At 39.9% G+C, this 126,261-nt stretch overlaps 2 protein-coding genes across 2 annotated transcripts; one reads left to right on the forward strand and one right to left on the reverse strand.

The window, feature by feature from the left end:
• Positions 1-4,644: 4,644 nt before the first annotated feature.
• kif26ba (kinesin family member 26Ba) lies at positions 4,645-115,034 on the reverse strand. Its single transcript, XM_084719206.1, has 28 exons — positions 114,263-115,034; positions 111,554-111,946; positions 77,148-77,852; positions 63,733-63,917; positions 54,106-54,313; positions 40,086-40,301; positions 38,519-38,612; positions 33,126-33,271; positions 32,669-32,785; positions 30,615-30,801; positions 28,471-28,672; positions 24,542-24,713; positions 22,744-23,073; positions 22,457-22,633; positions 21,840-21,978; positions 21,487-21,739; positions 21,268-21,369; positions 20,889-21,016; positions 19,609-19,788; positions 19,127-19,443; positions 18,109-18,748; positions 15,938-16,878; positions 15,418-15,653; positions 14,787-14,933; positions 14,245-14,459; positions 10,415-10,680; positions 8,401-8,551; positions 4,645-7,127 (listed from the first exon to the last, which is right to left on the reverse strand). Exons 1-28 carry the CDS (start codon positions 114,320-114,322, stop codon positions 6,979-6,981), a joined length of 7,056 nt encoding a protein of 2,351 aa, XP_084575332.1. The 5' UTR covers positions 114,323-115,034; the 3' UTR covers positions 4,645-6,978.
• A 3,635-nt stretch (positions 115,035-118,669) lies between these two features.
• On the forward strand, positions 118,670-125,640 carry LOC146333088 (PWWP domain-containing DNA repair factor 3B). Its single transcript, XM_084719215.1, has 13 exons — positions 118,670-119,528; positions 119,640-119,968; positions 120,098-120,353; positions 120,579-120,716; positions 120,826-120,896; positions 122,126-122,202; positions 122,343-122,403; positions 122,506-122,581; positions 122,683-122,733; positions 122,854-123,095; positions 124,632-124,853; positions 124,965-125,053; positions 125,155-125,640. Exons 1-13 carry the CDS (start codon positions 119,426-119,428, stop codon positions 125,249-125,251), a joined length of 1,812 nt encoding a protein of 603 aa, XP_084575341.1. The 5' UTR covers positions 118,670-119,425; the 3' UTR covers positions 125,252-125,640.
• Positions 125,641-126,261: the final 621 nt, after the last annotated feature.

The following is a 126,261-nucleotide window of genomic DNA, read 5'->3' on the forward strand; positions in this document are numbered from 1 at the left end:
CACCACCACCAGGTGTTGTAAACACCCTCAACACGACTCTCTGCGTTTTCTTCTGTTTTCAATTAGTTGATTCTATGATACATAGCCACAAAGTAATGTATTTGTTTGTGCCTTAGTATGACTAGTAACTTCTGTGATGATGGTGAAACAGTAAACACTCACTAATAGCAATTTCACTGAGAAAGCTAAAGTTATCAACATTTCCTGGTAATATTATGTCTTCATAATAGTGACCTGACAGCAAGATATAGCTGAGTAGCAAGGCCAACATAAAATGCTGCATTACAAACTAGTTGTTCCGCTGCTATCTGGCAAGTGAAGACCACTGACTGAAGGATAGCCTCCTGCCTCAATTCATCAGTCACACTGCATTATAGTTTTGTTTTTATAACCTATCATTACATTTTTTTATTAGATGTATACTTTGCAACAACAAAAATGCAGTATGCTAAACATGCACATACACATCCCAGTGAGGTAAAGTGTTAGCTAGCTTTGTTTTAGCCACTAGTGACAACTCATACTCATGTACAATGTCTCATGTCTCACAGTGTATTTCATAAATAAAACAGATATATTACATACCTGTCTAGGAGGAGGAGAGCCAATTCAGGATCTGTTTTGAATCCTTTCAAATTCTCTCCATCTGTTGGACCACAACTGACTCGTGTTTTCGCTCTGTTGCTGGCATGTTTGGGATTTCTCTGCTCTTCATTCAGTTCTTTCTTTTTATCTTCACTGATCCTGCTCCAGTATCAGCCATAACCTCAAAGTATAATGGAAAAGTAACATTTCCTAAATAAAAATCGACTCCTGTTTCATTTTAACGGGCAAACATACTACTCACTGCCTTGTCTTCACAAGGCATCAATATAAAATCAAGATAGATCAATCTTTCCATAATGTTGTTAGGGACTTTGAAAAGCAATCTGAGCTGGTCAGTGCAAAAGCAGAGTGAGTGCAATTGCCCATAAGGATTACGTTGCAGCCTGTTTCACAGCTTCTGGCTACAGTTTAGTAAAATACCAGTTTCAAAAATTGTTGTCCACATTTCTCACTTAGACACAAAAACAGAAATTAGGGTCCAGGCTGAAAAACACCAAAATTACCTTTTAGTTTCTTGAATTTTAAGTCAAAAAGAAAAAAGAGAGAGATAAAAAAACAAAAACAATAAAACAAGTACAATTAACCATAATGGATATGTTCAACAGGGAACATTTTCTTTATGAATGTTACACTGCATTCAACCTTTTTGCTTTAATTATTACATCTAAATCTATACAGGCACCTGACTATCTAATCCTAACTATTTCAGGCAGTTAGAGAGGAAAACTAACAAGGATTTTCAAGAAAAAGACTAAGTGGACCTAACAATTATCAAATCAGCCACCAATCTCAGGAACAACAAAGGAATGTTGGACTTCAGCGAGGAAATTGTTTTCTCTATCCTGAACAGGGAATTAAATTCCTTCTTTTGCCTGAGGCAAATGGTTTTTATGGATAGGTGAGTTCAGAAAAGAAAGCAATAGCCTATCTGGTGAGAGATGAATGCATATTATTTGTCAAAAACTTATCCAGGAGATCATTCTCTTGTTATATATTTTTTTTAATTAAATGTTTTTATTACCTGAATCCAGTTGTCTCTCTATTTTGTCCTCCCTGACCTCACCCATCTTGTTTCTCTGCACCGGTTCTGGTCCTCCACATATCACCTCTCTCTTTCTTTGCATTTCCCAGTTGCTGCCTTTATTCTCCTCTCTTCTCTCCTCATCTATTCTCTCCTTCTTTCTCCCATTCATTCCTGTTCCCTGCTGTGCACGGGTGATCAAAGCCAGCTCAACAGGGCAATATGTCACCTAGAAAGCTGCCTACGGGCTAGTGAAGGTACACAAACACACAGCTAGGAAACAAAGTGATTTCTAGTATAAAGCAGACACAGGATCTAAAGGTCTAGCACCTTTCGTTGAGGCAGCACATTGTAAAATGACATGATGTATGTTAACAATGTGATTTTTACAGGATGAAGACAGAACTCATTTCCTCTTTCATCCTGGTGAGTTTAGAGGAAAAGGCTCTATCTAGAGCTGACATTGATGGAAGTGCCCAAAAAAAAAGTGTTTTACATTTCTCTTTTAGAAAAAGCTACCTAGAATTCATTAGCAAATAAGAATATTATGTGTTCAGGTTTAATATCAGCAGTCCCTGTGAGAGAGTTGGGATCATTTAATGTCATTTTGGAAAGAAACTTTTCAAATATTCCTGTGAAAACGTGATGTGAGAGACATCTCACTTGTAAGCATCTGTCACAGGATTGCAGTGAAGGTGATGTCAAGTGACGGAGGCAGGAGATTGCAGAGGAAATAGTTTCTCTGAGTTTACCAGGCTTTTCCTGAATTGAAAGACGGGTGTGACAGAGTTTGGCCGTATCTGGCAGAAATATCTTGATCATTGCAAAGTAAAATCACTGAATAAACAAATTAATCATTGAAGCTTTGCAGTGATCAATGAAAGAATAGCAAGTGCGTATTATATATTGTTCAGTGAAACCAACATTTTCTCATATTGTATCTATGTGGCTGCTGCACATGCACACAGCAATCCCAGAACAAATAAGTGATGTGACTAAAAAAAAAAAAAAAACATGACATGACTAAACATATAGGCTGGATTGCACCACCAATGATTACTTTAGAAACCTGTTTAAACCGTGGTTTAACTTTAAATTTCATTTTAAACTAGCTAGGTTTTACTCTAAATCTAGATTACATTTAATCACGTTACACCAGTAACAGTATCCCAAGCACAGGAAAATAATAAGAAAATACAGAAATAGGGCAGGATCTCTGCAGACAGAGCCACCACCATACACTACTAGTGTTTTATAGGTAATGACTGAAAGGGAATATGTTTATATAAACTCCAGTTTGAAATGTGATCCAATATTAACTTTAAACTTACGCTTGAGGAGGTTTAACTTTTAAAATGGCTGCCTTTTTGAGATGGACTGAGCAAAACAAAAAGTTCCTTGAAAACAGTTAAGGGATTCGAACTTGAACAAGTAGTTTGAGTTTTATGAGGTGTCTCTTGTTTTCCTTCATGTCAGTTGTCAGTTGCTGTTATGATGTGTTTTAGTCATAATGTAAAATGTGGGCATGTCATTGAGACTGGCACAGACCAGATGTCAGACATCTGGATGGTACTTTGTTGACTGCTCTGTGTTAAAAAAAAGAAGAATCAGATGTGAAACTCTTTCAATACATTTCTTTATTTACACCCCTCCATCTTGCTCTTCCATCAACACAATGTATCAGGCCACATTTCTCAAAAACAGTAGATCTCGTGATCATGGAGGCGTCACACACACAGTGAAACTGTCATGCTTCATATTCAATGGTTTTCACTGATCATGTGTTGTAACCCTGGCTAATTCTCACAGGAAATAATTCCTTCAGCGTAACAGTGACAATTTTAACTGACACCCACAACAACTGTTTTTAATCAGTTATGTAGAGATTTTCTAACCACTGACCCACAACTAAGGAACTGAAATGTCTGATAAATCTGTTTTTGGAAAAAGTGGTCTGACCCAGACGTTAACACTTTAAGAGCTGAAAGATGCTATGTGTCAGATTTCGAGATAACACATTATAATTCTTGAATGCTCCAGCAAAAACATGCAACATCACATACGTCAGTTTGTTCATTAGACTTTGTGTTTTCTGCCCTCCAACCTGATATAACATGGCATTTGGTGAACCGTTTTATTTAAAGCACCACACAATGAGTGCATCCCTTCTAACATGCTTGCTTATTCCTGAAAGGTTTCCACAGACTATTATAAACAATATTGCACCACCAAAACTTCACGTGTTTGTCACAATTATTGCTAGAATTATAAAGTGTACCACAATAGATTTGGCAGTGACATGTCAAGGAAGAAATCTCACACACAGCATCTTAAATCTAGAAGCAAGTACATGCGTTTTAGCTCATCCAGAGGTTTGGGTTCCCAAAACATCCACTGTGAATTACACAAGGATATGTTTAATACTGGACAATATATTGGCATTTCACTGAAAATAAAACAGTTGTATTTTTCTTCTTCACATGTAAAAAATGTTTTTAAGTCTGTATTTGACTAAAATTCCTGGAATGTGCTTAAACCTCATAAACTACCCTGGATGTGAATGTTTTAGAAAACCCAAACCCATTACACTCTCCGACAGGAACAACAGGAGCAACTGAAATTAAAACAGAAAATATATAAAATAAAAATGAGCGTATATATGATATGTGTACAGTATATATATATTTATATATGACATGGGTTCAGCAAAGTATGTACAGTTATTTTTTATTTTCCTTAAATGCATAGTAACTTTTGAGATCATAAGGTATAAATAAATAAGAACATAATAATAACAAGCAACTCTGCTCTCCTGAGCTCAAATAAATAAACCTTCATTCATGACTGGCACGGTGAAACTGAAACTATCAGAGATGTCACAGGGTGACTTTGCTCACTTCCTGTGAAAACACTTCACGGGTCCAATCTGTCAAAAGCCTCTCAGTCTCTGGGGTAATTTTCCTACAAGGAGTCTACATGTTGTGGCTGTCACTGCAGGTGTACACCCAATGAAATTACACAGCCAGGAGAAGATCACAACATTTTAAGACATCTCCTGTTTCTGTGACAGTCCAGTGGAAAAGATAAAAAAAAAAAAAAATCTGTGAGGTCAAAGATAAATTTAGCACTAGGATGCTTTTGACAGATCACACCAATATCATTAAAGTCGGCGTCTATTCCTCCTTTTACCTCTCAGACAACAAACTGGATCTCCCACAATGCTCTCTGCTCGCTCAGCAAAGGGCATTCGGAGGAGATGGTGGTGATGTTGAGAGCAGACGTGATGACGGCGATGTAGAAGAAGCATTCGAAGGGTATTTCAGAGGGAAACAGGCTCTTTCATATATTTATATTTGTACAAACATTTAGATCATAAACATCTCAAGCACCATAGATAATAATATTAACAAATTATAAGTGTTGCTATCCATCCAAAAAAATGGAACCAGGCAGAGATCTTTGTCTCTTAATTTGGTCGTCATCCTTGTCTTTCTTTAGTTCTCTTTCATTTCTTTATATATTTTTTAGTTGTGACTTTATAACATCTGTGTCCTTTCAATAAAAGACAATACTGGGATTATTTAAAAAGCCCATTTGTAACCATAATTGAAGTCCCAAATAAGTATTTCTGGACTAAATTCACTACTTTAATCTGATAATACAAGCCTTAAAATTGAATTTTTAACACTGTATATCAATGAGCTTCCTCACAATTTACTCTTACATATCTCTTCAACTTATGTCCATTATCCTACTGTCATACATAGTCTCTACATGGTCCCATTGCACTCAAATAAAAAAGGATACCTTATTATAAAACACGCACATTGACAAATCATTCAATTTCTTTTAGGATAGAGCAAAACAGCACAGATACAAATAACAGACAGTCTGCCTGTCAGTCAGTCAGCCTGACAGTCAGTCAGTCGATCAATGGATGTACTTCACACTGGATCAGAGAAAAGACAGTTTCATTTCCACTCCTGTGTGACTCAGACATCTCATTGCTTTGTGAACATGAAAAAGCCATCACATCAGGTGTATCAAGGGAAACATACCGTACAGATGCCCCAAGGGGTCAAAATTCAGGTGTGCTCTATTTGTGAGTGAAGTCAAAATAAAAACAACCACCACAAGAAATTAGCGTTAGGTTTTTTTTTTTTTCTTTGTTTAAACACACATAACTCTGTGTCCTGGAAAAATCATTTTCAAATTTGACTTCTGGTCCTTGGAACAAGTTTGTTGCTTCAAAGAGGGTTTGTTGTTAGTCTCCATGTTCTGTAAGTCTTTTTTAAACCCTATTAGTTGGGCATCCAGTTTAAATTTAGTCTCATCTCTCATCAGTGTATCATTCAAACATACAGTATTAGTTTATGATAAAGTGAAACACTGACCCACAGTAAAACACCACATTTAGAAATGGCTATGAATTCAAAGATTTTCCAAGGACACTGATCTTTTGTGTTTTTTTAATTTCTATGCTAGCACCATACTTACTGCATGTACACAAATTCAGAGAGAAAGAGAACTGGTCGTGGTATTGTTGAAATGTTCACAAGGCACTTATCTAAATCATTTCTCTTTGTCCTCCTGTCTCTCTCTTGGTCAGTCTCTTTTATTAACTGCACAACACCATCAGGCCATTCTGTAGTCAGCACTCTGGATTTACAGCCAATGGCTCTCGTAAACTCTAAAAAGTGCTCTTCTGAAATGATGGCAGATGGGAAATTGTTCTTCTCCTCTCCTGCGCCCTCGTCTTTATCTGTCTTTGTTTAAAAAATGGCAGCTTTTGTTCCTTTATCTCCACTCCTTTCCTCTGCATACATTCCTAAATGTTCAACTGAGTCTAAGAGGAGTCTCAGCAGCCCAATTATTCACTTCTCTGGAAACCGTGTGGCGTGTTTGATGTTTCTTTTCAGACTCAGAACCGTCTGTCTACCCCTTTGGGCAGCCTTATTTATCTGATTCAAAGTTGCCTGTCCATTAGATGCTGTTTAATGTCTGTTTCTGAGGCTGTTTCCAAGCCCTGGGAAAGAATCTGCAGACTCATCTCTCTGTTGGTGTGTTAGATATCTCTGTATATCTCCATTCCTTTTATCCTTCCATCTCTCCATCCATCTGTCCCTCTGCCTACTTACATCTGGAGGAGACATGAGGGTGACATGCAGGATAAGTCCATCCCAGTATCGCCCCTTCCAACTATCCACTCATCCAGTGAGATGTGTTAGTTTAGGAGATATTTTCTAAAGGTGTTTGCTTAATCAGGGGCAATGGGTCCAAATGTCGACATCTAATTGAGTCCAGCTGCGTGTCTGCTTGTCTGTCCTCCAGCTCGCCATCCCTCGAACTGTCTACCGATGTCTTGAGGACACGTCAAAGCAGGTGATCATCATGAGGTGGGCTTTACAGAAGTTGACTCTGGTCTCCAATTTGTCTGTCACAGTCTCCAGAGCTTCCAAATACTCCAAAGAGTCCACTTCATAGGCCTGCTGAAGCTCAACTGGATAAGCAGAGAAAAAAATGACACCTCTCTAAATAACTGTACTATGTACTTTGTTTATGAGCATGTAAGTCATTTTAATGGATAAGTCAGGTGACATTCTATATTTCTTAGTGTCAACAAATTCCACAATATGAATATAAAAACCAACAATTAATTAATCCAACCAACAATTATTGTCTGTCTTTCTTCACATCAGTTAGCCACAGTGTTTACATATGATGGGTGACATATTTCTTCATTATAATATCACACACTGTAGGTTATTTTGATTTGCTCTCAGATACACTGCCATAGTACCCAAAAATGTGCTATTTACTCCTCTAAGGGAATTTAATCAGCCTCTTTTTGAAAAGGATATATGTATGCATCTTCAGAAGGAACCAATAGGCTTGGGGACGCAACAGGGTAGGGAGGTCTGAAAGTACTGTGACAGACTAATGCTTTGTTGGTTTTGGTCTTTCCATTGGATTTGTTGGCAATAAAGAAATATAGAATAAAACCAGCCTTATTTTTTTTTTAAATGCCTTTTTAGACAGCAGTTAATAATGATATAAAGATTAGGTCTCAACAGCAATTGACCCTTACTAAGTCCCGCCCCTTTTCTCTGTGTTCCAATAACACTAACTCCAATTGAAGCAAGCTACAAAATCATTGAAAACCTTTACTTTCTCCTTTCCATTTTCATGTTAGTAGATATGCTAACTGGCGAGCTCATCTATCTTGAAAGGAAAACCACATTTTGAAGACGGGTAAAATTCATTTTGGGGGAACCTGTAAAAATGCCATATAGTCACACCTTACGTTAACCAATGTGTGCAAAATCATTAGCTAGCTAGGTAGCTAGTGTTTTGCTAACTTTAGGTAATTTAAGATGTGTTAAAATGCATAATTGTCAAAACTATATGAGCTTAGCACATAGCATACAGGAGACAGTATGGAGACAGAGGTTCCACTGGATAACAAGTTTGTTCAACTGTTACAGAGCGAAAAGGGGGGCAGGGTCATTCAGATGAAACTGCCATCACACTCTGGATATGCAGAGTGCTCTTGAATTTCATCAACAGGCTAACAAGAAAAATAGAGATAAATATGTTTAATAACTTATGATATTGATAATATCTTTCTAGTCAGTCATCAATTTCTATTCCAGTCGAGAACGGCTAGTGCAGAATAACTGATAAGACAAACACAGAGACAGACATATATCAAGACAGTCACCCTGTCTCTGTGTCTCACACACACACTTGGATGTATCAGGGTTCCTACTTACACTCAGTGGTCCATTTGTGTGGCTCGAGCATCAGGTGCTGTTTGGTTTGTTCCAGCTCCTTCTTCAGACACTGATACTTGGCTCTGACTTCACTGATCCTCTGCTGTCGGTGCTCCAACAGACGCAGCTTGGCACTGACATACACCACCTCCTGACATGCGGACGGAGGACAGACAGACAGACAGACATGGATCTTATTCACCTTTACTGATCTGGAGGAGTGTGTCGTGAAGCACACACAGCTGTCTTTCAGAAGCAGCCTGCTTAACATTCACACAGGTACATACATTCACACCTCATCGACTCCCAGTGTCGAGGACGCTTGGACACTGAGCGGCTTCACTGAATCAGTCGGGGGTTAAGTGGCTTTTTTAAGGCTGCTGCAGGGAAAATCTATATTTCATGGTTTTCTCTCCCACCCTCTTTCCCAGAGCTCACAAGCCCCCCTCCCCTGAATACATAAAGGTTTAAGAGTAGAAACCCAAAAACCTGCACAATGCATTCATTTGCATTTGAGTTTTACAGCACCACTCTGTATTCTGCTAAACCCTGGGAATTTTTAATACTTTCTGAACTGATATTTCACAAGTAACACAGAGGGAAATAAATGTAGACTTATTGGGGAAAAAGCTCACTTCATAAAGAACATAGTGCTAATGTTGATTCATACATTTTATGAAAATCTTTAACAGTGTTTTTAAAACTCTTTTTTTTCTTAAAGGGATAGTTAGGATTATTTGAAGTGGGGTTGTATGAGGTACTTATCCATCGTCAGTGTATTACCCACAGTAGATGCTGGTCAACAAGCCCCCACTTTGGAGAAACAGAGAGGAGTAGCAGCCTGGAAGCTAAGCAATAGCATAATGCTGTGGACAGGGTCAGCAGCCAAAAGTATTTTAACCAGGTAAAAAAAAAAAAGGTCCACCTACAAAAATCTATATCAGTTTACATGTATGTAATATTTTGATCAGACAGCCTTTTATGATGGGAGACCGCCTTTCTATAAGCCAAATACTTTTCTCTCTCTCTTGCTCAACCAGACTCCATTGGTGAAATCAGTAATTTTACACTGCAGAACATGGGAGTTGTTGGTCTACCGCTCTTTCAATAGGTTAGTTTGTTTGTGTTATTGTGTGGCTTCATTTAAAAGGTTAGTTCAGATTCACCAAAGTCACACAATAATGCAAACTAAGTAACAGACTGAGGCAGCAGTAGATGAACAGGTATTACGTTTTTTGCAAAAAAAAGAGTCCAGTTTGTTATACAACAGCATTTTCACATCAGAAAAGGCTGTCTGACAGAAAGGTAGAGGTGAAAAGAGGTGAAAATATTAAAAATACATAGTACACTTAAACTGATATTGATGTTTTAAATGGTCCTTTTTTAAATGGCTAAATTATCTTTTGTTGCTGACTCTTTCTACAACAGTACATTGTTTAGCTTCCTTGCTAGGATTCCCCTCTGCTTCTCCAAACGGGGGCCGTGTCAGCCGGCGTCTGTTGAAGGTAATACACCGATTATCAATAAGTACCACATACAACCCCACTTCAAACTATCTGAACTATCTCTTTACACATACAGTAGCTCACATCCCTGATCCCTTTTTCTATTCCAGTTTCTTCCTCTTCCTTCCTTCCTTCCTCTTTTCTCCAGCAACAATGTCCAACATAACACTTATTGCTTTTTAATATCTCCCACAAAGACTATTTATGAAATAATTTTCATTGATGCCAAGTACAATATGTCCTCTGCCCTCTGGAACTCCTTTTCTGCTCTTTGGCTCTCAACCACCTTCACTTTTCTCCCCACATCCACTCTCCATTTTCTGTCACTCTACCATCATACAGTGTATTCCCTTCACACACTGTCCCTTAACCCTTTCCTGCTTCATTTTTGGTCCCGCATTTGTTTCCAAATACTTCCCCCCTTTTCTGTACCATCCCTTTTCTAGCCTCATGTTACTCTTTTAGCACACTTGATGCGAAGGAGTTTATTTTTCTGTTTCCTCTCTCACCTTGTTTCCTCCTTTGTCTCTCCTCTTCTGCAGTCGCTCAACGTCATCTATCTCATATACCTTGATCTCAAAGGTTTCTGTTGTCGCAGTCGCTCCCCGGATGTTTGAGGGAGCTGGTGGCCCCAGTGGGCCATCTACCCAACAAGCACCTGGGCTAGAGGAGGAGGACGAAGAGGAAGTGATGGCCTGTTTGGACGAGCGGTGAGAAGGTGAGGAGGAGGACGACTCTAAGGTCAGTGCTGGGATCAGACGACGACGCTGGAGACCTGAAAGAACAGATAAGATGAAGTTAATAAAAAATGTTTATTATAAAGTGTTTTCATTGAAACACATTTGTTGCTATATACTGGAACCATTAAACTCTTATTCGTTTATCGAGTAACATGAATATCCAGATTCTTCAGTGCTTATTCTAGCTATGTTTCATTGATTTACTTTTATAATTTGCATACATTTCAGAGCCTGTACTTTTTCACTTTAACTTCAGTAAAAAAGCTGAAACAGTACTTATACTTTTACTAGAATCTTTATTTTTAATCAGTATCTGTACTTCTACTTCAGTACAGACTGCAATTTTGCAGCAACATTAGTAGATCAACACTATCGTATATTATTATATTTTGCTCAAGTATTGGCAGGAGGGTGTTTTTTTTATCGACACATATATTCCATAGTCTTAATATCTTTTTTGTCTATACCATTAGAGGAATAATGGTATTTTTTGAAAGTGCACTTGTTTGATTTCTTTCTGAGAGTTAGATGAGAAGATTGATACTACTCTTATGCCTGTCTTGTCAATATTTGTGTACTGGCAGCAGCTAGCTGAACAAAAACACTACAAAACAAAACAAAACAAAATAGTTGTTTTTTCAGTTTTTGTATGGATTAAACAAATGAGCTATAACAGTGATCATCAGAAGCACTGCTAGGCAGTACCTTTGGACCGAGCCAGCTGATATCCTCTGTTTCCAGTCTTATTGCTAAGCTAAGCTAACATCTGCAGGCTGTAGCCTTATATTAAACAGACAGATAAGAGAGTGGTATTGATCTTTTTATCTAACTCTCTGCAAGAAAGAAAATTAACGCCTTTTGTAAAATGTCAAACTAGCTTAAGTCTAACATATCTCACATAGCTCATATTGGCGGGCTCACTTGGCTTAGTGGTATTTTATGACCATTCAGTTACACAGGATGATTCAGGATGAAAAACCGTGTTCATGTACAACTCAAGTGTCCTTGTGCTCAACAGGAAACCTATAGAATACATATCTTACAGGAAGATAGGACAACATGGATATGAAAGCAGAATACTGTAAGCTGAGGAAAGAGATGGAGATGGATGAATCACTGGAGACAGACAAAAAGGAGAGAACAAAAGAAAAGTAGTGAGTGATTGAAAAAGCAAAATTGGGAACAAGAAACAGATAATGGAGTGTGAAGTGAGATAAAAAGTTCAGTCTTTGTTCATGAAGCTCATAGATAAGAGCAGCAGGTCACTCTCTAATCTGCCCACTACGCTACAATGAACACACACACACACACTCAAACATGCACACACACTTTGCATAGAAATTGCGGGCCATGTGTGCAGGAACGAGAATTATCAGATTCACCAGGAACTGAGAGATAAGGCTCAGGAGAGAGAAAGTGGCGATTTTAATAAGGTTGCGGCTGTCTTTTGGTCTCAGTGTGGCACTGAGAGGTCAAGCAGAGACATTTGTATTTCATTACGTAGTGGGAGGCAGAATATAAGGGGATGGAGAGAGTATGAGGGGTCTGCAGGGAGGAGAATGTGTGAAGAGAGAGAGGTGGATGAATGAGGTATAAAATGTGTGAGAGGAATAGATGGAAAAAAGATGATCAGAGGAGGAGACATGGAAGAGATCTAATCTAATAGAAATCAAACACAAAGAGGAACTCAGCTGGAGATGTGATTAACATTTCGTTCGCTTCACTATGTGGCATATCTGCCCTTTCTTCCTCTTACTATTTATACTCTATCTGCCTGGACTGGGGCAGAATTGTATCCTTCTTGAACACATGCAACAAACACAGAGACATACTTTTTCTTCTGTCTTCTTGTGGCAGTTTAATAGTGAATGTCTTTGAAGCAGAGAATCAGTTGTGGTCAAAGGAAAATGAGAGTGAATGCAGACTTTATGCTGCGTGGCAGCAGGTTAGGCTGCACCTCACACACAGGCATGGAAAGGGTTACTCCAATTTCAAGACACGAGGAAGAGCTGCCTCTGTCCAATCTGATATGCACATATTCATCCTCATGGTTAACCAGTAGACTGTAATTTTGCGGGCACATTAGCAGCCTCTGTGTGGTGTTCTAGTGGATATATATTCATTACAGCCCACACCAGCAGATTCCTTTTACCATTTCACAGATGGGTGGTCAGGGTCACCTTTCCTACCTGGCTCCCTCTGCAACCACAGCTTTCTTCATTTCACCCTGTTCATTGCTTTCTCCTTGTGCTTTTTCATAGAGGTCTTCCTTCATCTTTTATCAGTTCGATCTTACTGTCTTTTCTTTTTCTAATGATTCTGCTTTAAAGCTTCTAATCACATTTCAAAACCTTCACCTCTATGGATTTCATAATAAAAGAATACTATTTTAGGTGCTTTTTCAGCTCTAAAAGTTTGTGCAACAGAAACATTCTTATTTTAATCTATGCAGCTGTCCACATCAGCTTCATGCCTTGCGTTTTAGCTGTGTCTGACAGGCATAAACACATCTGTGTTTATTTAGACTTTTTTTTCAGTATGTATGTAAATGCAGGGTTGGTGCTCAGTACAAAGGCACTGAATAATCCACAATCCACATTTTGTAACCTAGGCAGAGCAGAATGTGGTCCAGAACCAGAGAGCAGCACACTCTGCTCCGGTTTGTAATCCCAGACTCTCCCGTTACTAAACCCAGCAACTGGGAAAACACACAAGGGAACTTCTTAGACCTCTTTTCTGCAGTGTTTATTCATAGACACACTTTTTATTTACTGTCACTATACAACTTAACTGCTTAACTTTAATCCCTCTGCTCTGATCGCCAACACCTGTCTGCTCTGAGCACAGCCACGGGCACTCTTTTTTTTTTTACTGTTCTCTCTTTTGCTCATCCATACCCACTGCACACGCACACCCACTGCCATGTTTATGCCACAATCATATGCTTCGTCTCATGGTTTGGAGGGTTTTGTTAGTTATTCCCTACTTTATTTCCTAGTTCTCTTCCTCCCTCATGTGTCTTGACTTTACTTCCTGTCTTTGTTATTTTCTGTCCCTTTAGCCTTTGTTTCACATGTTCCACCTGTGTCTGTTACTGACATGATGTGACATTTGCGGTCCTGACAAAGGTACACGTGTTGGTTTAAAGTAATAAAAAATACATACTGGGAACAGAATAAAATGAATATAAACAGTAATCTTTGCATTTGTTGATTTAATGCTCTTGTTACCACAGTGTGTAGCTTCATGACCCTCACATAATTGTAAATTAGATCACGCTAATAAATTTTTCATATTTAGATTAAGGGTATAAATAAAACAATTATAATGTTATAATAAGTTTCATGATAAACCTCATTAAAATTTCCATTGACTAGTATTATCATTTCAAAATTTAATTACAACGATAACTGTGTTTGATTGCCATACTCATGGTAAATACTGTCCATCATCAACCAAAGTTAGCAGCAGTCTCACAGATATGTAGGTGCAGCAGTTTTATCAATGACAACTGAAAACACAACACATTATGTAAAAGGACATGATGCTATTTCAAATTGTTGACAGGTTTTCAATATAAAACTGTGAGCTATGCTCACCTGTGTTGCTCCTGCTCTTCTTGCTGCTCTTGGAGCTCCGTCTAGAGGAGGTGGTGGCTGAGCTGTGCTCACTGAGGGAGTCCTGAGCTGAGGAGGTGCTTCCTGTGTTCTCACTGCTGTCTCTCAGCATGCTCTCATAGCCACTGCTGCCTCCGCTGTGGTAAAACAAGGCTGTCTTCCCCATGGCCGGGGGGAGTTCACCACTCAGTACACTGCTGTTAGAGGAAAAATGAGAGCACAGTTGAAGGTACAGTCAGTGTTGATGGTAAATGTAGTCAGTTGATGCAATAAATTCTTCAGTGGATGCTACAGTATATTGACAGAGAAAATTGAGTTTTAGTGTCACTGCCTATTCAGAAGCTATGCCTCTTGGCACCTGTAGGTACCGCCAGTATGGCTCTGCAAGCAGGAGAACTCAGTTTTCTTGGTCAATATAACATGCACATAGGAATTTATTGCTTAAATTAACTACACGTACTATCAACAAAAGTATTTTGTGACAAAGAAATCATTTAAATGTCACAGTGAACTTGAGCCTATACCTGTTGTCACTAGCATGGCCACTGCTGCAGCGGTGTGGTTTTCTGGGAGCTGTGATCTTGCTGTAGGGGGAAGGCAGCGTTTGGACCACTGCTGCCCTCTCTTCTCCCAGGCCACTTCCACCACCTCCTGCTCCAGCTCCCCCTCCACTGAGAACAGGATAAAAGGTAAGAGTTTACACCATGAACAAATTATTTTATATTTCATGGCATTTTTCCATTTTTGTTAATTATAGTCATCATGTACCCTCAAACCTTTTCAAATTGTTATGCCATGTCTGTTATTGATTACAGTCTTACATAACATATGAATGATGATGATGACATGATGAATGATGTATACTGCCTAAAAACTGTCCATGTATCATATTGTATTGGGACAAGGTAATTGTTTTGCAGAGTTTTGAGTCCAAGTGAGTTTCCGGCCTCCTTTATGTACAAAGTTATTTAGCTGTTACTGTAACATTAGCTATGCATTACTTTATTAATTATGATATTAGCCTCCACACCTCTGATATTTATTATTCAATCATTTAATGAACACAATTTATAATAAGTGCTCTATGAATCTTACACAGGATGTCCTGTTAAAAGTAAAAATGGAATGTAAAAACTAAAAGTAAAACTAACTTACCTTGCCCCTGCAACTCCTCTTTCTTCTCCTGGATCTGTGCCTCCTCCTTGGGCATGACTCCTGGAACGGGAGCCTGTGCTTCCCTGAAGGAGTTCTGAGATTCGACCGTTGACAGCTCGGAGAGGCAGCTTTGCAGCCAGGCTTCCCCCTCGACTACGGCTCAAAGACTGGGTGGACCAGGACCCAGGGGCAGGTCCTTGTTGCTGCTGCAGGGGGCCCTGGACTGAGCTCTGGGGCTTAGGGAACAGATACATGGCTTAGGCAGGTAGAAGGTACAACAGAGACCATGGCAGCTTGAATTACTTGTGTTGAGTAATGAATGAATGTACAGGGTGTTCATAAATTCTCTTTACAATTTAACAAATTTATTACAAAAGCAAATGAATAGACAAATCTGTGTCATTGACACCCTGTATTTCTTCTTGTGTAAAATCTGAACCCGCACAAAGAAGCAGTTTGATGAGCAGTCATGTAGTTTACAGATGTTATAAGTGTGTTCACATAAAGTGAAGAAATGTACCTTTCCATTAGGAGGAAGGCTGGAGCTGCGGCTGGCAGCTTGGCTCAAAGACTTGGTGGAGAAGCTCAGAGTCTTGGTGCTGGAGGCAGACAGACTCCTGGCTTTGGGACTGCTGGTCATCAGCAGCTTACTGACGGCTGAGATCTTTGACTGGCTACTGGTTTTGGCTGGTGACTGTGGAGCACTGCTTGGCACAGGACTGGCACTGAAACTGGGGTTGCTGGTGTTTCCAGTAGGAGAGGACACTGATCCAGCACGGGTGAGGCTGCGCCCAGTACGAGGCATGGTGCTGTCCCCCCTCACTCCTCCTCCTCCTCCCCCTCCCCCTTTCAGGCTGCCACCCCTCTCCAGAGAGAAGCAATCATAGTGGTGGGAACCACTGTGGGAGCTGTGGACCCGACCCAGAGAGTTGGTTCTGTTTGCGAGCTGTTCCAACTTGGCACTGAAAAGTCTGCTGCTGTCTATGCTGGAGCCTCGTTGTCTGCCGACACCTGTGGGGCCACATCCAGATACGCCTGCATCATCTGCTGAGTTTCCCAGTAATGAGGGCTGGTGAAGAGGGCTGGCGGCCCTGTTACGCTGGTCGAGGCTGGACTTCCGTACTGGTGGCAGAGGTGGGATTCCTCCCTTCTTGTGGGAGAAAAAGCCCTGTTTTCCAGTTGATCCCCGACGGTCAAGTGTGGCGCGGGGACTGCAGGGAGTTGAAGTAGTGACGCCAAGATTACGGTACTCAACTCCATTGTCTAAGCCATCGTGGCGGTTGAGGCGGTGCCAGCCACGGGGAAGACTGGCTGTGCGGTGGATATCTGGGCTGTAGATACTGGTCAGGCATTCTCCCTGGGCAACAACAGCGATCATCTCACAACCATCCACCACTCGCTTGAAAGAATCTGGAGATGACACAACCTCTCCTCCTGAACTAGAGCTGCCATGATCCCCACCTGGTAATGGAGAAAGAGCAAATGTTAGAGAACATGTAGTTAATTTAAGAATCCTGTAAATCTTTTACTTTGAAACATTTCACAATTTCTTATCATCAGCACATCATAATAACACAATTACCCTTTTCAAATTAATACTGTTTTTAGAAATGAATAAATACCATCAACATGTAATGCAGCAGAAGGCAATTTGAACATACACAATGCCAAACCTACTACGCCCCCCCCCACCAAAAAACACACCAAACATGCACATGTATTATGCTGGGCTTGAAGTGGATTGTCAAAGTTGTCAATGTAGTAACTAGCTAGATTAAAATAAGAAAGCCACAAAGACACAGAGATACAGAATCTGGATGATCCTTGTTTGTGCAGAGTTGGTGTGATTGGATGGTTACATGCAAGCTAACCCTGATTGGTTGTTTGAATTATTTCAACTAAATTTATAATATAATAATATTGTGTCCTGCAGCTTTAATAATGCTATGTGGGAAGCAGGACATTTTTCATCCACGGAAATAAAGACATGTACAATCTTTTCGTGGAATCTGGGTAGAAGGACCTCCAGTTAGACAGAGCTACCAGAGCTTCACGATGTTCATCATGAGTTCAGCCATAGCTCTGAGTAAATGTCATGTTTAATACAAATACTGCATACATGCACAAATTATATATTTTATTAATTATTCTTGTATCCTTGTCATGATCAAGGCAACAAACTGGTAGTGTAACTAACTAACTCTTAAATCTGTAGATACTTAAAAATGTTTTAAGGAGTATTTGCATGTAGTAATAACAATAAAAGACGTTTTTGTTCTAATGGAGTTACTTTCTTCATCGTGATGCTAGGGTGAAATGTTTCTCCAAGCCAAGGAACATGCAGTGATGAATCATGCACACCTTGTTCATGAGGTGTTTTTGTTTTGCAAAGGTCATAGGTTTCACAGTTTATTTTTATGCAATAAATGCAGCTTATTAAGTCATCCTCTCCTTGCGATCACTTAGTTTAAAGTCTTGAATATACTGAGCAAATATATATATATTTTATACAAAAATATATCTGACAGGTGTCGACTGCATCAATATGCCATCCCATGTACCACCAAGCCTGAAAAAAATCATGGGGGGAAACACTGCATGTTATTGGCATAAACAGTAAATCTACTTCGACAAAGCACTTAGGGTATACATGGTCTCTCTGAAGTATTACACCAGTCAGGTCCTGCTTACCATCCCTCTTTGAATGCTCCACCTCCCTCCTCCCTGGCTTCACTTCACACACAAGCTCCTTGGACCTCCCCTCCTCTATGCTGCGCTTCAACCAGGGGTCCTCAAAGCTCATCTCACTGGAGATAGAAGCTAAAATTGGTGCATTAAATTTGCCTGGGTCTTTCATTAAGCCTGTCTTGGTAGGTGAAGAGAGGATGGTCGGTTCCTGTATGACCATGGGTTTGACAGCCACACATGGGTGCACACTGATGGTGGTCTTGAAGGGAGAGAAGTTACCAGGTCCTGCAAGAATTTGGATGTTGGTTTTAGCCATGGAAGGAGGCAGTTTTCTCAGCCTGTCTTTGGTTGGTGTTCCCTTATCGCTCCCGTTCTCTGACAGCACCACCTCTCCTTCCAGACTCCCTCTTCTCGGCGTTTCATAACCGCCCAGTCCCTCCACTCCAAAGGAAAGGCTCTGGTTGGGTTCAGGTTCAGCCAGGGCCTCCCCTTGCTGGCTCTGGGACTGACTGAAGCTGTGGAGAGACTGGTCTGCTTCACTGCCCATGCTGAGATCGCTCATCCAGGAGGAGATGGGTGAGCCACAGTTTGACATGACTGTGGCAAAGGCTTCACTGTCTATCCGCAGCTTGGCCATGGCCACCTACGACAGGACATAATTCAGTTGGGTATGGAAAAAAACGGTAACCATGAAACATTTATTTACTCCTGATTCTGTAAAGCATCTTGTTAAAAAAATAGCTTCAAAAGTGATTTTTAATCTTAATTTGAATTAAAATCATATACATTTGATTACCTGGTAATTTAAAGTTTTATAGACCCCCATCATGAGACAGACTAGCAGCCATTTTGGCCCCACAACCCTAGCGTATGGCCTTTTTTATGATGGCTATTGTTCTTTATTCTGCTTCAAATCATATCAAAATCAGCCACATATGTGAACATTAGCTTTAGTTTAGGACACATATCCACATGCCAAACAATCTTCAGTACAAATGCAAAGCAAGTCAGTCAGTCTTACCTCTGCCATGGCAACAACTTCTGTAACACCCGAGGTTGTTGCAGGACCTGCATGCATGGGATAATCCTCTCCAGCTTCATTCTCAGCAGTACCCCCAATGACACCAATGGCTTGAGAGCCCGAGGTGAGGGCAGCGACAGAGCAGTGGTCGCTGTTAAAGCTGATGATGCTTGTTGGACGACAGGTCAGGCCCTGAGTCTCCATCAGAGCTGTAATATCAAGGTTCTCCACACCTCCAGAAACCACGGTGTACACCAGCTCATCCTCTCCGAGCGAGAGAGGTCCAACTGTTCCTCCAGATACTGCCGCTCCTGAGGCTGCAAGTGGAGGAGGGTGTGAGAACCAAATTTGTTCATTTCCTGTTCCTTCTTCGTGTGGTGCATATTTGTCATCATAATTCTGAGGGTTTGCATATGATTCATATTTTGCATCTCACCCCTCTTTCCTCGTGTAAAAATAGCAGCGTTATAACTGCAACTCACCATCCCTGTGTGTGTCCAAGGGTATGGGTGGGACATCGTCGTCACAGAGTGTCTCAGCTGAGCCCAGGCTGGCAGACAGAGATGGAGTTGGCTCTCTGACTTGTGGGCTCATGCCCACTGGAGAAGTCCTGGACAGCAGGGACTCTGTGGAGGACCGGCCGCTGTCTGCAGCCAAACTGTCTGCAGAATCAGAAACACACATTTGGCATCGTAATTAGATTTATTTTCCGGATGTAGAATATAAGAAAATTGGCATCATAGCACGTTGCTAATTTCAAACCACTTGTTATTATCCAAGCAAACAGTGTTGGGCTCAGGTGACTCAGTATGTGACTATATTTTGTATGCCTCAAGACAGTTACATGAACTCTGTTATCACTTTGTAAAGATCTTGGTCTTAACCAGCAATAACATTACCTGCAGGAGAGATTAACAGTTGAAGAATGGGGAGATGCATATAAGAATGCTTAAAACAGACTGAGCATACATTATTAAGCAGGACCACTGGTTTATCACATCATATGAAAAACAGGAAAATCAGTCAAATAAATAGCAATATTCTAGATGTATATGAACCAGAGGGGTGTAAGTGACATGGGTGGAAATTAGTTATATATTTCAAATGAAAGCTCTTTTTAACGAGTTCCTTCTACTGAAAAAAAAATTGCACAGGTGAATTCAAAACAAATCCAGAGTTATTAATCAAAAACCAAAAGACTGAACACACTGAACAATTTTGATCCAAAAGGGCTTCAGTGCACCCTGAGAAATGTGCTATTGGTAAAAGCCTGTGGATAGCACTTGAGTCAAAACGACTTAATCCACATGTCAGTCAGCCAGGTCAACTATGAGAAGAAGAAAGCTTTTTACTGCTGAACAAGTGTTACCAAGCTTATTTCAAGATGCAGAACATCTTGTTAATGATGAGGAGAACAAAGTAATGCACAATTTAAAGTCACTGCTTAGCTAGCATTCTAGTTAGCAGCTAATGGTATGTTTCATTGTGTAGGCACTCAGGATTTAAGCACAAGAAGAAAGAGACACAGTTGAGGAGGGACAGACAGCCACTGACACTGGAGGTGATGAGACACAGGATGCACAAACTGCAGATGGCTACACACCAGACAGAGAGCATAATGATTTGGTGAGGATATGAATATTCATATCTACTCAGAGTGTCAATGCTCTTAGCCACTGCCAAAGTAAGACTGTGCTACATGTATTTAAAGGTGTCAGTAGAAGCACAATTCTATCTCATAAATGAAGAGAAAGACACATACTGTCTGAGGTCAATGCTTCTGTGGCCTGGCCATCCTGAGCCAGAGTGTGTGAGGACAGAGGGGGCGTTGCTGGCATCACACCCTTCTGGGTGTAGACTTTACACCGCTGGGATGGAGAGGACGGAGGCCTGAGGAGAAATACAAGGATCAAACATTATGGAGCCATTATGTCTTTGATGCTGTTGTCTTCCTATACGTTTAGATGGTTTATTTCCCCTCCTGCAACTCCTTTGTTGCTGCTGTAGTAATAAGAGAAACATCGTCAAGAAGTTATTTTTATGTCAGTGTTTTCATTTTTTTCTAAATGTGTCTTGAAATGTGAATGAAGACAAAAAACCCACAGTTATCATTATTGCCCATATGTGTTTGTATACTTTACCTGTAGTCTGAGGTTTTAGTCAGGCTGGCGATGCCGAGGCGTGGTGATCCTAGCGGGCGTGCCTTCCCATCAGTGTTACCGCCCACATTCAGACTCTCGCGGCTGTTCAGAGACATAATAAACAAGACATCTCATCATGGCTAATAGCAATGTTTGCAGAAAAAAAAGTGCTCCTCCTAAATAAAATTTACAGTGGCTCACAGTAACACTGGTCCTCACCTGTCATTCAGGTGGGAGCTCTTGGTCTTGTGCAGGGGGTTAGATGTGATGCTGCTGCTTCCTGTAACACTCCTTGTACTGGTAACTATGGGGGAACCAGAACCCTGAGCCAGGCTGTGGATCATCGTCTGGGCCAGCTCTGCCTCCTCCACCACCTCCTTGATGTCCTGCAGCTGCTGGTCATTGGTTCTCCTCCTGGAGGCTCCTGCTGGGGAGGAGGGCTGCCCTGCGCCTCCTACCGCACATGCAGAACCTGGAGATGTTGGACAGGACAATGTTTCCCAAAACTGTCAAATGAGACTTGATGCTGAACTATAGAAATACAATTTGAGATATGAAATCGATGAATCAACCTGTTTTGGTTTCTGTATCCAACACAGCAGCAGAGCCAGGAGCAGAAGGAGCTGAACTTGGGACGGCTGAAGATGGACATGGCTCTTGTTTGTCACCTTGTTTGCTCGCTGGAACCTCCTCAAAGGGGAATTTTGCCACCTAAACAAAGGTACAGAATGATGGATGAATAAGGGAAAGGCTCTGTTCTTTATGAGAATACCTGAGATAGTTTGATTTGATTGTTGACAAAGGAAGAACTCTCCACTTTTGTTGCCTGAGTGGTGGTGGGTCAGAATAAACAAGGTCATTTGAGCTGCTAACAACATAAAAACCTGCATTAGTGACAGACAAAGAACAGGGTTCTATACAAATATTTGAATAATAATAATAATGCAGTGCCTTTTCAACTGCATTATTTTGTAACACAATTGAAAGCATATGCTTATTGAAAGCAGCAGAAAATTGCCACTACAAACACAAGCTGTGCCAGCAATGTATGCAGAACAGACCCTTTTTCCATTTGAATAGATAAAGTGTTCGACATCTCAAACCCTCAAATGCAGTTTCAATCACACTAACAGAACAATTTAACTTTCCCTTTATTTACGACAACAAAAGGACAGAAAACCAGCATCACCTCCTCACTGCCATCAATGCAGTCCAGTCTCTCTTGTAGCTCAGCAAAGGTGTTGCACTTCAGGCACTCAGCTCCTTCCTCTGGGACAGGAGCCAACGGCTGCCCGAGTAATGACTGCGAGGGCTGAGGGAGGGGCTGAGTTGGGCCACTGGGCTGGTCCTCCGGCTGGCACTGCACCTGATGGAGCAGAAAACACAGAGAACACAGAGAAGTAAGTCAACTAATGTTTATTTTCAACAAATGTTCCCTGATTGTCTATACTCCAAATGCAAATATATTCAAATTACCTTGGTCTGGGATCCAACTGCCTGACTTTGTTGCTGCTGCTCTGACGTTTTACCTCGAAGCAAGGCGGGGATAATTGGTACAAACTCTGGTGGTCCCTCATTGTCTGTCAGCTCTCTGTCTGACACAGCAGCTCCGTTCGGGCCCACGTAGATGACTGTGTCACATGACTGTTCACTGCTCGAGTATTCGTCGGGGTCGCTGGACAGTCGTAGCAGTGGAAGGTCAGAGTCGGCGTCACCACGGTGATGGAAAGGTCGCAGGTGGGTTGGACGACGCATACGACCCTCCTCACAAGAGCTCTCTCCTCCGGAGGAGCTGGAGGTGTATTGCTGAAGACAGACAGAGACAGGCGAGGAGGAGGCAGAGGAGGATGACGAGAGAGAAAATATTCCCTTTTTAGATTTGCAGAGAGTGTTTTTTTTTTTTAGACTTTAATTGGCAGTTCACACCGGAGAGAGACGGGGAAGATAGAGAAAGAAGAGAGAAGGAAGATATCCAGACAGATGCCGGACCAATATGCAGCCTAGCCACATGACTTAACAGATTTATGATAAGAACTTTCATTTAATCATTCCTACTTCTATCACAAACTTGCACTTTAAGGTGTCTTGTGACTTCAGTTTTTTTGTATTTGGAGCTTTATTTTTAGAGCGCTGAAGCCTTTTTTCTTCAGATGAACTGCGCTGAAGTAAGTGAGCACAAGAAGTGAAAGGTGAGAGTATGACAGCAGCACCACAGGCACATGTGATGCAAAGGGAGAAGAAATGATAAGATCCATGACAACTCAGCACAAACATTCAAAAGAAAAACATTTCAACTTGTTGTTAGGTATACAAAGCCAACATTTTCACACAGACTAAAATAAAATTTGTATTACAATGACAAGATTAAGATTATGAGCATCATGTAGCTGTCTTTGTCTTGGACTTAAGGGAGAATTCTGATTTTTTGAAGTGGGGTTGTATGAGGTACTTACCCATTGACAGTGTATTTCCTACAGTAGATGGTGACCATCGTGTCCTAGTATGGAGTAGCTAAGCAATGTACTGCTGTAGACATGGTCAGCAACAAAACCCATTTTAACCACTTAAAAAAGGTCCACTTAAAAAATCTACATCAGTTTAATTGTATGCTATATTTAGAATATTTTCACTGCTTTGCTGGCTAACCGACATTATATAAGGCATTACCCTCCCCAAAGCCACCAGACTCCCTTTGCAAAAACAATATTTTTACCTCACAGGACATGAGAGTTACATCAGTTAGTTAGTTTGTGTTATTGTATGACTTCACTGTTTTAAAAGGTTAGATTCAACAAAGCCACACAATAACACAAACAAACTCACAAGGCAATGGTTGACCAGCAACTCTTGTGTTCTGGGAGGTAAAATGACTGTTTTTGCCAAAAGAGTCTAGTGGCTTTGGAGAGAGAGCGATATTTGGTTTATATAACAGCGTTTTACTGTTGGAAAAGTCTATCTAATGGCAAAGTAAAGTAGTGAAAATATTCGAAATATAGTGTACACTTAAACTTATATTGTTTGAGTATCTGTGCATTGTACATTTTTCTGCTGTCCATAGGAGTTCATTGCTTAGCTCCCTACAGCGGTACTCCAGCTGTTCTTCCAAACTGGCATCTACTGTAAGTAACACATTGACTACAAAAAACTATCTCATACAAAACCACTTCCAACAACCTGAACTATCGCTTTAATGAACCTAAAGTTTTAGTTTTATCAGATGAAGAGAAATGGTCTCCCAATTTCAATGAAGCATCAAGGTTGGATTCAAACTCACCACAGTGACTTTAGTTTTCTTCTTTTTCATGCGGAGGACGCGGGAAGCAATCTGGATGGTGGAGAGGGTTTCTGAGAAATCTCTGGGTGAGGCAGAGATGTGAGCAATCATGGTGGTCCGGCAGTTCATGTTGCCTAGCGACTCCCTTAGCAACATGGTCAGCTTGCTGTCCCTAGTAACACACACATACACTGAAATATGAGCACTAAAGACACGTCGGAAATGCACACAGTCACTCAAACATGTGACAAAACTGTTCGATTTTCCAGCCGCCCACACACATCTGACATCTGACAAAGGATTATAAATAGCTTGTTTTGGTCACAAAACCACTCAACATTTTCTACAAGTTGGAGAGACACTACAAGGCCAAAATGTTCAAATAAATGAAACTAAATTATTCAAAAGGCAAAGTTAATGGTAATTATTGATTGTGTTGATTGATTAACGCTGCTAAAACACATGAATGGTTGCTATTCCAGACTAAAGCTAACAACGTCTTAAAAAAAGAAGCACTCTGGATATTATGCAGTCTAATATTGGGAGATGATCTATGTCCCAGAGAGATTATACTAGCAGATGGGAGACTAAAAGTAGGCTGTGTGTTTAAGAAATGATTTTCTCCTGGGTGGGCTACTGCAATCATTCACAGCCTTTTGTGTCTGTGTGTGTGTGTGTGTGTTGAGGCCTGGAGGCTGACAGTGAGTAAAGCTCCTCTGTGGCCCAATACCTCACACTGCTGTCCCCCTTTTCTAAAAACACAGCCCGCAGGCATGTCTCACACACGTATGTGTACATTCAAACACACACACACACACACACACACACACACACACACACACACACACACACAAGTATGTACATACTCCTATCTTGACCTCCTCTTTCTCATCGATGCTGCTACTGCTCTCCTTTCGTCTCATTTCTTCTTTCTCTGTTTGCTGCCTCAGGCTTCAACAAACCGTCTTCTCTCTCCTTCAGTCCATTTCTATCTCTCTCTATATCTGCCTGAGATTAATGTAGGTAAATTCATGACTCATGAAGTATTCATTTGCATGTTAATTCAAGTGCTCTCAGCCTGTGCTAGATTTATTCCTTTTTTTAATTTTTTCCTTTTTTTTTCCTACCAGGGAGGACTACTGTGTGTAACACGATGCTCTCTATGATTAAATCTAGCCTATATTGAATGCAGCATCTAAATTCCTAGATCACCATTATTACAAGAAACTAACATTACGGAGGACACCTGAAAAGGACACATTGTTAAATGCATTCTTATATTTGTGGATAAGTGAAGTAATAAATGAAGACAGCCTAGATTTTCCTGGAGTGCACTGCTCTGCTTGTATTGTGAACATTAAGGATTGCAATTGTCAGACGTGATACTGGAGTATAGCACAGCTGATTGTGTCCCTGGAGTGTCCTGAATGATAGGGAGACTCCAGACAGTGTCAGTAGCAAGACTGAGGGAGCTGTTTGACTGAAGGGGGATTTTGCCATGAGAGTTATAGTAAACCAGATGGGAAATGGTCTGATTTTGGACAAAGAGCTGTACAAAGTCTCCACTGAGAAATACTGATGTTTAGTGGATGTGAGAAGAGCCTTTAAATCTACATGAGCATGTTATGGCTGAAACGTGGATCTTGCATGACTGTCATTTGTCTGGCATCACACTGACATGCTTGGACTCTTGTCTGGGCAAGAGCCAAAGTGTTAACTTTGTAGGGACAGATGACTGCCTGTCCCCTGTTTTTGAACTGGGAAGCTACAAGCGCATGATAATGTCCAAGATTATACTGATCAACTGGCATAGACTCGCCGGTTACCTAGCAACAGTGCTAAAACAGTACTGGCTTTATAGGAATAGGATGGGACGCTATCACAAAAGTAATGAAGCACTTGGAGACAGGCTCAGCCTTCACTGTGATGAAATGAATGAAGAGTTGCAGAGTTCTTGGACTAAAACTGGACTTTAATCTTGTCATTGTCACATCACAGGAAAGTCAGTTACTCTGTCAGTCAGTTGGTTGGTCCATTACTTTGGTCCAGACTGAAATATCTCAACAACAATTGCCATGAAACTAAACATTCATTATCCACAGATGATGAAACCTAATAGCTTTGGTACTGTACTGCCACCACAATGTTGATATTTTTAATTCTTAGAGAAATTTCTCTATTTCATGCAGATATTCAGGGATGAAGAGGAGCAGGTCCAAACTTTGACTGATCCAGTGAAAATGTCTACATGATGGATTGGCACGTATATTGGTACATTCATGTTCCACACAGGATGAATGAGTGATCCTCAACTTTCATTTTGGTTAATACTATAAATAAAAATATCTAAGTGTTCATTCAAGACCTCACTTTGGCTCAGTCTCAGTCTGACTCAGCAGCAAAACCAGACTGTGTTCAGTGACTTTTTTCTGCACCAGCACTGTGTGCACCTTGTGCAGGTTATTTATTGTAAGAAAAAGAAAACTATGTTGTGTGCCTCGGACATGTCTTTTCTTCTTGCTGTGTTATTGTGGTAAATTAAATTGTAATAGTCATAGATAATGAACAACATCTACATTTGCAGTCTATAATTCCTTTTAGGTTTTTTTCTGTAAAATATTTAAGAGTGTCATTAATGTGTCACTTTATTATATCATTTGATTGGTTTAAACCAGATGATGAAGAATGCAGCCGCCTCTGTGAGAGGAATTTGTCAGCATCCAAAAATATAAAACTGTCACCTGTGCCAGGACACTGTTCTTTTTATCATCCTCAGAATCTGCAACTGATATGCATAATATTAATACCAAATTTTGTTACTCTAAATTATTCTATTCTATTCTCTACCCTCTCTTCTCTAATTTTGGAGATGCTGTTTCATTTCTACCTCATTGTTTCCAAATGTTAGACTTCCAAATTTATATACTATATGACAATACTTTCTTTTATATTCCATGGAAGAAAAATAAATTAGCTAACGGCTTCTTGCTGTTCAAAATGATCAACAGACACATTTTTTAATTAATAGCTTGTCTTCTATATCCTAACTATTATAGGCCTGCAGTAGCACACTCCACCCACTCCCCATGTCTTCACTGACATTAATGTTAACTTAGCTGTGCTCCGTAGCTTTTGCTCAGTGATCTGTGATTCTGTAACTGTGTTCTCAGTGTTTAGTTCTAGAGAAGTGGCAGTAACACGGCATACATTTTTAAACCAGTCAAAATCCCCTCACAATCCAACAACACTCTGAGTCACCGGTGCCAAACCAGACTCAGCACAGCTTTGCTTACAGCGTCAGTGTTAGGTAGCAGGTTGTTTTGGAATATAAATGCAAGAGCTGGTGATTAAATTAACCCAGCGAGAAGTACAGAACAGCACAGCCTTAAGGAGAGTGGGGGAGCAGAGAGGAAGGATGTAAGAAAAGAGGAATTAAATCAAGGGGAAGGTAAAATGAGGACATTTACAGTACAGTTTGGTCCATATACTGAACACAGCATACTAAATGTTATTATACCAATAAACATATTTTTATTTTCCACCTGCTAACAGTTTACTCTGGCTGCAGTCTCTATTATTTCTCAATCTCTTCCCTCTCCACCCTTTGCTCTCATTGCCAGTCAGTTAACCAGCAAAATGGATGTGATGAATATGTAACAGCAGCTGTTGTTGTTTATAACATTAAGTCCCCAAAACTTGAGGTAACTTAAGAGATCTCTCATCTTATTTCCTCTCCTCCAGCTCCAAATTCTTAACTTGTATCATCATCTTTGTTTTCTTCCTTCAATTTCTTCTCCTTACTTTACTCAAAGCATCTTATCACATTTTCTTGCTCCTCTCCTCTCCTCTCCTCTCCTCTCCTCTCCTCTCCTCTCCTCTCCTCTCACTCCTGCTCACACATACATACACTTGCACACACACCACCTTACTTGTATGGGATGTGCTTGCTCCCATTGACCAGGGCCAGGATTACGTTGCCAAGGGCAGATAGAGAAAGGCACAGAGGGGCTGAGCTTGGGGAAGAGTTCTCCCTGCTTTTCCCACCACCTCCCCCTCCTCCTGCTCCTCCAAGTACTTTGACATCACAGCTGCCCAGGTCCAGCAGGTGGAGGCGACTGCGACCTCCTGACACTAGCAAAGTGAAGAAGAAGAAAGACAAGAGTAAATGGTTTGGATATAAGAGAAAGGGTGCAATGAAAAGGAAAAGACATAGACCTTTTTCCCAGCAGCCATTCTGGTATGAAAAAGTAGGGTAAACACAGGTGTTACCAGTTATACTAATTAAGGTCCCATGACAGACAAACAGAGACCTTAATTAGTATCATTGGCTGATCTGAATCTGATAGTCTATCATAATATATGGTATAATATGAAGCAGTAGCTGTACAGATTTGCTCAGTCTTGTTGCTTATAGCATCAATATGTAAACATGGACTTGGAAATATGCATTACTGGGTATGCATAAGCATTAAAAAGTAAATGAACTATATCACAAACAACAAATATTTTCAAGAGTTTAGACCAGATAGACAGTATACAACTATGCAATTAACCCCACAGACATTTGTCTATAGGGGTACATTTGGTTGTTTTCTGCATTCTGTTGCAACATAATGGGAAACCTTGTTCTCTAAAGGTTAAGATTATTGCAAAATTGCAACTATGTGAGCCAGACATAGCTGTAGGTATGATGTGAAACTCACACTACCCCTGCATTATCACCCGTTTATTTGGACATGAGTACATATGTGAATTAATCTGACCACAGAATCTATATAGGGATCACACAGTCTGTGATAGGTGTGTGTACAACTTTGTCAAGAAATCTGACGCTTAATCCTCCTATTTCTCCACAGTATAGGTAAAAAGATTGATTTTTCTATCATTATTGTGTGCACTCACTCCTTGCTTAGCGTGCCATATGGTGAAGCAGTATTTTTTATAGTAAACAACATGTTTGTGTTCTACTGTGATTATAGGATGTAGGAGTCACAGCAGCCTGTGTGATACAATAACAACAGAGCTAATAGTGTAGTATCTGCAGCAGTAGGTGTAGCTTTGATAGGCAAGGCAAATTTATTTATATAGCACCATTCAGATACATCAAAGTGCTTTACAGGGGCGTAGAAATACAGTACAATAAGGCATTAAGAAAATATTGAAATTACATTAAAAACAGCAACAACAAAACACAAATAAGTAAATAAATAGAGAATACTAAAAAAAGGGGGGGGGGGGTTATTTACTTAACTGGAAAGCTGTAGAAAACAAGAAAACAATAACGTCTGAAGGCCTGATCTAAATCAGCCGACACTTTTATCAGACCTCAGGTGTTCAGTAACTTTGTTCCAGAGGTAGGGAGCATAGAAACTAAAAGCGAAGTTGTCTGGATAATTTGCAACATACAAGTAGTTCAGACATGTTTTTAGGCCTGAGACCATTTAGTGCTTAATAGAAATGTAAGTGGTTTTTTTTGACATCCTATCCTTTGACACACAGGTAGCCAGTGCAGTGATTTAAGGGCCGACATGATGCACTTCACTTTCTTGGTGTTAGTGAGGATCCTGGCAGCAGTATTCTAGATGAGCTGCACCTATTTATTTTTTTTATTTTTACCAAGACCTGTGAAGACACCTGTCTTATTTTTTCTTCATATTAATGTTGAAATTTATTCCAAGTCCTACACCATTTCTGGCTTGATTTGTAGACTTCAGTGTCATGGATTCAAGATTAACACAGATTTTTTTAATGGTTGTTCTCTGGGGCCAAAAACAATTATTAATTTTTTGTTGTCTGGCACTTCCAATCCTTGGTTTGTTCAGAAAATATATGGGACTATAGTCATGCAGTGACAGTGGTATGTATTGGTGGCATCTGAACAGAAGGGAACATCTAGATATTGAATAGAAGAGGTCCAAGAATGCAACCTTGAGAAATTCCACATGTGATCTTTCTTTGCTAATACAATATTTAATTTCTTGTTACGTATTAACATTAATTATATTTGAAAAAGTTGCAAGAATAATAACACTAATGACAGAGTAATAATAGTGTTTGAGCAAACAGTACTTACTCCCTCCTTTGCCTGTCTTTTCCATGCGATACTGGTATATGTGTAGTGTAAACAGCATGTGTGAGTTCCTATGTTCTTCCTCAGTGGTGTTGGGGCGTTGGCTACTGTGCCGAGCTGCTATTGCTGCATCCAGAAACCAGGCTGCTTTCTCTGGGGTCGGAGCACGCAGTTCAGACTGATTCTGGAGCTGGAACGTGTGTGGGAAGAGAAAAACTGTGTGAATATTGCCCATATAGACAAAGATAAAGAAGGACAGACAGCCAAACAAGAGGGAGGGTAACTTTAATTAGCTTAAGGGGCTCATCTTACCCACCAAGAAGTGTCCAAACACTGATTATATTGTGTACTGACGAGTCTGCATCCACGGGACTGATTGTCATAATCAAATAAAGCATTTTCTAATTTGCCTTCAGGTATGGAAGACAGAGATAGAGGGAAGCAGAGATGAGTGAGAGAGTGAGAAGGAGAGATAGTGTGTGGTACTGCAGGATATCATTACTGATGAGATTATGTCAGATTAGTTAAGGATTACACAGATGTTCTTGTATCAGACCCTATAATCCTATAAACATATAACTGCAGCCACACACACACAGACACACACACACACACACACACACAAGCTCACCCTCTGTCACTCAGTCGTTTTTGGCACTCTTCTACATCGACACACTCAGGCTGCTATGTAGTTGCTGCCTCAAAATAATTATAATGTTAGTGTAATTGTATATATATGTATATATATACAATTACATATATATATATGTCATCAGAGAAAGGACACACTTTTAGTGAAAATCAAACAATCTTAAATAAGGTAATCCTAAATTGTACAGTCCCCCTAAATAAATATAGGATAAATTAATAATAGCAGCAACATTGTGTGAGTCTGTTCTTTCTGACATGATCATTCCTGTATTTTTAAGCCAGGCTCTGTGTTTTCACTTCTTGACAATGATGTCATCATTTGCATCCAAATATATAATTGGGTCCTGAATTCAAATTAAATCCAGAATTTAATTTTGGATTGTACGTTGTTGAGCAAGAGTCATTCATGTGATTATATTCACAATTATCACAATTCATGAAATCCTATGGCATGAAATTCACCATGATCAACTTAATGTAAGTGTTATTTTATCGCAATCCAGCAATCAGTCAATTATAAATTCAAAATGTTTTAAGTCTTTTTTAAAAGTCTTTTCTTTTTTTTTTTTTTTAAAGAAGCTTGAATGTAAAACAGACAAAAAGACACTTCTTTTCTAGTTATGTTTCCATTTTCTTGTGTCTTCATATCTTTTGCACTTGACATTGTTGAAGCAGTAACTGTATATTAAGTAAAATAAACATAATAATATAATAAATGAACCTGGTATTATAAATACGTTTATGTACGTTTATGTACGTTTATGTTTATGTAAGAAGAGAAGGGACTCTAATAGAATACAATAACTTATATTGTATCTGCTATCCTAAAGTGTGTGTGTGTATGAGAGAGAGAGAGAGAGAGAGAGAGAGTGTGTGTGCACATCTCAGATTGGCTGAGACAACAGAGACCTGCCTGAGGCTAAAAAAGCAAAGGTAAAGCATATTGATACAAGTCCTGAGGCAGTTCGTACACATACTCACAGAACTGAATCTACAGCAACCATGTTACATTAATCTAACACCATGAACTACAGTGTCTTTAAAGGCCTGTGGTGCTGTTTATCCATCTATATTGTTTTGGTGTGAGTTACAGAGTTTTGGAGTCATTGGCCATAGAGATGTTTGCCTTCTCTTGAATGATAGTGCTTAAAGTACCATAAATAAATAAATAAAAAACAGCTGAAAAACTCAAAAACAATATCTCTTTTTAGAAAGCATGACCTGCATTCAAGATAATCCACAGTTTGTTAAGGTACTGCTTTCTTTCTACGGTAGAAAGAAAATACTTTCTGTATGAAAGTGTCATTTAGTTCCATTGTATTCAATGTGTATTTTTGATATTTGATTTTGGGTTGAACTGTCCCTTTAAATGTGTTCATCATGTCCTTGTCCATGTGTTTGTATACCTGCATGCCACAGATGGGGTCCTCACACAGGTAGACTCCAGGCGACTGTCCATCCTGTAAGCTGCCGGTTGCGACTTCAGACAGCAAGTCCTTAAGGTTCTCCTCTTTTCCCCAAACCTACACACACACACACACACACACACACACACACACACACACACACACACACACTAAGTGACTACAGTGTCTTTTATTTTTGGTCAAAATCAAATTCTATCACCAAACTAATCTATAAGGGAGCCAGCTTTCCCTATTAGAGAGAAGTCATTACTTATGATGGGGAGTCAACAGTTAAAATATTAGTTATACACACCTGATGACAGAATCCACACTGTTAGCACTACAGCCGCTGACACTACTACTTAGTGGCTCCTCTCTCAACTGTCTGTATCAGTAACGGCACCTGTTAAGCTCTTCAGGGAATGTTTGAAATTGAGGTCGCCTCAGCTGCACTGACCTCGACTGCAGAGACGCGAACGGAGAAGCGAGCTCCTGTTTTCTCCTTCCTCTCGTTGATGAGCTTAAACAACCAGGATATGGCACAGGGGATTATACCCAGAGTCTGGAGAGAGTCATCACGGCCAATCATTGTGTAGGATTTACCTGTGAGAGACAGACAAGAAGACAAAACAGGAGAAGGTTAACAGAAAAAAATCAAAAAGAACATAATCAGAAAAGACCCCCAGGAACAAAGTGCTTTGTATGAATAGACACGTGAGTGAAATGTGCTTCAAGATGTGTCCATCTGAGCCACAAGATGATGATTACCCCCCTACACACACACACCTGCTCTGGCTGTCAGGAGTTGAGGATCAAACACAGACCTAAACAAAGCCATATGTCAAACCCAACAATCACACCGAGAGGAACATTTACACAAAAACAGAGGACATCAAAAGCCCAACTAATGTGATGCAGGTTTGTTCAGAGATAGGACGGAGGGGCGGTTGTCACCTAGACTATAATTTTACATTGTTCTCCCTCAGGCTTTCCTAGAGCGTCTAGACTTACTGTCAAAGCAAAGATGTATTTCATGATTTACTTCAAAAATATTCTAAAAGCTGGAGGAGAAACAGTAAACATACTAAACAAAAAGGGTTGCATTTAGTCTCAGAAATGATTTATACCATCATCATTTGTACAGTGGTGAAATGAAAAATTTAAAGGACCAGTTTGTAGGATTTGAGTTGGCATCTAGTGGTGAGCTTGTAAATTGCTAACACCTTGCCTCACCCTCCCCATCCAAGCATATAGGAGACCCCTGCAGCAGCTGAAAAATTACGCCAATACTGATGTGGCAAAAACTATAGTTCCTCAAGGAGCAATTTGGTCCGCCTCAGCTCCATCCACCTCTTTTGGATTAGCCAGAAGTTAGACAGAGTCAGGCACTACCAAGATGGTAACAGCCAGAGCCACAAAAGAGCTGCACAAGAGCTCTTAAGAAACCCTTTACCAAAATGACAGGAGACCAGGGGCCAGGTAATAATCAAACATTAATAATAACATTATTATAGCAGATAAAACAAACAAAACAAAGAAATAAAGATAAAACAAATAAACATTAAAAGCCTATAACTTATCTTTCCAGGTGTCAGATATTTTCCTGCATTCTAGTTTAGATGCTTGATGGTTGATTTGAAAGAGTTTAGTTTACCTCTTCCATCATCAGTTCTTTCAAAATGCTGTGAAAGAAATGTTAAAAAGGGCATTGCAATTTGCAATCAGCTGTATTAAAAGCAACACTGGGTCATTTACTTTGATAGAACTGATTTACCAGTTGGTTTATTTTATTTAACAAATTAGGTGGACTCCCTCAGTCACAATGTCAGTAGTAGCAGTGGTATCAGGACCATCAGCACAGAGAATTGAACAACCCTCCTTTCTCTGTTGTGCCCTCTAGGGACGGTGTGTATATGTGAGAGTCTTACATTACATATCTCTGTGAGTGTATGTGCGGCTCCACAATGTTTCCCTCTGTTCTGATTACCTCAGGCTGTCAGGACATGGTCAGCTAGCTGACTGCCGCACTGTCTAACACAACACTACAACACAATGACTCTACACTACAGGCTATAAAGCAATGTGTGTGTGTGTGTGTGTGTGTGTGTGTGTGTGTGTGTGTGTGTGTGTGTGTGTGTGTGTGTGTGCGTGTCTGTGTAGTTGATGTATATTCCTGGTAATTGGTCACATCTAGCAGAGCTGCCAATGCTGTCAAGGAGAAAGTGAATGAACAGGGTGAGAGAAGTGTGAGAGAACAAAGCAGCACTGTATCATTAGTTCAAACACACACACACACACACACACACACACACACACACACACACACACACACACAGATGATCCATCCAAGGCCAGTAATCCAAAAACTCATAACAAAATCCATCAGACATGAGTTAAAGCCAGAGGATTCAATTACATTCCTGAAGCTCATCCATTTATTTCAGTATTATTTTTTGACTTTTTCAAAATTTTCCTATTCAATGAACCTTGTTACTCTTTGTGAAAGTCTGTGTGTAGACAAGTAGACTCGTGTGCATCCCCATATGTGTCTACAGCCGAGGGCCACAGGACTGAAGATAAATGCCCCTTGTGTTACTTTCCCCATTTTAATTAGGAAAAAGGTAATGCCGTCATAATGCGGCCTCATTAAGATCCATGGCCTTAGGTGAGCCGTATCATAAAGAATTATCTCATCTGCAGCTACCGCAGCAGCCGTTTAAACTGAAACCAGCGAGGTCAGAGCTGCTCCACAGCATTAATTTAACAGTAAAATTGATTGAAAGAGCAAACTCTCTCTGATGGATTTCTCAGTCATATAAAAGCACTCGCAGTATTAAAGCCAGAACATTCAGTTACGTCTGTCATCCAACACAATCAAACACAGATAATAAGAAGTCTGTTTTGGGGGCGTGTTATGCATATCAGCTCCTGTCATAGTTATATTATACAGTATGAATTATCATCATGAATCGTGAAACAGTCGGCATTTTCATGTGTCAATATTAGAAGGCTCAATGAAAAACATGTAAACACGGCAGGATGGAAAACATTGATCCAGACAGGCTGTCTGACGTGAACACCATGTTGAGTTAGAGTCTTGGGAGAGCTGTGATGATTATATACGCATCTGTTCGTTTGATCTGTTCTTTCTGGGCAGGTTCTGCTCTCTGCCCTCTCTTTATCATTCTTGTATGAAACATTCTCATTCCTGGTTAAACTTTCACTAACTGTGCTTGCTGTACTTGTCTGCACTGTGCAATGAGATCTTATTACCAACATTACATGTGTGTTTTATGCGTTTTTGTTGATTGTACCAAGCCTCCAGGAACAGCACTGGGCTGTGAAGAGATTTTTGAGTACTGTGGCTGCTCTATAACATAATTTTATCTTAATTAACTAATCTTAACTGAAACTTTTCCCACACACAATTATCAGAATTGTGTTTTTTAACATCAAAAACACCCACCATGGCTCTGATTATTATCAGAATTTGATCCATTTGGTAATAATAATTTGAAAATTCTAGAAGAGCCGTATAACATCAGATTTGTCAAGCTGAAACAAGGTATCAGAAGCAGATAAAACTGAAAGCTCACATTTTTAATTTTCTCTGACAGGTACATCTACCCCCCTTCTGTTCAGACAGATTTCCACCTGGCATCTGGTCAGACCAATCACAGTCGTTGATCTTATATGGGGCAGGTCTGATACGATGACTGTACAGAGGCACGCAACTTTATTGGGTGTTGAGACATTGACATGAACAATCAAGATGGCTAGCGCTAACATGCAGTTGATTCTGCTGAAACCCCAGCTGCATGAGTATTAAACAGACTGCACTGTATATTTTCTCTAAAAGAACTACACTTAAAACTTTTGTTTACAAGAAAGATGTGATAGTTGTATTTCAGACTGGATTTGGTTAGATTAATCCTAGTAACTACAATAGGACACATGTTTCATTACTGTGATTGGTTGTAAGTCTGTCCAATTGCATCCAGAGGCATTCTGGTCTATGCTTGTTAATAATGCTCCTCAGAAATCTAAAATAAGCTGAGAAAGTTTGCATTTGTGAATTACTCTGCTGATGCCAGGCTAATGGTATCCAATTTTCCATAATACATCCAAGGAAAGTACAGCTCTCACATAATACTGTAGAAAACAAGGAGGGAGGGAGAGAGAGAGAGAGAGAGAGAGAGAGAGAGAGAGAGAGAGAGAGAGAGAGAGGGAGAGGGAATTACAATCAACAAAGATCTCCAGGCATTCTCCAAGCAGGGATGTGACAGTTCATGGCTGCCGCCCCCTTTACTTTCAGTTTTACCTTCAAATTACTTGATTTAGAATCTAAACCACTTTATTTTATGTAAAATGCATGTCTGTCTGTATGTCTGTATGTATGTATGTATGTATGTATGTATGTCTGACTGTCTGACTGCCTCATTGGTCTTTTGTTGTAGCAAAGTTGCTGTGTTCCCTTTCTCAGCAATTACTCTAATGAGTCAACATCACCAACTAGGGTGACCAGCTGAGAATTGTTGAAATTGAAGACAGGAGAGTAGGGGGTGAATGTGTTATATCTGAAGGATTAAAATGTACAGAATCATTTAGAGAAACATCAGGCTTTAACTCCGACAAGTTGTTATCAATATTATGAAGATAAGTTAGAGATTCTGAGGATGATATGAAACACAGTGTCCTGGCACAGGTGACAGATGTGTTATAGATGTGTTTAAAACTGGTTGAATGACATTAACTAGCCATTATTTATGATAGCCTGATTAGTGGAATAGATGAGTGAAAATGCAGCAATAATACTCTGACAAATTTTACAAAAACAACAGGACATTTTTAATATCTAAAAGCAGGATTTGTAGCCTACATAAGTGACGTGATCAGAATAATTTCACAGATTTATATGTTGTTAATATTATCTATTACTATAATAGATCACTTTGGGACAGCCAGAAACTTGAGATTCAAGATAATTACTTGTAATTTGTGACTGTCATGAATTTTTCAGGATGTTTAGTCACTGTGTCACCAACTGTAATAACAGCATACAATACAAAAATAAGGCCCAAGTTGGAACAACAAAAAAAAATGCATAACTATTAACTGAAAGGCCACATGAGGAAGACAAAAACATAAATTCATAGCGCATATATAAAATAGTTTACTTTTACAACAGATTTGGCAAGGGACAAAGTCCCTGCAGCACATAAAACTCAGTAGTTTGCATGTTTTTACATAAAACTTCATTAGTGTGTTCCAGTAAATAGCTGAGCCATTAACACAGAAGTGTTCCCTGCTGAACTGCAGCATTTAAATTCTCTGGTTTGTCCTCTGCCAGCAGTTCAAGGGGACTTACAAACTCTGACTGAATGTATGAAGATCACAAGCCAAGAAGGATAATGCTGCTTGCATGAACAGGGATAAACACAACAAGGGCTGACCCAGGGTTGAGGAACATGTCTGTGTGTGTGTGTGTGTGTGTGTGTGTGTGTGTGTGGTGGGTGAGTGTGCCAGCGCATGTGTGTGGGTTCAGACATGTTGTAGTGTGCAGTAAGGGGTCCTGACCCTTTTTAAGACAGCTTCTCTAAAAACCAGCTTCAGAAGGATTAGAGCGAGAGAAAGGAAGACAGAAACACAGACGGAGCAGACTGAGAATGCTTTCAGCATCACCAGACACTAATCCTCTTCTTTCTCTCTCTGATAGATGAGGGCCAGCGGAGAGACGGCCAAGTGAAAGACTGACACACTGACGCTCAGACGAACACACTCTAAAGATGACTCACAAAAAGCCACACTTGCTCTGATTTTGTCGTCTGTGTGCATTTGTGTGAGTGTTACCCAGCTTGGAGTGTCCAAAGCAGAAGACACAGCCATCTGCTCCATTCACTACCGACTGAATCACCTCGGCAACCGTTCCCGCGCAAACCTCCGCCTAGCAACAGGCAGACAGAGAGAGAGGAATGAAGAGAGATGCAGAAAGAAGGTCAAAAATACATCAATACCTGAACATATAGATACACCTGGTCTATTTGAACACCAGTGTTGCGTTTTTGCCTTTTAGTGTTAAACTTTAAAGTCTGTTAACAGTAGTTACAGGTAACGTACATGAATTGAATGTTACATTTAACATAATTCACTTCTCAGCAGCTATAAAGGATATTTACATTAGAGTGGTAGATCATTTCAAAATAGATAAAAAAGTATTGTAGATGGTGGGTGTGTTGCTTATTATTATCACTAAAGCTGTATTCACACTACCTCAGCAAAATGGGAGGAATGGAGATGCATCCTGTTATTCTGACTTAGAAAAGTTTGTGTGTCATTCCAAAATAGTTACTTGTAGCTTGCATTATTTTAGCTCCTTTTTAATTTTTAATAGACTCTATTTGTGCCAAAGGAATATGTTGAAGCTTTGGGAAATATACTTAGCTGTCTTGCAGAAATTAGATGATATGCTAAATACCACTCTCATGTCAGTGGATTAAATATGAAGGTAGAACCTGGAGACAGTATGTTTATCTTATCTTTGTGCAGCATAAAGACTGCAAGCAGAGGGAAAGATCTAACCTGCCTCTGTCCAAAGTTCAATACCCGAACCAGCAAAGCTCATAAATAAACATATCATATCCTGTTTGTTTGATCAAACAGCACTGTAAAATCAACAGTTTGTGGTTTTTCAGTGTGTTTGGTGCTGAAAACATTTCTTGGCTGGGCGAGGAAACTTCATGGTGCCTGTAGCTGGATTTTTTAAACACTGGACAGAGCCAGAGTAGCTTCTTGCCCCTGCTTGCGATCTGTTAAATAAGTGTTTCCAAACCCTGGTCCTGTGACCCACTGCCCTGCATGTTTACATCGGGTGCTTTTCATTAAGAGGAATTATGCTTCCTCATCTCCTCTCTCTCCTCCGTCAATCCCGAAAGTCGTTCCTTTCCCGCCGTCATGAAGGATCTTCCAATTCCTTAAATGCACCTGGACCAGATGAGTGAGGAGAGAGGACGCTCCTAGAGGAGCTCAGATTGAGGATACACCAGGGTAGGGAAACACTGCATTAAGCTAAGCTAACCAGTGGCTGTCTGTAGCTTCATATGTAATGTACAGACATAAGATCTGCTTATCTAATTTTGCAAGAAAGTGAATAAGAGTGTTTCCCAAAACTCAAACTATTCCTTCAATGTTGGATGTTACTGGGGCCAGTGATCGTGGCTTTGGAGTTTTAGCCTAGTGAGATATTTTAGAAATATCTCTGACTTGGAATTACAGTTTGAAGACTTGAGTCAAGCTTGAGTCCAGCTTTTTGTCCATATTTATAATAATTTAATAAAACTTGTTTGTCTTTTGGTGTAATGTCATGACAGATTTTGTATCAAAATCCTTTTATTTCTAAACTCATCATATTTTCTCTTACCTGTGATGCATCAGGAGGGAACGCAGCATCAAAGGTGAACATCTTTGGAGGGACCTGATTGGCTGCTGCCCTTTTCTGGGAGGGAATGCTTGGTGTCTGATTGGCTGATGGGTCCATGATGGTAATTTGTTTCTTCCTGGGATCCACTTTAAGGAAGGAACTGGACTCAGCTGCATCCGACTGAGACATTGGACACACACGCACCATCACTTTCACCTGTGGGTAAGATGCAGAGAACAGATGTTCAGATAACAACAAAACAACATAACGTAGAATAGAATAGGCCAAACGCACCTGCAGCTTTATTCCTCACAAAAACACAATACAGGTGCAGACGTCCAAGAGGAAATCCTCCCCGTGAAAGAATTCATTCAAACAACGCTGTAGCACTGGCTGGTTTTGTCATTTTTCAAATCTGTTTTCTACCTTTAGCCTGAATAAACAGCTATACATTACATCTACATTAGTTCTGTATGAGCCTTGATTTGTACAACATGTTGCTTTATTATGAACAATTTGCCATTTCTTTAGTTGATTTGAGGAAGTGCTAGACCATATAATTGAGCAGTAATCCAGATGAGACAATATTTATGCCTCAATTATCTGTCTTATTACATTCTGTGGTACAAAATTATAACACCCCCGAATAACTGAAAGACCTCTCCCCATTTTACTCACCAATTTGTCTGTATGCATAGACCAAGATCTAGTTAGATTTACTATTTAATTAAAAGTATGGTCTCTTGAACTTGTTCAATGGTATCATCTTTTACATCTAATTTTAATTTAAGGCCTGTCCTTAATGGATCATTTGTCCCAACTATAATGTTTTTTTTGTTTTAGAAACATTAACATCCAGTTTGTTAGTCGTTACCCATTTAACTAATGACTGCAGCTCCCTATTTAAGACACTTCACTGACTGTTCATCAGTAGTGGATTCTGCCCTGTATACTGTTGTATCATCAGCACACATGAGGACTTTTTTAAAAAAAATACACAACATTGAACGTAGACCGCTTCCTTGAGGAACTCCACAGCAATTTGGTTTTACATCAGAGAAACTTCCATTCAAAAAAAATAGCTTTCCAGCCACACTATTGCAGGTGAACTGAAACCATAATATTTCAGTTTTTCTAATAACAAACTGAAAACCAATAATAAAGCGCCCACTAAATTGTTTTCATTGATTTCTCTCAGCCAATCATCACTCATTTGAGTCAGTGCAGTTTCAGTGGAGTGTTTTTTTCTACAAGTGTGCTGGAAATCAGTATTCAAATCATTCACTGAAAAACAGCATTGCATTTCTTAGCAGACAATAGTTTCCATGACCTTACTAAAAGCAGGTAATTAGCAGACTACTTGGACAGCTATTAGGGACAGAAAACAGCCTTTGGTGATGTCTTTGCAGTTCCTTAGATATGAGTCTTGATTCTAATGGTTTTGTTTGTAACTTAAGAAAATGTTGGCATCACTGCTTGCTCATTCACTCACTTTTAGAGCACTGAAAGATTTTCTAAGAAAATCAACCCAGCTCGAAACTATGAACAGATTTGATAATCCTTGTGGATTGTTGCTAGAAGGCATTTGAGCTCATCTGCACCTTAGCCGTGACAAAAGATTCCCAAAGAGTCTTAACATTCAGCTTTTTAGTTCTTTTAAGACTTACATGCTCTCTCTCTCTCCCTCACTTATCATCTTATTCACCCTAAGTGCTTCTTCTCCCTCCCTCCTTCCTTCTCCTCCTTCCCCTGTCACTCTTTCCTTATCTCTTTCTCTCTCTATCCTAAATCCTTTCTCTCTCCTCACCCATCGTCTCTACCTTCAGCTCACTGCCACATATCAAAAGCCTGAAGTGCAGGAATCCTGTTTCAGCTTTCTCTCTTCCTCTTGCTCTTCCTTTCCTCCCACTCCTGTCACAAACTGTTAGCAGCCGCAATTTACCGCCTGACAGCTGCTGTTGTTTTCTTTGATATCAGAGCAAGCAAAGCGCTGCGTCATCGAATCTGAGTGAACTCCAGAACATTTGAACATATAAACAACCTTCTCTCTGTTAGTTAAAGATGTCTTAAAGTTTGAGGTACTTCCCAGCAGTTTATTATTTCTCTCTTCTTCCTCCTCTGGCTCACCTGGATGAATTAGTCTTTTTGTCTCTCTCATTCCTCTGATTTCTGACAGTCCCTCTCTGACTCAGTCCGTCTGTCTTCCCCTCGCAATGTTTGTCACTAAACCTTCCTGCTACATGCTATATGATTATCCAGAAGATTTACCACAGATTTTCTCCATCTGACAATTTGGAGAGAGGCTTGGTTAAAGCAGATGATTGGTACAGAGTGTCAGGTGCAATAAGTGCTTTACTGATTCAGTCTGAACCACACCAACTGTATCAGACACGGGTCTGATCATCAAATATATATTCGATATTTACACAATGACATTCAGTAGATTCTGACATGTGATTGGATTGGGATAAAGTTGATAGAGATGTCTTATTTATATTTTGTGTGTTTATAGTTGGTAGTTTTGTTTTGAGTTGAAAAGTGTGTAACCATACTTCTCAGGTCACGTCTTCCGGAGAGCTGTGTGCAGCCACTGAAGCTAAGCAAGCTCCAAATAGTAGGGCTGCTTGTTAACGACAATATTTTATTTTCTATTCCTACATGCGCCAAATGTAAAAGATGCAGGATTTGATTAAAGGCACCTTTGCAACTGAATAATTAGCAAAGTCATGTAATTATTTTTTACAGTTTTCAAGTACATTTCCCAACGCTGCTCCATTCTAACATCACCAGTCGGTTTAGAGAATATTATACATCCAAGATGAAACTGACAAAAGGGCAGGAGTGAGTTGTTTGAAAACAACCCATGTCGAATTTCATTACTGTAGCCTTTCAAAATGGTACAGATAACCAGGTCATGTAAAGTGTTAAGAGACAGACAGACAGTCAGAACCATGAAAACATGTGAATCTGCGAAGTAAAAATGTAAAAAAAAAAAAAAAAAAAAAAAAAAAAGATGGAACAAGCAGAACATCATGAATGATGACCAGACTGTGAAATTCAAGTTCATGGTAAATTGGCTACAGTTTGGAATGCCGACAGAAAAACATACAAATATTGATTTGGACAAGACAATTTAAGTTGTGGCAGATGTGAAGAGCTGAATGTCCAATAAACAGTAAAGCAGCTGACAGTATACATACACAAGCTGGCAGGGAGAGACATGCAATTTCCTTACATTCTTGACATTATGGGTTGACAGAAACTGCATGAATGCATCATTAGTTTTGGCCTTGTGAAACATTTTGGCCCTCGAAAGGACACAAATGTATGGACGACACCTTTAAATGATCCAAACCCTGATCAGGATGCAGTATCTGTGTGTTCCTGCCTTTCCTCAAAGGATGGATGGATAATAGAGCAAGAATGTGACTTTGCAAGGATATGTCCTGATATAGATAGCTATACTATATTGTTATATTTACTTAATGTGTGCAAACTTTGCCTAGTAGTGTACAGTGACAAAAAAATAAAAATAAAAAGAAGTATACGAAATCTATAATTTATTTGATTTTTATCATGTTTGGTACATATGGTAGGATTTGTTGACAGGGCTCAGGGGTGCAGGGCAGATGAAAAGACTTCTGTTTTTATGTGGCTCCTAAGAGAAAAGGGGAGAGAGGAGGAGAGATCTTTTGTCTGTTTGTGCTTGTTAGCACAGATGAATCATCGTCTGAAGTGTGATTCCACACTGCACTTCCAGTTAAACACCACCATGGGATTACGAATCACACAGTAATCCCAAAACACTCCAAACCCCACTGCACTCAGAGATAGAGCAGTCACACAACAAAGGGGAGACTGTTAGTGAGTTCAACTATATATTTATTTACTTACAGACCCCATTAACTGTGAACAGGGATGTGATCATAAATAAGAATGGGTAAAGGATGAACACAAGCCAGTGACAAGTCTGTCATGGAACAGTCATGTCTGAGCTTGGCTTCATTTGTCAATTGTCAATTCAATTTGAAGAGACTTTATTGCCTCCAAGTAAATTGGATTATTAATTAATTATCCTCCACTGCATTATTGCGCTGATAAAAAAGATCGATAACCCACATGTATATAAAGCAATTTTCTACACAATAGATTAAAAAATTCTGTGTCCTTTTTGGTACAAGTTATTTGCTATAAATTATTTCATAGCCCTGAAGCAAAGAACCAAAGGCAACCAGAACAAGGTCACGTTACACGGAGCAAACCCACCTAGAATAGTAAGTTTTTTATAAAAAATAAAAGCATAAAAGCCTGCTGTAACCAATATACTGCCATGTAAAAAGCAGAGAGACAAATAACATTCAAAGAGCTCTTACTATACTCTCTCTCTCTACACACACACACACACACACACATCTAATACAGCACATTTACAGACTTTCCTTTGGTTACGTCATTAAATGACCATAGGCCCTTTAAGAGAGTTGATTCAATAGTATATGTGTGACTGGGTGTGTATGAGAGAGTGTTTGTGTTTAAGTTTTTCTCAGATGAAGGTAATTGTGTGTGTGTGTGTGTGTGTGTGTGTGTGTGTGTGTGTGTGTGTGTGTGTGTGTGTGTGTGTGTGTGTGTGTGTAAAAGTACGTCCATAGATGAGGGTCTGACATAAACCAACTGAATACAATAACTATGTAACCTTGGTGACCTGGGAAAACCTACGATGCTATGGTTTAATGTCAGGTCAGCAGTTCCACAGCCCAACACACACACTCACAAGGAGCACACACACATTCAGTGCTGCGCCCTCTGCTGACCCCAATAAAAGAGCCCATCAGATCAGTAAGAGCCTGGGGGGAAGGATTTTACCGTTGCACGCTTTACAAGGCGTAACTCATAAAGTCTTCCCCCCCGAGACCCCATTTCCTCCTCATGTCTAAGAGTGTGAACGGTAAGAGGGTTGCAAGTGTGAATGTGTGTGTCTTTGAGGTATAAATGGGACCATAATGTGATTCTATGTCTGTTTCTCAAAATGTTGACGGTATGTGTGAAATGGCAAGAGTCTTCTATTTTCTTCAAAACAACTTCAAACAACAACAGCAGTGGTAGAAAGAGTGCTGAAAGTCTGTACTCAAGTAGGCGTATAGTTACATTACTGAAATATTACTCAACTACAAATTAAACTACTGTTTTTTTTTTAGAAAATATTTGAGTAAAACTACAAAATATATGTTACTTTTTAACTATTTGTGTTTACTGCATTATCAGTAGCAGACATTTATTTGAAAAGGGTTTCTGTTCTCCACATCTTCAGCTTAATTTACTCCTGATGTCCTCAAGATTTCTTTGGTCACGGTCATCTCTCCAAACATTTTTTTGTTTTTTCTTTATTTTCTGTTCGTCAGGGTTTTCATTGGTCTGCTGGTGAACATGAAGTCTTATTGGCTACAAAGATGTAAACGAAAGGTTTGGATGTGAATTCAGATTGCAGGCCTATTCAGTGGTGAATTTTCATTTTAATTTAGTAGATTAGTCAAATATACAGTGAAATAATAATGGTACAAACAGTAGAGGTAACCCCAAAAAATTACAGCAATTTGAGTAGTTATGATTTGTTGCTTCCGCTTCTGAGCAAATAGGTCAGCTTTAATAGATGACATTTTTTGTTCTGGCTTTGATTTTGATTGTGATGGAACTTTAGACCTGAGTCCAGTACAGCTGTGTCTGTATGTGTAGTCAAACTCACACCCACAATATTCTCAGAGGACCCTTGGCCTAGTTCCACTGATGAATCAATACATGTTGCAAAGTGCTGCAGCCACTATGACACGCAGGTACACATATGCAGGAAAACGCAATGCTAATGGAGCCTTTGTTCTTTTAATGAGACAAAAGGAAGACAGAGAGAGAATTAGTGGTGTTTGTTTTCAGAAATGATAGATGACGGAAAAGACCAAGAGAGAAATAGGTCACTAATAACTCTCTAAATACAACATTCATAGTGATCTCACACTTTGTCCACCTCTCCCCTGATCCCTTATCCCATCACTCCTCTCATAATTCCTCTCCCCCTTCCCCTCCCACTGCACCCACAGACCCTTCCCCTCCTCAATCTCTCTATATGTTTGAGAAACATCGCATTTGCTCGATAGCATTGTCTACCCACTCTTTCCCTCCATCCTCTTTGCCTCATCTCCGTCCTCTCCCTGTCTCACTTTCTCTGCCTTCCTCTGGAGAAATGACAAGACAAATCACAGCCTCTTCCTATTATCTCTTCTATACTTACCTCTTTCCTCTCACACTTTATGCTGCAGTGAATACTGATGCTGAAGGTTGTGAGCTGCTGAAACGCAGACAGAAATGGGGAAGAGATGCTAGAGTGTTTCTTTTACTCCCCCCCCCCAAGTCTCTGTGGGAATATTTAACTTCCACTGGCTTTAGAGAACAATTGGTATCTGTGTTCTGCTTTAATGTATGTCTACGCATGTATGATTACTATGTTCAACATATAAAAGTGTAGACTGTGTGTGTTTTAAACTGTAGTACCACTGTGTTTAACATATAGGGCTGCTGATCACGCCTGTACAGCTTGTGGGTTCATTTCTTTGCTAAAGGGTACATGCTATGACAGATATAGAGGCACACAGTCGCATTTTATCCCCTGAGAAACTGACCCGACCCCTAATATGCTCTCTTGGATATAGAGCTTCCTGTTCCTCCACTTTATACACCACATTCAGGCACAATGAAGCCTTTGAGCCAATTTAAGTAAAGGAATTCAGCTAAACAGCAACAAACAACCCTGAGCTGAGAGAAGATTGTTCAATAGTCCCTCACAGCAGTGCTTCATTACTATTGGCTGGAAAATCAATAAGACCCTGAGACTGGGCTCTAATTGGTTCCCAAAGACCACAGAAATACATGTACAGAGAGATAGATACAAATACCATATGGGAATAGCAAGTTCAGGCTTTGGATCAATTCTAATTTTAACTAATTTATTCATTCCAGCTCAGCTCACAGTATCGTAAGATCCATGTTTGCTGTTCTCGGTTGGAAGTCCTGCAAAGATCTTGCAAGTCTGGGGCTTGTGTTTGAGTGTAATTTGACAAGGATGAGCCACTATATTACCCAAAAGAGCTATTTTTTTTAAACCAAACTGAGCATTGTAATTTGGGGTAACATATCATTGGTCACAAGTGCCTAACATTATCGAAGCCCTCATTTAGTGTATAACATTAAAAGATATGTTATTTTTAGTACCATAAAAAGACCACAGCCTCATGAAGCTTATTCCTCTGCTGTCCAAAAATGGTTAAAAATGCATGAAGTAAATAAGCCACATTGTTACACTGGGTTATGTGTTCTTTTATTACTGTGAACATGGGCACTGATTTTATTTCTTATTTTTTTCCAGATACAGCCTACTTGATAGTCTCACGATATCAGACAACTGGAGATCTTGCTGCTACTGATCGTCATGGGATTTCTAAATGCAAGGTAGTTGCTTGACTGCTTTTTTTCTCCATTATTTCAAGGACACGCCTTACGAAATGATGCTCTGTCATCATTCTCCTCAGTGGTAGGCACACTATTTCTTATGTCTCCACCACAATTTGAAGGGCTGCTCTAAGATTTTGGATTGGTTCAACAATGCTCTCTAAAGCCCCTTATACACTGGACAAAAAACCCACTAACAACCATCAACATCTGGTTTTTCTCTTCAGTGGGAAAGGGTACAATCATTATTTATTTATGAAGCATAAATAAATATAAATAATATAAAATATAATTCGCCAAATGAGTATTACATGAACACACAGATACTTGTGAAACCAAACCTATGCCCTTGTAGTCATTTAATGTTGTGAGTGACAGCAGCATTTCTATCTTTCTGAGGTGTAAAATTGATTGAAATAATGTGGCTCACATGTACATCACCAAATCACCAAATTAAACTCAATTTAATTTATAACTCAAATCAAATTAATCTCAGACGGCTTTATAATTTGTGCATTGTGAGCAACATATGTCTACAGACACATGCATGCTGCAAGCAAAACACCCACGCATGTGTGTGTGTGTGTGTGTGTGTGTGTGTGTGTGTGTGTGTGTGTGTGTGTGTGTGTGTCTTTGTCATGCTCCAACCCTGCCAATACTGACAGCATTAATATTTCAGCTACAAGGTGGAACAAAGTGGCTACTGGATTCCCGTAACAGACTCACTCACTCATTTAGATACAAGACACACAGACACCCAGATAGGCATGAAGACACACTGTGCCCGTGGAAAATGCACTTGCACATGCTCACTCATGACACAGACACACACAGCTTGTGGCCTGAGAAGGATCGTAGCTGCTATTAAAAATTGATTAGCTGTCATAGTATCATTTTCCCCCAAGGTCAAGTCGCAATCTGCGTGTGTGTGCATGTGCGTGTGTGTGCAAAATGTTGGCTGCGAAAATGAAAGAGGTGGAAAAAACTCCCACAGTCCTTCATTGTCATTCAGATATGGAGAAGAGCAGAGAGGGAAGGGATAAGAGAATGGTAAGGCAAAAGATATGATTTATCCATACACTAGATGAGAGATATGAGATAGAGTGGAGAAAAGAGAAGAGAGACCTCCCCATATTAGCTTCCATAACATTTTAAAAAATATAGCTCATACCTTGTCATATATGTTAAACTGAACGTAGATTAGTTATGATACAGAACTGTGAATGAGTGCTGCAGCTTAAAGGAGAAAATGTAAGCCCCGGGGCAACCATGACATGGCTCGTGTATTTGCAATTCTGCCTGGAACAAGACTAAGGGTCTTGTATTAGCTAGCAGGCCTGTGAGACTCTTCTCAGGCACAGCAGATGAACTGAATGCTAATGTTAGCACAGCTAACATGCCAACAGTCACAGTGGTTTATATCACTGATGGTCTTAGAGGTCACCCATGTTCAAAAAAAAAGTCACACAGTGCCTTCTTACATGCCAATGTGGTAGATAAATCAGTGTGCAAGACACATGCTGCAGTGTGCAAACATGATCAAGTGCACTCTAGGTGTCCTAGTGGAGAGAATATGATAAAGTGCCCTCTAGGTGTCCTTGCAGTGGAGAAAATATCAGGCACTGGCATAAAAGATCCCTTTATAGTGGAGAAAATGTGATGAAGTGCCCTCTAGAGTGCCCTTATTTTTTCTGGCCAAGCTGATTATTTTTCTTAATGATGGCGCTAGAGGAAAATTTAAGAAAAATATATGACTGATGGTGCTGGGTAAATTAAGGGATCACTAAAGTTGCTACACTTAATCCTGAGGAAACATGAATGCCAGGGAGAAAGAATTATAATTCCATAATTTTCATAAGTCATACAAACATTAGTCAATATCTCAACTGCTGCTGATTGTTACACACTTATATGAGTTTGTGAACTTTCATGAAGCTAATACTTGATAAATCACATCTTGGACCCAATCATTCAAGATCATAGAGAGCAATCAGAAGATGTCTTTCTTAGTTGCAGATGAAGGTCAGTTTAATTCAGTTGCTGAAATCCTCAGTATTTTTCATATCTTTATTTTTCATGTGACAATAAGTCTTTTGCAATCACTACGGTAGTTCTGTGTGACACTGCAGTTGCTTTTGTAAGTGCTTCTACACAGCTTAATTTCCTTGACTGATACACATCTCCCCCTGCAGTCAGCGGCCTGAATGGAAGGCTCCCAGCTGGCTGATTTGATTAAAGTGAGACGGAGCTTACCAACAACGTGTAGAGAGGCACTGTGCATAGAAATAACAGAGGGGAGCTTGAGATACAGACGCCAGTCATATAGATTCACCGAGGAATTCTATTTAATTTGACATCCCTATAGATGAAACGCGGCTGAACTCTCTCTCTCTCTGTAACACTCACACACACAGTAATGCATCTGACCTGTGCAGGTTGATTTCCCTTGGCTTTAGCTGTGATGTCTCAATCTGTTTTCTGCCATATTAACATTGGGGAGAACACTAACCCCCATCACCGACATGTATTCTACAGGATGTAATGTGTCGTACACATTTCCACCAGGGGCTTTGCTGCTTCCCTGACATGTTTCATTGTACTCTATAATCCTATGAATTTGTGAGCATGCAAGCCAGTGTGCATGCATGTGTGTGTGAGTGCGAATGTGTGCAAATGCCATTTCAGCAGGGGGCTGACCCCCACTGCAGGTGACATTTTTACTGGAGAAATGTCACCACAGCCATTTTCTTCCCATATGTTTGCGTGTGTGAGTGTGTGTGTAGAGTGTGAGTGTGTGTTTGATTAGTGTGTGTCTTGGCAAGCCTCAATTGATTTCACAGGAGAGGTTTGTTATGTTCCAAATACCAGAATATCTTTCTGCCATGTCCTCTCCTTCTTTTATTTTTCCTTCTTATCTTATTTTTCCTTTATTTCTTTCCAAACCACAGCAATGACAACACTGACCACTTATAAGTAAACATGTTAAACAAGGAATTTAAAAATCAGCATTCAGAATTTGCGAAGGTAAAGCCAGCAGACAGTAAACTTACCTTAGAATTAAGACTAGAATTGGTGCGAAAAACAGATATTCTGGCTCTGTTTACAGGTAACAAAACCTGAGAGTTTACTTAGACAACACATTATATCACACTTGTTTAATCCACAAAAAATGTCAGCATGGATGCTACTGAATGATCATAGAAATATTATAGTAATATTATAGGAATAGTACAGGCAGCAGTGTATCTCTCTATGGTCCTCTTGCTATTCTGCAACAACACATTGCTACTTGACAGTTTGATCATGGTGGTGACACTACTCTATAGGGTATATAGATATAGCATGGAATTGAGTATTTATAGTGTACAGTTTAGACAATATTTTAGATCCCAGACAAAACTGACACAAAGACAGAACTGAAAGAAAAAGTTACAATTACAAATCAGTCTGCTATTTCAGCACCGTGGACAGTGCCATGGATTTGCCAATATGCAACACAGTTAGACTACTGATATTTCAGATCCATGGTCGGGGCCATAGATTCTAACTTGGACAAACCTCAGTCAGATTCAACTAAACAACCCCTCTGCCCTGCACTACTAGAAAATGGAGACAGGGGATGTCAGGTTAACAAGTTGGATGCATTTGGGTCATTTTGCTTACAAGGGGGATGGCATGCCCCCTCAAATCGCCTGCTGGTTATGTTCCAGGGTGTTTCTTGGCTGGGTGTTGGACTAGCTGTTTTCTTTCTTTCTTTTTTTTTTTTTTTTTTTTTTTTTTTTGTTCAGCTAAGCAAAAAAACTAGGCAAACTAGCTTTTCAGATACTGTTTCCTTTTTTTTTTGTCTTCTCAAATTGACACAGTTTCATGATGTGCAGGCTGCCAGCAGGGCAACAGGAAGCGAAAGTCAGTATATAGCTTAAACTACTGGACACCTTAATCAAAGATCCACTGTAACACAGATCACAGCAGAACGATTACTGTGAGAAGCCCACATGACTGTGAAAAGGGGGGTGTCTGACAGTTGTAATTAAACAGTAGTAGCAGCAGCAGGCATTTGTACACAGCAAGGCGGGCCAGACAGACAGGCTAATCACTTCTTTCACAAGATCACAGAAGATCATAGTGGGATGAAAGAGAAGCCAGAATAATATAATGAGACAGACGGACTGTGTGAAGAAGGTTCTTGTGTATGTGGTTTCTAATGTATACTGTATATGTTGTTTTTTTGTGTAGGGGGGTATAATGTAAGCATTATTTGGCTGCTGTGTGTGTGAGCATGTCTGTAAATATGTGAGTGTGAATCAGTCTCCCTGACAACTGAGGGGACATCTGTCACCTCCATATGGAGAGAGACTGAGATAGGGGCTCACAGGAGGGACGCAGCAAACCACAACATATAAAATAATCAGTTGCACAAAAAGACAAATACAATATGAAACACAATAATATGACACACACATGTTCCAAATAGCAGGAATACAGGTTTCTACCTGCATGGATGTATGGAGTCATACTTCTGTACAACATGACTGATATTTTGCAACTTTAAATGCACAACATGTAAGTTCTGTCATGACAGGCCTCTCTCACATTAAAATAATAACATTATAGTAACAACATCTGGTGATGTGAAGTAGTGTGGGATCATGGGAGTTGTTTTCTTCACTGTTAAACAATGACCATTGCTGATGAAAATCTATCCGACGTGATTTAGGCAAAACTTTATGTAATGCTGATTTCCTTCATATCCTGTGTTTTCTTGGAAGTTATAGCAACTAGCTAAAAATGGCCAGCAAGAAATGCATCATCATCTTGAAGAAATTGTGGATTTCTCTGCATTTGAACATTGTTGGAAATATGTGGGATAATGTAAGTAGAAAATATGACAAAATATATAACAAATGTCTAGTGTTTTGAGATATTTCAATGCAGAAGTGTTACATTTTTTTAAGATTATATTTTGGGCTTTTGCCTTTATTTTGGACAGGGACAGCTGAAGATATGACAGGAAAGGGGGTAGAGAGATGGGGAATGACATGCAGCAAATCGATCACAGGCGGGAATTAAACGGGTGACCGCTGCAGAGGATCAACAGCCTCAGTACATGGGGCAAATGCTCTACCAACTGAGCCATGGGAGAACCCCGGTATTACATATTATAGCTTTAACAATTTCAAACTCAATTAGAAGTAACTTTAAAATGTATTTTTAATATTTTAAAGATTCAAACATCTGTTGCATGTCATCCCCCTCTCTCTGAACTTCCCTTGTTTCTGTCTATATCTTCACCATCAACTGTCCAATAAAGGCAAAAAAGTCACACATGCATGCAAGGACACACAGAAAGACAGACAAGAGCTAACAAACACAATATGCACATCTATGTACACAAAAACACAACAGGACATGTGTGGAGTCCCCTTCTCTCTCTCTGTTCAGTAATGGACAGCACTGGTTGATGTCTGTTTGATTTTGTCCTCCATAGTCATTCATTTTCTATCACTCACACACACACACACACACACACACACACACACACACACACACACACACACACACACACACACGCACACACACGCACACACAGAGTCAGTGAGCCTCTCACTCAAACTGTGGAGGAGGGGGCACTAAAAACTCATTACATGGACGATCAATATTGCACACACTTGAGAAGCATGAACCCCCTCCTGCATCCATAACACACACACACACGTTTCACCAACGGTGACAGATGACTTTTGTCAGCCTGAGATGTGTTACCGTGGTAACCATTAGGCTGCATTCCGGTATGGTGCTGCAGGGGTGACACACACACACACATACCAGTAGACACATTTAGATAAAGTGGCCAAGGTCATGATAAAATACTACAGCCCAGTATTTTACAGCATTTATGTGCATAAAGCCAAATAACTTCAAAATGTGTTGGATTAACAATAAATGCTGAAATCTATGGTACCTATAGATATTTTAAATAAAATTTACCCAGTGATTAGTTTAAAAAAAACGACTTTGGTCATAAATGAAAAAATGTTCAAAACTGGTTCGAAAGTGAAAGTTTTTTTATTGATTATTTGAAGACAATAAAGTTCACATTCAAACTATATTTCACTGGGATTTGAAATACGGAAAATTTTGTGCAAATACTTTGGTAACTTCTCAGTTGAATTTATTGTGGACAGTCTGATATGTTTTCATTAATGTATAATCACCTGAAAATAAAAACTGCTGTGTTTTAGTTACCTTAGAATGAGCTGTTTATATCTAAATGAGCAACGGGTCCTCTTTCAATGCCCACCATGTTTCCATAGCAGTCCAGAATGGACAAACCAAACACTGGCTCTAAAGAGGGCCTTTCACATTTTCTGCAAGTTTCAAAGCTGTAGGTTCTCCCACATGCATGGAAGAAGAGATTTAGGTGAACAGAATTCACTTAGTTGCAATCTACAACCTCACTGCTAGATGCCACTAAATCCACTTTCCTTCCAACACCACAGCCAAATAAAAGATATTTTTAATTTACCTTTCCAAGCCCAGGGGTATCTTTGATTTTGTTGGCTGCACGGAGAAGGCAGGGTGGAGCCGGGGGAGGGGCCATCAACAGGGCGGCACTAAAATTGGTGGGGAACAGGGGAGGGTCACATGATGGTGAAGAGGATGTCACTGGGACCGGGACCGCGGCAGTCTTTTGCTTCTTCTTCTTGGACGCTAAGTTCAACTTCTGTGCAGCTCTAAGAGAGGAAAGTCAAGAGAAAGAAAGGAGGGAGAAAATGAATACGTTATGATATACTATATACTACACTTTATCACCGTAAAGATAATATCATACACAGTAAATAGTTTAAATGGATAAATATAAGGAAGTGAGGAAGGACAGGAAGGATTGTGGCACATGTGCACGCACACATGGGTCTATAATTACACCCTTACAGTTTGCCAAAGTACAACCATGGCAAATATGCTAATTGCAGAATAGAACTCGATTACACACCCGATAAACACACACACATACACACACACTGCTGTTTACATATGTAGCAACATCTGGATGGGGAGTGGTTCATTTGCTTTCTTGCTGCTCAATTCCCCGCAGGATTCAGCTGAAACTGAGCCACCAAATATTATATTTATATATACTGCATCTATTCTGCATTCACATTCTCCTCACTCTCTCTCTCTCTCTCCTTTTAACTTCAACTTTTCTAAATCTCACTTCTTTCTCCTTCTGTTCTCCTCACTGTCTCATCTCTTACTTCTACACAGCAGGCTCCTCCTGTCTGCCTCTCTGAGCACAACATTAGTTCACATAATTTTTGGTATCAAACTTTTTCTCCTCACTCTTCCAACTCTCTTTGTTTTTTCCCCAATAGAAATACCACATATCCATATAACAGGCTGAAGTTCTGCTTTAGCCTACATGAAAGGAATTTATGGCAAAGGGGGGTGGGGGGGTGGGGGCAGTTGTTACCAAGCACCAGTGCTTAAACTTATAAAAAACAGAAATTCATGAAACACAATGTATTTTTTTTTTTTTTTTTTTTTTACATTAAATTACTGTCCCCCAGTGTTTAAGGCTTGTGAACTGTTACAAAACAGCAGCATAGTTGGGGTCCTTTCAGTTCACTAAAGAGACACTTTCCCTCTAAACTTTAGATTTTAATTATTGTTGGTGGACAGAAGAGGTAACAGAAGAGAGAGAAAAGTTCTGAAACTGAAAACAGATTTGTGTATCTTTGATTAGATTTGTTTGTAGATTTGTTTGACCTCCTTTCACCTCTATTGGACCCTTTGGAAAAGCCAGACCCCTAATTTGAGAGCAGGTCTAGACATTTACATCTTCAGAATTTTATGTACAGAGACCCAACAATTCCAATCATGAGCAAGCATGTGATGACACTGGCAAGGAAAAATTCTCTTTTAACAGGGAGAAACCATGAACAGAACCAAGCTATGGGTGGGCGGCCGTCTGCCTCAACTGGTTGGGTTGAGACTCTGTTGTTGACATGTGGGAGAGAAAATAAAAACAATCCCTGTGGCTCAGTTGGTAGAGCGTGCGCCCCATGTGCTGAGGCTGTTGGTCATCTGCAGCGGCTGCTGGTTCAATTCCTGTGTGTCACCCCCCCCCCCCTCTACCCCCCTTCCTGTCAAATCTTCAGCTGTCCTTATCCAAATAAAGGCAAAAAGTCCAAAAACCTAATCATAAAAAAAAACATTCTTTTGCTGCTGGTCATTGCACTAACCTTATGTCTCCATGTCCTGTTTATTGATTTTTCATCAAACCTGCCCAAATAAGAGAATTCAAGATGCTCACTTTCATCAGTGACAGCAGTGTTTTTTTCTGCCAGCTGCTGTGAGTTTGTTTTCTTAGCTCAGCTTCCTCAGTATACCAAGCTAGCTGGCTAACTTAGTTTCAAGAATCAGAGGCTGAACACAACTAAGTTACAGACATGTGGTGCAAAGACGAAGACCATTTTAACCCCAAAACGGAGACACATGTCAGACAGTTGCCTGGTAGGAACGAATTTGAGTACTTCTTCCACCTCTGCCAGGCTCTATTACTGACTGTCTTTTTTTTTAGATAATAAATTATGTAGCTGCATAGCCAATCATTTATAATTTTCATGTTCATAAAGGCATCAGTATAATACACACTGACCATGGCTGAGCAGACGAAGAGAGTTTCAGTCAGAGGGATCTGGGGGGAGACTCAGCAACACTTAATCTGCAGACAGTGATTCACCTACAGTAAAGTGATTTATTGTCATTCTGAAAAATATTCACATGCATCCATATAATTCATTATCTGAGGTTTATGAAGCCACAATTCAAACAAGAAGATTTCCTGACAATCTGAGTTACACACAGTATTAACGATATGATAAAAGACCCCTAAAAGTGCTCTGGCAAGGATTCCTGCTCCGCTCCACTTTAATCTGTCCTTACATATATTTCTACGATTTGAAAGGGAGACAGAGAGACAGAAGACCTTGCGCCCTGACACACTCTCTGTCAAAGAGCCATATTCTCACACCATTGGCTTTCAATTAACTGCAGCAGGTTACAGAAATGAGAGCGAGGGGGGGAGTCCGCGAGAGGGGGAGAGAGTGAAAGAGAGAGAAACAGAAGAGAGGGAGGGAGGGGGGAGAAGAGAGATGTGGATTCAGTGACCCGTAGAACGACGAAGCGTTTCACCATTTGACTAGCTCTCCCAGGAGATTTGTGTGTGAATCTGTGTGTGTAGGTGTGTGTGAGTGCATATACTGTATGAAACAAAGCTCCACTAGACGACCACTAATTGGGTTTTCACTGTGTGCCAGCTAAGCTTCCATTCGTACTACAGCAAATTCTATCAGACACAATTTCACATTTTCTTATTATATCACTTGAATGCTCCAAAGCTCCCCAGTGTGTGTTTTTTGCTTGACCAAAGAAAAAGTTGTCAAGAGTCACTGCAGGTGTTGTTGTAAAGTGTTGTAAAACATAGTGGCAGTGATGCAGACACAACAAATTAAATGTTGAGCTTTATTTAGTCTTTGAGTTATCTTCATCTCCATCGCTGCCTTTCTGCTGACTTCACTCCATGCATGTGTGGTTTTGGAAAAGCTCAATCCCAACGTGGAGAGCAGGGGAGAGGCTGCAGCATGATAGTAACTTCTCAATACATTAAAGAACCAACAGCATCTAAGCTTTGCCAAATTTATATAGATATGCGGTAAACTACGTTGAGTAAGACTACACACAGACAGTTTTGGTTTTAGCTTGTTTTGTAGCGATTCACTACAATGCAGAGGTGGAGGAGTTGGTATAAAGACTGGTGCATCGTCATTTAAATGGATATGGTCCATGTTTAAAAAGGCAGACAACAATCAGAAAACGACAATCTGCGTATCATGTCAGATGACAGTGGTTGCAAGGGGTGGTAAAACTTGATATACTTGAGAAAAGATTTTTGCACTTTTTTCTGTTTATTTTTTCTATTCAGTGTGTATTATATTGATGCTTTCTTACACACAATATGTAATTTGTGCCACTAGGGGTCTATCTCATATTAAAACAATTATGAAAGATGTAGCTTGATGATTTTGTGAAGTGGCGTCACTTTAGTCATTTTTCGAGCAAAAATGATTTCTGGTTCAATGTTAAATGTTAGTATTTGCTGCTTTTTGTTGTCATTTATTATAGTAAATGAAGAGTCTTTGGGTTTTGGACTGTTAATTGGACAAAAGAAGCAATTTGAAGATGTCACTTTGAGCTCAAGGAAATTGTGATGAGCATTTTCCATTTTTTTTACATCTTATACACTAAACAATTAATCCTGAAAATAATTTTTATATTAAAGTATTTATATTGGAATTTATGAAAAATTAATATACTGTCATAGATCATTTTTATCATGCTTCATATAATATGTGATATAATTTTATGCCATACCACCCAGCCTGAAGTAGATTATTTAAAAAAAAAACTGTTTCAGGCGCAGAGATTTACTGTATCATGAAAATAATATTGCTAGTCAAAACTACGGATTCATTTTCACCAATAACAGGAGCAAGAAGGATATGAATTAAAATCTAATGTTTGGTTTCTACATAACAACAGGCTGCTGCAACTGCTGCAATGCCAGTGATAGTAGGAGAAGACATGGATGGCAGGCACAGGTATTATTCTGCTCCTACTTGCTCCCTGGGCAAAACTCGTATTTGCCTTTATTTTGTGCAATTGTTTTTCATAATACATCCTTTAAATCAATCAGCCACATTCATAATGCATGCTGTGCATCTATTCATATATGTGTGTAGGAACTATTACCCTCCTATTATGTTCTCTCACCCTGACAGATTTTTATCTATTGCACAATACAGGCATGGTAGGAACACACAAACACACACACTACCTAATTGGTAGCGTTTAATGACAAGTGGCCTGGGATTTGGCCAAGTGGATCTATTCCAATCTAACCCTAAAGTGAAGGGCACTTGCTTTCCATCCATCTACTCCATCAGCTCTTCATCTGTCACCCCCATCCTTTTATTTGCCTCCCACCCTTCCTCCATTACCATCATTCATTCCTCCACTTTTCTCCATCCCTCACTTCCCTCCTGTTCTTTCATTTTTAAATCCCTCTCACTCCACAATTATCTCTTCATCTTTCCCCTTTCTATTTTATTCCCTTTTGCTCTCATTATTTTTTATCTTTTCATCCTTTGCTGTCTTCCTTTTGCCCTCGTCCATCCCACCATCCATTCAACCTTCCTTACATGTATTGATCCCTTCATCCATCTGTGCCTCTCTTTCCCTCAGTCCCTTCATGTGTCTCTTTCTTGTTAAAAAGCAGCACAGGTCACAAGTAGTCCAGCCACCCACATGCTGATGCTTTGTTTTCATCTTCCTTCCACGCAGCTACAAACACTTTCACTGGACACGTACATACAAAGCCTCACTTGAAACACACACACAGCTGATTTATGACTGGTGTCTGTGGCCTGTGTTGTTGGCTCAGTAGCTAATTACATTCTATTTAACAGGCCGTCAGTGGAGGGAGATATAAGGAGAGACAGAGAGCAATGGTGTGTGTGTTTGTGTGTGTTGTGGGGGGGTCAGTAAGACTGGCATGGACAGAAGACTGGCTTTACTGACACTATCTATCTATTGATATGTACATACACCCTCCAATTTACACATGTCCTGCTTCCTATTAAAACACAATCTTACATGCTACACAGTGATAGCGCACACAAGCCTGAACAATTAAATATTAATACATCACTGTGTTAAACACGCAGTGAAAATGGGCATGTGATACTTCTGGCTCATGTGTATTCTACCATACTCATCACATGTTGGTCTGTGTTATTGCAGATAACTGAGTTGCTCATTAATCTGTCTGAAAATAGTGTTTCATGAAAAGGTAAATTCATTGCTTTCACACTTTTTCTAGAGAAGCAGAGCATTTGTCAGTCTGGCAGTAAATGTACAGTATATGCTACAGTGTGTCACTTAATACAAGCTACAGCTTCTCAAGACCCAAAAAACTCTCATCTGTTATTTGTTACAGCTATAATAAGAGTGAAGAGGCTTAGCCACAAAGTAAGCTAAGCAGGAAAGGCTAACAATAGTGCTACCTTTCTGCCTATAAAGTAAGGTTCAGTAGTATCACTTACTTTGTAATCAGGCCTCGAACTGCAGCATCTTGTAAAGACACTAAAATAAATCCATAATGATAAATCCAACACTGAATTTCTTCTCTGATTATTTATCCATTTTTCTGTTGAAAACAGTTGTTGTTGTTAGCATGTTGTTAGCCATCCACTGACAACTCCATTATGAGCAAATTTTGCAGCGGAAAAACTCAGCTTTCTCAGTCAATATAGAAAATACTAAAGAACTTATTGTTTCAATTGACAACATTTACTATCAACACAGAGTAGACATCCACACAAAAAGTGGTGAACTTTCCCTTTAAAGCAGCATGTACTACACCCTTCATTTGATGTTTTAACAAATTTCAATTAAAGTATACATACATTCATGCAATTTCAGAAATTAATATCTGTTCAGATTTTTTTCTAAAAGAAATATTTAACGGGTAGATCATTTATATTCCCTTCCAGTAACTCAAGTAAAATTACCATGACCACTTGAAGAGCAAATGGGCTGCATCAAAATAAAAGACAACCACTTTAAATTGGTGTAATATGACACCTGAGCCAAAAAAAAATCTTGATGGAATCAGGTAATTATTATTTACCAACCGCCACCTATTTAAATCATCAATCAATCATTGATTGGTGCCTAATTGGTGGCCAATTATCATTTGATGGAATACTTTTTTTTTTTTGTAAAGAAAACAAAGTAGAGGCAGCAAGAGGTAAACGGAAGCAAAGAAAGAGACAGAATTCCCCCGTCTCACAGTCATCCTCCATCCAAAATAACACCTCCCCAATTCACCAATTCACTTGGGACCAATTCATTTACTCTGCTACCTCCAGCAACACACACACACACACGCACACATACACGCACACACACACACACACACACACACACACACACACACACACACACACACACACACACACACACACACACACAACCAAATCCCCAAAGATCCAATCCTTGGAGCATGCAGTAAAAAATTCCTGCACTGATAGAAACTCCCTTCCCCCAGTGAGGGAGAGCATCCACATGCACATGCGCACACACACACACACACACACACACACACACACACACACACACACACACACGTATAGCATGTCTCTATCCCTTCCTCTAGTCCCCAGAGGGCCACTGCAGCACAGGAAAGATGGAGCACTACTGTGCAAGTGTGACATATTCACAGACAGATCGGTACTAATGAAAGATATTACTCTCCTGCACATTAACAGAGGTAAAGAAAAGGTCAGTGTGGAGAGAAGAGAGGTTTAACAAGACCATAGTGAAGAAGGAAAGGAGTGGAAGAATGTAGAGAGCGAAAGACGGAGCAATTAAACCAAAGCAAAAGAGACCTGAAGACAACAGCAGGGATAGAAAGAGGAGGAAGAAAGGGATCAGGTGAGAGGAGATGTGGTGGACACAGGGATTTGTTGTGTGCAGACAGTGAGAAAGAGGGACGTTGTGTGTGTACGTATGTGTGTGAGTGTATGCGTGTGTGTGTGTGTGTGTGTATGTGTGTGTGTGTGTGTATGCGCGTGTGTGTATGTGTGCGTGTGTGTAATAAGAATGTCTGTATGCAGTCCACGTCTGAGAGTAAAGACCAAGACAGCCATGGGATTTACCAGCACTGCATGGCTGCACCTATTGCACAACACACACACATACACACACACACACACACAAATGTACTCACATTACCAGTCAGAAATAAAAGGTGACAGAGTTTACACTGTATTTTTTGCCAATTAAACTGAAATCCTCTTACATATACACACAAAAATTACAGGAAAATGCCGAGAAATTGTGTGTATGAACAGCGAACAAAACAAACGATTTTTAAGAGTAAATTATATATCACTGTTGACGAGCTACAGTAATTATACAGCCTAAAAGAAGACTGACATCTAGACACACACACACGCACAAGTCGACACGTATCCACAGACAGTGACACCTGCACCATTAAACAAACCATGTTCTTTCACTTAAAAGGTTAATGCTCATAAATCAGCCCAGAGACAGCTGGCTGTATGTTTGCGATGTCAACAAAATGTGTGTATGTGTGTGTGTTTGTGGAAAATGGCCTTGTTACCTGAAGGGGGGGGGGGGGGGGGGGGCTAAAGAAAGGGTGTGCACATGTGTTTGTGTGCATTCCCCATATAATTTATGAGTTGTGCCTGGTCACTTGTGCTTTGAAAGGCAGACAGCACTATGTTTGCTGAAACATGTCACTCATATATCAAACACAGACAAACATGCATCACATTATCTACAGATTTTGAGTAGGATGTATGTTCCTGATGACTAATTTCCATGTCAATTAAACAGAAATTTTAATTTAAAGGTATAAACAACTCTGAGAAAACAGCCAAAATGGAGCACAGTTTATCAAAGCTATAATATTTCTAAATAAAAATTTCTAAAAACCAAGGCTGCCCTCGCAATAGTGAACTAAACCGCTGGTTGGTAAAAAGAGTCTTCAAGTTTTCAATTATTCATTAGTTGCAGGAGAAAAAACATTGCAAATTTCATCTGGGACCTGCACCTTGTCGATAGGCCCAGATAGGCCCAACAAAATCCAGTCCATAGCGTGTGGAAAGGGGCGCTGCCGGCTAGTGGCAGGTGGCTGCGTAACATCTTATAGGCAACAGTTAACTGGCAAAATATTGCTAAATAGTTTAACTGACTACTATGCTCGGTACTAGCAAGGGTAGCAATTTTTAATAATTTAATTGCCTTATCACACATATCCCAAATTTTCAGAACATACAAAATTGCAAGAGAAGAGAAGAGAAGAGAAGAGAAGAGAAGAGAAGAGAAGAGGAGAGGAGAGGAGAGGAGAGGAGAGGAGAGGAGAGGAGAGGAGAGGAGAGGAGAGGAGAGGAGAGAAGAGACTGTGTGAAAATGAGGAGAAAAACCACCCATATCATTTAAAATGAGATTTAAAGCATCTCCCATTAGATACGACATCTATGCAATACTTCAGACACTGTGACACCCTCATAGACTTATGTTAGCCATGAATAATTTACTCATTCATTTTGAGCCTGCCATGTTTATTCATCAATAATTTACCCATATTACCCGTGTCTTATTTATGTTGTGTCGCTCTGCGTTTCTCTAGATTTCATTACACAGTTCATTGACAACTAGTGACTGGATAGTTGATTTATAAATAAACACAACAAAAGATAGGCAAGTACTCTTATGCACAATAATAAAATAGTATTCCATTTTTTCACTGCCTTCATCTTACAATATATTTACAGTGTAGTTCTTTTTCAGCTTATTCTTTCATTATTTGTAGAAACCCTGAGAGACGTCTGCATGACAGTCAGAATGTGGTAATCTGGGCTTAAGCCCAGGATGAACTAAACCCAAGGATTAATTATGCGCAAATGAGCAAGTGCATCTCATATTCTTGTTTTTACTGAAATTGCCATGCTCAACTGTCTCTTTAGTACGGATTCTTCTAGTCCTTATAATGCCATGAAATCCTACAAATTGAATCCTTGCAGGATCAAAATACAGTACCACAGTGTTCATATCAGTATTTTAAGATTAATTGACCTCTTCATTGTCCATAGTTATTAGATTACTTTTTTGTCCAATTCAAATACAATTGAGACAAGTAGATGGTGGGAGATGTAGAGGCAGCGGCAGATAGTTAGCAAAAGAATTTTTCCAGTTTAAAAACATCTCCCAAATAACAACACATACTCTGTAGACACAGACGCAGACACAGATCTGAAGATATGGTGCAAAAAATTCAGTCTTGAACTTGATGAAGTTTAACTAATTGTGAAAGCCAAAATCCAAATGCCAATTATCATACAAGCCCCTCTTGACAATTAATGTCAGTATATCAATTATAATAACAGATTAGGTAAAACAGGAAGTCATGTGATCTGCCTGACATGCATCCACAGCGTGACATATTCTAGATGTTAATATCATACACTAGATGCGGTGCTCTGCTCTGAATGCATCTTACCTGGCAAAGAAGGAGGCAGCAGCAGAGGTGGTGGTGGTTGGTGCCATTGTGGTCACAGCCGTAGTGTGCGAGGGAGAGTTTGTGTGTGATGTTGAGTTTGTGTGTGAAGGAGAGTGTGTGTTGTAGCGGTTCAGTGCAGCCTCGGTCAAACCTTCTCTGGAGGCCTCAGACACCATCTGGGAGATCTGATGAGAGACAGAGAGATGCAAACAGTTTACTCCTGAGCAAAAAGTGACATGTTTTCTGTGTCTGTGGGTTGTTATTCCACAAGTTTGTGTATGAGAGATGAAAGAAAGAAAAGAGTAGACCTCTTTCTCTCCCTCACCCAGGCAGATGTGATGGGAGTTTTTTTTCCCCCCAATGGCTTTGATCATGCCAAATGTCCTTCATGACACACACCCACACACACTACAGTATACTACAGCATATCGCTGCCCTTGTCAGATGAGACACCAGACTCTGGTTTCCCACACCAATTTTGTTTCCTGTTAGAGAATAATTCATGTCCATTCATTGTGTGCTCTAGTGGACTGTGAGCTTCAAAAGTACTAAAATTTCAACAACTTTCAAAAAATCTTTCAGAAGACTTTACTCCCATGATACCTGGCCCGTCTGCTTCCAGCTGGCTACCTGAGGCTGGTGGTGGGTAAACATTGAAAAATCATGACAGGAAAAAGAAAGCCATTTTGTTTTGGTCTCACTGAAGTTGATGACATACTGCCATTAATGACCCAACAAGATGCAGCAGTGAAGCTTGGTGGTCCTCGGGCTACCTTGTGTAGTCTACAAAAACAAACAGTCTGCTAGTGATGGAGACAGAAAACAAATTGCCATGGGGAAAGCACCAGTGGCTGAAGCCCAGTCACATAATGAGGGTCCCTTAGTCAGGGAAAAAATAGTAGAGCTGTCTGTTTACACACATGTAAAATAAACTATAATCTGCATGACAAATAAGGAAAAGCAAAACAATTTGGTAATAATCTTCACCTTCTTCTAGTGATCAATTTGACCCCAACAGACAAGATCATTATAAGAGGTTTATCAAAAATCTAATTGTGTTAATATTTGGTGAAAGCGCCAACAGTCACCCACATAATTTTTTTGCCATATCAATATCAAGGTATTTCATTTTGTCTTTATATTAGAGCAAAGATATGACATATTTGTTTAACAGCAAAAGCAAGACATTTATTCATGTCTGTTTCGAGTGTGTGTGTGTGTGTGTGTGTGTGTGTGTGTGTGTGTGTGTGTGTGTGTGTGTGTGTGTGTGTGTTCCTTAGCAGACAGACAGCAGATAAGCCCTCTTGTGATCACAGTGAACCAGAAGCAGAATGCTGTCTGGGTTGTCTGGAGAGACAGAAACAAATATCCAAACACACCCTCTTGCCTCACTTAACCTGATACCTTCTCCTCCTCCTCTCTCTTCAAACTCGCTTTTCCTCTTTTCTGTCCCTTTCTCCACTCCTTTTTTTTTTTTTATTATTGCTTATAATCTATTCAGTTTCATTCTCTCTGTCCCTTTGCTCTGCCACCCGAAGCTATTCACATTTGTCCTTTATTATTGAGTGATCCTTCATGACATTTGTCCTTTATTAGGCAGAATGCAGGGAAGAAAGACAGCAGGAACAAAGAGAGAGACCTCTGAAACTATGAAGAAATGACAATTACATTTTCATCAGATTTATGGTATATATTTTTACAACAACTTTATCTTTTTATTAATGTAGCTATCAAGCTAGCTTTTGAAAACATTTTTTGGCATTTTTATTTTATTACACAGCTGATAGTGTAGATACAGATGGCAGGAAATGTAGAGATAGAAGGGAATGACAAAGGTCCCTGGGTGGAGTTGAACATTGCAATTACATGTTATGTGTCTTAACTGGATGCCCCCATCTATCTACACGTGTCTATGTAAGAATCGGAGAAAGTGATCAAATTGTTGAATACGTATCCATCATGCAAACACAGCACATTTATTTTCTTAAATCTCTTCATCTGACCTTCTTGCCAGTGTTAATATAGTGTTGCTTATGTACACTGTGTGTGTGGGTCTTTGTTAGGTGGTACAGTATATCTGCCTGTGTCAATATGAGTCTGTTTGCAGGAAGGGATGTAACTAATGATTATTTTCATTACCGATTAATCTGTCAGTTGTTTTCAAAATTAATTGATTAATCATTTAGTCTATAACATTGTGTCTCAAATGGGGACTCTAGTGCTCTCAGGGGTACTTTGCAGCAGGAGAGATGTGAGATTTTATTAAAATGTCAATTTAAAAAATATCAGTCATGCATTATTCCTAAAATAATTATACTATAACAACGTCAATAAAAATGTAAATGTAAGTTTGATTAAATCCCATTTTACAGTCAATATTCCTGTTTTTTCAATTGTTAACTGCTGAAAACCATCAACTGCCATAAACCCAAACAGAAGAAGAAAGCAACAAACACAATCACGCTAACTGTGAGTGGGAAGCCACTTTCAGTATTGACAGACAAACAGAGCCAACAAAGTGCTGTCAGTATCAGGAAGAATATGATTTTATTGAATTTACCACAACAAGCTGACACAGATGACACAGTGTTGTATTATACCTCTTTATATAAGCTTTTCTTTCCCAACCAAAAATGTTTTGCACTGGTCAGGGTTTACTTGGCTGAAAAAATATTTTGAATGGGGTACATTACTGAAAACAGTTTGAGAACCACTGGTCCATAAAATGTTAAAATTTGTGGAAAATGCTCACCATAATTTCATGGAGGCCAAAGTGACATGTTCAGATTTCTTCTTTTGTTCAACCAACAGTCCAAAACCCAAAGTCTTATTTACTGACATAAATAACAAAGGCAGCAAATCCTCACCTTTAGAGGCTGGAACCAGCAAATAATTGACAGTTTTGCTTGAAAAATTAGTGAAATGATTAATCAATTATAAAAATCGTCTTTCAATCAACTAATCGATAATTCAGCTAATCATTGAAGGCCTATTTTTGGGTAGTGTTTAAAGTTAAATAATGCCAGATTGATGCTTTTGAAACACACACACATTTATATGACACATACAACTGCTTTGTGTGAGTGTGTGTTGCATTAGTTTGTCACTGTGTGCAAATGTGTATGTATAGGCAGGAGCATTTGTGTGTGTGTGTGTGTGTGTGTGTGTGTGTGTGTGTGTGTGTGTGTGTGTGTGTGTGTGTGTGTGTGTGTGTGTGTGTGTGTGTGTTTGTAGCCGACCCATTCGTGAAATAGATATGGATTATTGATCATAGTTCTTTATGTCCTGCCAGCAGCCAGACAGCAGAGCACCTATATCATCACCCGACCTCCAATAAAGGAACCTTAGCTTGTGTGAGAGTAAATCTGCGACCATGTATGTCTATTGTGAGAACGTCTATGCGTCTTGTGTGTGCATGTGTCTGCACTTCTCTGCACCTGTGTGTATGTGTGTGTAAATCAGCTCCACTGTGCGTATATTTACTGCTGAGGGCTCCTGAGGTCCAAGCACGCAGCCCACTGCCTTGATAAATTACCCCTTGTAAATGAGATGCCTCTGTAGTTTATATACCAGTCTCCCTGTGCATTTACATGCATTTCAAATGCTCAGAGTTAACTTGTTGCCCCTGCATTATTAAAAGAGCAGTGAACATATGGAATAAAGGTGCAGTGAGCTACATGGAATACATGTGCATTTGTATTAGTTACCAATTTATGTTGATAAATGGGGAGAGGAAAACTACCTGCATGGTGAAGGAGAAACGTCTCCACAGAGGGTTATTATGCAGAGAGCTGAAAACTGAAGTAACGGTGGTTGAATAATATGCAGCGGTCAGCAGGTCAGACCACAGGGGCTGGACAGACTATAGACTCTATGGGCTCTATCTTCCGCCCAGTTCACTGCAGTGCACAGCATAATGCAGTTGTCATTGCTATTTTCTGACTGGCGCAGTTGTCACTTTCTCAGCCAGTGCTCACATTAAGAAGGTATGTTACAAACGAGTTATTGTAAGATAGCTGTCAGGTCATCTGTGCATCCATGGGTGCAGACAAGAATGCACATTGCTATCTTGAGGCAGCAAAAGCGACTGTGCCATTGATCACCAACCTGGTCTAAAGTCAATGGTGTCATATTTTCCTGCTATTTAAAGGGCATATTACTCAGACAATAAGATGAGACCACATAAATGTGTTCAACATGCACACACTCTGCTTCACTGCAGGCCACTGCACTTAATCCATCGCTTACAAAAATAAATATTCTGATTAGTAGTGGGTGATTGCAGGTGGGTGGAACAGGATGAAGCTGTGTGTGCATAAGAAACACTGTGCCAATTTACACATGGATTATAGTGAAATTATCTGGAGTAAAACCGTGTATAAATCCTGACTTCCATCAGTGGTGTCTAAAAAATTATTTCCTTCAGATGCCACAGAAAAAAATCTCTCAGATGTTGGGGAGCTGTGCCTTGTTGGTTGGACCAGGATGAAAGTATGAAGGGGATGGTTGCAACACCGTTTCTCTGTCTGCACTTTGGGGTTCTGGCTGTTTAATCTGTTTGTCTTAATATAGCCAAAGTTTTTAATTATCGGACACTTGGATTTTAAGTATTCTTAAAGTTGGATGTGGCTTGCTAGACTTCCTTCACGGTTGCTGCCTTAGCTGGGTATGTTTTTAGCCTGGTGGTTTGGTTCAGCCTCTCACTTTTATTTGGGATTTTAAGTTTTGAGCACTTCTACAGACCCTAGTGTGGCTTTTAAGCTTTTACAACTCTTATAGACTTACTGTAGATTTTAAGCTTTAACCATTTTACACACTTTATTGTGGATCTGTAACTTTGACTCGGGGAATGTAAACACAGGCTCATTTCATTTGTTGTCAAGGAGGATACGACCTGGTGGCAGCCATTAAGAATAACTATGTACAAACAGCCAATCTCAGATGGTCTCATTTGCTTGTGTAGGTCATATAGAGGCATCACTAATAAATTGAGATGGTTTCATAACCAGATAAAAGCTCCTTGTAGTAGATTTAATTTTATATCATAAACTTTCATTGACAAGTCAACTAATGGCCTGAACTACCAACTAGTAGTTAATGAGGAAAATCTCAGTCGTGGGCAGCTCTACTATCATGAGGTTCCAGAGAGTTTGCTGTGTTGCTTTGTATCTGATACCATGGTGTGCTGATGGTTAATTATACTTCATGCATCTCATTAAAGCAGCTATTGTAAGGTAGCTGTCAAATTAGTTCTGCATCTGAACTGCACAAAAAAAGAGATGGATAGTGTGATAATTCCTATTTGAAATAACATTCAGGCATTGTCTCCTGGCTAATGCAGTCATTGGAATGAATTATGTTTTTCTTGTTTCTGTTTGTTGCTCATTACACTTGTCCCATTCAGATTTTCCCACTGGACATAAAGGCTGAGCTGCTCTGTCTACATTTCATGTATTAGATTAAATCACATTGGATGAAACTTTAATGATCCCTGTGGGGATATTAGGTCATCGCAGCAAGAGAGAAAAGGATGTAGATAATAGCAGGATAAAGAGAGTACTGACTGAGGATAATAGAGGAGCCAGATATGTTGAAAACAATGCAGCAAATCTATAAAAACACAGCATCTGACCATGTTTTCATAGAAACCTGTTCCTGAGATTGTGCCCATCAGTGTGGGACTTTGATGAATGTGATATCAGATTTCCTGTCCGTCTGGGACGGATGGGATTAAAAAAAAGAAAAACACTTACACATTTATTCTGTCACTCTCACCCTTCCTCTTTCTCTGCAGTGCAGCACTTACCCACATTCCTCTTTCTCTACTCTTAGATGAAGGTAAAAGCTGCCTCGTTCATCTTCATTACATCACAAATATCATTTCCCTAGCATCCGCGTTCCCCATCTGTCTCTTTTACATTTATTTTGTTTCCATCCTGTTCCAACCAAATGCGACAGGCAACCAACATAGAATTTGTGCCGATATATTATGTTTGTGTGTGGAGAATGAAGAGAGAAATGGTGTGTTTGTGTGTCCATGTACAATACGTGTGTGGTCCTGTCTGCTTTTATCAGGGGGATAGACACAATCTGTAAAACAATCTAAATGCTTACTACAGCAGAGTGGAGGGAGAGAGAGTGGCTGCCCTTTCAGGATGAAAGGTGGGGGAGAAAATTGGGGGAGAGGCACACAAAAGTAAGCGAATTACTTCAATCTATACTGTACATTACAGGCAAAATTACAGAACCAGGGAGAGAGGATGTGAGACGAAGGAAAAGGAGACTACAGAGAACACAGAAAACAAAACAATTATGAAAAATAACAACAAACATAAGCAAATAAAATGTTGGGAGAATGGAGGCAAGGAGACAAAGAAATGAAAGAGTGGGAGTGTAATATATAGAGAGGAAGATAGAGAGGAAGAGCAAAAGATAGGCAAAGGATTCTGCAATTCAATATTTGATACATCATATCAACATATATACAGTAAGTTGTATAACCAAATCAGAAACAGCCTAAAGGCTACATACTGTAGCCTACAAGACATGAAAAAGACAACCCGTTAAAAGAAAATATGACAGAAAAAATGTAGTTTTATGCACATTCACTTTGCAGTACAGATGACTTTATTAAGATATTTAGAGATAGCCAGAAGGGCACTCAGAGACTGCAGACCTCTTGCAAGGTCAGATGCCCTATATTACAATGTTAATGAAAATGAAAAGGAATTTGAGCATCTTCCTTGTGTTTTGGATCCACATGCAAAATTGAATGGATTCTTCCTTGTCCTGTACTAGACTCATCTTTCATGAACCTCCAGCCAGAAGGGTTTCCATAAACTGCTGACAAACAAATTAAGTGAAAACATAATCTCCTTGGTGGTGGTAATGAGACATGCTTGACACTCATGACTCACAATGCTACTACAAAATACACATTACTTAGAAGAAGTGCACAAACTTCCTCTGGTATACAGCTCTATGCCCCTGTAAGTTTTATCAGTTTTAACACATTCTCCTAAACTTCTCTGAGGTTTAGACATCCATATATTTGGACCATGAATTGGACACTCAGTGTGTAATCCATTCTGTTTTTACCTTCCAGTATCTCTGAAATGACAGCGTAGTCAGGTTACCGTGACATCAGTGAAAATACTAATCATGCTCTTATTTCATGCAGTTATGCAGCAACTCAAAACTACCAAAGCACCTGAATTACCCATAATCAGTAGGCCATTTATTCATTTTTAAGGGGGATGGATCCAGTTCATGTCATTCGCCCATAAACTAGTGAATGACTCTTGTAAATATGAAGTTTAGGACACAGTATAAATACAATACAAAACTGACAGAAGGGTCACAAAAAGTCAAAACTGCATCTGCTACTTAAGCGCCACAGACAGCACCATAGATTTATCAGTACAAAGCACAATTAGGCTGCTGATATTTCAGAGCCATGGTCAGGGCCATGGATTCTAACTTGCACAAACCTCAGTCAGATAAAGACTCAATCAGTCAGTCAGACCAGACTAATATTAGTATATCTCTAATATACTAAAGAGAGGCAGGGGTGGGTCAGCTTAACAGGGGGGATGCATGGATGCCTTTTGGTCATTTTGCTAAGAGGGGAGATGGCAAATTCTGTCAAATCTCCTGCTGTCCATTATGCAACTTAACTGCCAAGTGACATCACTTGAGGCCATTCATCAGAGTTCATGCAGCTCCCTTTGGAGCCATACAAGTCCTTGTATGATGTTTTCCACATACAAGTATGCAGTCATATTGATATCTTGGCACTTTTTCAATACCATATGTTTAAAATTCTGTTAATTATACTTAAAGTACCAAAGCTAATAAAAGATACACACACATATATAAGTGCTCATTTAAGACCTTAGTTCAGTCTTTGTTGTCCTGTCTGAAATTTGTCTTGCAGCATAGCAAAACCACACAGTGTTAAGAGTTTTTCTTATACTAGTAGTAAAGGAGAAGTTCAAAATTCTGGTATCATGACTAATGTCTAAAGCAGGCTTTCATGCATAAATTTGATGTACTTCCCCTGTAAGGGCCTTGCTCATGGGCACCACATTGGTGGTAATAAGGCTCCTCTTTCACTTTCCCCACCCAGATTTATCCTGCTGAGGATTGAACTGGTGACCTTGTGGTCACAAGCTTCTCTAACCTTTAGGCCATCACTGCTGCCCTAATTAATCCTAAAGGATTTCCGGCTAAGTCTGACAGTGTTAGGCAACACTCAGGCACAACAAACTGAAACACTGTAAATTAGGAAAGCTAATCTAACCGTTGTTGAAAGCAGCACACACACACACATACACACACACACACACAGAGGCACACACCACACTGTATAAACCTGTTTTCAATTAGCTGCTTGAAGGACAGAGCGAGGGCAAAGAGACAATGTTAGGTTTGTTTTCTCATGCCAGAGAGGGACATGGAGAGTGAGTGAGAAGAGACCATACTGTCTAAACACCATCAGCCCCAAATAAGGACTCCCTGCCACCCCACCACTCCTTTCCTCATTTATCTCTGCAATTTCTGTCAGATACCAGAAAGAGTTTCACTTTTATAGTAATGCCTCTATATGACCTACATAAGCAAACAAGACCATTGGCTATATATTTCTATATAATTATTCTCAATGTTGTCATCTGGTTGGATTGTCTGTAGAACTGGATGAAATGATTTCTGGCACGCAGACTGGAACTGCTTATGTTTACATCTTCCCAGGAAAAGTTATGGTGAGTATGTTAACCAGTTAAAAATGAAGGTGGAGAGATTTTTTTTTCTTCAGCTGCCTATTTTTTATGTTAAGTTTTGTTGTTATGGCAGTGGAACACCTATGCATTTTGTCCATATGTGCCTTATTCCTTATAGCTACTTTAAGTAATGTCAAATGTGACACAATTTAGTCTTACAAAAGGGCTTCTGGGGAATAAGACTCAACAATCAGCTATTCTTCTGGTGTGTTTTTACGAACAGCTCAGACAAATCCTACTGATTCTACGTCTAATAGTACTTTCTCTTGACTGTGTTTTTACTTGTTTCTCGATCATCCATTTGAAAATGTCTGTGGCCTTCATTGGCTCACTGATCCCAGTAAACTACCCGGGAGATTCACTCCCAGTCTGTTGTAATCTGTCTTCCCTGGACTAACTGAATCAGCATTTTCCATTTGTCTTATAGACTTCTTGTGGGACCAAAAAGAAAAGTCCTAATAAATATAAAATGTGGAGGTTGTCACCTCTTAGACTGCTGACCCAGCAAGATTTTAATGTCAGCCACTCTGGAGGCAGACAGGTCGTTCCCACTCTCTGTCTGCCTCTGCGCCCTTTCTGTCTCGTGTTGTGCGCCATCTGAAGGTGACTTTAATGGTGATTTTACTCATTAAGAATAATAAAATCAAATACCAGTGTTGCTGCTGACAGTGTTTCCAAAGTGTAAGACCACATTTCCCATAAAGCCCTCTGATTCTCGGTGCAGAGTTAAACTCTTCTCACTTTCCCTAGCAATTCCTCCACATTTGTTTTCTCTTTCACTTTGCTGAAGAGCTTGAACATGTTGGAGGGGATTTCTCATTTGGTCTGAGTTAGATCATCTGCCTTTTAAAGACCGTCTGAAAGCTCCACTGATGTTAAAACATGAGCAGCACTCATTTAGGTTTTGTGCAGTAAAGCAAAAAGTAAAACTGCAGTGTGGAGGTTGTTAGTCATCTCAGCAATGTGTCCTCATGCACTGATGTCTCTATAATAAAATGTCTCATATTCTTATTCTCTTTATTTTAAACCTGGCTCTCCTACCTTCTCTTCATCTTCTCTGCCACCTCTCTATCTTTTACTCTATTTTTTCCTCATTTTCTCGTTTCTACTTCCATTTCCATTTTTTTTTTTTTATCATGTCTGTCTCTACCATGCTCCTCCCTCTTCTCTTCCTCTCTCGGGAGTGAGACTAAACAAGGGTGATTTATTATCAAGCTCTGTTTCTCCTTTCCTGGTGAAACACTGTTACCGCCAGAGTCACCCCACAAGCACTCACATTCACAAACATTTTACACTTACCAACACCAGATACTAACACAAATACAGGACACAGAAATACAGCACGCAAAGAGATTACTTTCTCTCACACAGACCTGCAAGCATGCAGCAGTTGTGCAGTATTAAACTGAACAACGTGCACATATTAATATTAGTGGTGGAAATCTCTGTATAGGTACCTCACAATTTGATTTGTTTTGATTCGATTCTGATTCAGAGGGCTATAATGCAATTATAGGGCAACTATTAATGCCTCATGATGCATCAAAATTTTGATTTCTATACGTTTTATTTTTTCTCACTGTGTCACTACTTCCTACTTTTAAAACATATCAACTTGTTTGATTGTCCTCTGTTTGGCAGCAACTACAACCAGCTGTTTTTTCCCCCAACGCCTGGTGGAAATGTGAAATATAATTTCTCATCTTTGCTGTGTTCCAAGAATATTCTGATTTAGTTGGACAACTTGCATACAGTGTGGCTCTTGTCAAGGTGCCTGCAATTTCATAGGAGCCAAAATACTTCAAGAAGATGGCTTTTAATCTGCCGGTCATATTTAGGGATGAGATGATTACTGGTTTTGCGGTAAACCATTCCAACTTTTAATTATTGTTAAAACCGTGCTTGATTGGTAAATTGTCCAGCATCAACCAAGTTTTTGAACATTTTCAGCCCATTTTAACAATTCCACAATAACACTGATAACCATGATAAGTTTTATCACTATAATTATGATATGATGAATGTTGAGACATATAATATATAGAAGAAAATAATCCTTAAGTATCTGATAAATTTAAATTTGACCAAAGAGCCCCTTCAGATTTGAACACTTTCACTGTCATTTCCACAAAGACAGGCCAGAACACACAACAGCCCTCATGCCTAATTTATCTCTGACCAGTAGGACAAGATAACAAAACAATTCCAGAGATTGTACAAAGTAATTTCCACCTGCGACTCCACATCTCTGTATCTGATTCAAGTCATGGACTGAATAAAGAGAGGTGGAGAGCAGCCAGACAGATGAGGGGGTGAATATGAAACAGACAAAGTGTGAGAAAGACAGGAGAAATAGTAGGAGAGAAGGAAAGAAAGAGGCATAAGCAATAAGTAGAGACAGTGTGTGTGTGTGTGTGTGTGTGTGTGTGTGTGTGTGTGTGTGTGTGTGTGTGTGTGTGAGGGTGAAAGAGTGAAGGGGTACTGGGGGTGTGTGACATAGAGTCCCCAGAGTCCTAATTATCACTGTATGAATTATTACATCTGTAGAACACGTTCCCACACACATGTTCACACACACACACACACACACACACACACACACACACACACACACACACACACACACACACACACACCTCTGGATCTCCCCTGGAGTCTCAGCTCTCCTGCCTCCCTCCATACACCTCTAGACCACACGTCACCTGAGGCGTTTTCTCCCTCCTACCATCTTCCTCTCTTGTCTATTCATGCTCCTCCTCCTAAAAGCTCTACTATTATCTCTATTTTGAATTGGAGTCACTTTTACTGTTTGTGTCACGTTAACAACATACTTTATGTCCGGCCTCGATCCAGCTGAAGAGGATATTTTGCTTCACTCTCGATAAAAGATGGTTAACAAATCCACAAAGCTGATAATTGTGTCCTCATAGGGAACTCTTTTGGGGAAAAACAAACTTCACTACATCTCTTTGCATTTTAAGATTTTACAATAATTGTCACCCGCAAGCTACTTCAGTTAGTGGCTTACAGTAAATGTAAGTCAAAACAGTGATTCTACTGTTGGGAAGAAATAAATGTTCGATAAAGCACTACAGACTTTATGGCAGAATTTGTCCTTGCTAGTCTGGACCTGATGTCTGGTTCTTTTAGAGCAGATGATTTCAAACTGACACTGTGCCTGCTGTGATAAAATTTAAAGTTTATGTTAATGGATTTCTTTGTCTTACCTTGATCTGGGGTATAATCAGGTTCTAAGCCTTCCCCTGGCTGAACGCAACCCACTCCCTTACAGGATGACGGTCAAGAGTGGGTTGCAAAAGGGTCTTAGGGTAAGATGGGACCTGCTGCACCAACAATGTCGAAGCCTTCCTCTAAAAGTGCCAAATCAACCATTAGCTAATTTAAAAGAAAATATTTTTCTATGATCTTTAAGCATATTTATAGACAGTAGGCGTTTTTAGGGAGGACGTCATCCCTGTTGTTAGTAAAATGACCAAAATGCATCCCCCTTGTTAATGTGCAATCCCTCTCTCCATCTCCGAGTAGCAGAGAGAGCAGCAGGGACAGAGGGCTTTTCAATTGATTATGTTTGTCTAGTCTGATTGACTCATTGATGCTTTATCTGACTGAGGTTTGTGTGAGTTAGAATCTATGGCCCGGACCAGGACTCTGAAACATCTGACTGTAGAGTGCATAGTGATAAATCCATGGCACGGTCCATGCTGCTGAAGTAGCAGACAGATTTGTAATTGCGACTTTTTCCCTGAAGGCCAACCTTCTGTCAGATTCATCTTGGATCTACTAATATTCTCCAAACTATACATATGAGCTGGGATTGAAAACACTGTTAATGAGTTGGTTTGATAGATGCAGGTGAATGAAACAAACCAGCTCTATTCCCCCTGTTAAAAATTAACAAACTGCCATCTGTTTACATTTTGGGTTTGTGAATCACAATTGGACCATTATTTATATTACCACTCATGGAGGAAAAAGTAAAAGTCTTTCTCTGCTTCATCCAAGAAGTCTCTAGATAGAGACAAGTTCAACCACTTTCATGTTTTTCTCTCTGCTGTAGATGATAGTTGGGTTTCTTTTCAATTAAATTCTCTGATAGCCATTTCTGTTTTTTGTTCAAAATAACGTGTCTGCATAGAAGCCTTTGTTGTAAGATGTGTCCTTGTCTTATTAAGAAAACCTGTACATGCACACATGGACACACACAGATACACACTTTGCATGGGGTAGATGCAGATACAGCCTAGTCTGCCTTTGTACAAGCTGAGGAGATATGAAAGTAGAAAGTTGAAAACAAAAGAGAAATAAAAAAAAAAAAAAAGCAATTAAATGAACACAGACAGGAGATGATAGGAGCCAGGATGTAAATGTTGAACACATTATCTGAAAAGTCAGGTGATAGCTAACGAGGTCACACCACACCACAGTAGTTTGGTACACCTATGAGCTGAAAAAATGTAGATGTTGCTCTTCCTGCTCTGTCTGTGAGAATCATATGAGGTAGCTTGGTATAATCACATAAGACTACCATACTTGTGTTCAGTTTTCCTGGTAATATCTTACTTGCTCTACAGATTTTCATGCACACACACACAAACACATGTACAGGTAGCTTACCTGGTATGGATAGAGTGTAACTCCTCCATTAGTTCGGTTCAAATGCTGATGGGCCTGCAGAGCTGCTGTACTCAGTACTGCTCCACTTCCATTATTACTGCTGTTACCACCATTGTTACCAGGGCTGTTTACTCCAGTCACTGGTTGCTGTTGGGCACTACCTTTTCCTGAACTGGGGGATCCATTCCTTCTGTCCACCCCACTTCCAAGCCCCAAGGAGCTGGGCTTGGACCCAAGTCTGTGGCCTGAGCCTTGAGGCTGCGGGTTTGTGGCAGCACAACTGGACGTTTGCCCCATCGAGGGATTCCCATGACTGGATGGACCGTGGCTCGGGCTGGGCGTTGGGGTCTGGCTGGGACTTGGGGAAGGCGACTGGGAGGAAGGGTGAGGAGGATGTGAAATGGCAGCAGCAGCTGAGGAGGAGGAAGGAAGAAAAGGAGGAGGCCACTCCCGTGATCCAGCTCCAGATGCTCCCATCGGACCTGGAGGTCCCTGAGATCCATATCGTCCAATCAGGGCCGTAGGAGAAGAGGTGGGTGATAGATCCCACTGGTCGAGTGTGAGAACCATACGCACAGCTTCCTGTTTGAGCTGAGTAAGGTGAGTGGCACACACATCACAGCGACTGTCACGTTCATTCCACGCCCGTCGAGAACTGTTGGGCACCTGCAGCTTGTCATGAAGGAGGAGAGAGAAGGAGGGATCCTGGAAGGAAAGAGAGGGAGAAACAGAAAACAAGGATTTAGACTGGTGTGTGGAGAAATGAATAGGAGCAAAATGAAGCAAGGACAGCATGTTTTCAGCTGCATTGGAGAGTGTAACTGAAGGAAAACTCTAAGGAGTAGAAAATAAGAGAGGAGAAGAAATGATAGGCATGTTGAACAAATCATGACTATGAATATTTATAGAAAATCCAAGAAACATTGCCATGTTGCCTGGGGGAAGATGTATAGAGAGGCGTACGCCCAGAGAAGGATGCGTAGAAACAAGTATACATACAAAAATGCACACACACACACACACACACACATACACACACACACACACACACACACACACACACACACACACACACACACACACACACACACACACACACACACACACACACACTACATACTTAGGGTCCAAAGGGTAAAAGTGTCACAGAAGCTGGCAGCAAGGAGAGTCCTCTAACACAGAACTATAAAACCTCTTGCCTCTGGCCTTCCTCTCTCTTTCCCCTTTCTTTCTCAGCATGAATTTTCTCCACTGCAGCCTGACATTGTGTGCACCTTTGAATCATCTGTAAAGCATCTTGGTGCAATAAATACAGAAGATAAAAGAGCAAACCACAGCCATTTTTTCTGTATGTACAAGAGGTTAATTGCTTGACTATCAATTTCTAGCGATGAGAAATTACAAAATTTTATTTCCCATAAAAAGGCAATAAAAACTATTTGATGAAGAGGGAACTGCTCAGTCATGGTGATACAAATGATTACTCGTTCATTCATTCCTTAGAAAGGAGTATTAAGTATTAAAAGTAAAGCTTAGAAAATGTCACACACGCATTAAATTGCATCCTAGTTCTAGTAATTACATGTAATGAGATAAGAAAGGATAATGTCAACTGAAGCGGCGCTCAACAAGTAAACATTCCCTGACATTTTGAGTATTTTCACCTTCTCATTTAAAACAATTTTTTTATTTTTCTCTAACAGAATGGTAAAGCAAACCACTAAGTGCTAATACAGGAAGATTTGTAAAAACAAAATGCCACGTTTGTGACACAACAACAACAAACTACCACATTGGTTTTGGACATGGTACAATGACAAGTTCAAAGTGGCAGATCTTGGGCACACAGACTGTGTGGGTGTCTCCAAGCACATTTGCTATTTTGGTCCATGTTTGTGCAGCAGCACAAAGTGCAAAAAGGGCAGGGTGAGGTGGAATATAGATCTGATCAGGATGGTGCAGGGTGGCCAACAGAAAGTGTTGTCCGTACTGTTGAAACTGCAACACTGCATGAAACTGGTGCATTGCTCCTGTTCACAAACATTTCATGACCAACTCTGTCAAGGCTCAGCACCCTGAGGCTGTTCAAGAATATCTTTACTTGTGTAAAACATCAAACAGCTTCTAAATACTACCACAGCTACAACTGCTGCGCTCTCACCATGTTCACAGATGTGTTTCCCTACTGGGATGGACTCTAAACACAACAGTCAATAAGAGGCTGCAGTGAATATACACATATGTGAACATGGCAGAACATTTGACCACCAAGCTTACAGGTTCCCAAGAACAACCATTCAAGTAGTATCTTAAAGCTATAATATGTAACATTTCTGCATTAAAATGTCTACAAATGGAAGATCTATGTTAAATATTTTGTTGAGTTGTATACTTACATTATCCCAGATATTTCCAACAATGTTCAAACCCCCCAAAATACATAATTTATTCACAGGAAAAGGTGCTATTTGCTATAACTTCTGGGACAAAGGAAGCCAAAAAATGTGACTAAATGGAATGTGTAAAAATTTTTTAATATTACCTCTTTTATGATTTCTGCCTGAATCAAGATAGATTTTCATTGGCAGTGGGGGTTAACTGTGACCAAACACCCACGAACCCACACTCCCTTATGACATCATCAAACTACATTTTTTGTTATTATTTTATTGTGTGTTTAAATTAAGACCACAATTGCAATCTTCTCTAAAAAGAAAAAACAAAAAATCAGTTTAGTGGAGACGGACGTCTTTTCAGTCCTATATTTCCAAGTGGTATTATTGTTGTGTCACTGTGGCAAAGACAACAGATGTTGAAATCAGTTTTTTCGCTGATACGTGCTTCTCTTTACCTTACTTTGCTACACCAAAACATAACCTGCCTCTCAGCCATGGAGGGCCCCACTAAGAGAAACTATCTGTGACTTCAAGACAACATCGGATCGCTTTCTTAGAGCCTACCTCCGTAAAGAAATGATCAACACTACTTTGGAAATAAGAGAAAAGAAAGAAGCATGTTCACTGAAGAAGTAGGTTGAGATTGTCACACCTTCTGTATCTGGGAACAAACATAAGCTATTGTAAAGATGTGCATTGCATAGTAACAACGCCGTTTGACTGTTTGCTTCACACAAACGGCGGTAGGGGCTGGTGTCAGGGTGGAGGGGGAGTAATGCGAAAATGACAATTTGATGAAAAAAAGAGTGAATTTGTTCAATAATTTAGTCTATAATGGAGACATAATTTTCCTGGGAAATATCATGCCTGGTGGCAGACAGATATGCACAGTGAAAGTGAGGCTTACAGAGAACCAAGCTAAACACAGATGGAGTCATTATTCTATAGCAATTACACTGTGCAATCAACATTTACTCCATGATGATAAGTTAAAGCAAAGAATTTGTTTATTTCCACCATTCAAACATATTTAAAAAATAAATAATGTGTTTTTCCTCTCCCTCTTTTTCATCCTGATGTTGGTCCACTGTATGTTTTTCCTCTCATCACCCCTCATAAGTCTCTCTGTCAGTGTTTGTCTGGTGAATGTGTGTAAATGCATGTGTATGCGCAATCAGGGTGTACTTTCTTGTATGCGGAAATCTGGAGATTTGTCCAATTTGTTCGCACAGTTATCTGTGCCTGTTTGCATGAATGAATGTGCATGTACAGGTATGTTTTGTGTGTGTGTGTGTGTGTGTGTGTGTGTGTGTGTGTGTGTGTGTGTGGTTTTTTTCCAGACTAATTGGAGCCACTCGCACTGAGTAAAGCCACTCTAAATCTCCTGCCATGACTCTCTGCTCTAAATATCAGAGTTAACAAGCAAAACACACGCACACACCCTGATACAGATCTGTGTCTAAACCTTGTTTGACCCCACTGAAAATATTTTTTTCCCATTTTATTCATAGAGAATTAAGCACTTTATCTAACAAAAAGTCATTAAATAGAAATAGTTCTTCCTTATAAAAGTCTGGCTTCACTCAAGGCCATTTAGACTGATGGTAGGATTAAAATGGCCGAGTTTGACGTTATGAGCTAATTGTTAGCTTTAAGTGTAGGTGTAGTGTGAGTATATTATCAGTATATTATCATCGAGTGTATGTCTCCTTAAGAGCCCTGTACTTCAACAAAACATCTGTGGTACGTGATGCTAACTTACTTGATAACTGTAATTACCTTCCCGCTTTCAACCAGCCCACCTCTTCTGTAACACTAATGCCAGGTAAGTGACCATTTCTTTGAGATGGATAGAATAGAGTAATGGTACTGTAACAGAGCATCCTGGGTTCATCTAACTGTATAAACTTAATAAAAAAATAATAAACAGGATCAAAAAGATGAAGAAATTTACAACTACATTTTTGGAGAAACTCACCAAAGCTGAAATTCTAAATAATCTACACTTCAATTCAAAGGTTGGACCCTGCATATCCCAGTAAAACTTGTGGCTATTCAGAAGTTTAATATTTTGGCATAGGTCTGATTAGATTGCCAATGGTAACTCAATTTAATTCCACAAAGTAATCTCTATCATGTTAACCTTTTCAGGTTTCTAACAAACAAAATTTTAATGAAAATCAGTTCATAGTTGAGCAAGTTACAGTCAATTTTGCAGTGAAGTCTGCATCTCACATTTGTTTACTAGCTGAACCAGAGTGCAGGCAGATGCATAGTGATAAACCATTATATGAACTATTTTCGATTTAAAATAAAATACTACTGTTATACTACTACTACTGAACTATGACGCCTTTTGTAAAACAAAATAATATATAGATTTTTTACATATCATGATAATTGACATCATGATGAAATCATGATGATCCAGTTTAAGATGAAACAAAACTTTTACATGGATGTCAGTTTTTGAGCAATGACAAAGGCTTGAATGTGGCCTGTGATGGAGAGTTGTTGAAGACTTGTGGCGCCTACTGGCTGGTTAAGAGAAATCTGGAGTCAGAAATTAACAGCAGTATAAAACAGAGCAGTCAAAAATAGGTTTGTCAAGGTTTTTCAAAGATTGTGAACCACAGAGGTCCTTGAGCATACATTTATGAATGTGCACAAAAAATATTAAGGCTGATGAGTCCAGGAGTATGTGAGATAGCTGCAGACAATGCATCACCCAGGCAGTGACACACACACGCGCGCACACACACACACACACACACACACACACACACACACACACACACACACACACACACACACACACAACTGATTGCATAATGACAATGTTTGATCCAAACAGCAAAAACATCACTCTACATCTGCGCGACATGCCGGGACTTTTATCTGAATATCTCAGTACATGTAATGCCAGGGAAGAGGCTGTGCATGTACTGTATTAATCAAAGTGATGGGTAGGCATTGTTTGTTTAGTGAAGCTTAATCAATACATGAGTTATGGAGATGCAGCATTTGTATGTGTGTCCAATCAATAGGCATGTGATGGACGCAGGTTATCTCTCAGCAGATTTAGACAATCAGATATTAAGATACAGAGACATATGATTGACAGAGGAGACAGAAAAAAGTGTGGGGACGTGGGTAAATAAATAATGAGTGACTGACAGGTAGAAAGGGGCAGCCAACACACTGTAGACACATCCTATTTACACGGCTTTATATAATTAACTGGCTGTTTATCCTATTCAACGTTGACAAAACAGCTTAACAACTAAAAACACAATGCATTTCAATTTCAGCCAAAAGTCCACCTAACTGTGGATTGTGTAGATCTGTGTGTGTGGTCAGCCTCCTTGGTGGCCCATATCCTCATAATGTAATGAGAGCCTGTTCAAGAAACAGAGAGTGAATGTAACATACTGTCTACCACACACAAATACCCCTCTATCAATAACAAACCTGTTACTTTCCCTCAATCAATATACTGTCTCAGTGTGTGTGTGTGTGTGTGTGCAAATGTGTGTCCACACAAAGCAACATTTCATCTAATAGCAAAATGCAACCTCTCAATGTTAAAGCTGCCTTCTAGGCTATGTCAACAAACCGCAAGACCGCAAGATACACACACACACGCATGGAAGGAGCTCAAATCTTGGCAAGCATCTGAGTGTCTGTATGTGTGTGTGTGCGTGTGTGTGTGTGTGTGTGTGCATATTTGTGGATAAAGGCTACCTTGTTATTCAGGAAAAATAAGTAGAATAATGAATCAAAATGTGGTTTTTAAACATACATACTGTACACACATGCAGGCAAGCATACAAACACACATATTTTTGTCTGGCATGAGACACACACACACAAACTCCAGGCTACATGAAATAAGCTGCTAGTGTCTCTCTCTCACACACATACTCACAAAGCAAACATGTTTGCAGATTGACACGCATGAGAGGAGGCAGACTGGAGGAAAAGAGAGCTGAGGTGGAGGCAGATTTAAAATGCAGTCGACTATTTATGAATGCATTTATTCAATTTCTCACTGTATGTTCAATAATCCTGCTTAGCCACAGGGTTATAACACATTTTCTGCTAGGTACAAAAATTTTGTATTTTCAGACAAGACTGACTGAATGTGTGGCATCCGGCTAAAGGAGGGAGCAGTAACAAAAGCAGCGGTGATAATAATGACAAAACACTTGCTCTCAGAACTCTTAATGAGTTCTGCCTGTGTGAGCAAAATCTTCACTCTGGAAAGAGTCCATTTCCCTTTATTTCTGACACTGACACCAAAAGCATTTATTGTAGATGGCTGAAAATTGCTCTACTAGGAACATTTATTGTAGCTGCACTAAAAATATGGAATTTCATGTCAATTTAACCAGCAGGAGATAAACACTACTACATGTTGTAGTGTTTATCTCCTGCTGCACCCACAGACCCACAAGCCCAACAGGTAGGCTATATGCTTAAAAACTTTGAGGTAATGAGTGTGTTTGGCCACATCATGGTAGAAATATGGAACACAGCAGGAGAAGGGGACAAGTACATTATGCTACAGCATAATTGTAACATTATTTGTAAATACACCATTCAAAGTTGCCCCCTCCTCCTTAACTCAACGAACAAGAGACAGGGCAAGGGACACAAACTGTAAATTAGGAGAGAGCACCAGTAGTGAGAACAAAGCAGTGAATCAGAGAAATAAACCATTATTTTCTGATTTTCAAGCACACATCTCTGCATAGCTCTAGATTTTGTGTGAATACAGCTAAAGCGATCCTCAGTCTGCTCTGCTTGTGTGTGTATGTGTGTAAAACTGTTTCTGCAGCTCTCAGCTCAGGAAAGAAACAAAGAATGTGATGTAACCTTTGGTCACTGCATTTTTATGGGGTTCTGACCTCAAGACCTGTGCACTGTTACTGGCTGAGGACTACATGTCACTGCCAAAAAGGCTTATGCCCAGAAGTGTATAGTATACATGAGAAAATCAGGAAAATAAGGAAATACAAGTGGAAGGCAGGGTCCACTGCACACTTAGTGGGTCATAAGTGAAGATTTAGAAAGATTATGTTTGTACATGTGTATACACTGGTTTTTTAGGGAAAGATCTGCACAGTATGCATTCAAGTATAGTAAAAAGTAAAAGTAAAAAGTTTGAAAACAGTGCAAGTGACCAAAATCTCATTTTACTGATTGTTCATGACAGTTATTATAAAATGTGGTTGAGGCAAATAAAAAATAAACCACAGCGAAGAAATTGTGAAGCAACCCTCCAATCGATGCCAAATACTAGTCCTGCTTTTCCTGTTTGGAAAAGAATAGGAAAAGTCAGCTCTTTGCCAAAAAATTGTAGAAAAAGGAGCCCTTAATCTCTCTTGGCCTGTTTCAGCCTCCTCTGTATCTCCCTGTCACACACACTCAAACACACAGGCATGGCAGACAGGCGACCAAAGGAGCAAAAACAGTGGACACGGTGTACGGTCCTTGAGATGAGGGCCTGGTTGTTCCAAATTAGCTGAGATTTGGGGGGCAGCCAAAGCTGCCTGATTGAAAAAAAAGGAAAAGGAGAACCGTGCTTTTGAAGAAGAGAGAATGAGGAGGTCTAGACAAGAGAGATGGAGTTTTTGTTGAGACTGGGCGCTGAACACATGCACGCACACACGCACACACACGCACAAGCACCCATGTAACATCATTAACACTCTAGCACAGGGTATATATAGCCAACACACAGATACTCTTTTCTCTCTGTGCCCTCTCTTTGACCCTCTTTCTGTATTTCTCTTCCCACTAATGCTTCCTTTTTGTTATTTCCAGCTCATATTTCAGTAGAGCAGCATAACTTTGAGTTTGTTTACATTCCCCTGGTCCAAACACATACACACACACACACACACACACACACACACACACACACACACACACACACACACACACACACACACACACACACACACACACACACACACACACACACTCATTAGCATGGTATAATGTTGCCAGACAAATTAGAGTTCATTCCTGGCAAAAACAATCCTAAAGAGTTTCATGCGGGAATCTATTTGGAAGCAATTCTGTTTTCCAAGTCTTTAAAGGATTTTACACAACATCAGATTTATAATAGGATTATTAGTATTATTACACCATTTTCTGAGATTGTGGTTAGACAAGAATGTCTCATTATGTGAACCTTTATATATCCTCCCTTTTTCCTCCTTGTTTCATCTCATCTAACTGTCTCTCGCAGGCATCTCTTCACCTCTGAGTTCATCAGTATTCTGGGAGTGACTCAATCACTCTCAGCACCACAGATAGTCTATGAGTGTGTGATTCATTTCCTCCTACAAGGGCAGACAAACTCCACCTCAGCTCTGCTGTACAGGGTTGGCGTGAGTGACAGGAAAAAGAGAAAGCAGAAAGACGGAGACGGCATCCAAACTAACTGAACAGTGACCTCAGAGATCTTAGAGTGCTGACAATCAGTCTGTGAGGCAATGACTGTGTGTGTGTGTGTGTGTGTGTGTGTGTGTGTGTGTGTGTGTGTGTGTGTGTGTGTGTGTGTGTTTAGACTGGACACAGAGGGATGCCATTACTGAGATTTGATAAGAAAAGACAGCTCAGTCCTGTTTGTCCCTTACTGTTTTGTGTGTGTGTATGTGTGTGTGTATGTGTGTGAGCACAGTGGAGGTAAAGGGTTCAGGAAAATGGGCTGTCAGACACAACAAAACACATCCCTTTCACACACACACACACAGACACACGCTTATAGACAAACACACACTCTGTCCACCACTGACTGGGTATAAGCCAACATTTTGACACTGGACTGTCATTGCAATGTACCTCCGTTAAAAATATCCCTATTTTTCAAACCTTTTTCATTCTCTGCTTTGACTTCTACTATATTTAGTACCAGTTCACCCTGTGGCACTCAAAAAGGGAGAAAAAAAAGAAAGATGGCACATAAGAGAGAAAGGGAACAACATGACAGACAATTCAGATAGCCTAAATTCTTCAATAAAAAGGAGAAGAAAGGACAGGAGAGGAGGAGTCAGTTATAGTCAGAATGACACTGGTTTATTGGTGAGTGTGTGTGTGTGTGTGTGTGTGTGTGTGTGTGTGTGTGTGTGTGTGTGTGTGTGTGTGTGTGTGTGTGTGTGTAATCAGTTCCAGATGAGTGACCAAAGAAGGTAAACCTTTCTACCTCCCCCATACTCATTTACCTTCTCTAATTTCTCTCCTCATTCATTCCCCCACTGCTTGCTCCTGTGTACACTCAGTCACATATATCACACTCACAGATACACACATGCATTTCTCAGCAGGTAAGTGAATTCATGCAGAAGAGATGCAGACGGTCTCTTGCACCTGCTCTGACAAGACACACACACAGACAGAAGAAGGCAGGCGTGTGACAGAGTGATAAAGGAATGATGAAGAATGGAAACCAGGAGAAAGACACTGTGAAGAAAATACTATATATATATATATATATATATATATATATACATATATATTGTGTGTGTGTCCATCATGTGTGTTGGTGGCCCATGATCACAGATTGGTCTCATGATGGAGAATGATAGTGTGTCTGCCTGTGTGCGTGGGTGTGCATGCAAAGGATTGTGTCTGGTGTCTGTGCTGGAGCAAGGTCAACAACACAGAGGTTATAAATGACACACACCAAACACATGGATGGGCACACATACAGTACAGGACAAATGTTACAATGACAGAGGTCAAGCACAGGTCTCACTCACTATCTCTCCAAAACACATTCTGTCTGTCACTGTCTGTCTCTCTTGTGCTTGTTTGTTTCTCACTCTCAGGACATATAGGTGCTTGTCATGCACCTAGCATGCCCATATTACACAAATGACAAAAGCTGCACACACTGGCTTTCATCCGACAACCCATGCATGACATTTTTGAGCACTTGTAACAGAACTGACAACAAATGTGAAACAGGACCATGTTTATACAGTAATTGAAGAAGACATTATTAAAGGTGAAATATGTAAGACCCTATCATCCTACTGTAAGTTGATCAGCTTTTCATAACTCAATTGTCTGTCGATGTAAAGCTAAGCCTGTTATTAGAAGCACATTGCTCAGAAAATGCTCACTCTGGCTGTTTTGGAATTGGAGTTCAGTGAATGCCTGCCTTACTGCCCATTAAACACCATTAACATATTACTCAATTTATATAACATCTACTCCTTCTAAAAGATTATTTCTGATTGCTTATGACTCATAAACACACAGACACTAACCCATTCAGCAAACATTTGGTATTAATTTTAGATCCATGTTAAGTAAATAAACGTGAAATAGGAAATATGGCCAAACCAAAAGCAGATGTTTTGCACCACAATGGAAATTACAAAGGAGAGTATGCTGGCTGTAGTATTGTTGTCACAGAAGCTGGTATTTCAATTTAAGATGTTTCCTTAATCTCTGATGAAATATCATGGTCATTTTATGATTTAGTGTAGTTGATATATTACAGATTTCTCCTTTTAGATAATAGAGCTTTTAAAGCTGCTGTTTCCATATCTGGTTTACTGTGACTCTTTCAGTCAAACTGTCATCAGCAGAGGAGATATTAAGCTGCCATCATCCCATCATTCACCTCAGCACCTGCCAAGTAGGGATAAAGCACAGTCCAGTTTAACAAAAAAAAACAGTATGTGCACAGTTGCAGTTTCAAATCACCACCTTATTTTGAGCAGAATTTTTCCATTAAAAATGATCAATATCAAGAAGATCAATAACATTATGCAGCATGCAAGCCACAGTTGCTGAAAATGAAACAACCAAGGTGGGGTTTTTTTTTTACCTGCAGCAAGGGGTTTGTTTTTAGTTCGGTACTATTTGTTTGTCTGTCAGCAGGATTACAGAAAAAACTACTGGTGTGCAGGGGGGTAGCATGGGCCATGGAAGAACTCATGGAATTTTTTGAGCAGCTACACATATTGTTTTTCACTTTGTTAAAATTGACAAAAGCTCAATTGTTACACCGGTGTGTAGGAAAGTTAACTGCATTTGTTGTGTAACAGCAAACCTCAAATCAAGCAGCTAGCTCAAACGTCACTGTAGAAACACATGTAGGAGGTATGTAAGAAACAAGCAATGTCACTCTTACTGTTGTTTTTCCAAGTGGTTGTGTTTGCAGATTTGCATATCATAGAAGACTGGTCTATTAGCCTTGGTGGCGGTCTGCGCTCTCCATGTCCCCTTCAAGTTTACTTAATGTAAACATGTTTATGAACAGGAACCAGTGGTGAATGATTTCGACCAATTCTATCAACAATATAACAATTTAAGGAGAATTATGTAACATATTTACTGTGGTAAATAATGAAATGACTATGATATCTCATCAGAGATTAAAGAAACATGCTGTGCTGAAATACTGGCTTGTCCAACAACTATTCTACAGTCAGTATGTTCTCCTTTGAAATTTCCATTCTGGCGCATAACGTTATTTGTTTTTTGTTGTTTTGTTTTGGCCTGTGTGACTTTGCTCACTGCCCGTTTCACCTTTAGTCGTTTTACATGGAGCTTAAATTAATACTGAATGTTTGCCAAATCAGTAAGTGTCTGTTTATGAGTTGTGAGAAAACATAAATAATGTTTTAGAATGAGTAGATGTTTATAACTGTTAAATGAAGCAATATGTTAATAGAGTCTGGCATGCAGAAAGGCAGGCAGTCATTGAACTCCAGAGTGTGAATTTATGGAGAAGTGGGGGATAGCAGATCTATTTTTACATCATCAGACAGTTGACAGAGTTATAAAAAGCTAAGCAACTTACAGTGTAGGGCTCATCATTGTTTGATAATGTTGCACTCGTCTTGCGCTTGTGTAGGTTCGGGGCTCAATTTTACTCCCAAACAGATGCATACATGAACAGCTGCAGGTTCCATTGATGCCTATTATCATTTGCTAGGAGGTCAGTGTCAGTCAACCTGCAGGTAACCTGCCTGAGCTTTGAGTCTGCTGATGAGGCCAGGGAAAAAAAACTTGCTCCGATATTTTGAATTTGGACTGCAGTACCAAATTTGAACACTAGGTTGTTATATATTTCACCTTTAATCTGTGGTCATACTGAGCGTAAAAAGCCTTACCACATTCTTGTACCTCAATTATAAAGATCTGTCCATGTTCAAATGTAAGAAGAGAGACAGATGGAAAGGGAAGGAGAGTCAGGGTGAAAGGACAAAAAGACAAAAGAGGAATTGTGCTAAAAAGGATGAATGGAAGACGAGAAGGATGACTGAAATGAGAAAGTTGGCTTAATGCGCTGAAAACTGATCATTCATGCATTTACAGCATGGGCAGATCTAAGGATGAATATGCTATTTATTTGTACACTTTATAAAATGCTGAATTAAGTCAGTGTGTCTATGGGTGCAAAAGCTAGCTAAGAGGCAGATTAGTGTTTCTGCAGCACACAGCAGAAATAACCCAAAGCAGAAACTGCTCTTTAATAGCATATTAGTGAGAGTCTAGACTCCCTGCCTCCCCTGAATTTTCTCTTTTTTCTCTTTGTTTCTTTCTGTTTCCCCTCAGTGACAAATAAGTCAAGGAACCCAGTAGGCTTCCTCTCCCTTTCGTCTCTCTCTCTCTCTTTCTCTCGCTCTCATTTATTACCTACCAACGTACACACACACACACACACACACACACACACACACACACCTCCCCCCTCTCTCTGAAGTATGTCTCCTTTAATCACCTTTTTAATTGGTCATTCCTTCATATGATCCATTAATGTGTGTAGGAGTTAGATTGGTTAGGACACAATGGTTACACACACACACACTATATTATTACTAATACACCACACACACACACACACACACACACACACACACACACACACGCACGTTTGTGTAGAGTCACTTAGGCATGCATTTAGATGAACAGACACACACTTATGTCTACACACATGTACACACACTCCCTTGTGATGTTGACATGCTATATTAATAACAAAGAAAAACGCATTAGAACATTTGTGTTGCCATGGCAATGCAGAAATTAATTAGCACACACACACACACAGAACTAACTAGCTATAGGGAATGTAAATTACCTGCTGCATTCTGTCTCACTGGAGACTTTAAGCGTGTTTATGTGTACATATTTGTATGGGGTTGTGTGTGCAGCATCTGTGCACTGCATAATGTTGTGTGTGTGTGTGTGTGTGTGTGTGTGTGTGTGTGTGTGTGTGTATTAGTAATAATATAACCAGCTGTCAGATGTGATAAGATCCAACAGATGTTTTGGTCCCCACATGCACCTTGGGGCAGGTTAACACCAGTCTTGTTAGGTTGTTAAGTCCAGTTGATCCAAACCCTCTTTTTATCCCTTTGGTGCAGTTTTGTTTGGAATGGTGTGAATGCAGGACCTGAACTCAGACCAAAACAACCACTCTCTGGTCAACATTGAAGGGGTTGTCTGCAATCACTGTCAAATCTGTGAGATCTGGAGCAGTTCTTTTCTGCTGTTTGAACCAAACACAGAAGCATTGTACATCATCTCATTGAGTTAAAAAAAAAGATTTTCTCTTCCTGTTTGTAGTGACTGGTGAACTAGGTGCACCACCAAAATGTGGACTGGCAGGGGACAAACCTGGACTCATGACAAAGAGAGAAATTCTTGCATTATTAAATTATTTAATACATGCTGTCTTATGAAACGTTCATATGTGCAATCCAGTGCTCTGGTCAAGACAACCGAAACTGAGAGCAAATCATGACCAAGACTAGTGTGGATTGGGAACAAGACAAGACCAAGAACTTGAGAGGTTGAGACCAAGTCAAGACCAAGGCCAAGGCAGGGGGAGACCAAGTGTTGTGACAGCTCTCTCACACAAGTTAGGGTGTGGTACCACAGTGTGTAGCATAGATATGTTGCATAATATGCATTAGCTACATAGCTTTATTTGGCCTGCCTCGTGCTTGTTTATCACAAAAAAACAAATAAAAAAACATAATATAGCTAGCTAAAAGAATTTACAGCCCACTATTTTCTCTGAACGCTGTTTTGCAGATGAACCCCTTGTGGTTGAAATGGGTTTTCTCAGGAGGGTGGCTAGCATCTCCCTTAGGGATAGGGTGAGAAGCTCAGTCATCCGTGAGGAACTCGGAATAAAGCCGCTGCTCCTTTGCGTAGAAAGGAGCCAGTTGAGGTGGTTTGAGCACCTGGTCACCTCCCTAGGGAGGTGTTCCAGGCACATCCAGCTGGGAGGAGGCCACGGGACAGACCAAGGACTAGGTGGAAGGATTACATTTCTGCCCTGGCCTGATCCCTCAGTTAGAGCTGGCTAATGTAGCCAAGGAAAGGGATCTCTGGGGTCCCCTGTTGGAACTGTTACCCCCGCAACCCGATTTTGGATAAGCGGTTGAAGATGGATGGATGGATGGATGGATGGATGGATGGATGGATGGATGGATGGATGGATGGATGGATGGACTCTTTGTGGTTTAGGTAGACTTTTTATTTCAGTTGGTTTGTTTGGCATCTCCTCCTAGACAACCACAGCTTCTTCTCTTGTCTCCAAGTTGTGGAGTGCATGTAGGAGGACAGGGTGGGTGACAGCCAGAGACAGTATCAAAAATTTCAAATTAAGTATTACATCACTTGTAGTGAATCAGACAAAACACAGGCCAAAAACAAGACAAGACCAAGTCAAAATGCAGTTGAGACAGAGATGAGACCAAGACCTTTTAAAAGTGGTCTTGAGACCATTTTCAAGACCAAGACTGGTCTCAAGTACTAAGACACTAGTGCAGTTATCTGAAGTCAGCTGATATGTGCTCCTAATCAATACCGACATCTAAGATTTCCAGGTGGAATTAGGGCCATTTGTTGTCTTTTTGCCAATAAATACCAATAATAGACTTTTTGACCAATAATCAAATGACTTGTTTTTACAATTTCTGGACTGTTTGAGTTATTTCCTTGTGAAACTGGACCAGTTGGAAAATTGAAACAATGTATCATTCTCACATTGGCTCAATTCAGGAACCAGACCTTTACTGCCCTGAAACTGATCTCTCCATGAGGATCTTTCTCAGTGCTAGTGTGAAGTCAAACACCGCCATCATCATCACTTGTCCCTAAATTAAGAGGACTGTCTCCACCACTTGCAGAGGGAAGTCCTTACTCTGAGCTGCAGTAAGGACAGGACAGTGAAGTTGGATCACCCAGAGGACTAGACAGTGGCTTAATATGCTTTCATATTCATGGACATTAGCATCCTTTGAAATGTCACTTCTTTGAATAGCTGTGGGCGAGCGACTCTCATGAAGCAGGGTCAGTGTGAAGGTCTTCAAAAAAAAGGCCTTCAGAGAGCCTTTGAAGCACATCCTCAGACCACGTTTGTGACGTATTTCGGTCTGCAGCCCGCCAGAGGCTGCATTCATGCAGCCGCTGTTTGGAGATTGACGACCATAATTAATTGCCTGTCTGGACGTTGCCATGGATTATCTTGGGTTAAGTGCTCATCAGCCATTCTGCTCCAAAAAGTTGTGTTTTCGTCACTGCACAAATACAAAAATAGCACAGTGTGTATGTGTGTAGTGGGATGTTAAACCCAATCAAAGAGGGTACAAAAAACTGGAAACAGATGCTATGGACAGATTAGATCAACTACACAAGGTCCCTCTTGCACTCTCTCTCTCTCTCATGCTCTCATGCTCTCATGCTCTCATGCAAACCTAACAAGTATTTGTGTTCATTTGTGCATTTTTCATGTCTTCTTCATTCAAATTTAAGAGTGTGTATATATATATTGTATATACACCATGTGTGGCCGATGCTGCCTTCCCATTAATAGCTTAAGCTACGAATCTTGTCCCAGCTTGTACAGTGTTAAGTCTACAATGTAAATAAGCTCATTGGCTGTAAGAGAGCCCAGTTTTTATTAGCTGGCCAGCCACATCAGCGCTCAGCTGTAAATGAAATAGTTGTTTAAATTACTGTCTGGTTTTTATGTGGAAGCTGCTTGCTAGTGCCTGTTTTTAAATTATCTGGCTACCCATGGTGGTGCCTGTCTGTAAATGAACTGCATATAAACTCTGCTGCCTGCGTTTAAATTAGTGCACCATCTGCATCAGAGCTGCACTGTAAATGAAGCATTTGCTACCAAAGCTACGTGTGAAAATTATCTGCTTCAGCGTGTTAGCTAGCTGCCAATTAGGTGGTGGTCCGGTGCCTGAATATAGATGGCAGACTTGGCTTATTTGCTAGTTAATTTAAGTGGGAAAGTAGTTTATGCAAATGGCATTTTTCACATGGGGTATGTGCAGGAGGTACAGGTGGCTCAGGGGATCAATCCTGTAACACACTGCTCACAGTAAAAATACAAATCATTTGTTACCCTCCTCTCTATTGTGTTTCCAACAACTGTCAACAGAACGGTCTGAATATACTGAGACACTTACCTACATTTCCAACTAAACATAAATGGGTTAGTCATCTATTATGAATGTAAGTAGGGTCTGGAAGTCTGAAAATTCACCTTGATGACCCACTGTAAATGAGTTGTCCATTTATATCAGGGCCTGAGAGAAAAATACCAGTGAGAAATTGCCAGTGAAAATTTTCAGGTTTTACAACACACAGTAGTTCATACATGGCACTTCACATACCGAACCACAAGGACCGTACCTGAGGCAGTGTTAGCAGTGGGTCGTGTCTATAAGGGAGCCCCAGATTTCTGAAACTCTCACGAGATTTGTATGTGCCATTTCTTTAATGTCCAGTCCTTTCCTTAGGCTGTAGGTACATCTCTAAGTCTCTTATTACACTCCACACTCTGCAAAGTTACTTTAGTATAGTGGCTCCCAAACTGGGGGGGTAGGTCCACCTGGGGGGTGTACTGCCACTGCAGGGGGGGCATGGATGACCAGGGGAGAAATATGGAGTGAAATTAAGTTGAATGCGATATGATGTAGAGAAAATAAACTAACAAGGGATTGCTGATGTTGTCATGCTGACCTTTATTTCACTTAATTCCAACTTGGATCATTTTTTATCAGTTGCTTTCCCAATTATAATAATGATTGATAATTATTGTGGGGTGAGGGCGTGTCAGCGTTTTTCAGCTTATGAAGGGGGGCGGGGCCATGCCAGAAGAGGTTTGGGAATCACTATCCAATCCAGGCAGTAAAGCCTCCAAGTCTTTCATCTGTGTCCGTCCTTCCCAGAGGTGGGGGTCAACCACATCTGGTAAAGTGTGATTCAGGGGGTTTCTCTCTCACAACATTTGTTCCCCTATTCCTTCCCCTGTAGCCTTCCACCTTCTTCTTATCTATCTTTCCCCAAGCCCTTCAACCCATCCTTTCTCTTTCTTAACTCTCCCTCTCTCTCAGTCTCACCCTCTCTCCTTTCCTCTCTCCACACTCTCTCTGTCCCTCTCCCTCTCTGACAGTGATGAATTACCTTTTGGGCTGGGTAATCCATCTTGCCGTATCCCACACCTGAACACACACTTTCTCACTTCTCCTCTGCTCCCCTCCATCCATGCTTCACTCCAGTATCCTTCCATCCCAAGGTTAGTGAGGCTCGCTAGGGAGGAACTGAAGGTAAAGATCTGCCTGACAACTCCCACTTTTATGAGCACACACACACACACACACACTAGGAGACAGGTGAACAGTGTGTGCAAAGAAACTGTATGTTTACCCTTAGCACAAACGCAAATATACAAACTCAGTCTGGGTTTTTCCTGGCTCAGAATTCGACAAAATGGTATGCCAATTATGGCCTACTACAGAATTCGATTCAGCAACCAAACAACTTGGTTTTATCTGTTTTTAACAAGAAATTTGATTCAAACATGTGCCAGGTAATGTCTGTGAGTCACCATCTACAAACTCTGCTTATAGGAGGCACCAGTCTATAACTAGCACTAAACACAGTATTAAAAAAGGGAAGTTTTCACAGACCACTTCATCTGCTAGGCAGTATATTTAAAATGTTTGCTGGAACACCAGAAAAAAACAGAAATATATTTAAAATCTGCATCTTTATTCAAACTAACAAAATAAAAAAAAAAAAACAGATGAGTTTTTGGTGTAGAACAATAACTATATTTTGAAAAATACATGTTTTAAGTCCCCTTCCATTCAAAAATATGTTTCTCTTCTTGTTTCTATAGATGGATGTTTGAGATTTACAATGTAGAATGATATATGTGCAGAGTGTGACACTTAAAGGATGTTTTAACATTCATTTGTTCAAAGTACAAAATCTGTGCTCATAGAAAATCAGATTTTAAGAAGTTATGATATCACAACTAGTTAAGAAAGTTAATCCCAGTTGAATTTGCAATTTATACAGTGTGATGTAGAAACTCTAATCTGCTAGTACACATACACAAAAACATGCACATTGTTCAAGCAGACTAGTTGTATATATGTCTTCATACATGTCTGGGGGGTGGAATCTTTAAATAAACAAACTGTATAACGCAGTAAACTGCATATTTGACCAGGACTTCAAACCAATTTGTTAGGTGGTTCCCCCAGGTCTGTACAACGAGGTTTTATGTGCTTTAACATAAACCTTAAACATCCTAAGGGTGTGCTGGCAGGTTGGTTCTGCAAGCCTCTAAAACTAAAACACTTTTTTAACAGTCCTATATCCATGAAAGTCAACTGAGCGTGCTTGCTCTTTTTCCAGGCTTCGTAATCACACAGTAGCACTCATTCATACACAGGAGCTCCGTAAAGCAACCACAGTGCTCCACTGTTGGCCTCCTCCAAGGGAGCAGCTGAGGTTGAAGAGTCTTGCTCAAGAGCCCAGTTGTTCTTATTCATCCAAGTTGTACATGGATTCAAAATTAAAACAGTCTGGCCACAAGCTTGCATTACCAACGGCTAAGCACAGCTCTGTGAGATATGATCAGCCAGATATTGCTGATGCTTTGTCAGATATCGAACAGGTGATTCACTGAGACTGAATACAGCATAAAGATGGGAGATAGAGAGAGATATATGTTGGTAAAGATTAAAGAGGAAGAGTCCTGCTTTAGTATGACTCCCTCTCTGACACTGTATGTAGCCTGGTGTACAGTCAATAGCAGATAACAGTAAACAACAACAACCATTTCAAACCCTCTAAATTGAGCCCCGCAGGCTCCATCTGCTCAAGGTAATTGGAAAGTTTAACGGCTAGAGGCTATTCTCTGTGTCTGATTGAACACAGACTGGGAACAAACAGCCAATTTAATTCTCTCTCTCTCTCTCACACACACACACACATACACACAGACAAACAGACACACACACACACACACACACTATCTCTTCTTCCATCTATGCCCCATCATGTAGCCTATATGAATTATTGCCTCTCCATTTCTTTAAACCTCTATTTTGACTATTTCTTTCTTTCCCTTTCTGTCTTTTATCGGAATGATGTGAGGATAGAGGGATACTCCTGGGCTGAGATAAATGATGAGCATTATGAGGAAGTGGATGATATTTATTTCTATTAGTCCATATGGGTCAGTGGTGGACAGTAGTGAAGTACATTTACTTGAGTACTGTACTTAAGTACATTTTTTGAGTATCTGTACTTTACTTGAGTATTTTAGAAATGTATTACTTTCACTCCACTACATTTCAAAGACAAATATTGTACTTTTGACTCCACTACATTTCTAGGAAGGTTGTTTATTTTTCGCTTTGAAGTCAGCTGTTGGTGTGTTTTTTCTTTTCTAAAATGCAGTTGGTCACATGCTGTGTTCCTCACAAAAGGAAACCAATCACAGTAGCTCCTCTCAAATGGGATTGATGTAAAAGTGGAAATACATCATCCAGGCGCTCTCTGTAACAAGAACAAGCAAAAGCAGTAATAGTGATGGCAGGAGAAAGACAAAATTAAACCTCAAGATGTTATTATAATTATTAATTAGTCCAGGTAGCTTTTAAAGTTGGATTGTTTTATTGGGGTGAAAAATACTACATAATTCATGTATATACTGCCTCTGAAGCCAGAAAGAAATCTCAGTTATTTAACAGAGTTAGTTTTTGATTGTATTTCTATGCTGAAGTTTTTATAGGTGTTTCTATAGGCTTTGTGTAGCAGAGTGGTTCTACAAGCAAGTCAGTGCATCATTAGATGGTTTCAGAGAGTTACAAGCTTCTGTAAATGCATCATGAAAACAATACAGCATGTATTGATATTAGAAAATGTACTTTGTAATTTGTACTTTTGAATACTTAAGTATTTTTAAAAGCAAGTACTCTAGTACTTTAACTCAAGTAAAATTTTGACTGAGCAACTTTCACTTGTAGTTGAGTAATATTTGACCAGGAGTATCTATACTTTGACTCAAGTACTGGGGTTGAGTACTTTGTCCACCACTGGTATGGGTTGAGGAAGTGATGACAAATGGAAGGAAAGAGGAAAAAGAATTTGTCTGAGATCAATCAGCTTACACAGATATAGGGCTGCACGATATAGCTAATGAAAATGTTAGCAATTAACAACTAGCTAGCAATGGCTAGCACAAAACACATCATTACCTTGAATACGTTACATATTTCTCTGCATTTGAACATTGTCGGAAGAATTTGGGACAATGAAAGTGAACAATTTAACAAAATATGTAACATATGTCTAGTATTTTAATTTGGAAATTTTACATAGGTCATTTCACATATCAAAAGTCAAGGTTTTCAGAACAGTTTGAATATTAGACCCTTATAAAAGAAAAGAAAGTACAGTAATTGAACCACAACTACTTCAGTGAAGTCTGCCATGAAGCCGCACTGGAAACTGCAGCTTAAAATGTCAGCCTTGTTCTTGTTTCACCTCCTGCCCTTTACAATGCTCTGACACAATAGACTCACAGTGCTGCTTAAAATACACGCACACACACACGCACGCACGCACGCACACACGGGCACACACACACACACACACACACACACACACACACACACACATACACACAGGGGGTTCTCTTCTCATCCTATCTTTGGCATGAGCCAGCCTCTTAACCTATATAGTTAAGCTAGGAATGTATGCACACACATACACACACACACACACACACGCATTTTGCAGCCCTGCAGTGCAGTGTATTTAGAACAGGAATGCCATTACAGTACTTGTAAAACATGACCGACCAACAGACAGAGCGCTGTCTCTAATTTTGACCACAGTAAGCACTCACACACACACAGACACACCGAGTGTACAAGGCCACTGCACCTTTGTAAAGAAAACTACGTCATCTCTTCCCACATACTCAACTTGTTTTCTACTTCTTTCTCCTCTTCTCCTTACATCCCTGTCCTCTCTTTATAAGGATCACATTGGCAGCTGAGAGAAACCCTACATGTATCATTGCACTCATATTTTAATATATACTGTAATTATGTTTGTTCCCCCATTAGGCATGGCAACTCCACAGGTACCATCGAACCTAACCACTTCCCTGTGTGATGTAGTTCTTTTTCCCAAAACAAAGTTTAGACTCCATAGAGATGTTCCTGTTTCTGTCTGACATTTCCAACATAACATTGCTGAAATGATCCTTGGATTTTCACAAATATATTTTTGTTACCTGTTAAAGGTTTTATAAAATGTAGCTGCTCTGTGTGTGATACAAATCCTTTTTCTGAATGAGTTGGCCTTTAATGATGTCTTATTTGACTTACATGAGGCTGTCTTTAGTCTCTTTGTTATAATATAATATATATAATATTTTTTAGACCCTGAAATACTAGTGTGTCCTCTTACTCTTACAATAACTGGCTACGAAGGCACAGCAGCGGTTGTTCACAGTATCAGACATTAGTGAGCTCATACTCTGGAAATAAACCTACAGAAGCACTGCACTGCAACAAGACCGCAAGAGGCTGCATGTGCATGTATGAATGTATGTGTGTGTGTTTGACAGAAAACAAATTGATCCTTCTCCCTCTAGACAACACTTCAAGCTTCTCTAGTTTCGTGTGTATCGAGCAGATGTATCATGATGACTTCATCTCTTCTTTTGTATTCATCCCATGCTGTTACACATCCAAACATCAACATCCTGACTAAATGCATGGACAAACCTCAACAAACTGCAGGATTTTTTTTTGTTAAAGCAGCCGTTCACTGGACAAATCAAGGAGGCAGAAAGTATATTTTTGCTAAAGACATCAGATCAGTTGCTACAGTTATTTTGAGGGAATTTTTGAAGCTGTGCCATTGTTTTACAGTATTTTAGTATTACTGTAAATGTTCGTAAATGAAACTGTTTGGACTTAAAGAAACAATGCACAGATTCATATAAGAATAATACTTCTGAATTATCACCCACAACCCACCAGAAGTTTGTGGCGATGCCTGGATCCACAGAGACCACGCCCTCTGCCGATACCTTTTGCTGTGGACTGGATGCTTTGATAATTCAAAAGTGTTGGTCTTTTTCCAATAGTAAACTAACTAAACTAAATAAAATCTGATTATTATAGAAGTAAAAGAAGAAAATTTCACCTCCTAAATGTGCTTTTAATACTGTAGTCATTGTTCACATTAACATCCCAACATACACTCATGTATAGTGTATCTTTATTGTTCTAATGTAACTCTAAAATAGTCCCTTGAAGAAATATTTCTCAGCCAAAATGTTGTCTCTTTGCAAGTTGAAAACATAAATTAGTTTTCACAAAGATAAAGTACAGACACTTAGAGCCACACATGCACACACAAGAACACACGCACACGCATGCACCCACACACACACAAACACACATGTCATCCCTGTCACTCACACCTCAGCCTGTCATGAGATTTTCCTGGTGTGAGATGCTGAAGATAGATGTGTTATATCTGACTATGTGATAGTCTGTGAAGGCGTGTGTGTCGTGAGGTGTCTGTGTGAGTGCATGTGCATGCTTCTGTGTGATATATCAGCTTATGACAGCAGCTTGGCTAATATTAAAAGTGTGGTTAGCAGGTCTTCAAATAACCCCGTTCAGCGAGCAAGACTTCACAGCGTCACAGAGTGCTGGAGTTGGCACCTGCGGCTATGGGAACGCTGGGATGTTTTCACTCTTCATCTTGGCTCAGAGTCATGGAATTGAAAAACTTTCAAAAGTCTGAGGAAAGAAAACAGTGTCTGAACAAGACAAGACATATAAAGACATGATGAATGGACAGATATACACATACATAACTTGAAGGAGCGATATGTAACAATTGCATGTCCAAAAATGAGCACTGCACTCCAAGTTGGAGCCATAGACCGGATATTAAATACATAGAATCCCTATTTAACATACGATCTATGGTTGAAGCAAGTTGTTTCCCCCTTCCCCCACCTCTCCAGACATGCAGAAGCTCAGGCAGGCTGCAGGAACTCTGCAGGACACTGTAAGCTGATCAGCTGTTCATAACTGTCAGTTGTCTGTCAATGTAAAGTAAACCTGTTATCCTGAAAATAAAAGCCCACTGCTCTGAAAAAAAATGTATGATAAATTACAACAAATATTATCCTTTACTAATATAAAGTGATATTCCATATGCACAATATAATGCACGTATATAGATGTGTAACAAATTAAAGGAAAAAAATGTACAAATCAAAAGCACTAAATAAGAGAATAACATTTTGAGGATTAGTGTATCCTCCTCCAGTAGAGGTCCAGAACAATCTATGCCAGGGAGCTTTAAAGCTGTTCTAGCAGCTTGTAGTAGCTCAACACGTTACTAAGACACTTAATGTTGTTTTTCCTGTGTCTGTATGATCTCAGCTTTTGCATTACCACACACAAAAACATACCAAATCTGAAACTCTAGACAGGAGGAGACAGATGTGTAACTATAATGTTCTCCATTTATTTCTGTACTGTGGAGGTGATGGAGAGGCAGTTGCCATGGTAGCTACGGACCTCATGGCAGCAGGTGCCGTTGCCACTTTCACCACCATTCAGCAATGTACGTGTGTTCTTGGAAGCGCACGTAAACACATGCCAGTGTGTATCTGTACGCAATGTTGTGTGCCAGTGTGAGTTCACTCATGCATGTGATTTGCTAGTTATTACAATGTGTTGTCAGAGTGCAGGAGTGGTGGGTATGTGGGTTTGTACTGGTCCTGGAGTCTGTGAGGTACCGTAGGTGCAATAAGTGTAAAACTGGCTTTTCTTCCTCACTGCTTTAAAGGAGAAATGTATAATATATTTTGAAATAAGCTACACTACAGCCAGCATGTTCTCCTTTCCCCTTTTCCATTCTGGTCCAGAACATCTGCTTTTGTTTGCTAGTTTGCCAGCATTTATTAGAGTTCGAATTAATGATAAATGTTTCATGAATAAGCAAGTGTCTATGTGTGAATCATAAGAAATTGTTAACATTTTTTTAGAAGTAGTCGATATTTATAAGGGTTAAATTGAGAAATATGTTAATTGAGTCTAAGAGGAAGTAAGGCAGGCAGTTATTGAACTCAAAGTGTGTATTTAACAGCAGTGTGCTTTAGTTTTTGGTATAACAGGCTTAACTTTACATCGACTAACAACGGACAATTATGAACAGCTGATCAACTTACAGTGTAGGACATCTTTGCTTGTCAGTGTCAAAGTTTAAAGCTATGTTCATCGTGTACTTTTGTTTAGCCCCCGTGTCCCTGCAGCCTGCAGGCCACCTGCCTGAACTTCTAGTCTGGGGACGAGGAGGTGCAGGAGAAACAACTTGCTTCAATCGTAGACCGTATAGGCTGTTAAATAGGGAGTAAGTCTATGTAATATTACATCGTCTATGGCTCCAACTCACTATTTGGAATGCAGTAGTCATTTTTTAAAGCTAGGGACTTAAATATTTCTCCTTTAAGTCAACTACAACTCTCTGATCTCAATATATTTTCTTGTGTTTACCTCTGTTTGCAGCATAGACAGACTGGAATTAAGGGAATAGAGAGAGACAGGGTTGATAACATATGTTCCCATTCAAACTCAAGACCACTCGACCACCAGGATGCCCTATCTTAAGTATGTTTTAAATCAGGAATTTGTGGGAGACCTTGCTGAGAAAAATAAAACAATCCAAACATTTCAAAGCATCCACGATACTAAAGTCAAGTGACAAAAAGAAAGGCTTTGGTACAAAGTGCCTTTAATTTCTCTTAAAATTTGCCAGTGAGAGGGGACTGCAGAGTAAAAACAAAGCAAACTGGTAATGGCACCCGCTGTGAAAACACCTGGTACTTTGCACATCCATCAACTGGATCTAAGTGTGTGTTTTTGTGCTAAATTTCCTAATTAATGCACATTGGCAAACTGAAATACATCATCTGCTTTCTTTTGGAACTGGCAAAGCTGTTAGTGGCTTCTGCGGTTCTTTATAGACAGACAGGTTTCAAACACACAGTGTGTTGACTGTGGCAGTTTACTGGCTGGCGTAGTTAGACTAATTAAGTGTGTCCGCTCTGGGTCAATGACTGTAATGACACTGATAGCACTATTAGGGAAAATGGTCTTCCTTCTTTTCTCTAACTACTCATTTTTCCCCCTGTTCCTACTCATCTTCCTCCCTCTACTCCTCTAAATTGAAATCTTTGTTTCTCTCATTTTGCTTCCTTTCTCCAGAGCCTCATTTAAAACGGTGTGTGTGAGAGAAAGAGACACAGGGATGTGAGGGAAAGATAACAGCAGAATATGCTGCACAGATACTGGCCATAGGCTCATCTAACTGCTGCTAGGTTGGACCCATTTTGCTCATAACTATGCACGTTTATTAAGGTATACATAATATGAATTGCTGGGAAAAGTCTACTCGGATCTCAGGGTCAATGCAAATTTGTTTCTGCAAGATTCTAGGCAACAAATTAATGTTGCTTTCCGCCTCATCCCAAAAGGGCTCTATTGGATGAGACCTATAGACTGTGTAGATGAAGCAGAGGGGAGGATGGTTCACAGTTTGGTGAGATAGTGACATTGTACACTATCTCACCAACAGTATTTATTTGGAAATGTCGCGGGTAGATAAACTACTTGCCGGGTGGGTGAGTTCGTATTTTTTGAAGTGGTCTTGTATGACATACTAATCGATAGTCAGTGTATTACCCACAGTAGATGGCGGTCAGTGTGGAGAACCCACAGCAGTCCTGGAGTAGAAAGATCCTCTCTCCCCTTCCAAGTGTATAGGACAAACTACAGTGGCTGCGAAAAACATGAAAGGCTGTATCTAGAGTCACTTTGGACCTGTGCCATCTGTAGATATACGGAGCTCATTCTAAGGTAATGAAGCATAATGATTCTTATTTTCAGGTGATCATACAATAATTAAAATATATGTGACGATTGAATGAATATTATATTCAATTTATTTTTAAACTGCTTACATATACACACATATATCTCTTACTGGATTGATATAGAGAGGGTAAAGTAAGTAAGACTTGATCCGGAGATGGTGTGTACGTGTAGGCTCTTGGGTGTTGGGTCAAATTGACATAAGCCCAGTGAATAGCTCTTCAATTCAGCCTGCATCAGCATCTCTCCCTCCTTTCACACACACTCATCCATCCATCCACACCGTCTTGCTGTTATTGATGAAGCCACCTCTTTATATGGTAATGTCTTTCACACCTGAAAGGCATCAGGAGGGCATGATCGCTCTCTGTTTTCATACACACACACACACCAGCATGTGCACACACCATCACACTGCTGTAACTGTATATATTCTCCCTTACCTCGTGCCAAAAACACACACATGCACACTAACATGTGCTATTATTCACATGAACTATATATATTTTCACCCTCTCTGTGCCTCTCACCAACACGCACACAGCTATGAGGAGCCCATTAACGCTGATGGAGATATGTATGCGGCTCACATCTGTCACATGTCGCTGCCGTGGCAACACCAGCTGCCGTGGTTACCGGAGGCCTGCTTCTGCAGTGTTATGGGATTTGGTTATTACAGGATAGCTAGGTACCTGTGTGCAGAAATACGTCCCTGTGAGGACAGGCTGCAGAGCAATAATACTCCACCATTTGATCTTATAAGTAGACTAATTACAGACAAATGACTGGCTTTGGGTGAAAATTACCTCGTGACTGGGATTAGCTAAATTGATTATATCCGCTAGAGTGTTAACCCCTTTTGTTTTTGTGGGTTGGAAAGGCATCTGAAACAGAAGATAGATCATAAGCTCTAAACCTCAGTTTCACCTGATGGTCAGATGTACTTCTAACAACGTGGAGCTTATTATGTTGGGTATTAAAAGGATTTGGTTGACAACGTTAGTGTTAATACTTTCAGCTTCACTTCAGCATCTAATTGAAAAGATGTGGGTGTTTTTGAGTTTTTAAAGTACCAGTGTGTAGGATGTAGTGGTATCTAACAATGAACTTGCACCAGCACCAAACACCTCACCCTTCCCTTCCAAGCGTGTGGAGAACCTATGGTGGCTGCAAAAGGCCATATCTAGATTTGTTCTTTCTGGGTTACTTTAGAAACACGGGGGGGCCTCTGTGGAAGATGACCCACTTCCTCTGTAGATATAAACTGTTCATTGTAAGGTAACAAAAACACAATAATTATTATTCTCATATAATTCTACACTAATGAAAACATACTTATGCATTTCTGCTAATAAACCTATGCAAATTTTACACACTTGACCTTTAAAACCTCTTTAAATTTGGAGAATAATGATGATAACACCAGTTATGTAGGTTATAGGTAGTACTGTACATTGTACCATCCACTGTTGATAAGTATATCTGGTTGTATTTAAAGCTGCAAATAACAATTGTTTCCATTGCTGTTTAATGTGTTCCATTTATTTTCTGTAAAATGTCAGAAAAGAGACTGCCTTTACAAGCTGTAAAAGCCCAAGATGACATCCTCAGATTGCTTGTTTTGTCTGACCAACACTCCAAAACCCAAACATATTCAATTTACAGCAAGATTTTGTTTTTACATGACCATATAGTGTAATTCTGCCTGACTAAAATTATGTATCAGCCACTTGTTTCTGCTTCATCTGCAAAATTACTGGTAATTTGCTGTTTTGTAAAGAGTTGTGTTAAATGCAGTAGAACAAAAAGTCACTGACTCAGGTCACAAGTAAGTGACACTAATACATGGTGGGCAATCTGACAAGATTGTGATCTATAGCTTCCACAATTTGCTTTTCTGGCAAATTGTAGAGATTGTGGTATTTAATGTCCTATTACTGCTGATTCAAAACTTCACATAAGCTAATGTAAATCTCAGCGATTAGCCGTAGATGGCTATGCTGATTGGATGAATTACATCCTCGGGTGACATAAAATAAACAATGCAATTGAGTTGTGAGTGCTTGTGAAGTGTCATTTTATGATTATGTTACCGTCTGGCTTCTGTTCCCAACTTCAAAATTGAGAAAAAAGAATGCAGTTTAGATTGTGGATCTGGATTGTGATTAAATAGATTGTGATATTATTTTTTGGCAGGATTGTCCACCAATACTTTATAATCTAACTTGTCCAGGTCCAGAGGAAATGTATGAGCAGTCATTTTCACAAACTCCTCATTCTGGCAGGTTTATCTACTCCATATGCCAAGAACGTTACTTAAGATCTTTCCAGACCCTGAATGTGGTTTTAAGATTCTCATGCCACTGCACTGTATCTGTGATCCCAGTTTTACTTATGTGCATCAAAGTTTAAAATCTATGGAGGCCTACTCTACAGCTGCTGTCAGCTGTTTAATCTACTGCCAACTCTAGATACATCAATGGATCTGCTAATATAAATACTCTGAATAAGTGTATTTTTACATATACATAAAAACTCAAGTCCTCAGTACTATATATACCTCACGTAATGTGTCAAAATTTACAAAAAAAAAAAAAAAGTACAGATGAAAGTGATCCCAATAAATTTCAAGTTGCCAGTAAGAGGTCCTCAGTGAGAGAATATATTCGCAAACATGTCCTTTTTTGGTTTCAGTTTTATGTCTGAAGTGGAACTGTATATGTTTCACTTTATAAACATACATGGCTTTGACATTCAGCTGATCTGAAACAGACACTTTGCTGGTGAGTAAAACATACACACACACACACACACACACACACACACACACACACACAGAGTGACCCAGTTTCCCAAGCTGAACTGGACCAACCAAAAACAGATCACCCTGCCTCCATTTATGATTTGGGTGTGGATATAAGGGATGAATACGCATACACAGACAGACACACGGATATATACACACCAGTAGAGCAGGGACAGAGGCCTTAAGTGAGTACAGCTGTGTAGCCAGATGTGCTTTTGAGTCCTGTGGTTACAAGTGTGCGTGTACTTTGCATGTGTGTGTGCATCTAAACCTGAAAACCTACTCTGCTCATTCTAATCCCTCAACAGAACACTGCCATAGTGCCCCTGGCAATATGACCTGCCTTCCTGTCTCTCTCTCTGTCTCTCTGCCACTCTGTCTCTCTGTCTCCTGCCCTTGGGTCCCAGCTGACTGAGTAACAGCAGTAATAAAGATATATGGACAACATGACCTGAAATGGATTGTAGCCTAATTTGAGGATAACATTTAAGTCATTGGGGAAAAAACACAGATCCAGTATTTATCTGTTTTCCTTTATGTGTGCCATAAATAACTCTCAGGCCATCTTTATTTTCCTTAAATTTCCACACCTGAAAACTGTCATGTCTCCTCAGAGCCACTAGGGAGCAGACTTCTCTTGAATGACTGATCGAATGAATGAATGAATGAATGAATAAACAAATGAACTACCTTTGTAGAATAGATAGCAAATGGCAAATAAACACTGCACAAATAACACTTTGCACTAGAGCTGCACAATTAATCAAAAATATTAGATAAATCTCAATATGGCCAAATGCAATATCCAATTCACAGAAGCTAACATTTTGTGACAAAGGAAAAAGATATGACAAAACAGCATTATGTGACAGATGAAATTAATATGAATAAAGTAGTAGTAGTGCTGCAGAGATGTCCTGGCCTGCAAATCTTGTTCTGCAAATGTCAGAAGAAAATGTTTTGTTTGGTACAGACCCCAACAAATGTCACATCATCATAATTTTAACAGTTTTTTAAAAATGTAAATTGTGATGCAAAAATAATCATTCCCACGAATCGTGAATCATACCGCAATAATATCTCTCAGTATAATAGAACTTGATTTTATTTACCATATCATCACGTCTATCCAGAGTGTGCAACGCCGAATAGTTCCTTATCCAGCTGAGAAGTGGAAGAGCACACACCAACAATCTGCCCATCACAATCTAATATCTTGACATTTAACCATAGTGACTAATTTAACATGGGTGCATGTGTGTGTGTGTGTGTGTGTGTGTGTGTGTGTGTGTGTGTGTGTGTATGTATGTTTCTGTATTCACTGACTGCTCTAACAAACTGCCAAATAAACATGCTAAATGCCCCACAAGCAAAAATTAACACAGACACACACACACTGAACTGCAGACACCCAAGCAACAAAATATTCAACAGTAAGACCGGTGAAGGTCATCATTTGCATACTATTAACAGCAGTGTGTGGTTAGCGTGGGTCAAGCAAAACCAATCATGTATTCATATCCAGAGACAGAGACAGGTCTAGATGATTCAGAAGTGTGTGTGTGTGTGCGTGCGTGCGTGTGTGTGTGTGTGTGTGTGTGTGTGTGTGTGTGTGTGTGTGTGTGTGTGTGTGTGTGTGTGTGTGTGTGTGTATGTGTGCTGGGGGATATCATCAGTTAGTCATCAGATGTGTGTTCTTATTCTTGCTGTGAGGGGTCACATATGTCCCAGTGTCCTGTGGGAAAAACATGGGGTCTCCTGCTGACAGCGCAACAGGAAGGGACACGGACGAACACACACACACACACACACGCATGCACACACACACACACAGCTTATGTGCTGCTCTGGCACATTTGGTGAGGGAGAAGGATTATTAGGTCACATTGCTTCACCAAGGACATGGGTTCAGCCAGCCTTTCTTCAACATGAAACACCTGTGTAGGTCAGTTCACTCTTGTAAGAAAAGAAGGCTGGCTAACATTGTTTCAAGTCCCTCATGTAAATAAATGATTCATTAAACCATGTGTCAAGTAATCAACGATCTAAGTGACAGTTATTTAATTTACTAACACTCACTCACAATGGTTGAAATAAAAGCCATTCATGCAAGAAGCTGGATAATCATGAGCAACTGTGGAGGAAAACTACACAATAACCACAAAACCACAAAATAACACATTTAAGATCACACGTCAAAGGCACATGTTTAATCTTCTGACTGTGAAATTACTATGAAAATATCCATTGTGCTACTGATTTTCCCTCTCCTACTTTCTCAGTACATTTTGTCATTCATACTGTCAAGTTTAAGTCTGTCAAACACACCGAGACAAAGGCACTAAAATTTTTATTTTTCATTAAAAAAATCTTTGAGCCAAAGATAGATATGTTGGCTTGTGACGACCCTACAAATGGTTTAAACTTGCATACCATGTTCAGCCAATTTCCATATGTGAAGTTGTTTAAAGGACCAGTGTGCAGGATTTAGTGGCATCTAGCAGTGAGCTTGCAGATTACAGTTGCCTTGTCCTATCCTCTCCTTTCAATCGTGTAGGACTGAGTAACTATAGAAACATGGCAGTGTATGATGGTGACAACTGTGGTCATGACCTCTGTAGATATAAACAGTTCATTATAAGGTAATGAAAACAAAACAATTCTTATTTCCAGGGGATCACACATGAAAGAACACACATATAAAAATACTATATTCCATTTCTGACATGTTCTGCCAATAAATCCTTGTAACACATTGGACCTTTAAAAAAGTACTCAATTTACGTCATGTGAAGATACATCTTCCAAAACCACACACAGCACCTATTAGACCACCACATACTACACTAATTAGAATACTGTAAGCTATGTGCCTGTGCTTATTCTAAACCGCAATAAAGTTAACCGCAGTGGGGAAGCTTTAATCAGCCTGACATAAACCCAACCTCGCAAATAACATTTTAATTAGTGGTCTGCCCATAGACAGTCCCCATTAACCCCACTTTTCCTAACTATTTCCAACTGTCATGTTCTTGAGCTAATAAGAACCCACTGTCTCCACCTGTGTCTCTGTCTTACTGGCTGTACAGTAAGTCCTTCTGTCCCACTGTGGTCCTATGTCTGACTCCCTCTTGGTGGATGCACTTTATTAGCCCCATGGTGCATAATGCATGCTAATTTGTTACCAATTAACTTCAAGTCTGATGTGCAGCCCCACTGTATTCATAACTAAAATCCAGTCAACTGCAGCGGAGGATCATCGAACCCAGAGGCAACGTGTTTAAAAATTATGCAGAGTCAAAAGCCCTGCCAGGAGGGCTTTCCATGTGTTTTTTTTTTTTCATTCCATCTATATGCACAACCACTACTTTTTTACCAAACCAATGTTGAAACCTAAATGTACTTATTTCTCCACGATACTGTTTATCTGACCCAAGTCCAAAAACACAACCTGCATGAAACACATTGAGTCATCTGTAGTGCCATGCTTTCCTTCCAGCTGTTTGAACCAGTGGTTCTCAACCAGGTCGCAAGATTATTTCTGGGGGTTGCCAAATGGTTGTGGGGAATGAAATAAAATATTGTGGCAAGCAGCACAGAATGAGAGCCAGGAAGCAGCTCCCAGCAACATCAGTCCCTAAATAACATTCAACATAAAGAAGAAACACTCCAAAATATGCAAAATACAGCACAAAAAAAATGACAATTACCAATGTAAACCACCGTGTTTTGAACAGACACAAACACCAGAACAAAAAGTAATAATTTTTACATAAAATAAAAACAGTCCAGCACTCAGCATGATGGGAAATAAGCCAGATTTTATTCAGAGTAATGGTTTTTATATTAATTGCCTGCATCAGTGATATAATTTGCCTCAAAATACATTTTATTGAGTGTTTTCGAGAGTGAAAGTGTGCAGTTCTGATTGAACACACACACACACACACACACACACACACACACACACACACACACACACACACACACACACACTTCTATAGGGACTTTTGGCAGCTATCAGCTGCTCCAATGTGGATTTTTTATGGGGATCACAAACACTAACCTGATTTTTCTGGTTGAAAAAGAGTTGTTTAAACAATGTTAGTTGATGTTAGCAGAGGTTTCTTTTGTAGATTAATCCTAACTTATGAGCTACAAAACAATTCAATGTAGGCCAGCTACTCAGAATATCACAGGACCTAACAAAAAAGCATGGTGATAAATGCATATTATATAATTTGATACTGTATCATAAATCAACTCACAAGACTCTGGGGCTCAGAAAAGCTGTCTGTTGAGAATTGCCTCACTAATGGAATAAAAATTGATTATATAGATTACCCGCAGAAAAAAGAAATCACCTGTCAAAGAAAATTAGAAAAAGGCAGCAATCTATATGGATTCATATCTGTTGTAAGTGGTCAGTGTCTTTCAATAATCCATCATGTTAATTCCCACAAAAGGAGAAAAGTCATATGTCCAAGACAAAAATCCAAACAGTCTTGTCTGTGTCATCTATTATTTTGCTTTTGCACTCTGTCAGTAATTGATTAACAGCTTCAGATGCAATAATTATCCTAAATCCCAAAGGCTGTTTGGTCTCTGCTCTTTTCCACAGCTGGTCGACTGAGGGTTGGGCAAATTACAGCATCCTTATGATTTATGAGAACAATAACTCTGACTACACAGTAAGCAAGGGAATGATTAGCAGCCCAGTGTTTCATGAGCAACCAAGTTAATAAGTGTCATTGTCCAAATGCCACAGTTAATGAAGGAACAGGTTATTTTTGGAAGCTATGGCTACCGAGCATAACCAGCTCACTACTGTGTGACAGAACAGGCTGTACAGAAACATATGCAATAGAATTCACGCATACATTCATTAACACCATAAGACAGAAGGACAGAGAGTGTGTTTATTACCTTGCTGGAGTAAGGTCCAGGGATAAGCAGTTTCAGCGCTTGTCTTTTCAGCTCTGTCAGCCGAGCATTGCAGTTCTCACACCATATCCCTCTTTCACTACCAGGGGAACTTCCACTGCCTGAGGCTGGTGATCCCGTCCCAAAACCCGGGGAGCCACCCAAAGAACCAGGCGATTCTGTCCCAATCCCTGGAGAGATGGTCCCTGGTGATCCAGAGAAGGACCCCGGCGAGGAGATGCCTGAGCCTGGGGACGGGGTGCCTGTGGAGCTCGGCATGGAGCCGGCTCCCTCTGGGGTAGGACGTGCACTGGAGCGGGTGGTTTCTTCGTAGGACTTTCGGTACCATGTGTCCGGGAAGAAGGAAGCAGATTTGGTTGGGGAGGTGTCAGGCATCTGTAAAAATGTTTAAAAGAGGAAAAAATTACTAATAGGCCCTTTTAAGATGAATTAATGATGGCTGAATTCCTTACACTCAATTTCCAAGTCAAGACTGACAACCCCCAAGTGCTAAACTTTGACTTACGAGTCCTATACAAGTCATAATGTGCTCTTCCCCAATGAAATACCATTTTAACAACAGAGCGTCAACTTATTGTTCTTTGTGCCACTTCAAATGTCAAATGAAGTTGGACGCTTTTGTATCTGTATCTGTAATTTTTGACCTGAATGTTCTGCATATTGCAATTTGTTTTATTTATTTGTTTTATCACCGCAAAGTTTTTGTATGCAAACAAAATTATCTTTGGTATCTTTGGTTAATTTGCAATGCAATATCCAAATCACAGAAGCTGCTGACAAATCTTCTTCTCCACATGTGAAAAGAACATGTTTGTTTGGTACACACCCCAACAAACATCATGATTTTAATACTTTTGTCCATGAAAATGAAAACTCTATACAAAACTCATTCCCATTAATTGTGAATCATATTGCAATCACTATATCTGCCAAAATAATCACAATATGATTTTTTTTTACATTGAACAGCCTCAATTTTTTTCCAACTGGAGCTCAGCAATGTAACATAATATTAGCTCTTCATGGCTCTCTCCTGCAATTTAATTGGCTATTGTCAGATTGGTTCAAACCACTGACAACACTGAAAGATGGGCAACAAGGCTCCACTTCATCCAACTGCACAAAACTGGAGCCAAAATATCACAAATACAAGCACTGCTATCTTGCACTGGTGGCGTCATTTGAAGCAAGTGTCTGCACAGCAGTGATCACCGTGTGAGCCACTTTCAAGTTCTCACCCACACAGCCAACTGACTGAACTGCAAGTCAAGCTCAGCTGTCAATCACAACACAAAATCCCCTTTTTATAGCATGAGATAACTAATTAAAACCAAACTGATCAGAAAAATGAACACTTGAACAAACACCAGCTTGATAAGAAGTACCTAAAATGACAGAAATCATCTGGGAAAAATTTATTTGACATGTACTTTAATGTTTTAGTTTGGCCCATGTCTCACCTGTTAACACTGGAGAGGCATAATTTAAGACCTGTACTGCAGCCAGCCACCAGGGGGTGATTGAGATGCTTTGGCTTCACTCTCATGCTGTCCATTGCTAATATATGTCAATGGTTCAAACAAATTGGATCTGGAGAATCAAGTGTTGACTTGCTGGGGATGAATAGTGTTAATGTTGATTCAGGAAATTAATCGATTTGTGGCACACTTTGTGAATAGCATACGTTTTAATCTCTGGGCTTGGGGAAAGGTGTCAAGTATTTTCAAGTCAAAAGGCTTAAGTCCAAGTGAAGTCACGAGTCATTGGTCTTAAGTCGAGTCGAGTTTGAAGTTTTTGATTTTGTGAAGTTGAGTCTAAAGTCACCAAATTTGTGACTTGAATCTGACTTGAGTCCAAGTCATGTGATTGCAGACCACACTTCTGGCAGCCAGTCACACAGGGCAACATGCAGTCTTTGGGTGAACAAGGAGTCTAACATTTGGTGAGACAATTAAAAAAGCACAACGGGCAAGCAATGTTATTCATTTACTGTGATGATGATGACGCAACCTAAGTCAAGGCAGTCAAAATACTGGATGCTGCCATTTTCATCTAAATAAGATTAGGTCAGATTTCATGTGGAGAACTGTGTTATTTTTCTTTATTCAGACAGCCACATGGAGGGAACATCAAATGCGCCACAAGGAGATGAAAATTAGATCTTTTGCGTCTGGGTGAATCCAGTCAGGGAGAACAGAGCCATTGATGTGGTGGTGGCATAGAGAGGTTGGGTCCTATTGCTGCTGTATTCACTCACAAGGTCTGTAATAATAAGGCAGGGATGAGTAGGCTGATAGGTGGGAATACACAACCATCTCCAACTGAAGAGGTGGGTGCATAATGTGAGTTATAAATTAACACTAATTAGACTGTAGGAAGTAGGCGGTGGCACAGGTGTGAGTGTAGCTGCTTGGTCCTCAGTTAGTGATAATTAAGAGATGTGGGAGTTCTATCAGTGAAAATGCACACCACTGTTGTGACACCAGGAGCAGTGATGTGTGAAATGTGATCTTCAGAAAGCTATCAATCAACAGCATGGAGGCAAATCTGCTAAAACGAGCTTTCATGAGTTTCAGACTGAAAGAGGGTGAGAAAAGGGGTGGGTATGAGATGGAGCGCATGCATGAGTGCATGGATGATAAGTTTTTATGTTTACCAGGCTTACAGGTGACAGAGGTATGTCCTACCTACCCCATATTTTCTGCTCCGGCTGCTCACAGACCTCTCCTTGGTCCCCGACAGTGAAGTCATGTTGGAGGTGAGAGGAGGGGGTAAGGAGAGGAGAGGAGAGGAGAGGAGAAAGACCCTCTGCTGCTGCTTCACATTCAAAAAGAGACCACCGGATCGATTTCAATTAACCACAACGCCCCTGCAGTTTGCTCTTCTCAATCTGGAGTCAACCTCACGCCACTTCGAAACGCATGTGGAAACCAGTTACATCCCCATTCCGTCGCCACAAAAAAAAAAAAAAAAAGAAAAAGAAAAATCCTAGAGGGTTTTTGTTTCCTTTTTCCACGGGTTGTTGCTTCTGGGGAAAACCCTCGACTCACTTATTTAAAGAAAACAAAGAATTCACACAGGTCGTGTGAGAAAGCAGCAGACCGCTCCCTGTCTGTGCGCTGAATGAAGGCTCTCTGCTCAGCAGCGCTCCGGACTGGCACCGCGCTCAACCCTGCCTCTCCTCTCCATCAGCTCTGCTCTGCGGCTCAGGCTGCCCAGGTGAAACCAAACCAGCCCCGGGCCAAATTCCTCCTCATTGGCTGCCGACAAAGTCACGACTCATTAGATTAGAGTGAGATCTGGCTGGTGCGGACTGTGGAAAAAGGCAGCCGGTGCCTCGTTGTTTATACTTGAAGTGTTACTATCGGTGCCCTCCTGTTGACTTCCCGAGGCTCCGCACCCTGCTGAAGCCAGCAGCGGACTGGAGAGACTGGAGAGAGGCGCACATCTGGAGGAGGGCGGGGCCACCCTGCTCCTCACCAACCACACGGCCAATGCACATCCAGAGGTTCCAGCTGAGTGGTAGGTGAATATGTGAGGTGAGAACACTGGAGGTTTCCAACATTATACTTATGGATTTGTTAAGACGACATAATTATGTTTTTAACTCTTCACCTCCCAGTAGATCACAGACACACCAAAACTGAAAAACTGACTGCACTATTATACTCAGGCCATATCTCATTTCAGCTGTGCAATATCAACATTTCACTCAAGTGTATTATCATATCAAGGGTGCAATATCAGTATTTCCTATTTGCAAAGCTGTAAACTGTGAAGTATATTGTTCCTATCCCCTATTATTATTATTGGTGATTCTTTCTATTTTCCTAACCACTTTGCTTCAGTAACACTGCAAATTTCGCCATTGTAGGACTAATTAAGGATTATCTTATCTTATCTTATCTTATCTTATCTTATCTTATCTTATCTTATCTTATCTTTTCTTATATTATCAAAGCAGATAAATAAATGAACAGATTTACAAAACACAAATAAAACCCCAAATTTAAAAAGAAGAAAACGTAAAAGTTCAGTTAAGTTAGGTTTCAGTTAAAGGCAGAATCAGTCGGATTCTTCGAGCTGTTTCTAAACGCACCAGAAAGATGACTTCGACTGTATAGTCTTCATTCCTAGGTCGTCAAATGTCGACGTTTTGTGTTGGTAGAGCGTCTCAGCAGCAAAATGATGAGAAAATAAGGAAGTACGTGGAGGCAGAGGGCCTCTTTAGTGCAATCTTAAGTGATGATTGAAAGGGATTATGTTTCTATGAGTCTATACGTTGCTTTTTGAAAAACGTTGAATATTATGCCTTAAAGATAGATATACAGCAAAGATAACCAATACCACTACTATTACTACCACCACCACCACCACTACTACTACTACTACTACTACTACTACTACTACTACTACTACTACTGATAATAATAATAATAATAATAATAATAATAATAATAATAATAATAATGATAATAATAATGATATACAATGCCAGTCAAAAGTTTTGACACTTCTTTTTTCCTTTTCTTTTCTTTTTCTTTTTTTTCATTTTCTATTTCGTTCATTGTGGATTAAAGCTGGAGACTTCAAAACTATGAAATATGGAATATATGAAATTTTATAGTAAACAAAAAAGAAAGAAAAGAAAAAGAAATCAGCTTTTTAGATTCTTAAAAAGCAAAAGGACTCAAAAAAAAAAGACTTGAAAAAGTTTTTTGCTCTTTTTAGACATAACACTGTAAAATCAAAAGAAACTAACACACTGGAGTTAATTTTACAATTTATTTTAAGATAATCAAATTTGTCACCTTACAGGACAACAAAAATTAAGCATTCTGTATCAGTGGAGCAAGCTTTAAAATGCAAATAAGACATTCAGAAAATATAACAACAGTCAACTTATTGAATAAAAATTAAAAAATCCAAGCATCTACTGACTTAAGTTTTTGGTATCCGGTAAGAACTTTCTAGGTGGGTGGGCATTTTGGAGAGTTTGGACTCATAACCTCAGAATTTCTTTTAAAGAAGGCTATGGCTCAGGGCACTTGCTCTGTCAATGATATAGGCTACCTGGAGATGAAGAAACCAGCAAACAATTTTTTTGCAATGACCCACATATCCCAGAAAAAAAGTGAGCTGCAATCATCTCTGTCAGTGAAGTAAGTGTATATGATGTGCCAAATCAAAGAAATGTTCTGCAGGAAAGGGTAAAAGCATGGGATTAAGATCCAAATCTTTGGAAGAGTGTAAGAACTAATTTATATCTTATTGTAGTGGAGGAGACACCCCTGCATAAAGTCAAGTCACAGAGTTTTTTAGGAACCACTGGGAAAGAGAGCAGTTTATGAGTGGTTACACAGTGCCCTCTGCTGTTGACATATAGTTATTGCTGTTGACATACAGGCACACAACAGCTGAGTGAATAAAGATCCTCCTGGAATTTACACTTGCAGGCCTTTTTTCACAAAATACATTTTGACTTGTGACCATAGGAAAAGTACAGATATAAGAAATACATTTTTCTTGGTCCTTGCACATACAGATATTGACTGAAATGAACATTTAAAAAAAAAAATCAGGCAAAGAGTACTATAAAGTTATTCAAAGTGATTCAGTGTGATAGAAGTAAGGATACAGGTCTTCGACAAAAAAAAAAAGACAAAGTATTTGGGTTCGATACGACACAATATGACTTTAATATGCAGTTTTAAGTTTTGGTACAGTTTTTGGTTGCCTTCTAGCTAGGTTATTCATACTATAAATTTGTAGCTAGGTCAGCATTTGCCGGCCTAACTGACAAACTACAGATACCATGACAGCGTTTTGTGTCGTAATCATGAATATACGTATATGAATATAATGTCCGCCGGTGGTACCATTTTTATTTTGAAATAGATTTAACTGGAAGAATCACGATACTATTGTGCGCACCTTGATGGGACTAGAATGCAGCTGTAGTTACTTCATGTGCCCACAAGAGGGTGGTGCAAGTTGATTTCTGTCATTTGAGACTCGTGAGCACTTTCATTAACTGCAGCCACCACATCTGCAGGTCCGTGACCTGTGTTAAAACATCTAAATGAAGGATGTACTGAGTGTACTTAGACGCTTTGGCCACCGACCATCAGTGTTATACCCGTAACGTGGGCTTGTGGGCACACTGAGTAATTACAACGATGTAGTGCCATACTTCCGGTAAGAACGCTTTCAAAATAAACACTGACCACCGCGGGGTGGTATGAAGAGGTTATTAAATCTAGGGGCCACATGATCACGAGATCACAACGATATTCATTTTCAGTTGATTATACACTAGTAAAAAAATACTTATGTTTGATATGGCACGGAACCCATTTATTTATTTATTCAGATTATTAGGTGCGTTCGAGATGAGCCAGGCCTGCGCAGAATCGATCAGCGGCGGTCGGTGCACAATGCATGCCGGTTAGATTTGTGTCCGACTTGATCCCGACTTGCTCGGACGTCATGCACACATAGGCAACGATAACCTCACAGATCGAGGCGGCCACAGTTTGTAGAGCCAGGCGCCGCAGCTGCTCTCCACCGACTGCAAACGCCTGGCTGTCATCTGATCGACAAGCTGACAGGCTCTGATTGGCTCTTAATTTTGACAACAAACACCACGTGTTGTATGAAATACTAATTTTCTGTGTAACTGTAATATTTAATGCTGGACATATCAGTCTTCTGTTGTGCAGTGAAGTTTTAATCTTTATTTCTTCAGCCATGAGCATGATCTGCAGACTACAGGTAACCTACAGGTGATCTGACAGGATGTTCGTGTCTCCTCCTCTAGTCTCTCCTAAGTCTGTTGAAAACCGTCAGACTTGACTGCAGTTTTTTGTCTCCACCTCCTGCTGCGGCCACCTGATCTCGTCCACTCTCCAGGCGAGGCGCAGTTCATCTCCAACGTACCTACTGACTCGTCGCACTCCAGTACAGCAGGTGGCGGTAGGTAGTTTATGTCGCAGAGCAGACAGCCTGAAATACATTAACCACAAGTTCCAACAAGTACGAGGTACTGTTCTTGTTCACTTGAGATTTTTGTGCACCTTGTTGGTTTGTCTAACGCCATATTAAATATTTAATACTTAATTGCTATTTAGAGGTGTTTTTCTGTGGGCGAGAAGCAGTGAAAGTGTGCAAGCACGGCGACGTCTTTACGAGTCTTTGGTAGCTTAGAGCTAATACCCAAACAAACGGCTGGAGTTTAGCTAGCGTTAGCGCTTATTTAACTTGCATTAAGAAACGTGCAAGCATAATAAATGTTTGTTTGTATGCGTTTGCAACAAATACCAGTCGCTGCTCTTGAGTTTTTGTTTAAAGTGTGTTTGTTTGCGAGCATGCTGCTTAACACAAATCGTGTCATGTTGTTACTTGTTTGCTAGCTACTCGCCAGCGTTATGTTATAATGCATCTGTCTAGCTAGCGTGCTAGCTCGCAGTACATGTTTTGTTGTGTGCAGGTGTACTAATACGTTTAACATGGACATCATGGTAGTTTAGCATGTTTTTTGCACGTGTGGGTAAATGGTTGAATGCTAGCTCGCCTGTACACCTGAACTGAAGTGTTTCTTGCAGTACGATAGAGGGGTTTGCTCTGTTGTAAACATCGCGTGTTGTCTTCGAAGGTGATCTGCATAAAACATTACTGATGGTGAACTAAGCTACTTTGCAGCGTTGATTTGCATGATTTGAAACCGTTTCCATGGCGACAGGCTTTCCTCGTTCAGAGGTGAATTTACCTGAGTGATACAAACGCCTGTAGTGACTTCGGGTTGAATATGGTACTTATCGCAGTGCCAACATAGCCTGACTCTAAAGCGGTTGTATGTCTTACTCGATAAGGCCTACATGTAGAAGATGGGGATCCCATGAACTCGCGGGAAATCTGTCCAGAGAGACGACTACACCAACTGAGACAACAATGACAGGTGGGCCAACGTGTATTCTTGTCAGTTCACTTTCTGAATGTTATTGAGTCAGCTAAATCTAGGTTCTTCAAAGATGCAAAGAAGTAATTATGACTGTCACTGATCCATCAGGTGGAGCCAAGAAGACAAGAAAAAGAAAACTTAAAAAGACACCAACGAAGAAAGTCACCTCAAACAATGTTTCATCTCAAGCTACAGAGGATTCAAATGCCGTGCCAGGCGGTGATGTTGACATTGTCAGCCAGTCCACTGCAAATTCTCTACCAAGCACTCCAAAACGAAGCAGGAGACAAGCAAGACAGACACAGGAAGCCAGACTAACCTCCACACCAGTAAGCAGCTCCTGCACTGACATCCCATCCGGTATTTCAAAATCCCCTCTTGGAGCAAAACAAGTGGATCCAGAATACTTTGACTCTGAACTCATCACTCAATCAAAGGTGTTTGTTTATGTATTTTTTTACTGATAAATACTGGCTCTGCGGTTTGAGTCCACCATTTTTTTCCCCCCATCTTGCACCGTCAATTTCAGTGATACTCTAACTCCTTTAATACCTGCTCTGTTTTAGATATCAGATGTAGATTCGCCACACTCCAAATCAAACTCTCAGAGCAGAAGTAGGAGGGGTCACACTTCACAGCCAAGACAAGTTAGAACAAGCAGGAAAAAGGAGAAAACGCAGACCCGCTGTGAAACCAGTGGTCCGGCAGCCAAGTCCCAGTGTGACAGGATGTGGAAAAGCAAGACACGGGACACCACTGCTCAGTCATCCGAACGCTCTAGACCACGATTTGAACTGGAGAACCCTGATTCAGAAGAGAAAGGTAGTGCGTCCTTAGTGTCTTTCTAAGTTTAACATTTCAAAGCATAATAAATTGTGCACAATCATATTTCTTTGTAGAATCCATCTTAAATGTGCCTCTGTGGATTTCTATTTGCTAGGGTAGTTACTGCTGCTTGCAGAGCAACTCAGGTTTTTAAATAATTCAGGTGAGCAAAATTATCTGCTCTAATTCTATGTTATTTCTGCCCCCAACCTCCCCCAAAAGAGGAATCTTTGCTGTCTTCAGATCTATCAATAGAGCTGAGTCGTTCTGAGGAACAGCTGCCGCCTTTGTCCTTCCAGGAAGATGAGGAAAGTGGCGATGATGAGGAGCTGCCAAGTTTCTTGATGCAGGTCGACAAAAGTGAGAGAGATTACAGTGACTGACTGTAAATGACCTCTGCAACAACTACATATGGACTGGATTGTGTGTACACACTGTGTACCTTAAGTGGACTGTTTTTGTCTTTCAGAGCCCTCGTCCATTACAGATGGAGTGTTTGTGTGGTATAAATTCAGACATTATCCATTCTGGCCTGCATTGGTAAGTGCAGAAACTCTTGTAGACCATTGATTCCTTGATAAGCACAGCATAAGTTTTTAGATGGAACAATACACAGTTACTTAATAATGGGACAGTTCAGCCTGAAATCAACAATACACATTTTTCTTCTGGCCTGTAGCGCTGTTTATCTGTCTTGACTGTTTTGGTGTGCGTTTCTGAGTTTTTAGAGATATCAGCTGTCAAGATAAGTGCTTCTTCTCAAATTTAATGGGACTAAATGGCATTTGGTTTGTGGTGCTCAAAGCACCAAATGATACATTTGAAAACTGAAGAAGGTCTGGTAGACTCTTATTGAAGAAAGATGGTAGTTCTGTAGATTCTATCATAGAAAGTAATGGATTATGGATGGATTTCAGGAATTCAGGTATCAAAAGGCAGAATTGACAGTTCACCACACCCCTGCCTTCTTGTGGCATCTGGCAGATATCCAAAGAAAAAAAACAGCGCTTCAAAGATGACATAGTGTAGCTTACCAGCCATTGTATCACACTTAGACTATCTTTTTTAAAAATAATTTTCAAATGTAAATAACAGTTGTTGGGGCATAAAACAAATAATCTGTTTGTCTTTACAAATCAAAATTCAGTAGTGTTTAAAGTGTTTAAACTGAAAAATCAATGTGAATCTGGACCTTTTAAGGAGCAGTTCATGTGAAAATTAGAAATACATATTTTCCCCTGGCCTGTAGTGCTGTTTATCCATCTAGATTTTTTGGTGAGTTGCAGAGTTTTGAAGATATTGGCTGTAGAGGTGTCTGCCTTCTCTCCAATATAATGGGACTAAATGCATGTGTGCATGCATGTGTGCGCACGTGTGTGTGTCTCTGTGTGTTTGTGTTGAGCAGCACAAGTTGAGTGCCATTTAGTCCCATTATATTATAGAGAAGGCAGACACCTCTACAGCTGCTATCTTCAAAACTCAACATTATGTTTATTCAGGGTGTCACGATTCTCCAAATCCCCAATACAATATCACTTTCAATTTAAAAGGTACAGTTCTTCCCAAAATCAAAAATACAGATTTTTCAACTGGCCTGTAGTGCTATTTATCAATCCAGATTTTCTGATGAGTTGCAAAGCATGTAGTTAAACACTAAACTGAGCTTCAAGTAAGATATAGATGGCATTCACTAGAGAAATTTAAATGATAGACCATTACAAACCCTGAAAGTCTCAATGGTTTAAAATCTATATTGTTTTATTCTGCAGGTAAAAAGTGTGAACCGTAAGCAGAAAAAAGCCAGTGTCATTTTCATTGATGACCCACTGATTCACAAAAAGAAAGGGTAAGAAATAAATGTACTTTGTCTCACTGGTTTGTTGCTTTATGTCTCTGCACTTTCAAAGTATTATTGGACTGTGGTATGGGTGTGTGGATCCTTAGGCCCTAGATGAGTTTGTAAGTTGTATGTTTGTGTTCTTAAAGGTTTACTGTGGCTCTGAAAACCCTGAAGCCTTTTGACTGTGAAGAAGCTGATGAGCTAGTGGTAAGAATTTCTCATGAAATAGACACTCATTTTCTGAAAAAAAAAAAAAAAAAAAAAGTTTTCCTGACATAGTGGCAGACTGTCTGTCATATGTGTCATTAGTGTAAAGCCAAAGAAGAGTATGATGCTGCAATTGAGTGGTCCTTGGAGCTCATAACAGATTACAGAATACGGATTGGTGAGTGTTGTCTGCAGAGACACAGATAAAAAATACTGATATTTATATGCATGACATGCAAACAATACTGTTCTTATACCACTGAATTTTTGTGTCTGTAGCGTGTGGCTCATTTTCTGGATCCTTCATCGAGTACTTCGCTCATAATATGAGTAAGTTTTGTTGTATTACATTCATTAACATGACACTGCAGAATGAAAACTAGAGTACACCCGCAGCCCTACTTAAGCATACTAATGATGCTGTGTACTGTCTATCTTCAACTACTCCAGGCTATCCAGTGAGGCGGAAGTACCCACAGGCAGCCGCAGAGAGACTAACCATTGCCAGCGATACAGGGATGGAGGTGCAGTGTGATGATCATAAGGAGGACAGCTTCAGTGAACAGCAGGAGGAGGTCGGCAGGAGTTCAAAGAGGCTGCTGCCAGACCGGAGTCATGCCGCCCACAACCGTGCTAATGAGAAGCTCGTACATTTTATCGTAAAGCAGCGCATGGTGGAAGGACGCCTTCTGGTATGATTAACAGAGTCTAATCTATTTCTGTTGTAGTTCTAGGAGTAGCAAACACTTTCTCAACATCGGTGGATGTTTTACTTAGAAGTTGAACGTCAGCCAGAAATAAATGTCAGTGCCACTTAATTTGACAGGATAGACCTGTTCTACATGTTGGACTAACACCAGTGATTGGCGCAGGTTAGGGAAACACACTTCAATCACTTCCTGAAATTCCACATGAACTACGCCAGGTCACATTTCAAGGCCAGTGTCACATTGACAACACTGAATCACTGCAAATGTTATTCTGCGTTTTTGGGTTGTAATTTACTACAAATAAAATGGAAATTGCAGAAACATTTGAGTGTGCCCAGGTATGCAAAGCCAAAAAAAAATGAATTGGGGTTGGGTCATCACATCTATTTTTATATTGTCCAATCATGGTTACTTGTGATTGCCAATGAACAGTCTTATCACTAGGGGGCAGCAGGAGTGGAGGAAACTACACCAAAACTTGTTAGTGAGATGTCAGCAAGATCAAGAAATTTAACAGCCGCCTCACTAAGTTAAAACTTAAATGTGGGCTGTCGCTAGGTTAGGCCTTAATTATTTTGACTGCTAGATGATGGTTGCACACTAAACAGTGTTTACCCCTCATAATCCTATAGGCTCCGATAAAGTTTGAGAGAGAAGACGAGAGGAATCAAGAGGACCAACAGTGTCTGTCTTTAACAAGAAAATGAAGAGTGTAGGTTTTGTCTGTGATCACTCTGCGTGAAGCGATACACAGCTGCCATCTTGTTTGGATGGCAGAGCCTTTGTGTAATATGATGCACATGGCACAGTTTTGCCATTCGTTATAGTATCCTGGCCCCTTCCCAGGTCGTTTCAGTATCCGATAGTTTTTGTTAAATGATAATTTAAAGTCAGACTGTGGTGTTGCTACATTTTCCGTCTGACTGCACAGAGCAAGTTTTGGTGAGCAGGTATATGTAGAACAGAGATATGGGGTGTCAGATATATTGGGGGTAAAAAAGAGAGAAAACTGGTTTATAATTGAGGGTTTAAAATCCACTTGTGCTGATTAATGGGGCTCACCAGGCAGACATGCTGCCTCACCAAAAATATCTCGCAATGTCTGATAGGGCGCAGATTCTACAAATTATGACATCTTAGTTCTGACAGTAAGTTAAAATAACCTTACCGATGTAGGGGAAAAAACAATCATTGATCATGTCTTCAATGTTGATGTAAGATCTGATCACCAATTGGCACAGGCCTAAACTGAATGTTTATGAAAGCATTAATATGTTAATTTTCATGTTATTTTGTTTTATATTTGACACAGAAGGCTCTTGTGTTGATGAATACAAGAGAAATTGGTGATATCCACTGAAATTTTAGTGTTGTAAAACAATCAGATATCAAAAAACAAGTTGAATGTGGTTGATCATTTTAGTGGGCATCTTATCTGGCACAAAAAAAAAAGCATGCAAGTTGAACACCCCTCCCAGGCTGAATAAACCCACTCTTCCCATATCATTCCCTTTACAGGCTGTGATCCGTGGGCAGCAGCAGTCCAGATGGCTTCACTCCTTTCTGAGTGCCAATCGGAGACGGGTGGTGAACATATACCTGGAAGATGACCAGCAGTTGGACCAGGTCTACTGGTACCTAAATGAGCTCTACGCAAGTGCTGTGGCCACTGCCCCTTGCCTGACTGAGGTGAAATCAATGGAGCGTGTCCCTTTTGTCCTGGATGTGCTTTTGCCTGAGGTAAGCTGAGTCTCTCACTCACGTTTATTATTACAGCATGTGGTTTGTTTTCTGATATGCACTTTAGTTTATGTGGTTCATGTGATGTAAGACTGTTGTTCTCCTGTGCAGGCCATCATCTATGCCATAGCTGGGGTGGACAATGTGTCAGTAAAAAAGGCAGAAGAAAAGTACTTGAAAGGACGATGTATCAGTAACCGGTAAGAGTTTGATAAGTAAAACAGTAAAGGAACATTTTTTACACTAAATAGTACTGAATATGATCAGTGACTGTGGTTTTCCCGTTTCTTTTTCATTTCAGAGAAAGGCAAGAGTTTGACTTGATGATTGAGCGGCAGATGAAGAAAAAATCACAGCCTCAGAACACTTCACTTACATTATTCTCTGACATCGGTTAGAAGGCAGATTATTGTAAAAACAGAAGCTATTTTTGTATTCTCTTTTCTTTCCAGTTGTGTTTTTTTTTTTGTAGATGATGAAGTACCATTTGTGTGCCTTGCAATCAGTGATCTCCTTTGCTTTTTTATAAGACAGAACATTGTAAATACTGAATTTGAAAAGTTATTTAAAAGGAGACTCACAGAAGCTGGTTTTAAACTGTCTACAGTAATAATGTAATCACCCAGCTTTCATAACTGCCTGTTAGCTCACCAAGCGAATCCTGTTAATCACTGAACTGTTTTCTGTTTCTGTTTGTGTGGTGGTTTTATAAAACTATTTCTTAACCTATTTTTACAAACAGTAAAGGTGTTTACACACTAAAGAATAAACAAGTGCCAAATAAAAACATCGACCTATCATCGTAACACTATACCCCAAGTCATAGAGGAACCCAGCTGCACAACCACTGCGGGAACTTCTGACAGCCTTCTGACATACAGCATGGAAAGAATTGCTGTCAGTCTATAAATTTATTACAAATCATTCTGTACTTTCAGACAGGTAAATCATATAAAATGAATGTGGATGATAAATGAGCAGTATTGAAATTTTCCCATGGAGAGTGAAGTGTCGTTGCAGTGTGAGCCCATGGCTGTACCTGTCTACAGAAGGTGCATAGCCTTGTTAAAAAGGAATTGGCTACTTTTCATACAGCCTAATATAATGTTATCACACACTGTAGTCTTTTTTTGGATGTAGCAAGTTGTAATATGACCTCTGCAGCAGGGCTGCAACCAATGTTTTTTTCCACTGTTGAATTATGTGTTGATTATTTACTTGATTAACCTTTTGGTTCATAAAATTTCAGAAAATGGTGAAAAGTGCAACATGACGTCCTCAAATAACTTGTTTTGTTCGCAACCCAAAGAGATTCAGTTTACTGTCATAGAAGTCAAAAAATTAGAAATTATTCCCATTTTAGAAGCTGGACTTAGAGAATTTTGACTTGTTTTTCTTAGAAAATTAC

The sequence above is a fragment of the Lutjanus erythropterus genome, chromosome 1, assembly GCF_056507025.1.
Source record: "Lutjanus erythropterus isolate fLutEry1 chromosome 1, fLutEry1.hap2, whole genome shotgun sequence".
Lineage (NCBI taxonomy): Eukaryota > Metazoa > Chordata > Actinopteri > Lutjaniformes > Lutjanidae > Lutjanus > Lutjanus erythropterus.

What these genes read in the sequence shown, in the direction of transcription:
- kif26ba (XM_084719206.1), bottom strand. Translation starts at nt 114,322, where the DNA reads ATGACTTCACTGTCGGGGACCAAGGAGAGGTCTGTGAGCAGCCGGAGC. An exon ending in TCCCTCCTGATGCATCACAG is followed by an intron (nt 38,613 to 40,085) that starts GTAAGAGAAAAT and finishes GCCTGTTGCTAG; the next exon opens with GCGGAGGTTTGCGCGGGAAC. An exon ending in GGCCATGCTAGTGACAACAG is followed by an intron (nt 14,460 to 14,786) that starts GTATAGGCTCAA and finishes TTCCTCTAACAG; the next exon opens with CAGTGTACTGAGTGGTGAAC.
- LOC146333088 (XM_084719215.1), top strand. Translation starts at nt 119,426, where the DNA reads ATGTCTTACTCGATAAGGCCTACATGTAGAAGATGGGGATCCCATGAA. An exon ending in AACTGAGACAACAATGACAG is followed by an intron (nt 119,529 to 119,639) that starts GTGGGCCAACGT and finishes CTGATCCATCAG; the next exon opens with GTGGAGCCAAGAAGACAAGA. An exon ending in GGACGATGTATCAGTAACCG is followed by an intron (nt 125,054 to 125,154) that starts GTAAGAGTTTGA and finishes TTTTCATTTCAG; the next exon opens with AGAAAGGCAAGAGTTTGACT.